The sequence below is a fragment of the Labeo rohita genome, chromosome 10, assembly GCF_022985175.1.
Source record: "Labeo rohita strain BAU-BD-2019 chromosome 10, IGBB_LRoh.1.0, whole genome shotgun sequence".
Classification (NCBI taxonomy): domain Eukaryota; kingdom Metazoa; phylum Chordata; class Actinopteri; order Cypriniformes; family Cyprinidae; genus Labeo; species Labeo rohita.
The window spans coordinates 29641980-29767355 of record NC_066878.1 but is presented as its reverse complement, the minus strand read 5'-3'; the positions used below and the strand labels follow the sequence as shown (position 1 = coordinate 29767355).

Here is a 125376-nt window from a genome sequence, read left to right as displayed (position 1 = left end):
TGAGTTGAAAAGCAGTGTGTTATGTGCCATGTTAGCCCTTTATATACACTACCAGTTAAGTTTAATTTTAAAAGATTTTTTTTGTTTTACAGTCTACTCTGCTCATCAAGCCTACATTTATTTGATCCAAAGTACAGCAAAAACAGTACAATTTTGAAATACTTCTACTATTTAAAATAGCTGTTTTTTATGTGAATATATTTTTAAAAATGTAATTTATTCCTGTGATCAGCTAAATTTTCAGCATCATTACTCCAGTCTTCAGTGTCACATGATCCTTCAGCAATCATTCTAATATGCTATTATATGCTATTATATCTAATATGATATTTTCTGTTCAATAAACATTTTTATTAGCATTATTATCAATATTTAAAACAGCCGAGTTCATTTTTTCAGGATTCTTTGATGAATAGAAAGATTCAAATTATAGAAATTAATATTTTTATTTAGCAAGGATGATTTAAATTGATCAAAGTGATGATAAAAACGTTTATACTGTTACAAAAGATTTCTATTTTTAGATAAATGCTGTTCTTCTGTATTTTCTATTCTTCAAAGAAACCTGAAAAGAAGAATATACTAGGCTGTTTTCAACATAATAATGATAATAATAATAAATGTTTTTTGAGCAGCAAATTAGAATATCAGAATAATTTCTGAAGGATCATGTGACCGGAGTAATGATGCTAAAAATTCAGCTTTGAAATCAAAAGGAATAAATTATTAAATTAATTAAACAGTTATTTTAAATAGTAAAAATATTTCAAAATCTTACTATTTTTACTGTATTTTGGATCAAAAAATGTGAGCAGAAGAGACTTCTTTAAAGAACATTAAACATCTTACTGTCCAAAAACTTTTGGCTGGTAGTGTATATGCCCATGTGGACTGGAATCTAAATCTTACTTTAAGATTTGAGATCAAGCACAAAAGCAACTTGGAAAATGAAATAATGTTTATTAGATTTCATGTACATAATAAATAAAATAACAATGCTTTAAATTGAGTTGAACGCCCCATTTTGTCTCCAGCTACACGCTCCTGCTCAAAACTCAGAAATTTGGTCCAAAACAAGTTTAATCTCTGAGCGATCAACACTTGTTCTTAAGACACAAACTGGTGTGTAGTTTAGATCCACGTAGGGTGGAAGGGATTTGCAGTCCTGGCAGTAGTTCAGCTCCAGCTGTTGCAGTGAATATTTGTTAGATGTTACAACGACAAACACGTACACAAATACAGTAAACAGCTGTCCCCAATAATACAAATGTACAGAAATGACAATAATACTAGCACACTGTACTCATACAGCTACAGTCGGTACATTGTACTGCACTTGAGGATTTGCTGGATTTGTAAGTATAAGAAGTTTGCACTTGTTGTGTATAGTAGCTACTCTATATATCAATACCATACAAAACAAGTTAAAAGAGACAACTTGAAACATGTAGAATACTTCACATGACATCTTTTTTAGTATTTATACACGTCAATGATAAGTTAATGTGTAAGAAAACAAACTGCAATTTGCATATAATCTCATGTACACTAGAGCTCAGTGTCATATCACATGTGATGAATGTGATCAGCTACATATGTAAATTTAAATGCAGAACTGATGGATCATACTGTCAAACATTCCTTATATTATAACACTGCACCATAGAAAAATGTTGAATTTGTGGGAAAAATTACATCTTCTGGATAAAATATGAGCAGTGTTATATTAGGGTGGTTGTTAGGGGCCCTTTACACAGAACGCGTCTTTGCGTCTAAAACGCGAGACGCAGCTTTTTTTGGAATGGTTTAAAACAAAACAAAAAGAAGCGCAGCGCCATGTTGCCATCAAATAAAACAGCTGCCATGCCAACTTGCTACTGTAAACAAAAGCTTACAACACTTGCCCCGCCTCCTGGCTTTTCTGATTGGTCCACTGTTTTGGAACTAACATTGATAAGCGGTGTGTAAAAGATAAAATTCTTTTAACTTTACACAATGTCTCAAAAGCAAGGTGCTTGTGTGCATATGGAATGGCAAACAGTTCAAAAACACATGAATTTTAACGTCAACAAATACGCGTTATGTTATTTACGCACCGCATTAAATACACCGAAACAACACGTATTTAACAAGTGAAAAATGCATATAATACGCATCAAACAGACGCAATCACCAACGTTCATACGCCTAGCCTAGTGTGCGTTTACATAGAAAAACAATGGAAAAGTGTTGGAAATGGAATGGATAATCACGTTTTGTGTGAGCAGCTCCTAGCCGGGCTCAGACTACAGGAGTTTTACTGATTGTGAAATTATGAGTTGCAGCAAAAACAATCTTCGCAGATTTCAGGGTTCGTACAGATACCGTAAAATTAAATTCCAGGACTTTTTAAGCACTACTTTTTTAATTTTCAAGGACTTCAAACAGAGATCACACTTATCGAACAATGCCTTCTCTTTCAAATTCTAAAAAAAACGATAAAAATATACTAATAAAAATGGGAAAAACAAAGTGAAGTATATGCAAAGTATCACTACTAAAGAATTAGAAATTGTACTACACTTTTACTGTAGTAAAACCACTATTAATTTTTGAGATTTGTATTTGTGTATACTTATTTTTTTCTTTGTTTTGTTTTTATAACTGTACTGCCTTAATGGTTTGATGTTTTCTACCGTTTAGGAAAAAAAAGTAAGAAAAAAAGAGTTTTGAAGTCGCTCCCAAACTGAATAAAGATTCGCAAACCATTTCAGTTCAGGACTTGGAGTGTGGATCGCCAAACATTTGATTTGAATTTTTCAATTCGCAAAATGATTCGCAAACCCGTTCTGTTCCAAATCAAATTATTTGGAGTGATACACGCTCCAACATCCAGATCTGAATCAAATGATTCGCGATGCATAATTTAAAGTCCCGATCTAAGTCAATGGATTCACGAGACCACACCGAAGTCCCGATCTAATTCAAATGATTTGCGATGAGCGATCTGACTGAAGCGCTTTGAAACCGTGAATCATTTTGTGATGCAATGGTTTAACTGATTCAGAGTTTCAAAAAGCGCCAAAGTGAATGTGAACGGCTCTTTTAATTTGATCTGGTTTTTGCTAGTGAATCGCTTGAAATGAATGATCGAAGTCACAAGTTTGAATCAATCAGAGCAGTCTGAGCGTAGTTGACTCACTTAATTGATCTGTTCCTGTTTTCACATCTTCAGCCATGTTTAAACACGCCATGTTTAGTACTACTACTGGCTTAGCTTGCTAGTTTTCTGACATTAACTGAAATAAGCGAAAAACAGGTGTTTTTTGAATTGCTTGAATTTTGCGTAAAAAGACATGTGCTTCTTGAAAAAATTAAAACGCTTACTTCATAGATACATTGTCTTTCAATAATTCAAGCACTTTTCAAAAAGTCAAATTCAACTACTTCAAGCACTTTGTACGAACCCTGAAATTTTCTTCTCTCAAATCTTGAACATGTATACACTACATGATTTGAAAATCATGGTGTATCCAAGATATTTTTAAGATTATCATGCCATATGGGAACGCCTCACGCGATGTTTCAGCGATAACGTTTACATATGTTAGCTAACATATTAGCAGCTTTTTACATTCCAACGGTATGTTCAAAATTGAGGGAATTTCAACCCCCAGCACTTCTCTTTGTCCTTACAGTTGTGGTGTGTTTTCAACACATTATACAGTCGTGTTATTGCAAAACTTCCACAAGCAGTTTCCTCCATCTCCACTATCCAACGAACCTGTGCAGCAGCTTGTTTAGCGGTCGCGCATTGGCTAATGTGAAAGTACTGAGGTAATCATAGCCATGATCATCCCAATTTAAAATCCTAAATATCAAACGTTTAATATGATCAGTGCAGCTCCAATTTGTGTGCAAGCAGATTAGGAGTTGCACGATCTGTAAATGCCAGCTTTTCATAGCAAAACCCACCCAATTGCTACTCACATTTAGCCCAATCACGTTTCAGTGGTGAAAATTTTGGTCCCGCTGGTAAAAAAAAATTGCATTCCAGGGGGTAAAATAGACTTATTGGGGTCGCTTCAACCCACAGAAATGAAAAAACAACCCACAGCAACAGTGTTAAAGTAGCCCAGTTCCACAGGAAAACCACAGACTTGGCAACATTGATGACTCATTACCAGATAATCCACGCCGAACATCAGAACCAACCGAGGTCCTTAACAAGATTTTTTTTCACCCATTTCTTTCTCTAAATAGGCCTAAAACTCCTGTAGGATGAGCCCAGACACTGTGCATTATCCTTCATGTTGGTAGCTCAAATGTCACCAAATTTGAATACTTACGTGGTATTTTCACATATTTGCCAGTGGTGCAATGACATCGTTTTTGTCACGCACAACAAAGTGAATTTGCAGTGACCATAAACCTGGCTTGGGCCATTCACACTGAGCTGCTTTGCCTTTTATTTTTCTGCAGTCAAAATGCACTAGACAGACATGTTGGACCAATGCCTTCACTTCTTCGCAGTGTCTTCTAATTATAAAATGTGGCATTATAACTTGTTACGTAAACTTGAACTGTTTTAATTAAATTTACGTTTATAACGCAAAAACGTGTTGTATGTGAATGGCCCCCTTAGGCATTCCTGCTCAGTTTAACAAAAACACGCATCATTCTCTGTGGTGATTAACTCGGAGCAATCTACAGTAACATTTCAGTGGCTAGTTACATGAACAGATGTGAACATTTAACAGTGAATAAGGCATTACGCACATTTCTAGAGGTCCTGATGTAATAAGGCATTTCTACTGACCGCAGAAGGACAGCTGGGATAAACTCACTGTATGTAACAACACTCTGCTCTCATTTGCTGCAATACAAACACATTAGGTCAAGGCCTGGGCCAGATGCTACTACCAGTGGCCTTATGTTGCATTGCGGCTGGCACGCAGGACGCTGTCCAGGCCGCTGAGCTGACGTAGGAAACCGCGGTTCGGCGTCACACCGCGGTGATCTTTCACGGTCTTGATGGCCTCCACTAAAGTCATGTTCTGCCGAATCATGAGGTAGGCCAGAACCAACGTAGCAGATCTGCTCAGCCCGACGGCACAGTGCACAAGAACCGTTCCTACAAAATGAAAGTCACCGTGTCAAAATGTTCATATGAATTATAGAAAATGTCAAGTACAAAGAGTGTCATACCAAATACTATAACACCCAAATACTATCATAACATCACAATTAAAAAAGAATGAAAAAATAGAGGAATTTTTGGACTTCATTCATATACACACTTAGAGCTGAGATCAAAAGTTGACTTATTGTAACAAAATAAGTGGGAATCATGCTAAATGCATGTTATTTTTTATTTAGTACTGACCTGAATAAGATATTTTACATAAAAGACATCATATAGTCCACAAGAGAAAATAATAGTTGGATTGATAAAAATGACCCTCTTCAAAAGTTTACATATGCTTGATTTTCCATACAGTGTTGTTACCTGAATGATCCACAGCTGTTCGTTTTGTTTGTTTGTTTGTTTAGTGATCGTTGTTCATGAGTCCTTGTTTGTCCTGAACATTTAAACTACCTGCTGTTTTTCAGAAAAGAAGGGGGTTCAAAATCCTTTTGAATTTAAAGATGAGGGTAAATTGAACTTATTTTGTCTTCTTGGTAACATGTAAGTATATTTTGTAGCTTCTAAAAGGCAGTACTAAATAAACAATATATGATATTTAAGCAAAATAAGAAAAATGTCCACACCTTCATTCTGTTCAAAAGTTTACACCCCCCGCTCTTAATGCATCATTTTTCATTCTGAAGTGTTTAAACCTTCTGTAATAGTTGCATATGAGTCCCTCAGTTGTTCTCAGCATGAAAAGGTGGATCTCAAAATCATACAGTCATTGGAAAGGGCTCAAATACACAAAAATGCCTGAGACTTGAAGGATTTTTTTGAAGAACAGTGGGCAGTTTAGCTGTTCAGGACAAACTCATGAACGACTATCACTAAACAAAAAAAAAACACAGATGTGGATCATTGAGGTAAGAACAGTATTAAGAATCAAGTGTAATCTTTTGAACAGGGTAATTTTTATAAATTCAACTATTATTTTGTCTTGCGGACTATATGTAAACGTCTTTTATGTGAAATATTTTATTCAGGTCAGTACTACTAAATAAAAAATAACATGCATTTTGTATGATCCCTCTTATTTTGGTAAAATAATTAGCATATTTGCATATTCTGCAGGGTGTATGTAAACTTTTGACCTCAACTGTACATGTAATTTTTTTTTTTTTGTTTAATTAGAATTTCAGAATATAAATACAAGCCACATATAAGCAGACATATTATACATTTATAACACCACAGGAATAATCCATAAAATAAAAATAAAATACAGAATAGAAAAGAAAAAAATAAATACATGTAAATTTTGTGAATAAATGAAGAATTATGTAATCCAGTCTCCCTCCCCTGTCAAAATGGTTAAATATTTGTATACAGTAGTCAACATTTGAAGTGGATCAAAAAAGTTCATCAAAGTTGTCCTAAGACAATAACAGGCATTGTTTTAGCTTTGAAGAAAGGTTTTGATCTACTTCAAATTTGACTACTGTATATATGCATATTTTACACTAAACTTAAAATATATTGTTCCAACAGATGTAATTTCCAACTTGACAAATAAATTCTTTTATATTTCACAATCGTTTTTTAATTTGATTACGTAATTTGCATAGCTTCATGAGATTGTAGTTCTTTCCTTCACTAAAGCCGGTAAATACAACCTTGTACCTTTGTCTTTTGTCCAGTTTTCAAATAATGGTTGGTTTGGTTCATGGCTTATACCACTTTAACACACCCCACAGGGATTTTTTTATAGGAAAAATGAATGAAAAAAATACTACTTTTTAGTATGACTAAGAAACGTCAGGTTGAAAGAAAAAAGGCCCTTACAAACTGACCTCCAGTACTGAGGGCTCTGTGAATGAACTCAGCCGCCGGGTAGAAGTTAACACTCATATCGAAGGAGGGCAGGTCGTGGGCTTCAATGCCATGATATGTGATGTTCATGCCAGCGTAATACTCTGCACCACCTCTCCATTTGCTCTGAGCACAGTTGAGGATGTGTGTGATCCCGAGCTTGACAAGCTCTTTGCGGTTTGAGGCAATTTCTCTGAAAGTTTAGGTAAAAAAAGGTTCGCAAGACATTTTTCAAAGCATTTTATAATTCCTGAAGAGCATGATGTTGCGCTCAACATACTTTATGTGGCCAAAACCACAGATATTCATGGGCTACTCACTGGTCACCTATGTAGAGTCTCGGCCACACTTCATCTGCGTGATTACAGGCGGTTTTCCCAGTGTACAACAGACGTTCAAGTTCAGCAACAGTTAGTACAGGAGAGCCTTTCTCTGAGTCCTTTCTGCTGGGAGATCTGGAATTACTCCGTGACCGGGACAGTCTGGACATGAAAGCCATATGGACTGGCCTTTGGTGGAGCTATAAAATAACACTGAAAATATAAACAAAATATGAGAGTTTTAAATGCTAAAAGTATTTGTAAATACAATTTAACCCTTTAACTGTCACTCCCATTTTTGAACAAAGACATAAAAATGCACTATCCAGACTTACATTTTTATAATTTGTGAATGAAAACATTTTGTAATATGATTTTGATGTATATTTTCCATGGTAATGCAATGTCTGATTTTAAAATGCCTTTGTTACGAATCTGGCCGGTTTTCAAAAAAAATCTTTTAAAAACCTGGGCCAAGTTTAAACCAGTAACCAGGCATCACAGCTGGCAAAGGGGCATTTCTGACTTTGACATGTATATATTGCCATTGCCATATGTAATCAAAATGAAAATTATTATTGCTGGTCTTCAATGATAATGTCAAGTTACTTTAATGTATTTGCACCAAAAAATGATAAGGATTTATGCTGATATCGTCCAAAACCACACTTTGCCAGGGGTGTTTACAAACTTTGGGAGGGCAGTGTTTTTTAAAATGTACTTTATTCCTGTGATCAAATCTGAATTGTCAGCAGAAATTATAGAAACTAATACTTTTATTTAGCAAGGATGCTTTAAATTGATCAAAAGTGATGATTTATAATGTTACAAAAGATTTCTATTTCAGATAAATGCTGTACTTCTGAACTTTATATTCATCAAAGAGACCTGAAAAAATTCTCCTTTTTTTAACATAATTTTATTTTTTTTATATATATATTTTTTTTTTTTGAGCAGCAAATCAGAGTTTTAGAATGATTTTTAAAGGATCATGTGACTGGAGTAATGATGCTAAAAATTCAGCTTTGAAATCACAGGAATAAATTACATCTTAAAATGTATTTAAATAGAAAACAGTTATTTCAAATAGTACAAATATTTTAAAATTGTACTGTTTTTGCTGTAGTTTGGAACAAATAAATCACTGCTTTGGAATTATAAGGTTCTATCTACATTCTGAGCAGTTTTGAGATATTGAGCTTCAAAGTTTTTGTGTTCCATAGACTTCTGGAGATACTTTGTTTTCTAAAAAAAAAGGCCCAATATGTACACAAGAAACATCACATACTGTAAAAGTTATCACAGAATAAGAATATATGAATAACTCCAATAGCTTGGTGAGCAGAAGAGACTTTTTAAAAAAAAAAAAAACATTAAAAATCTTACCGTCCAAAAACTTTTGACTGGTAGTGTACTTCATTCTGAAAAATTGCATATCTCACCTAAACTTTAACTGTTTACTCCTACTTTTCTATGTTTTGTCTGTGTATATGGGACTTCTTGTTTGTTGCCTATTGTCTTGTTTGTAACTTATTGTGTGGTGTCCTTCAGTGTTGAGAAATGCGCCTATAGATAAAATATATTATTATTATTATTATTATTATTATTATTATTACTATTATTAAAAATCAGGTAAATATCATGTATGTTTTTTGAACATCTACTGTCATAACAATGACATGAAATGGCAATTATAACCAGTAGGTGGCGTTAGTGATCCAAACATTGTCTGCAACCTCAGTAACCCAATGCACTAACAAAGTAAATTTCTAGATACAAGTTGTAATTTTGGAAATATACTTCGGATATACTTACCTAGAAAAATTTATATTTTTAAAACCATTTGTTTTCAAGCGTCCGTTTTTGCAGTGATGCCATATTATACTCACAAAGAGTGTTACAATGAAAAGACAGAGTATGCATTATTTTGTAGCCTATCATTTATTTAAAACATCAATATTCAGTAACTCTAAAGCAGTAAACTAATAAGAAGTCAACAAAACAAGTTTACATATTTTGCACTGGTAAGCAAGTTAGTGAAGAAAACGGAAAGAAAAGAAGTAGCCATAAACCCAGGCAACAAACAGTACATTAGCAGCGGTTAAATCTTCGGTTTAAAACCTCTTGCTGCATTCTTGGCAGTGAGTGGTCATAACAGAGTGTGCCCCGCAAATGTATTTGTTACACGCACTGCATGTCACACTGGTTTTTGTGTCCTTCTTTCGGTCACAATCCTGACACCTTTTCCTCTTGCCTGGGGTTACTGGTGAGGGGGTAATGACTTTGACTGGTGTAGAGCTTGCTTGTGCTTTCTTCAGCATATTCTGAGAGGCTGTAGCGCGAGGAATTGTTTCTCTTCTTTGCATGAGAGGAACCACCAGAGCTCTCCCTAGCTCCTCCAGAAAGAGCCTCCTTCTATATTTCCTCCCTTTGTTCCATGAATGATTAATTTCCATCCACAGTACAAATGCATTGTAGGCAGAGACATCCAACATGTTGAAGAAAATCACCATGGGCCAACGTGACGTCTTCCTTTGGCAGGTGTAAGTGGCAACAAGCTGGAAACGAAATGACACACACAGACAAAACAGCTTTAGCTTATCATCTGACAATTCACTTTATATGTATTATTTGGCCTTTGACAAAAACAAATAATGCAAAGTAGCAAAATACCTTGTCAAGGTTGTCAACTCCGCCTTTGGTACGGTTGTAGTCTAGGATTATCTCTGGCTTCTTGTGTTCTTTGTCACTTACTTTGGCATTTCTGTGAAATGTGCTCATCAAAAGCACATTTTTTTTTTTTCTGGGACAGTAGGACACAAGAGCGTGTGTGTCAGTGAAGGCGAACTTGGATGAAAATCGAGGCCTGTCCTTCATTGACAGGAGCGCAGGTGGGAGCTCCGGCTTGTTTGATCTGACTGTTCCGATCATGCACATTTTCCTCCGGAGCAGCTCTTCGCCGAGGGCGTACGAGGTGAAAAAGTTGTCACACGTGACGGTGTGTCCCTCTAGACCGTCCGTCATGTCCAGGACCACTCGCATTCCCTGGTTCTTTTCTGACTTGCCGTCGGCAGCTTTGCCAGTGTAGATCTGCATGTTCCACACGTAGCTCGATCTGGAATCGCATGCTGCCCAGATTTTAATTCCATACTTGCCCGGTTTACTCTGCATGTATTGTTTGAAAGGGCAGCGGCCTCTGAAACGGACCAGGCACTCGTCCACAGTGATGTTCGGGCCTGGATTGTACAAGAGCGGCAGACGTTGGACCCATTTATCCCAGATTTTTCTTACTGGTGCCATCTTGTCTTTTCTCTGTTTGCTACAATCTTTGTCCCTTTTGTAAAAGCTGAAGACCCTTGTCAAACTTATAAATCTTTTCAGTGACATGGTAGCACGAAAAATTGGTCTTCCCGCCTCACCGTGCCATAAGCTACTCACAGCCTCATGGTGGGATCGATACACGCCTGCCAGAAACAACAAACCAAAATAGGCCTGTAGGTCTGTCCAGTCAACATCCTTCCAGGTATCGCGACATACACGTTTGCCCTCGAAATTGGTCATTTTAATGAAAATCTGTTTGATATCATCTGGGAAATACAATTCAAAAGCTGATTTTATGTCTTTAACATTGCTACATGCCAACCTGGTTGGTCCAGGGGTCGTTTTGTAGACACGATGAGCTGGTAATCTCCCTCGTCCCTTCTCAGGATGCGTTGAAGTCCACTGTATATTTCCGTTTCTGGACAGATAAGCAGCCTCTGTGTCAAAAGGGACCTCTGGCTCGTCCTCTAACTCTTCTCCATCAGAAGAGTGGTAGTCTTGGTTGAACTCCACATTGTCCTCTGTTTCAGAAGTTGCATCAGAGAGCTCTTCGTACAGCTCAGCTTCTCCTTCCGGATCCATTTCCTCTTCTATCCATTCAGTACTTGTTGTCGGAAGGGTCACATATGTTTTTTCCTCTGTCCCTCCATCACTTGTCTTTCGTAGATTCAAGTCTCTTTCCTCTTCCATTCCCTCATCACTTGTCATATGTAGGGTTGCATCTCTTTCCTCTTCTATCCCTCCATCACTTGTCGTATTTAGGGTCACGTCTCTTTCCTCTTCCATTCCTCCATTACTTGTCGTGTGTAGGGTTATGTCTCTTTCCTCTTCAATCCTTCCATCACTCATTGTGTCTAGAGTCACATCTCTTTCCTCTTCTGTTCCTCCATCACTTGTCGTATGTAGGGTTGCATTTTTTTCCTCTTCAATCCTTCCATCACTCATTGTATCTAGGGTCAAGTCTCTTTCCTCTTCCATTCCTCCATCAGTTGTCACATTTTGGGTTACGTCTCTGTCCACTTTCATCCCTTCATCATTTGTCAAATATAGGCTTGTGTCTCGTTCCTCTTTCATAACTCCATCACATGTTGTAATTTGTGTCACATCTCTTTCTACTTTTATCCCTCCATTACTCGTCGTGTAAAGAGTTTCCTCTACCATCTCTTCATCACATGTCATATGTAGAGTTACATTTTTTTCCACTTTCATCCCTCCATCACTCGTCGTATGAAGACTCCCGTCTCTTTCCTCTTCCATCACTACATCACTTGTCGTACGTGGGGTCGTGTTGCTTTCATCGCCCCTGAACTCAAACAGCAGAGCCAGGTTCTTCGCAACATTAACCAGTCTCTCCATTGTGCAGCTTCAGAATGAACTGCAAGCAAGGTCCAAGGAAGCCACATTTATAACTTTACAGTAAAACATGTATTTAAAACCACTTTGGGAGGACATTTTGCTGTCTTTACTATGACAATTAAAAGCTCATACATGGGCAAGTTTGTGTGATAGTTAAAGTCATTAGTGCCCTGCCTCATGCAGCTCTAGTATATAAATTAAAGATTAATAGTTGTGGTTCGGTGTGTTTGACTTATGTGGCGCTGTGCAAACTAATGTTGCATGATATACCAGTACTAAAAAGGTATTGCAATACCCTGCTTTTAAAAACAGTACGATTCCGCATTTTACTAGTACCAGCACTTTTAAGAATGCATTTTGATAAGACCCATATTTCCTAAGTAAAATGCTATTTATTTAGGGCCCTATGATTACAGCAAAGCGGAAAACACATACGGAATCCAGTCGTAAAAACTAAATTTACCGTATAACGTGGAATATCACAGAATTTGCCCATTTAAATATGAATCCTGCACGTTCTGACACTGTATGAATGAATAGCGCAGACGTACGGTTTTGTTTACTACACACATACTGAAGTACACTTTATGCTCGCAGTGATTTCTGTAGTGCTGTTAAATGATTAATCGCGATTAATCGCATCCAAAATAAACGTTTTTGTTTACATAATAAATGTGTGTGTACTGTGTATGTTTATTATGTATATATAAATATACCCACATATACAGTATATATTTTAACAATATTTACATGTGTTCAGATGTATATATATTCACATAATTGGCATTATATAGATTTTTTATAAACATAACATATTTTTCTTAAATATGTGTGTGTATTTATATATACATAATAAATATAACAGTACACACACATATATTATGTAAACAAAAAATTTTATATTTTGGATGCGTTTAATCGCGATTAATCATTAAGCAGCCCTAGCCTCTGCCACCTCAAGTACATGAATATATAAATACAATCTCTAGGACCTGCTGTGAGAGTCACTTCATAAACATTTTACCGTTACTTTTTAAAAAAAACACATTGTCATATTGCATACAAACAGAAACGTAAAGGTCTTCACAGCAATCTGTCACAATAAATATTTGGTTTAACTTGACAGAAGTATCACTTAATGTAATGATAGTGCTATTAATACTAATAAAATATTATTAAAACAATATTTAAAGGAGAACTCCACTTCCAGAACTACAATTTACAAATAATTTACTCACCCCCTTGTCATCCAAGATGTTCATGTCTTTCTGTCTTCATTCAGAAATTATGGTTTTTGAGGAAAACATTTCAGGACTTTTCTCCATATAATGGACTTCACTGGTTTTGAACTTCCAAAATGCAGTTTAAATGCAGCGTCAAAAGGCTCTAAATGATCCCAGCCGAGGAAGAAAGGTCTTATCTAGCAAAACAATCTGTCATTTTATTTCGGAAAATAAAAATTTGTGTATTTTTAAGCACAAAAGCTCGTGTAGCACAGGCTCTGGGAAGCGCGGCCACAATGCTACGAATCATGTCTAAGTTCATCGTCTGTGTACTCCGGCTCAAAAAGGTAGAGTATGGCAAAAAAACTCCATCTTATTTTCTCCTACAACTTCAGAATCATCCGACGTCGTTGTACCTTTTTTTTGTAAGCAGCATTTGACTTACTTACACTTCTTTGCACATTCGCTTTGTAAACACTGGGTCTGTAGTTCCGCCTACATTCTGTGTGACCTTTCCACATGATTCAATAGTGCGTAGTGACGTGAACGCGCATCCCAGAACCTGTGCTACACAAGGTTTTGTGCTTAAAAATTATACAAATGACTAGATAAGACCCTTCTTCCTCGGCTGGGATCGTTTAGAGTCTTTTGAAGCCGCATTTAAACTACATTTTGGAAGTTTAAAATTGGGGCACCAATGAAGTCCATTATATGAAGAAAAATCCTGAAATGTTTTCCTCAAAAACCATAATTTCTTAACGACTGAAGACAGAAAGACATGAACATCTTGGATGTAAATTGTTGTTCTGGAAGTGGACTTCTCCTTTAAGGAACATTTACCAAAAAAAATATCTACCAGAATTTATTTACCAGAAAATTGTAAATACACAACACAGTATTTCAGAAAAATAAATAAATACATTCATTTTTGTTAAACTTTTAATCAATTGCTTAGTCAATTAATCTTAGTCAATTAGTCTTTAATCAATTGTTAAATTGTGTAAGTTTGATGATTTTAATTAATACTGATTTTTTTTAATGTAACCATTAAAATGGAGTCTAGAAGATTAAAATGGGAAAAAAATGAATTTGAAAAGAAATACAGATTTCATATTTCAACATGGATTTCATAGGACTTTATTTATTTCATTTTTGTTTATTGTATTTGTCTTTTAGTTTGCCATTTGCATTTATGTTCTTATTATTAATAACCAAGACAAAATAACAAAAAAGCCTATATCATGATATAAATTGTTATTCTGAAATAAAACTACAGTATCATGAAATACGATTTGGCTTTATCCTTTTAGCTGTAGGCTGGGTAGTTGCTCACCATAATCCTGTGTAGTGGCACAGGCATGTGATTTTTATTATTTTATTATATATTATTATATATTTTTTAATAGATAAAATAACTAAAACCTCCATTTGGATCACCTATTATTCAGTTACTTTTCCTGTTGTGTTATGTTTTTGTTGTAGTATCAGGTCAGTAGTAGATTCTAAATACTTTAGTCAGGTATATCAAAGTCAAATTCTGATATCGTGACAACACTAGTGCAGACCGATCGGCATCTCACCCGAAGGAGTGCATACTGGTTAGAATGATCTGTTTTCAACACCTCAAGCAGCAAATCTCATGTGCAGTTCACTACAGAGCCAAATAGGTCAAATGGGTGGAGCTTGACCCAATCCTGCTCCACCTATGTGACCTAATGGGTGGAGCTTGAGCTAGTTATGTTTAGGGATAGGTTTATGGTTAGGGTTAGGGACGTCAAGCTCCACCCATTGGCTGAGCACCTTCTGGCAAATCTTGCTGATCGGTTAAGTTAAACTGCATGTTACTGTCTACATTTACAGTTACATTTTAGCATGCATCAAAAGACATCACTGCAAAAAAAATTGTTTTTTTTTTTTTTTTTTTTTTTTGTACAACATTTAATAAATGCCCTATAAATGCCCTTATTCTCTTTGTTTGTGTTGTGCATTGTGGCTGACTGGTCGATTTTATTTGACAGATTGTTTAAGAATGGCTCTGTGTTGTATTTCACCGGAACGCAAAGACTTTTTCTTTTAAATAACGACAACACTTTGTTCAAATGGCTAAAAGTCGTCTGGCCTTGTATGAAGAAAACATTACCTATAGCTAGAGGAAGTTGTGTCTGCTTACAATGACTGAACAGAATCAGGAGGAGTAAAACAAACAAGATGGCAGCAGCTGGAATGTGAAAAGACCCTTCCAGGCGTGCATGAGATGTTTGCAAATAAGCATATCAGTTGGATTTTCCTTCTGTGTAAAACGATGAAACGCAAAATGACACTTCGAAAAATCGCATAGTAAACAAACGTCTAAATCAGGCTTTGTGGTGCATCTTACCTTTTACACGATGTTGTGTATAGGACACAAATCCTGTATGGAGTCCTTAGGTTTCCTGGTCTTTCCTGGAATTGCAGAAGCTCTCGGTCTGCGAAAGGAACACAGATGCACGTGATTTGCACGCAACACCAGCGCTGCATTCAGACGAAAACATCTATTGTCTATACTGTCTATACTGTCGTCTCGAGTTCAGTGGTACAGACATGTCCGTATTATTGTAATGGATCAGTACAGCAGTCCCCACGTCCCGTTCATGCGCCCTCTGGTGATGCACATGCACACAGTCATGCAGATGTTGCAAACAACGTAATCACATCTGAAGAACATTTTCGATACTCCCAGAATGTTCGATGAGAGTTTGTGAATATTGGATTTCATTACACAAATCTGTAAGCTGAATAAGGGGCAGATGGTACATCTATGCATACACAGATGTATCATTTTTGCTATTTTATAATCGTTTAATTACATAGCAATACCAGCTGCTAATAAAAACAAACATTAATAGTGAAATACTAAACAATAGTAAAATGAAAATATAAAATGTTTTACACTTACACTACAAGTCAAACGTTTTTGAACAGTAATATTTTTAAATGTTTTAAAAGTCTCTTCTGCTCACCAAGCCTGCATTACAACAAAACAGCTTGTATTTTAAAATGTCATTTATTCCTGTGATTTCAAAGCTGAATTTTAGCATCATTACTCCAGTCACATGATTCTTCAGAAATCATTCAAATATTCTGATTTGCTGCTCAAAAAACATATATTAGTATTAGTATTAGTATTATTATCATTATTATTATTAACATTAGAAATGTGTTTATCATCACTTTTGATGTAAAGCATCCTTGCATTATAAAAGTATTAAAAAGAAAAATATATATACTGACTCCAAGCTTGAATGATATCTTTCAGATAAATGCTGATCTTTGGGTATTTCTGTTCTTAAATGGATCCTGAGAAAAAAATGTATCCAACTGTTTAAATATTGATCATCATAATAGAAATAATAATAATAAATGTTTCAGCAAATCAGCATGATCTTTGGGTATTTCTGTTCTTAAATGGATCCTGAAAAAAAAGTATCCAACTGTTTTAAATATTGATCATCATAATATTAATAATAATAGCAAATCAGCATATTAGAATGATTTCTGAAGGATCGTGTGACACTAAAGACTGGAGTAACCATGCTGAAATTCAGCTTTGATCACAGGAATAAATTACATTTTTAAATACATTCAAATAGAAAGCAGCTATTTTAAATAATATTACTGTGTATTACTGCTTTTGCTGTACTTTGGATCAAATAAATGCAGAAGAGACTTCTTTAAAAACATTAAAAATCTTACTGTTCAAAATTACACCATTAGTTTTCATAAAAACATATTTTTACTGCTGTAAAAACACACTTCATTAAGCTGAAAAGTTTGGAAAATTAAATGCATGATTAAATATTTATAACCAGTAGGTGGAGGTAGTGATTCACACATGGTGGTCTCTGATCTCTGGAACCCAAACTTACTTTTTAGACAAACATTATGATTTTAGATATATATTAGATGCACATTTCGAATCACTAATATTTGTCAACATTTTTGTTTTTAAAACCACTTCTTTTGATGTGTTGCTTATTTCAAGCGATGCCACACTGTTTGCACAGTGTTAAAATGGAAAGACGCAGAGTACAAGTTACTTTGTAGCCTCTCGTTTATTTAAAACATCTGACATCAACATACAGTAAGTCTAATGAAGTAAAGTAATAAAAACATCTGGGTAAAAAAAGCAATAAACATGATACATTTTCCAACGGCAAACAAGCTAGTAAAGAGAACAACAAGAGAATAACTACTACTATAAGCCATGACGAAGACTTGTTTAAACCTTCTTGCATGCGTAGCAGTAAGAAGTTATAATAGCATGTGACCTGCAAATGTAAATGTTACACTGACTGCACGTCATACTGGTTTTCGTGCTCTTCTTTGATTCACAGACCTGACACCTTTTCCTCTTGCTGGGGGTTGATACTGGTGAGGAGTTGGTTTTTTTGGCTGGAGAAGAACATGCTCGCGCTTCCATCACCTTATATTTGGAGGCTAGCAGAGCGACAGCTTCAGTTTTTGAACAGCTTGCTTGTGCATGTATCACCATACAGTGAGAGGCTGGTGCGCGGGGAACGTGATGCCGGCTTGTCATGTAGGGAGCCACCAGAGCTTCCCCTAGTGCTTCCAGGAACAGCCTCCTTTTAGTGTTTTTCCCTTTGTTCCACAAAGGATCTATCTCTGTCCACAGTACGAATGCATTGTAGGCAGAGACATCCAACATGTTGAAGAAAATCACCATGGGCCAACGAGCTGTCTTCCTTTGGCAGGTGTAAGTGGCGACAAGCTGGAAGGGAAATGGCAAGCAAAACAATTACATGTATGCATCTGGCAAATGCTTATATCCAAAGTGATTTTGCATTTAATGTATACATTTACATTTACATTTTATCAGTTATTGCTTTTCTTGACAATCAAACCCATGATCTTAGCATTGCTTTAGCACACCGGCTGACAATTGTGGTGCCATTTCTTCTTAAATTTGTAAAGAAACAGAAGTAGCGGCAGATCTTTTCTTAAATATTGTTATGTACATCCAATTGTAATAGATTCTTGATTTTAAAGAAAATCTAAAATTAGCATTTAAAAATCGATATGCAGAAAATGTCAGAAAAAGGATAAATGATTTGATTTATAGTAAAATACCTTGTCAAGGTTGTCAACTCCTCCTTTGGTATGGTTGTAGTCCAGGATTATCTCTGGCTTCTTGTGATCTTTGTCACTTACTTGGTCGTCTCTGTGGAGCGTGCTCATCAAAAGCACGTTTTTATTTTTTCTGGGACAGTAGGACACAAGAGCGTGCGTGTCAGTGAAGGCGAACTTGGATGAAAATCGGAGCCTGTTCTTCATTGACAGGAGTGCAGGTGGGAGCTCCGGCTTGTTTGATCTGACTGTTCCGATCATAGTCATTTTCCTTCGGAGCAGCTCCTCGCCGAGGGCGTACGAGGTGAAAAAATTGTCACACGTGACGGTGTGTCCCTCTAGACCAGCCGTCATGTCCAGGACCACTCGCATTCCCTGGTTCTTTTCTGACTTGCCGTCGGCAGCTTTGCCAGTGTAGATCTGCATGTTCCATGCATAGCTCGATCTGGAATCACATGCTGCCCAGATTTTAATTCCATACTTGCCCGGTTTACTTGGCATGTATTGTTTGAAGGGACATTGTCCTCTAAAACGGACCAGGCACTCATCCACAGTAACGTTTGGGCCTGGATTGTACAAGAGCGGCAGGCGTTCGACCCATTTATCCCAGATGTTCCTTATTGGTGCCAGCTTGTCACTTTTCTTTTGGCCCTGCTCTTCATCTCTTTCATAAAAGCAGAAGACCCTTGACAATTTGCTAAAAGTACCCATTGCCATGGTAGCACGAAAAATTGCCCTCCCCGATACACCGTGCCATAAGCTACTCATAGCCTCATGGTGGGATCGATACACGCCTGCCAGAATCAACAGACCAAAAAATGCCTGCAAGTCCATCCAGTCCAGACGCTTCCAGGCAGCACCAAGCACACGTTTCCCCTCTAAATTGGTCATATTAATCAAAATCTTTTTAATATCATCTGGGAAAAACAATTCAAACGTTGATCTTATGTCTTCCGCATGGGCACATGCCAACCTGGTTGGTCCAGGGGTCATTTTGATGATACGATGAGCTGGCAATCTCCCTCGTCTCTGAGGAGGAGTTATTGAACTCCACAGTATTTTTTTGTTTTTTGACTGATAAGCAGCCTCTGTGTCAGCAGTGATCTCTGGCTCGTCCTCTGACTCTTCTTCATCAGTAGACTGGTAGTCCGGATCGAACTCCAAATTGTCCTCTGTTTCAGAAGCTTCATCAGAGAGCTCTTCCTCCAGCTCAGCGTCTCCTTCCAGACTCCTTTCCTCTTCCATCCACGCATTACTTGTAGTATGTAGGGTCACGTCTCTCTCCTCTTCCATCTCTCCATCACTTGTGGTATGTTGGGTTGCATCTATTTCCTCTTCTATGCCACCATCACGTGTTGTATGTTGGGTTGCATCTATATCCTCTTCCATGCCACCATCACTTGTTGTATGTTGGGTTGCATCTATTTCCTCTTCCATCCCACTATCACTTGTGGTATGTTGGGTTGCATCTATTTCCTCTTCCATCCCACCATCACTTGTTGTATGTTGGGTTCCATCTATTTCATCTTTCATCTCTCCATCACTTGTCTTATGTAGGGTTGTGTCTATTTCGTCTTTTATACCTCCATCAATTGTTGTATGTAGGGTTGCATTTATTTCCTCTTCCATTTCTCCATCACTTGTCTCTCGCAGGGTTGTGTCTCTCTCCTCTTCCGTCCCTTCATCATTTGTCATATATAGAGTCGTGTCTCTTTCCTCTTCCATCCCTCCATCACTTGTCTTATGTAGGGTCACGTCTCTCTCCTCTTCCATCTCTCTATCACTTGTGGTATGTTGGGTTGCATCTATTTCCTCTTCCATGCCACCATCACTTGTTGTATTTTGGGTTGCATCTATTTCCTCTTCCATCCCACCATCACTTGTGGTATGTTGGGTTGCATCTATTTCCTCTTCCATGGCACCATCACTTGTTGTATGTTGGGTTGCATCTATTTCCTCTTCCATCCCACTATCACTTGTGGTATGTTGGGTTGCATCTATTTCCTCTTCCATCCCACCATCACTTGTTGTATGTTGGGTTGCATCTATTTCATCTTTCATCTCTCCATCACTTGTCTTATGTAGGGTTGTGTCTATTTCGTCTTTTATACCTCCATCAATTGTTGTATGTAGGGTTGCATCTATTTCCTCTTCCATTTCTCCATCACTTGTCTTGCGCAGGGTTGTGTCTCTCTCCTCTTCCGTCCCTTCATCACTTGTCATATATAGAGTTGTGTCTCTTTCCTCTTCCATCCCTCCATCACTTGTCTTATGTAGGGTCACATCTCTCTCCTCTTCCATTCCTTCATCACTTGTTGTATGTAGGCTTGTGTCTCTTTCCTCTTCCATCCCTCGATCACTTGTCATATATAGAGTTGTGTCTCTTTCCTCTTCCGTTCCTCCATCACTTGTCTTATATAGTGTCACATCTCTATCCTCTTCCATTCCTTTATCACTTGTTGTATGTAGGCTTGTGTATTGTTCCTCTTCTGCCCCTTCATCACTTGTCTTATGTTGAATTGTGTCTCTTTCATCTTCCATATCTCTATCACTTGTTGTATATAGGGATGCACCTATTTCCTCTTCCATCCCTCCATCACTTGTCTTATGTAGTGCTGTATCTCTTTCCTTTTCCATTCCTTTATCACTTGTTGTATGTAGGCTTGTATCTCCTTCCTCTTCCGTCCCTCCATCACTTGTCTTATGTTGGATTGTGACTCTTTCATCTTCCATCTCTCCATCACTAGTACACAGGGTTGTGTCTCTTTCTTTTTCCATCCCTCCATCACTAGTCGTATGTAGGATTGTGTCTCTTTCGTCTTCCATCCCTGCATCACTAGCACACAGGGCCGTGTCACTTTCCTCTTTTATCCATTCATCCCTTGTCATATGTAGAGTCGCATTTCTTTCCTTTTCTATCCCTCCATCACTTGTTGTATACAGGATTGTGTCTCTTTCATCTTCTGTCCCTCCATCACTAGTACATAGGGTCATGTCTCTTTCCTCTTTCATCCATTCATCCCTTGTCATATGTAGGGTTGCATCTCTTTTCTTTTCCATCCCTTCATCACTTGTTGTATGTAGGGTGGTGTCTCTTTCCTCTTTCATCCATTCATCCCTTGTCATATGTAGGGTCGCGTTTATTTCCTTTTCCATTCCTCCATCTCTTGTTGCATGTAGGTTCATTTCTCTTTCCTCTTTCATCCATTCATCCCTTGTCGTATGTAGGGTCGCATCTCTTTCCCTTTTCATCCCTTCATCACTTGTTGTAGGTAGGGTCGCGTCTCTTTCCTTTTTAATCCTTTCATCACTTGTTGTATGTAGGGTCATGTCTCTTTCCTCTTTCTTCCATTCATCCCTTGTCGTATGTATGGTAGCGTCTATTTTCTTTTCCATTCCTTCATCACTTGTTGTATGTAGGGTCATGTCTCTTTCCTCTTTCATCCATTTATCCCTTGTCATATATAGGGTTGTGTCTCTTTCCTCTTTCATCCATTCATCTCTTGTTGTATGTAGGGTTGTATCTCTTTCCTTTTCCATCCTTCCATCACTTGTTGTATATAGGAGTGTGCCTCTTTCATCTTCCATTCCTCCATCACTTGTTGTATCTAGGGTTGCGTCTATTTCCTTTTCCATCCCTTCATCATTTATTGTATGTAGCTTTGTGTCTATTTCCTTTTCCATCCCTCCATCACTTGTTGTATGTAGGGTTGTGTCTTGTTCATCTTCCATCCCTCCATCACTAGTACAAAGGGTTGTGTCTCTTTCCTCTTTCATCCATTCATCCCTTGTCATATGTAGGGTCATGTCTCTTTCTTTTCCATCCTTCCATTACTTGTTGTATGTAGGGTCGTGTCTCTCTCTTCTTTCATCCATTCAACACTTGTTGTATGTAAGGTTGTATCGCTTTCCTTTTCCATCCCTCCATCACTTTTTGTATATAGGATTGAGTCTTTTTCATCTTCCATTCCTCCATCACTAGTACATTGGGTTGTGTCTCTTTCCTCTTTCATCCCTTCATCACTTGTTGTATGTAGGGTCTTGTCTCTTTCCTCTTTCATCCATTCATCCCTTGTTGTATCTAGGGTTGCGTCTATTTCCTTTTCCATCCCTCCATCACATGTTGTATGTAGGGTTGTGTCTTGTTCATCTTCCATCCCTCCATCACTAGTACAAAGGGTTGTGTCTCTTTTCTCTTTCATCCATTCATCCTTTGTCATATGTAGGGTCACGTCTCTTTTCTTTTCCATCCCTCCATCACTAGTACAAAGCGTTGTGTTTCTTTCCTCTTTCATCCATTTATCCCTTGTCATATGTAGGGTTGTGTCTCTTTCCTCTTTCATCCATTCATTATTTGTCATATGTAGGGTCATGTCTCTTTCCTTTTCCATCCCTCCATCACTTGTTGTATGTAGGGTTGTGTCTTGTTCATCTTCCATCCCTCCATCACTAGTACAAAGGGTTGTGTCTCTTTCCTCTTTCATCCATTCATCCTTTGTCATATGTAGGGTCATGTCTCTTTCCTTTTCCATCCCTCCATCACTTGTTGTATGTAGGGTTGTGTCTTGTTCATCTTCCATCCCTCCATCACTAGTACAAAGGGTCATGTCTCTCTCTTCTTTCATCCATTCATCACTTGTTGTATGTAAGGTTGTATCGCTTTCCTTTTCCATCCCTCCATCACTTTTTGTATATAGGATTGAGTCTTTTTCATCTTCCATCCCTCCATCACTAGTACAAAGGGTTGTGTCTCTTTCCTCTTTCATCCATTCATCCTTTGTCATATGTAGGGTCATGTCTCTTTCCTTTTCCATCCCTCCATCACTTGTTGTATGTAGGGTTGTGTCTTGTTCATCTTCCATCCCTCCATCACTAGTACAAAGGGTTGTGTCTCTTTCCTCTTTCATCCATTTATCCCTTGTCATATATAGGGCCATGTCTCTTTCCTTTTTCATCCATTTATCCCTTGTCATATGTAGGGTCACGTCTCTCTCCTTTTCCATTCCTCCATCACTTGTCGTTTGTAGGGCTGCGTCTCTTTCCTCTTCACTGGACCCATGTAAATGAACCGGGGATTCCACATCACTAAACCGTCTCTTCATTGTGCAGCTACAGAATGAACTGCAAGCAAGGTTCAGGGAAGTCACATTTATAAATATATTTGATACACTTAACAGGGTCAAATGTCCTCTAATATTAATCTAGCAATGTGAACAGGTTTGTGTGATATTACAAAATAATGAAAATAACAGAAGCCTACAAAATGTCCTCATTAAAGTAGTCAGCTTGTTTTTGTTTTTAAATATTGTTTTTGAAATATTTTAAAAGAAGATAAATTCTGTAACGATTAAAAATGTATTCCGAGAGAGAGGGAGGCAGAGAGACAGGCAGATCAAATGACGTCTGTTTAGATTTGAATTTTTGACCGTTGGAGTTTGAACAGTCTTGGCTCATTTAAACGTTCTGTTGTTTCAAATCATCATTTTTTTTCTAGAGTTTAAAGACGTCAGGACTGTTCTAAGCCAATGAGCGATAACCTGTGTCGTCAAGGAGTCCATTACCATCCAGCTTGTTTAGAGCCGCTGGAAAAAAAGCAACTGCGGCTGCCAGGCTCTCGCGAGAGTATTTTGGCACGTATCATTCAGCACGTCATCACCACAGCCCCGCCCCCTAGTGAGACGATCACCTGTGAGCGGTTCTGCTCAGAACCTGCTTATATCAAACGAGCCAATCACACTTCCGTCTCCGTGTTCTGCATTGTGGCTGCTTGTAATTATTTATTTATTAACTGATTTAACTCTTTGTTCTCTGAATCAACTTTGCCATTTGTTGCATGTTGTGCATGTATGTTTTTATTTGTGTTTGCGTCGCTATATGTATTTTATATATAGCTACTCTAATACCATGGAAATAAAGTTAATCTCAATCAGAATATTTGAGTATTGACAAAAATAAGTGTTATAGCGTCATCCATTCATTTGTTTGCCTGTTCTGCATTATGGATGCGCTTCATTTCTATTTTGCTTGTTCTGCATTGTGCATGATTGGTTTATATTATTAGACCAATTGTTTCATAATTGCTCTGTGCTATAGTCTCAGCCATTGTTTTTAATAATGGTCGTTTAAAATTGACCGGAAACACAACAAGCACTTAGACTTGTGTGTTTCAATAACTAGTTTAGAAGTCACCAGGCTTTTTGGAAATGTGTGTGTGTGTGTATATATATTGTATCTGCAGAAGTAGTGTCTGATTATAATGACCGAAAAGCCCGGGGGGATAAAACATAAACAAAATGGCAGTAGCTGGAATGTGTAAAGATCCTTCCACACGTGTATGAGATCTTTGCACATATTAAATTTATTCTTTCTTTATGTGTTTAATACTAATAAAATAATACTATAAAACGCAACCTACTATTTGGGGGGAAAAAACTAAAAACATCTCTGCATTTAAAAAAAAAACATTATTTAATTTAAATCATGCTTCGTGTGCATCTTACCTTATACACGATGTTGTGTATTGGACAAATCTTTTATGGAGTCCTTTGGTTTCCTGGTCTTCCCGTGTACTGCAGAAGCTCTCGGTCTTGGAACACAGATGCGTGTGATTAGCATGCAACACCAGCGCTGCATTCAGACGGAAACATCCATGTGCCGATTACTGCAAAATCTATACTGTCTCCTTGAGTTCAGGTGCAGAAATGACCATATTATGGCACAGATATGACCGTATTTTTGTAATGGATCAGTACAGCAGTCCTCATGTCCTGTGCATGCGCCCTCTGGTGATGCACATGCACACAGTCATGCAGATGTTGCACACAGCGGAATCATATCCAAAGAATATTTGCGAAATTCCCCGGATGTTCGATAAAGGAACTTGTGAATATGTATGCAACAATATTGCAATAACAAACGTTGCAATTAATACTGTCAATTTAATCTCAGTTGGGACATTAAATATTAGATTCCTTTATAAACTGCATAAAGCACAGATGAAACAGCTATGCTTACAATTACTACTTGATAATCCTTTAATTATGCTTGAGGAATGTATCATCAGCATGCAAAAACCACAAGTTGCAGGTTCAGTTGAAGAGCATAAAACTGAGCTAACAGTGAGGCTATATCATCATTAAACCTGTGTGAATGTACCTGGAATTTATTGTCAGACATTTAGTTACTGTCAGAAACGGTTGAAACACATCAGCTAGTAAATTACACTACTGTTCAAAAGTTTTTGAACTCACCAAGCCAGTATTTATGTGATCCAAAAATACAACAAAAGCAGCAATATTGTGAAATATTTTTATTATTTAAAATAACTGCTTTCTATTTTAATATATTTTAAAATGTAATTTATTCCTGTGATCAAAGCTAAATTTTCAGCATCATTACTCCAGTTTTTAATGTCACATGATCCTTCAGAAATCATCCTAATATAGTGATTTGCTGTTCAAGAAACATTTTTGTTGTTGTTATTATTATTATTATTATCAATATTTAAAATGGTTGAGTACATTTTTCAGCATTCTTTCATGAATAGAAATATCCAAATATGCATTTATCTAAAATAAAAATTAATAAAAAAATTAATACTTTATTTTGCTTAAAATTGATCAAATATGATGAGAGACATTCAGATAAAAACATTTTTAATGTTACAAAAAAATTACTATTTCAGATGAATGCTGTTTTCCGAGCTTTATATTTATCAAAGAAACCTGAAAAAAAAATATAATACTATTCAGCTGTTTTCAACATAATAATAATAATAATACTAATAATAAATGATTTCTGATTCTGAAGGATTATGTGACTGGAGTCATGATGCTAAAAATTCAGTTTTGAAATCACAGAAAAAAATCAATTTTAAAATATATTCAAATAGAAATCTATTGTAAATAGTACAAATATTTAAAAATAAACATTTTACAGTTTTTGCTGTACTTTGGATCAAATAAATGCAGGCTAGGTTAGCAAAAGACAGATTTAAAAAAAAAAAAAAACTTTTCTGTTTAAAAACTTTTGACTTTTTACTCAGTGTGCACTCTCTTGTGGTCAGAAAAGTAAAAATGCGACATTTATTCCAGTCTCAACTTTACTTAAAATAAATAAATAAATAAATAAATAAAGAACGCAACAAGGCAAAAAATATTACAAGTTATGATTGTTATTATTATTTTTAAATTTTGATCACTAACCAGATTTGACCACTAGTGGCCGCCACAGCTCACTCTCACCTTCCGGTTACATCCATTCACAATAATTCAATCCAAAGTCATGTCTGTGTTATTTATGAATTGTTTATAAAACTATATTACAGAGTTGAGACTCAAATCTATGCATTTATATCACAGGTCAACTAATAAAGCTTTTCCCTAGCAAAACATTGCATTTGCCTAAAGAACAAGCGTTTCACTATTAAACTTATTCTGCAACAAAAGTCCCTATGCGTTATTTCACAATCCCACTTTTACCACTTTCTTTGATGCCAGCCCGTTTTAATTGTTGTTGAACTTGCTTGTTTTTACATTATTCAGATATGATGTCAAAAGTCACTGTAATTAAAGTGTTTGGGTGCAGCTTTGTGTTGAACTGCCTCACCCATCATCATCATCACTAGTGTGAGATCATCAAGACAAACACGATATCCCTTCATTTCCCTTATCACGGAGGAATGCTACACATTAAAACGGTTCAGGTAAGAGAATATCATAACTTTATTCCCTCTAAAGCTCACGGCATTGAGCTAATTGTGTTGCATTTAGAGGATTTAGCTCCTCTGGCTAATGTCGGCTAGCAGACAGTTTGTTGACGTGAAGTCACAGCCACGTAGAAACACAAATATTCTGAATTATTGACTGAAAACAGACATTCTGATATTTATTTAGAGAAATACAATATGAAGTTGGTGGATAGTTGTGATATTTGTTTTGACAGTTATCGTTTGGCTAGTTATCGTTAGCTCGCTATATAAACAATAACAAAATTAAGTCACGCTAACAGTCCAGTCCAAATTGATTGAAAACGCACAATTACATTAAGTGCTGAAGAATTAATTCTTCTTTTTTTTTAAATATTTAAATCCAAATTTAAGAGGCTAAAGTCCAGATAAGTTTATTTACCGTTTATTAAAATGAAATGAATAACTGTTTATTTATTATTAATGCATAAGTAATAATTATGTTATGATTGGTGTCATAAAAAAGTGCTTTAGTGGTACAACGGTTGTGTCAGATGAAATTACCATGGTACTGCCAAGGTAGTACCATGGTACTTTTTTTGTGAGTTCACTAACCATTAAGTTTTATTGTGTGTCATGCTGTGGATTAGTGTAAGGTGGTGTAACGTTATAAATGATTTTGTACTCAGGATTAACTGTCATTAGCTGACACAAATAGCCATGGTTACCATGGTAACAGCATTTCCCACCAAACTACCATAGTGACGGCAGAATGTAAAACCATTATAATAAATATGTATTTTTCCTTTTAGCAGTCACTAACAAAACATATCATAGTAATGTCATATATGTTGCAAATACTTCTATGACATCAATGGTTTTGCCATGCATAACATGGTAGTCATTCAGTATCATGTTATGTATCAAAGCAATACCAACACACCCACCCCATATTGAGGAGGAAGTAAGCTGTTTCCTGTGAATGCCGGACTTTGGCTTCTTTAGCTGCTATAGGTGAATACCTATATGGGTGAAAAACAGTGCGGTAAACGGTTCAACTATTTGCGCAACACTCCAGTTTGTGGTTACAGCAATGCATTCAAATCATATGATAACTAATACTAGTGTGTGGCAACAAGACTGTTTTGTACAGTTAAAATAACTGAAAGCATCTGACACAGGAAGCTTTGCATACTGAAGTTATAAATTGTAATGGCCCCCATTGTTTTAAAGCGGGCATGAAATAAAAATTACCTATATCTATTTTCTAAATGCATGATATGGATATTATCGGGAACAGCTGATTTGTTCATGTTTCATTTTTACTTTTTTTGACCTTGTCATTTAAAAAAAATAAAATAATTGCTCTCTGATGATGTGCACAACCGGTTAAAAGTTTTTAAATGTTTTTAATGTTTTTTAGCAGTCTCTTCTGCTCAACAAGCCTGCATTTATTTGATGCAAAGTACAGCAAAAACAGTAAAATTCTTAAATATGTTCAATGTTTAAAATAACTTTTTTCTATTTAAATATGTTTTAAAATGTGATTTATTCCTGTGATTTCAAAGATGAATTTTTAGCATCATTACTCCAGGTGCTGCTCAAAAAAACATTTATTATTCTTATTATGTTGATTTAGCTACTTGCCGAGTAGATTTCAGGTTTCTTTGATGGATGGAAAGTTCAGAAGAACAGCATTTATCTGAAATAAAACATTTTTGTAACATTATATGATGATATATGTCTTTATCATCATTTTTGATCAATTTAAACTATCCTTGCTGCATAAGAGTATTAATTTCTATAATTTCTTTCCCCGAAGAAAAAAAAATGACTCCAAGCTTTTGAATGGTATAGTGTATAATGTTACAAAAGCTTTTTATTTCAGATAAATGCTGAAGTTTGGACCTTTCCATTCATCAGATAATCCTGAAAAAGTGTACTCAACTGTTTTAAATATTATTAATAATAATGATAATTAAAAATGTTTCTTTAACAGCAAATATTAGAATGATTTCTGAAGGATCATGTGACACTGAAAACTAGAGTAATGATGCTGAAAATTCAGCTTTGATCACAGGAATAAATTACATTTTAAAATATTCAAATAGAAAACAATTATTTTAAATTGTAAAAATATTTCATAATTGTACTGTTTTTGTTGTACTTTGGATCAAATAAATGCAGGCTTGGTGAGCAGAATTTAAAAAACATTAAAAATATTACTGTTCAAAAATTTTTGACTGGTAGTGTATTGAGAAATCATGTATCATGTCTCAAAATCCAATCAACAACTGATCGATAGAACCAAGACAATCACGCAAATGTACAACTCAATACAGAAAAAATATCTGTTGCTATGTTCATTTCATCATGACTTCACAATTAAGATGGAGACCTTGGGTTTATCGCACAGTAGAACAACTAAACGCAACTAGACTTCTATTTTCTTCTGTTAGGGAGTCTTATCTGGTCCAGGAGGGTTGTCATTTGTTCCAGGCCCTGCAGAAATAGCACATTTGCGTGCATAAAGCAGGGAAAATGAGTACGGGGAAGCCGAGTGGTCTCAAACCACCCACCAAGATTGCTAAACCAGCTACAACGCCAACCAAAACCTCGCCCACCTCAGGTGAGTCACCCATTGGTTACATAAGCAATACACTGATTCAGATCTGACGTGCTTTTGTTTTTGCTGATTGTAGCTGGCGCCAAGGCTGTAACATCTCCAACCTCTAATACGGCCCAAGATGCTGCGTCAGATTTTACTGTCGGCGAACGAGTTTGGGTCAACGGAAATAAACCAGGTTATGTGCAGTTCATCGGAGGAACCCAGTTTGCACCTGGCCAATGGGCGGGAATAGTTCTAGACGAGCCCATCGGGAAGAACGACGGCTCTGTGGCCGGAGTGCGCTACTTCCAGTGCGAGGACTTGCGAGGTATATTTACCCGGCCCTCCAAACTGTCCCGCACTCCCGTGGCAGAGCGTGAGGCCAATGGTACACAGACACCTGCCAACAAGACATCCACCCCCCTGCCAAAGATCCAGTTCCTGTCACTCAAACCCCTAGTGCAACCACCAAGACCTCAACAAACCTAACCAGGGCCACCAGCGAGTCTGCATCCAATCTGTCTGAGACAGATTCGGCCAAGAAGTTGCAGCGGGAACTGAAGTTGGGTGATCGTGTGCTGGTAATACCCATCTTTGCTCTGTCTTCATGCTTAGTAAGCTTCTTGAGGGACGTTTGAGGGAACTTTTTGATTGCATTCCTCAGGTTGGTGGAACCAAGGCAGGCGTTGTGCGCTTTCTGGGTGAAACTGACTTTGCAAAAGGTGATTGGTGTGGCGTAGAGTTGGACGAGCCTCTTGGCAAGAATGATGGGGCAGTGGCTGGTGCAAGGTAAGGCCACGATTTATCAGAGTTAAATAAGATCAACCCATGGAAACAGGATGTTCTGGTTTAAAGGAGAAGTCCACTTCCAAAACAAAGATTCACATATAATGTCATCCAAGATGTTCATGTCTTTCTTTCTTCAGTCATAAAGAAATTTTTGAGGAAAACATTTTAGCATTTTTCTCCATATAATGGACTGATATGGTGCCCTGATTTTGAACTTTCAAAATGCAGTTTGAATGCAGCTTCAAACGATCCCAAATGCGGTTGTAAGCGATCCCAAATGATAAAAGAATGGTTTTATCTAGCGTAACGATCGGTTATTTAAATAAAAATAATACAAGTTCCACCTGGTTCGGTTCTTCTGCAGCAATGTAGGATGATTTTGAAATGAATTTTGAAGTTGAGGGAGAAAAAACGATTGGAGTTTTTTTGACATACCCTAACTCTCTTGAGTCAGAATACACAGAATTAAGGGAGAAGATGAGCATTTGAGATTAAAAAGTATTTAAATGAGGACATTTAACTGAGGACAGCTGACTCATATGCAACTATCACAAAAGGTTCAAACACTCACTGATGCTTCAGAAGGAAAAACAATGCATTAAGAGCCAGGGGTGTAAACTTTTGAACAGAATGAAGGTGTGTACATTTTTCTTAATTTCCCAAAATACCACGGTTTTATCATTTAGTACTGCCTTTCAGAAGCTACAGAAGATACTTACATGTTTCCCAGAAGACAAAATAAGTTACATTTACTCTGATCTTCAAATTCAAAAAGTTTACACCTCCGGCTCCTAATGCATTGTTTTTCCTTCTGAAGCATCAGTGAGTGTTTGAACCTTCTGTGATAGTTGCATATGAGTCCCTCAGTTGTCCTCAGTGTGAAAAGATGAATCTCAAAATCATATAGCCATTGTTGGAAAAGGTTCAAATACACAAAAATGCTAAAAAACCAAAGAATTTGTGAGACCTAAAAGAACAGCGGGCAGTTTAACTGTTCAGGACAAACAAGGGACTCATAAACAACTATTACTAAACAAAAAAACACACAGCTGTGGATCATTCAGGTAACAACACAGTATTAAGAATCGTAGAAGCGTATGTAAACTTAAATTTAAACTATTATTTTCACTTGTGGACTATATGTCAACGTCTTTTATGTGAAATATCGTATTCAGGTCAGTACTAAATAAAAAATAACGTGCATTTTGTATGATCCCTCTCAATTTGGTAAAATAATTAGCATTTTGCAGATTCTGCAAGGTGCATGTAAACTTTTGACCTCAACTGTTTATGTTTCACTCCCATAGGTATTTCCAATGCCTACCAAAGTACGGACTATTCGCTCCTACTCACAAAGTCACCCGCATTGGGTTCCCATCCACCACTCCTGCTAAATCCAAATCCTCCAGACGCAGGTCAACCCTAAAGAACAGCCCCAGCGCGTCCTCCATCAGCTCCCTCAGCTCTGTCACCTCCTCCGTTGGAGGCAAACCTAGCCGAGCAGGCCTGGTACAAGTCCTACATATTTCATTCACATTTAATTTTTTTCTTCGATTAATATTTGAAATAATACCTGTCAATATTCTCTCAGCTCACAGAGACGTCGGCACGGTACGCACGGAAGATCTCCGGCACCACGGCCCTGCAGGAGGCCCTGAAGGAGAAGCAGCAGCACATCGAGCAGCTCCTGGCCGAGCGGGATCTGGAGAGGACGGAAGTGGCACGAGCCACAAGTCATGCCGGAGAGGTGCAGCAAGAGCTGGCACTGCTCAGACAGGGCCAGGAACAGGTCAGTAGCCATTGTATGAAAGTTATAATTTTTGAGGATGATAAATGAGACTGAGATTTAAATGAGCCGCATGTTTTTGAAGTATGCTGTTGAGATGGAAGCCAAGTTGGACCAGTTGCGGAGACTCGTGGAGACTGCAGACAGAGATAAAGTGGAGCTGATGAATCAGCTGGAAGAGGAAAAACGGTAACCCTTATAATTAAAAATGCTTTGTATATTATTTGATTGCGGCAGAGAAACATGCAATATTGTGAACATGTGAAGGAACATGTGAGGGCTTTAAATGTTTATATTGTCCCACAGAAAAGTGGAGGACCTGCAGTTCCGTGTAGAGGAAGCTTGCATTACCAAAGGTGACCTAGAGGTAAAGTGATCCTATCATATAAGTTTACAATTAAAGAAACTGGATATGACTGGACCGGTGCAGTCACCTGTTTTTAACAGACTAGCCTGTGTTAATGCAGAAATTAGTTTAGGAAGACAAATTCACAGGAGATATATGTAAAAATTGTTTTTAAAAAATAGATAGATAGATAGATAGACATAGTTTAATTGATTAATTAATGCACTGATTTAGTGATTCTTTCATATAAAGGTGTTTATAAACTAATGACCATAGTGATAGATAGATAGATAGATAGATAGATGGATGGATGGATAGATGGATAGATAGATAGATGGATGGATGGATGGATGGATAGATGGATAGATGGATAGAAATAATTTATTAATTCATTAATTTTAATTAATTTGATTGCTTCCATTGTCCTTTTTTGTAAGTCGCTTTGGATAAAATCATCTGCTAAATGCTAAATTTGCAAAGTAATGACCACAATTTTAGATAGATAGACAGACTGATGATGACAAATGATTCATTAATTCATTAATTTAGTGACTCATTGATTCAGTGATTCATTCATATAAACATATTTGTAAACTAAGGACCATGGATAGATAGATAGATAGATAGATAGATTAATTGATTCATTAATTCAGTGACTCATTGACTCAGTGATTCACTTTGAAAAAAATATGAAACTTTGAAATAAAGTGTTTGAAAAATAATGACCACAAGTATAGATAGATAGATAGATTAACTGATTCATAATTCATTAGTTCAGTGACTCAGTGATTCATTCATATAAACATATTTGTAAACCAAGAACCACTGATAGATAGATAGATAGATAGACAGACAGACAGACAGAAAAAGATTCATTCATTTAGTGACTCATTGATTCAGTGATTCATTCATATAAAGGTGTTTGAACACTAATGACCACAAAGATAGATAGATAGATAGATAGATAGATAGATTCATTGATTTTTTTTATTCATTAGTTCAGTGGCTCATTGATTCAGTGATTCATTCATATAAGCATATTTGTAAACTAAGGACCATGGATAGATAGATAGATAGATAGACAGACAGATAGATACAAACATTGATTCATTAATTCAGTGACTCGTTGATTCAGTGATTCATTCATATAAAGGTGTTTTAAAAAAATGACCACAACTATAGATAGATTAATTGATTCATTAATTCATTAGTTCAGTAACTCGATGATTCATTGATTCAGTGATTCATTCATATAAACATATTTGTAAACTAAGAACCACTGATAGACAGATAGATAGACAGACAGATAGAAAAGATTGATTGATTCATTCATTTAGTAACCCATTGATTCAGTGATTCATTCATATAAATGACCACAAATATAGACAGATAGATAGATTCATTTATTTTTTTATTCATTAGTTCAGTGACTCATTGATTCAGTGTTTCATTCATATAAACATATTTGTAAACTAAGGACCATTGATAGATAGATAGATAGATAGATAGATTCACTGATTCATTAATTCAGTGACTTATTGATTCAGTGATTCATTCATATAAAAGTGTTTGAAAACTAATGACCACAACTATAGATAAAGAGATTCACTGATTCATTAATTCATTAGTTCAGGGACTCAAGGATTCAGTGACTCATTGATTCATTCATATAAACATATTTGTAAACTAAGGACCATTGATAGATAGATAGACAGATAAATTCAGTAATTCAGTGATTTAGTAATTGAAAGGTATTTGCAAACGAATGGCCACTATAGACTGAATTCTTTCATTCATTCATTTTGTCTTAAGAGCAGATCATGTTATTATATGAGGATCAAGTTCTTCAAAAATCACTTTGGAGAAGATCTGTTAAACATTCTTTCATAAGTAATAAACAGTGCACCACTTTTGTTTGAAGCTCTTGTAGCATTGACTCTTTGATGCTTTTTTCACCTTCTCCCTTCATTTGTTCATTCATTCACTTTTTTTATCCCTGCATTCTTCATTTCTCATCTTTTATCACGTTCACACATTTCATTCCTTCATTCTTTATTAACCCACTTCATCTTTCTTTCATCGGCCTGCTCTTTGAGCTGCATTTGTTTCAAGTCTTTGTGTTCTTGTTTTTTTTTTTTTTTTTTTTTCAATCTCCTGTCTTCCGTCTTCACGCCGCTCCCTGTGTGTGTCACTGCTGTCTTTGTCCTCATTCATAGAAGAGGATGATGTCAAGGTCTGCATGAAGCTCTTCGTACTTGGCTTTTGGCTGGCACGTGACCGCGCCGTTGGTGTTGTCTCTCTCTTTTCCTCTTCTGTCTACTAACAGACGCAGACCAAACTGGAGCATGCCCACATTAAGGAGCTCGAACAGAGTCTTCTCTTTGAAAAGACCAAAGCAGATAAACTCCAGAGGGAGTTAGAGGATACTAGGGTAAATCAGTCTGTCAGATGGGAGGGTGAGAGAGATTTCTCTCGGGGTAGATGTCAGATCCCCGTGCATGGAAGAGATTTTGCTTATTTTGGGAAAGTCATTATTTTTATGTTCCATGATGGATTGAGGTAGGTCTCTTTTTTGGTAAGCAACCCTGGGCGCATATCTGCAAGCCATTTTTCATCCCAAAATCTAGTGAGGAAAATAAGAAATTGCTTTGCATCATAAATATTTTTTAGTTCTTCTTCTTCTTTTTTTTTAATGACATTTAAGCACATTTTCATCACAATTCTCAGTTGCATTATGTAATGTGGGAAAAAATATATCTGATTTAAATCATTTTAAATTTAAAATGCATTTTACAGGTATTTGAGGTTTAAACTGCTGTTCAAAATTTGGGGTCGGAGAAGTTTCTTATGCTCACCAAGGCTGCATTTATTTGAACAGAAATATAGTAAAAACGGTAATATTGTGAAATATTATTATGATTTCTATTTAAATATATTATAAAATTGAATTTATTCTTGTGATGCAAATCTGAAGTTTCAGTCTTCAGTCATATGAGCCTTTAGAAATCATTTTAATATGCTAATTTGCTGCCCAAAAACACATTTCGTATTATAATGAATATGAAAAATTATGAAAGCTTGTTTCCACCATTTACTCAATTTATGCTCAAAATTACCTTTTTTATTTTTTTATGTCTTGGCAGAAATTCTGAGAAAAAGTATCAGAATTCCAAGTTTTACCAAACTTAAAATTCCAGGAAAAAAAATAAAAATGGTGAGATATAAAATCAGAATTTTAAGGGGAAAACTGTAAAAACAACTGAGATTTTTGTGGAAACTATGATGTTTTTTTTGTCCACTTTGATCAATTTTAATGTAGTCTAACTGAATCAAAGTATTCATATCTTTAAAAAAATCCTTTAAATTATAGTATATATTTTGTGCTGATTTTTGTGATTTATTTATTTTTTTTTTTTTTCAGGGCATGATGATTTTTTTTATTAATTTTTTTCCCTCATGACCATAATGTGAATCTGAAATGGCTCTGATTTGTTTAGATAATTAAATGAATGAGAAAATAGATTTTTCTCATGCAGAAAATATCTAGATTTTTTATGTGTTCAGTCATCTGTTTTATGTGTTCAGTCATCTGGTTTGGTCACACTAAGCGGTTACTGAAGTCTTGTGTCCTGCTGTAGGTGGCCACGGTGTCTGAGCGCTCCAGGATCATGGAGCTGGAAAAGGAGGTGTCCGACTTGCATCTCCAGCTGAGAACTCTCCGGGCAGAGACTGCGGGGTCAGCCTCACCTCCATTACAAGACAAAAAGGTCCATTCAGCCCCCCCTCCTCAAGTCTATCTAAACAAGATGCATTATGACATGTGATCATGTCATAATGCAAAAAACATTTGCATCATAAGAATTAATCACTGTTTTCATAGATCAAGGAGCTGAACTTTGAATTGGAGAACAGACAGAAGGAAGTGCTCCTATTCCAGCAGAAACTTGCCTCCTCCGAACAAGAGAAAACATCCATTCAGCAGCAGCTGCAAGATCTGGTACTCGACACTAATACTGCTTATTTACTAACCTGAAAAGCCAGTTTTATACGTAATGATAATGACACTTATTTTTTTAAAGGTTTCAGTTTCTTGTGCTGTACTTTACACCTCCCTCCAGCCCATATGGTGATCTAATAACTGCTTTTTATGTTATTGAATTATTTAGATGGGTCTGGGGATACATATTTTCTCTAGAATTAAGCGTATCATTACAAAATCTTGTCTTTTACGCAAATAAGTCATGGGAGGCCCTACATTACAGTGATGTTACTATGGTTAGGCTTTACGTTTAAAGGCAATAGCAATATGATAAAGACAACAAGAAATTTAATTTAATGAAATTTATTATCAATTATGAAAGAAAACAGTTCTTTATATAAACACATTTTCTATATAAACAGAAGTTTCTATATAAATAAATGGATGTTATATATATATATATATATACACATATATATATATATATATATACACATATATATATATATATATATATATATATATATATATATATATAGCTATGTATTTATTTATTTATTTATATTTTTTATGTATTTATTTATTTATTTACTTTTTTTTTACTTTAATACTTTAATTTATTAACATTATCACAATAAACCGTTCTTTTGCAAAGTCAAGCACATTTATGTAAGATTAAAAAATCAAAGCTATTTATTTTTTTTATTTAGTTTAATACTTAAAATATTTACATTAATTATCATGATAGTTATTTTTCAAAGTAAAGCACATTTGTATAAAATTTATGACTGAAATAGTATTTTCTTGTAAAATATACTCCAATAATCTTTGTTTTAAAACTGTGAAAAATAAGTCTTAGTCCACTAGTATTTTCACCAGCAAAAAATGGTTTTAAATTAGTTATTTCTATCGGTTGCTGTAGTGTATCAGTAGAAAATATCAGTTTACATTTATGAACATCCTTTTGCTATTAGTTGTAATAATCCAGTGAGGTTTTTGTATGCACAAAGAGTATATAAATGATAAGATTGGTCCTTGTCTGCATAATAACAAATGCATATTTTAAAAGTACAAAAGGAATAAAACAAGGTAAACCTTTTTGGCTACAGAAATCATTCTAATGTCCTGATTTGCTGGCCAAAAAGACATTTCTTCTTATCAATGTTAAAAACTATGGAAGCTTGTTTCATTTCACAGTTACATTTATGTGTTTGTTTGTTTGGCAGAAATTATGAGAAAAAGTGTCAGAATTCCGAGATGTAAACTTGAATTCCAAGATATAAAGTCAGAATTTTATTATTTATTTATTTATTTATTTATTTATTTATTTACTGTAACCTTTGTTCAATGTTGTCTAACTGAATAAAAGTATCTTTTTAAAAAATCTTTTATAAATAATATAAGTTTACATTTCTGGACATTCTTTTGTCATTAATTGTAATAATCCAGTTAGATTTTTGTATGCACAAGGAGTATATAAACAGTAAGAATAGTCCTTGTCTGCATAATAATGAATGCATATTTTAAAAATGCAAAAGAAATAAAACAAGGTAAACCTGTTTGGCTAATCTGTTATATTAATTCTATTCTTTGTTTGATTTCAGAAGCAGAAATTTGACACAGCAGCAGAGGACAATAATAAAGCAACACTAGCCGTGCAAGGTAGGCAAAACATAAAAAACATTAAATGCTCAGTAACTACCATTAAGCACCTGAGCCTTTTAATATTTGCATCCCTGGCATGTGAACCTGCGCCAACGTGAACAGCTTTGCAGTGTCATTTTTGCATGCTCATGAGATAAACCAGCCTTTCCCAGCAAAGCCATAATTCACAACAGCACACTTTTACTTGCTCAGTAATCCAATTTCTGTGAAAGTTTGGGGAAAATGATCATATTAGCACAAATTCTCCTGCATGAGTTCCTCTATGGCTATTTCTGTGTGACAGCAGAAATGGAAAAGAACATGAAAATGCAGCAAGAGAAGCTGGATCAGGTGTCCAGGGAGAAGGAGGACCTGCAGAGGGATGTGGCCGTCCAGCAGAAGCAGGAACAGACGAAGGGTGAAGAGAGAGAGCTTCAGATGAAGGAGCTGAAGGAGAAGTTGGGCCAAACAGAAGGAGAGTTGAACAGAATCACAGAGAGGAGTGCTGAGTTGGAACGGCAGGTGGTGGAACTGAAAGCCTACAAAGACCAAACCCAGGTGAGCAAATGACGTTTGTAACACATGTGCCCAGTAGCTCCTGCTGTTTTATACACTACCGTTGTATACACTACTGTTTTATATACTTTGTGCCACAGAAATAAATTACATTTTAGAATATATTCAATTAGAAAACAGTTATTTTAAAGAATTAGTTCACTTCCAGAATGAAAATTTCCAGATAATGTACTCACCCCCATGTCATCCAAGATGTTGATGTCTTTCTTTCTTCAGTTGACCAGAAATTAAAGGAGAAGTCCACTTCCAAAACAAAGATTCACATATAATGTACTCACCCCCTTGTCATCCAAGATGGTCACGTCTTTCTTTCTTCAGTTGTAAAGATATTATGTTTTTTAGGAAAACATTTCAGCATTTTTCCACATATAATGGACTGATATGGTGCCCTGATTTTGAACTTCCAAAAAGCAGTTTAAATGCGGCTTTAAACGATCCCAGATGTGGCTGTAAATGATCACAGCCGAGGAAGAAGGGTCTTATCTAGCGAAACGATCAGTTATTTTCATTAAAAAAATACAATTTAAATACTTTTTAATCTCAAACGTTCATTTTGCCTTTCTCTCCCTCTACTCTGTGTATTCTGACTCAAGACAGTTAGGGTATGTCGAAAAACTTGTATTTTCTCCCTCAACTTCAAAAATGATTTCAAAATCATCCTACATCGCTGCAGAAGTACCGACCCAGTCTTTGCAAAGTGAACATGCAAAGAAAATCAAACACCCTTAACAAAAAAGGTAAAACAGCGATATAGGACGATTTTGAGGGAGGACATGAGATGGGAGTTTTTCGACATACCCTAACTGTCATGAACTGGAACAAAAACAGTCCAGGCAGAGTAAGACAAGACGAGCATTTTGCATTAAAAAGTATATAAATTGTATTATTTTAAAGATAAGACCCTTCTTTCTCAGCTGGGATCGTTTACAGCCGCATTTAGGATCGCTTGAAGCCGCATTTAAACTGCACTTTGGAAGATCAAAATCAGGGCACCAGTCCATTATATGGAGAAAAATGCTAAAATGTTTTCCTCAAAAAACATAATTTCTTTACGACTGAAGAAAGAAAGACATGAGCATCTTGGATGACAAGGGGGTGAGTAAATTATTTGTAAACTGTTTTTCTGGAAGTGGAGTTCACCACGCGTGACCATTCAAACGCGCATTGTGTAGTCACGGACACACGTTGCAAAGCTAGTGCAAAATGACTTTTTGTGGTTAAAAAGTACGAAAATAACTAATTTTTTTTGCTAGATAAGACCCTTATTCCTGCATTGAAACTGCAGTTTGGACCTTCAACCCATTGGTCCTTACTGAAGTCCACTATATGGAGAAAAATTCTGAAATGTCTTTCTTAAAAAACCTTAATTTCTTTTTGACTGAAGAAAGAAAGTCATGAACATGGGGGTAAATTATTAGGAAGTAACTAGGGGAGTGACGAGAGACTTATCAGACGAGACGAGACACGAGACTGGGTTCACGAGAACGAGACGAGACAACATTTTTAAACTTTTCTTAAGAAATTCTCAATGAAACGTGCAGCAAAAACAGATTTGAGGAAGGGATTAAGCCATATTGCTCTTCAGTTTTAGTTTGTTTGACAGATACTGTGTCGAAACATAATGGCCCAAAACACAACTTCAAAGACCTATTATGTTAGAATAAGAATTATAAATGTACTTTACTACACTTTTTGTGTGGAAGACCTGTCATTTTAATATTGTCATGTGGCCACAACAATATCGAGTTTTGCTATCACGATATTGATAATATCGTTACATCCCTAGTAAATTATCAGGAAAGTTTTGTTCTTGTGAACTAATCCTTAAAATAGTAACAGTATTTCAGAATATTACTGTTTTTAAGGTATTTTTAAATGACTTTTTAAATGACATGGCTAACTAGAGGTTTCCTCTCACTCAAACAGAGTTTACAGTCTGATAAAAAGCTGGAGCAGATGACAAAGAGGAATAAGGAGATGCAGGGGGAGGTAAATATGCTTTACCCTTCATATCATAAAGATAAACAGTGACTGTTACTGTGTAACCTGCTTACTGTCAGGTTGTATCTGATGTCTGTAAGGGATTTGGAAAGGGTGTGAACAATTCAGTTATTTGAGTTAGTGCTCTACCAGTTCAAAAGTCACCTCCGTGTTGCTAGGATGTCATGAGTGGTTGCTAGGTTGCTCTGGGTGATTGTTAACTGGATCTACTTCACAGACCACATGATTTGAGGTAGCTATATTCATACGTTGCATTGGTTATGGTGAAGTTTAATACTTAGTGTTAGTACTTTGTTCAAATCACTAACCTTATTTTCCTAGTTTCGATACCAATAACATAAAAATTAAGTCAGACATTTTTATTTTGTATTTTTACAAAGCTTTCTGTTGCAGCTGAATAACATGAGCAAAAATCAGCAGCCTACAGAACACTTAGGCCTAAGAGGAACTTTTGCCTATGGTTTTAACAAAAAATTCACGCATCCCATGAGATGATACGAGACACGAGACTGGGTGCACGACAACGAGACGACATTTTTTAACTTTTCTTGAGAAATTCTCAATAATGAAATATATAGGGAAAATAGTCTTTTATTCAGCTGAAAAAAACAAAATACAAAAAAATGTAGGTGCATTTTGAACTTTATGAAATTAAACTTCCATTTAATGAATTATATCCAGTAATAAACAACATTTAAACAAGAACTTTACGATTCTGGATAAACTGAGAATCCTAGTTGTTTTTAATAAATTGAAGACCATGATTCTCTCACTTTTTTCTGGAGAAAAAAGATTAGAAAACTGAACAAAATAACTTAACTTACTAGTGGTTCTGGCAAACTGTTTATTGGTTAAATCATTTAAAACATAAAATAATAATTTAAAAAAACATTAAATGAAGGAGGAGTCAGTGTCTTACTTCATTAAGACTTGTTTAACATTGAAATCTCCTGAATGAATGATTCAGTGATGGGCAGTTAAATGGGCAGTTGTTGCCACCACCTGGCGGAAGAGGATCAGCGTTACTATACAAACAAGTGTTAAGATACTTTCGTATTGATCGCTACTGTAGACGATAAATGTTTATTCCCAAACTATAAACTTTTATCCCAGTACTTCTATTATTTAAATGTCTGTAACACAGAAATAATGATTATAATGTGGTTGAAAAGACTGTTTGTGTTGCTTTTTCTGTGTTCACATTTACCCCAACCTTCTGATTCACTAACATGGGGAGCGACAAAATGTGCTTCTCACGCCTCACTGACACTCGCGATGTCGAACAGTCCCACTAGATAAATTATTGTCATTCAGGAATAAGATCGCGAGATCTCGTGCCATCTCGATTGATTTTTGTTTTTGGATTAACGTAAATTACAGGCAGCACGTTGATTAGGCTGTTTCTCTTTGAACACTTCGCTGAACACACATGGATCTAAAAATACTGTTACACATGCGTTTTCTTTCTTGTCTGTTTACTTTCACTTTCAACAAAAAAGGGCTGTGTTTATGATGATATACTGACGTATTTTTGTGCATATTGTGCGGTAAATGTCAAATAAGTAATATCCAGCCCGGAACGACCTTTTCTGCAGTGGTAATGCACGGAACAATTTGAGAACGGACACAGGCCGGGACCCGCACCGGGGCCGCTGTTCACACAAGCGGTGCACAACTTCTTTCCCCTCCTGTGCTTAAATCGTTTGATTTTAAACATTAAAATCACATTAAAATGCGAATGCAGGAATCGTTAAGCAGAACCGAAATGCACGTCTTATCGAATACCCAGTTCTTGGAAATTTGGAACCGGTTCTAAAATGGAACCCTAATGGATTCTCTGCAGTGAATGGGTGCTGTCAGAAAGAGAATCCAAACAGATGATAAAAACATCACAATAATCCACAAGTAAACAACACTGCTCCAGTCTATCAGTTAACATCCTGTGAAGTCAAAACCTGCATGTTTATAGGAAACAAATCCATTGTCAGGGGAATTTTTTTCTTGAAACCGTCGCTTGATCTGTTAGATGTGTTAGATGACTTTTTAACTGGAAAAAGCAAATATTAAGAATAGATAACCCATATTTTATCCAGAAGCAGTGGTTTGAAGTTAAAACACCTTGATGATGGATTTGTTTCTCACAAACGCTTTTCGCTTCACAAGATGTTAACTGATGGACTGGAGTGGTGTAGATTACTTGTGGATTATTGCAATGTTTTTATCAGTTGTTTGGACTCTCATTCTGACGGTTCACTGCAGAGGATCCATTGGTGAGCAAGTGATGTAATGTACATTCTTCCAAATCTGTTCTGATGAACAATGAAAGTCATCTACATCTAGAATAGAGCTAAATAAACACATTTACTTAAAAGGCGAGCAGAGATTTTTCATTGTGTAACTGTCCTGTTATTGACATAATTGTTCAGACACACTGTTAATTTCATGCATGAGTCCTCTACATCTGACCGCCTGCAGGCTGCATGTAAAGCATGTTCTGTGCGCTCATACGTGGCCTTACATAATCACCCCGATGGCCTGCACTTATCAGAGGAGACTTGCCTCCGGGGGAGACTTGCCTCCTTTTTACATACGGTGCGCAAAAGAGTAACAGGTTTTCTTATGTCACTGGATCTCAAGTGAAAAGTCTTGCTTGATTTAGCATCTGTATTATAGTGACTGACCTACAGTGGTTGAGATGGTGTTGTTGGTTCAGTCTTTGGTTATATTGGGTGTTTGCATGTGATGAAAATGAGTTTTCAGTTTCAACTATCCAATAAGGAACCTTTTTTTTAAGAGTGTTGTTCTTAAACCCATGTGATTCATGGAGCACAAATTGAGTTTTGGTGAATGCTCAAGCTTCTTTTTGCACTATATTCCAACTCTCTTGGAGCCATACTGTAACTTGGTGTGCTATGGCAGAGGAGATTTACTCTGGGATAGTTCACCCAAAAATGAACACTCAAGTCATCCTAGGTGTTTTTGATTTTCTTCTTTCAGACAGATCGAATCAGAGTTGAATAAAAAATGTCCTGACTCTTCCAAGCTTTATAATAGCAGTGAATGGGTGTTGAGATTTTGAAGTTCAATAAAGTGCATACATCCATCATATAAAGTGTCCCACACGGCTCAAGGGGGTTAATAAAGGCCTCCTAAAGTGAATTGATGCATTTGTGTAAGAAAAATATCCGAAATTAAAACTTTCTAAACCGTAATTTCTAGCATCAGTTCACAAGAGAGTGGTGTTCCAGTGGATGACGTAGGTGTAACATAAGCTCCGGTGAGAATATGCTAGTCTTGCGAGAACCAAGTTTTATTTACAGGAGCAAAGGAAATACCAGTGTCCTCGTGGCATATATCGAAATCCTCTATTTCCCTTTACAAATCCTCATTTTGCACTTCTAATTTGTGACCGGTGTTTTGTTTTGCTCTCTCCTTTGTGCTTCCGCATTCGTCACTTCTCACCGGAGCTTACAGAAGCTAGAGATTGCTGTTTATAAAGTTTTAAATATGGATATTTTTCTTACACAAGCACATTCGCTTCTTTAACCCCCCACAGGCGTGTGGGACACTTTTTGGACTTCTTTTGGATTATTGAAAAATAACACCCATTCATTGCCATTATAAAGCTTGAAGAGCCAGGGCATTTTTTAATATAACTCAGATCGTATTCGTCTGAAAGACAGTCATACACCTAGGATGGCTTGAGGGTGAGAAAATCATGGGGTAATTTTCATTTTTGGGTGAACTATCCCTTTAAATTTTGCTCTATTTCTTACACCAAGATATCAAATTACTTCAGATTTTAGCACACAAGTCATATGGACTACTTATTTGTCACTGTGACCTGATGCAATATGAAAATGAAGAGCGTGAACATTTTTCAAAAGTTCTTCTTTTGTTTTTCATGGAAGAAAAAGATTGTTTGAAATGACGTAAGTGTGAGTAAATTATGACAGAATTAAAATTTTTTGATGCACTGTCTCTTTAAATATATTTTTGGTGTCTGTATTGAAAAAGACAACCTCATTTTGACCTCATTTTGGACTTTTGTCCCCTTAAGGTTTAAAAAAGCGGAGCTAATTTAGGTTAGCCTGAATTTCATTCTTTTTTTGCATGTGTTATTCAAGGACTGAATTGTCTTGCACATCCTGCATGGCAGCTTTTAAAAAAAAATGCACAAATGTGCAGTTTTGAGATCTGTAAGAATTTTTCATGCATATGCTCACAAAGGCTGCGTGTATTTGATGAAAAATACAGTAAAACAGTAGTGATGTGAAATATTATTGCCATTTAAAATGTCTGTTTCGATTTTAATATATTATAAAATGTAATTTATTCTTCTGATGCAAAACTGAATTTTCAGCATCATTATTCCAGTCTTCAGAGTCACATGATCCTTCAGAAATCACTCTAATATGTTTATATATTTATTCATAAAATAAACCGGTGGCTTTGCTCACCCAAGGATTTCCATTTCTCTGATGTCACTGGAGACAAACATGTCTCATCGTGTAGAAACAGCTAATGCAGGATGAATGAGCATCTAAAACGAGAACAGGCGGACGACGGAGAGCAGCAGAAGGAGGGGGCGGGGACAGCAGGGGATGTCGAGAGGGGCGGGGCTTGTCGTCCTTACATAATGAAGCTGCCCTGTGTGATGCTTTTCAGAGCGTGTGTTTGCGCAAACGTGAGCGTGTGCTGGAACGCCAGCGGAGCGAGAGCTCGTGCCTCTCTCTCGCTGCAGGGGGCCATAGGGGGATGTATTATTGATAGGGCACAGTTGTTTGGAAAAACAGGAAAGGCACAGCAGCATGGATGTGACAGCACTCCAACAGAACTACACGGGCAGCGTTTATAGCTCTCTGTGCCAGGTAAAGATCGCTCTTCTGTAGTGCACTTTTGTAGGGATGCATGATACTATCTATCGATGACCATGTTGGTATTCAGGAGTGTTAGCTAGGAATATTTTTCTTTTTTAAATATTGGAATTGAGTTAGGATGATATTGTAACTGGATAATAGGGCTTATTTTTTCCAGTTTAAGTTCATTTTAGTATCTTGCATGTTTTAGTGCCTGGTTGCATTTGAAGCGTGTTTAATTCTAGATTGGAGGTTTAATGTGAGCACTGTTTGTTATTGTTGGTTTTTCCCCCTGATGTATTGATGTAGAATTTCAGCCAGTGTCTTTTTTTTTTTTAAATAATTTTATAATTAGTTTTGTAACCATAAAACACCCTCAGATGTTTGAATTCAGTGAACATTAAAAAAAAATCCACATCTGAATAAGTACAATAATTTATTTATTTTAAGCGTTTTTAACAGTTTATTTATTTATTTATTTATTTTGCATTTTTCGTCTAACATCTATTATTTCAGTTTAATTTCAAGTAACCAAAACACTTTTAATAGTTTTAGATTTGGTTAACAATAGCAACACTACTTTTCCTAAAAAATACTGGATAGTTTATTGATATTTTAGAAAAATACTGTAACAAAGATGTGTAAATAAGCAGTAAATTAAGTACAACAAATACTTCCGTTATGTATAAGTACTGTAAACAATGTTAATATTTATTTTCAAAAATTATGTATATGATTTTATAACCAAAAAACACCCTTAGATACTAATTAAGTAATTAATTTAATTAATTAATTAATTAAATTTAATTCTCCATCTAAATAAGTATAAGTATAATCATTTAATATTTTTTTTTTTTTTTTTTTACATTTTTCATCTAATATTTATTTTATTTTAGGTTTACTTCAGATAACCAAAAGCATTTTTATAATTTTAGTTTTAGATTTGGTTAACAATAACAACACTACTTTTCCCAAAAATTACTGGATAATGTACTGATATTTCAGAAAAACACTGTAACAAAGACGTGTAAAGTAGGTACTACAAATACTTCCATTATGTAGAAGTAATGTAAACAATCTAAATATTTATTTTCAGAAACTATGTGTATGATTTTATTACCAAAAACGCCCTCAGATACTAATTAACTAGTTCATTAAAAAAATAATTAAATTAAATTCTCTATCTAAATAAGTATGATAATTTGATCAATATTTATCTAATATTTATATTTATTTTATTTTAGGTTTATTTCAAGTAACCAAAACATTTTTTATCATTTTAGTTTTAGGTTTGGTTAACAGTAATAACACTACTTTTCCTAAAAATTACTGGATAGTTTACTGATATTTTAGAAAAATACTGTAATAAAGACGTGTAAATGAGCAGTAAAGTAAGTACAAGAAATACTTCCATTATGTAGAAGTACTGTAAACAATCTAAATATTTATTTTTAGAAACCCAGTATGATTTTTGTAACAAAAAAAAAAACAGTCTCAGATACTTTAATTTAATTAATGCATTAAATTAACTTCTCCTTCTGAATAATTACAATAATTTGTTAGGCTTATAAGAAAGTTTGAGAAAAATATGAGATTTTACTAATTGAAAAAAAGAATATACAGGGCATTTTTTTTATTCATAAAAGGAAAGAAAATACTTTGTGTCACTATATCTCTTGCGTGTTATTTCTCTGAGTAATAGAGATGTTAAGCCATGCACACTGAGTTGAAAAATGCTTTCCCGTGTCTCGGTCTGAATGAAAGGGTTGTTTGATGACATTTCATTCTCTGATGACAGTATAATTCCTCCATCATTGATTCTCTCAAGCTTTCTGAATGTAAACACTGAATCACTCAGAGATATCAGCGCAGGCGAATCTCTGTTGATTCATAATAAGACACTGATGTTGGGTTTTGGCATGTAGATAATATTAATTATCGGCTCGGCCAGTTGTGGGCGTTTGCGCTGAAGACTGTAATTAACACTTCGGTCTGATGCAGACCGGTTAGTTACAGTGAACCAGAACCGGTGTGATGGGATTGAATTATGGGTCTCGTGGGAACAGTAATCTGACTTCACCAGATGTGGTGGACTGACGGATGCTTTTGTGTATGCATTATTTCTAAATATGATACTACTTCTCAAGCTCTCATTGATTGTACTTTGCAAAAAACTGGCAGTTTACTTTGTTCGCATGACATGAAGAGTTGTTTGCTAAAGAAAGCATTGCTAATATTAGTACTCATGCTTAGGTTTAGGTATTTGTTCCAACTCTTAGTATTAAACTTTAGCATGTAACTTGCAATTTTTGTACTACAGAAACAATACTTTAATGTGTGTCTAGTTGAGGAGAGGTGTCTGATTTGACAATTTTTTTTTTATTATTTTAAGTTTGAGTCATTTTATGTGGTGTTGTAATTTTTTTGTTTAGCTTTCATTTTTATTCATTTGTTAATTATTTTATAGTTTTTGTCATTTTATTATTTCAACTTAAACATTTTCAGTTAGTAAATTTCTACTTTTTATAAGTTTTTAATATAATATTATTATTTAGTTAGTCAACAGTTACAATGCTGCTTTTTAATAATGATGTTTTTTACACTGTAGTAATTAAAATGAGTTTTTGTCTTTTTGTAGTAATTAGAATTTAAAGTTTAAATTAATTTATTTTTCAAAATAAAAATTAAATATTTATTATAGAGAAAATAAAGTCAGTTTAGGGCCAATAAAATAAAATATTTTGCATAAAGAAACTCTTTAAAATCTCTCATATTTTTAGCAGTATATGTTTTTATGAAAATTTGGCAGAATAATAATAAAATATAAGATAAAAAAGTGTGCTTAATTATCATTAAAATAATTTAAGAATGCCTGTTGAAAATTGATTTATGTAATTAGTTAGTCAACAATAACAGCGCTGCTTTCCCCCAAAAATTCTAATGGATATTTTACTTACTTTTTTTTTTTTAATGCTGTAATGAAGATATTTTTTGTAAATGAGCATAAATATTATTTAATAATATTAATAATACATAATTGCAATAATAAAAATTAGGATTTTTAATGTTCAAATTAATTATTTTTTTCTGAATAAAAATGAAAATTAAACGTTAAGTGTAAAGAAAATAAAGTCTATTTAGGGCCAATAAAATAAAATATTTTACATAAAGAAACCAAAGCCTATTTAAAATATCTATAGCATTATTTTTATGAAAATTTGGCGGAATAGTAATAAAAAATAAAATAAAATAAAAAGTGTGCTTAATTATCAGTAAAATAATTTAAGAACACAAGAAAATATATGTTCCTAAAATATGTGTGATGCAAAAAACATATTCTTGAAAGGTTTCATGACATTGACCGCAATATGTTTTGTCCATAACAGTGTAATGTTTTCCTAAAACTTTCATTGGATTTATTTGTCTTTTATCTCGTCCACCAGCTTGAGGCCCTGAAGCAGCAGAACTCTCAGTATCAGGAGCAACTGAGTTCAGAAACGCAGAACATCCACAGCCTCCGCAAAGAAATGTGAGTTTCTTGCTGACATGCACCTATGTATTTTCTATTCACTGACTGCTTCATTATTTATTTAGGACTGTTTGACACTTTCATTGATAGTGATAGTAGAGAGAAGACTGGAAACAATAGGCTGGAGAGGAAATGACACGATCTTGTCTAGTGCACGTTTGCTGACCACTAAACAACAGCTGCTAAAAAGGAGCAGCATTTAATGTCTTTCAAATGCATCTTATTACTTTAATTGCCTGCTTTGTTGGAGCTATAAAGGATCTTGATCTTAATTAGTCGCTTAAGTATCATGGTGGCGTCACTGTTGTGATTAAATTAGATCTGTGAGTCACAGAATGACATCACAAGTCCACATGGTCACAACAGCTGTGATTTCTGAATAACAACAGGCGTAATGCGCATGTTCTGACATATTGAGCAGTTGTGCTTATGTGGGTGATATGAGTTTGAATCTGGCTCGCAGCATTTCACATTCAGGAGAAGTTTTAAAGTTTTTGAAAAATAAGAGGGTTTGGTGATACCTACTAATAATTAATGATATATATGTATATATGTATATATATATATATATATATATATATATATATATATATATATATATACATATATATATATATACATATATACATATATACATATATATATATATATATATATATATATATATATATATATATATAAAATAAAAAAAAAAAAACAAATAAAAAATAAAAATAATTAAATTGGTATTAATTATTATTAATTAAAAATTAATTTTAAACGTAAGCAGAAACATTAATGCACTTTCTGACACATTGAACAGATGTGCTCACAAGCAATAAGAGTTTTAATCTGGCTTGCAGCATTTCATATATAGGATAATCAATAATAAAAAAATGTAGGGCTGAACCTGATTTTATATGTCAGGAATTGACTGGATGGTGAAAAGTGTCTCTATAAGAAAGTTTTTTGAAAAATAAGAGGGTTTGGGGACACCTGCTGAAAAAATGCTTTAAAAAAATAATACAGAAATTCCAAAAATTGCAATTAAAATATTTCATAATTTTCACTTTTCATATTTATTTAGCGATTTAATTAAACAATTTATTTATTTTTTCTTTGCATAATTAATTTTAAGCATTTAAGCAGAAATATTTAGCTCAAAATATCTGAATAACAACAATGCACATTCTGACACATTAAGCGGTTGTGCTCATGTGCAATAAGAGCTTGAATCTGGTTTGCAGCATTTCATATTTAGGATAATCAATAAGAAAAAATGTAGGGCTCTGATTTTATACACCAGGAATTGACTGGATGGTGAAAAGTGTCTATATGAAAATGTTTGAAAAATAAAAGGGTTTGGTGACACCTGCTGAAAAAAAAAATTGCAATTAAAATATTTTATAATTTTCAGTGTTTATTTACCGATTTTATTTATTTATTTATTTTGTTTTATTTTTTGCAAAATTAATTTTAAGCATTTTAGCAGAAATATTTAGCTCAAAATATATGAATAACAACAATGCACATTCTGACACATTAAGCGGTTGTGCTCATGTGCAATAAGAGTTTTAATCTGGCTTGCAGCATGTCATATTTAGGATAATCAATAAGAAAAAATGTACGGCTGAACCTGATTTTATACGTCAGGAATTGACTGGATGGTGAATGGTGTCTCTATAATAAAGTTTTTTGAACAATAAGAGGGTTTGGTGACACGTGCTAGAAAAAAAATTGCAATTAAAATATTTTATATTTATTTTCCGATTATTTATTTTATTTTATTTTTTATTTATTTTTTTATTTATTTTTTTTTTTATTAATTTTAAGCATTTAAGCAGAAATATTTAGCTCAAAATATCTGAATAACAACAATGCACATTCTGACACATTAAACGGTTGTGCTCATGTACAATAAGAGCTTGAATCTGGCTTGCAGCATTTCATATTCAGGCTAATTAATGAGAAAAAATGTAGGGCTGAATGTGATTTTATACACCAGAAATTGACTGGATGGTGAAAAGTGTCTTTATAAGAATTTTTGTTTTTTAAATAAGAGGGTTTGGTGACACCTGCTGAGAAAATGCTTTAAAAAATAATAAATAAAAAAATAATAAATAAATTCCAAAAATTGCTATTATATTTATTTAGCAATGTAATTTTTTACAACATTTAGCTCAAAATTTCTGAATAACAACAGTGCATGTTCTGACACACTGACTCATAAGCAATAATAGTTTGAATTTAGCTTGCAGCATTTCATATTTAGGATAATCAATAATAAAAATAAAAATAAAAAAATGTTGGGCTGAACCTGATTTTATATGTCAGGAATTGACTTAATGGTGAAAAGTGTCTGTATATGAAAGTTTTTGAAAAACAAATGGTTTGGTGACACCTGCTGAGGAAAGAAAAAGTTAAAAATTGCAATTAACATATTTAATAGCTTTCACTCTTCATATTTATTTAGTGATTTAATTAATTATTTTTGTAATTTTTTTAATTGTTTGCAAAATTAATTTTAAGCAGAAACATTTAGCTCAAAATTTCTGAATAACAACAGTGCATGTTCTGACACACTGAGCATTTTGCTTATGTGCAATAAGAGTTTTAATCTGGCTTGCAACGTTTCACATTCAGGATAATCAATAAGAAAAAAAAAATAGGGCTGAACCTGATTTTATACATCAGGAACTGAAAAGTAAGAGGTTTGGTGACTACCAATTAAAAAATATAGAAATATTTAAAAAAAAAAAGTTAAAAACTCATATTTAATCCGCTTTAACAGTTTATTTTGGAATGCGCTGTTCGCAAACTGAATTTAAGCATTTAAAAAAAAAAAACCTTTTGCTCAAAACTCTTTTACAACTACAGTGAAAATTTCTGGCGATGTAAAAATCTAGTGGGGACCATTCTGAATTCATGCTGACTTTAAAATAAAGCGCCACAAACCGCAGCTCAAAACCTTCATAACTCAAGCTGATCCGACACACTCCTTCAAGCCGCTGTTGATTGGCACGTCCAGCAAGTGACGGCTCCAGTGATGCGAGCCTCTTTTGAACTCTCGCACTCAAGATATTCGTAGCCGAACGTTTCAGAAGTGAGCGTCTCTCCTCCAGGGAGTTTTACGTAACCGCATCTTTCCAACTACAGCTGCTTTTTTCCGGTCGTCTAATGCTCTTGACTCCACGTGAGATCCGGCAGTGAGTTTCTTTCATAACACTCTGTTGATCTTCTGACACTCGTGAATATGTATCATGCTTATCATATTATATCTTTTGGATATTTGTAATGGAAAAAATATGCTATGATTTATTAAACACAACATTTTTAGCCTGTTGTACATTTGTTCCCGCAGTTCAGAGACTTCACCTTGATTTTCTGCTTGAGTTTTGAGCGTGCATGATTTGATTTATTCCTGCATCATAATGCACTCTGGGTAAAAATAGATTGGCTCATTCGCTACACATGAGAAGGATGACGGTGACCTTTCTGAAGTGTTTTTTTTTTTTGGAGCTCATGTTTTTACTACCACTTTTTGTAACCAAACGCTCTTATTTGTCAAGCGCTTGGTTTTTAAAATGTCTTGCATATGATGATAAATTAAATATGATGAATTCCCTTAAGAGGAAATTAGAAGGATAACAGGATTTGATGCTCAAAATTTGTTTTTGACAAAAAATGCAATAATATATAGTGCTTTATAATACTTTTTATGAGCAAATGACTGAATTGTACATAATGAATATTAATGCACTGCACATGATATATACTACATGCTGCAGAATATTTTTTTAATCACATGAATTATATTTATTTTGCATTTATCGTCCAACAAAAAAAACATCTTGTCCAAACTGACATAACGTTAAAAATTAAATATGACACATAAACTGGATACATATTATTATACGTTGCAGTCAAATATTGCATGTAATATCACTTCCAGTTAATTTGTTATAAATTTTAGATTTAATAAGATTTTTTCTGTTTTCAAAAGAAGACTCTTTTAAAGTTCCAAGGCTGTATTTAATTTGATCAGAAATACTGCAAAAACTGTAATAATGTGAAATATTATTATAATTTTAAATAACACTTTTCCGTTTGAATATATTTTAAAATGTAATTTATTTCTTTGATACAAATCTGAATTTTCAGCATCATTACTCCAGTTTTCAGTGTCACATGATCCTTCGGAAATCATTTCTAATATGCCGAATTGCTGCTCAAGAAACTCTAGTCCTACCTGATATGGGCATTAACCAGTATGGGCATTAACTCCCTCTTTATCTCTCCTTGTCTGTGTAGTGAGGAGCTAAAACTGTCAGCCAATCAGAAGTCTCAGAGGCAGGTGTCGCTCCAGGACGACAAAGGGACGTTGGCTCAGGAGTTGGACGTCCACGCGCAGCAGAAGGTGTTTATCTGTCTGCGTCTCTACTTAGACGTTTTCTGTCAGCTCTTCTAAAAAGTGTTGCCCTGTGGCATTCTCCGTCAGTTTGAGGGATTGAGTTATCATGTATCATGTTTTTTTTGGCAGCTTGGCAAGGAAGCTCTAACTAGCCAGCTGGAGATTACAGAGAGGTAAGCACATGTCTTTGACTCAGTATTAAGTTCATTCAATCAATTCAAGACGAAAGTCTTAAAGTGGAAGTGGGTTTAAAAGCAAAAATTTAAAGCTTACTCACCCTCAGGACATTCAAGATGTAGACGAGTTTGTTTCTTCATCAAAACAGATTTGGAGAAATGTAGTATTACATCACGTGCTCAGCAATGGATCCACTGAAGTGAATGGGTGCCGTCAGACTGAGAGTCCAAACAGCTGATAAAAACATCACAATAATCCACAAGTAATCCACACCACTCCAGTCCATCAATTAACATCTTGAGAAGTGAAAAGCAGCGTATTTGTACAAAACAAATCCATCATTAAGATGTTTTTAACCTCAGCTGTTATGAACTGAGTTTATAATCCAAAATAATATTTCTTCAAGTAAAAAAAAAATCTGTCCCCTGTTGTCCTCTCGCATCTAAATCCAGTGCCTGATCTGTGCATATTTCTCTCCTGATTCAGATAAGACAGCTTTGACACTGCAGGAAGCATTATTGTGGACTCCTATTTTAGCCAGATGAAGTTGAAGTTAAAAAAAATGTCTTAACAATGGATTTGTTTCTTACAAACACACAGCTTTTCACTTCAAAACAAGTTAAAGGAGAAGTTCACTTCTAGAACAAAAAATTACAGATAATTTACTCACCCCCTTGTCATCCAATATGTTTGTCTTTCTTCAGTCATAAAGAAATTATGTTTTTTGAGGAAAACATTTTAGGATTTCTCTCCATATAGTGGACTTCACTGGTGCCCTCAAGTTTGAACTTCCAATATGCAAGTTAAATGCAGCTTCAAATGGCTCTAAACAATCCTAGCCGAGGAAGAAGGGTCTTATTTAGCAAAATGATTGGTCATATTCAAAACAAATTGACAATTTATATACTTTTTAACCTCAAATGCTTGTCTCGTCTCTGCGATGCGCATGCGTAGTCTGTGTAATCCAGGTCAATATAGTTAGGGTATGTCGAAAAACTCCCATCTCGTTTTCTTTAACGTCAAAATCATCCTACATCGCTTTTTTACCCTTTTTTTTTTTTTTTTTTTGGAAAGGGCTTTTGATGTTCTTTGCATATTCACTTTGTAAACACTGGGTCGGTACTTCTGGAGCGATGTAGGATGATTTTGAAGTTGGGAAAGAAACTAGATGGGAGTTTTTCAACATACCCTACTGACCGTATTGAACTGGAAAAAACGGTTCACGCAGACTTAGACAAGACAAGTGTTTGAGATTAAAAAGTATATAAAAAAGTATATGAATTTGTTTCAAAAATGACAGATCGTTTTGCTAGATAAGATCCTTCTTCCTTGGCTGGGATCATTTAGAGCCATTTGAAGCTGCATTTAAACTGCATTTTGGAAGTTCAAACTTGGGGGCACCATTGAACTTCACAATATGGAGAGAAATCCTGAAAAATTTTGTTCTGGAGGTGAACTTCTCCTTTAATTGATGGAATGGAGTGGTGTGAAATACTTGTGGATTATTGCAATGTTTTTATCTGCTGTTTGGACTCTCATTCTGACGGCACCCATTCACTGCAGTGGATCAATTGGTGAGCAAATGTTACATTTCTCCAAATCTGGTCCGATGAGCAAACAAACTCATAAACATCTTATATTTTCGAGTATATTTTCAGCAAATGTTCATTTTTGGTTGAACTACTCTACTTTAATTTTCTTCATAAGCTTTTAAAAAACAAATTTATTCTAAACAGCATGTCACAGATGTTTCTAATGGTGCTTAATGGAGCTCTGCCTTAGTAATTGTTCAAATGAGAGCTGGATTTGAGTTCACATACACTCTGGAGGCTTTAAATGTCATTTCATCTCGTGGGAAATGAGGGCTTTCAAAAAAAAGCTTGCCAGTACACGTTCTTTACAAGATCAGTGTTTTATGATACACCAAGATTACCACATCTAGAGAGATGATCTGTTTCCATGACTGCTGTTTAGTCAAACAGCTCAAATAATGGTACTTAGCAAAAGCCTTTGGCTTCAGATCTATTGTTTTCTTCCACCCTAAAAATACTGTGCAGTCCCACTAGATGTCTGTTCTTTTTTTTTTTTTTTTCATGTTTTTCTGTAAGCTTTTAATCTGCAGAGCTCCATTGGGAGATGGTGTTATGCATGTTCTCAGAGTGAATATGGCTTTTGTAACATGACTGTAAATCCTACAATAGGCTGCCTTCAGTTATAGTGAACTCTCATCTGTTCTCACAGGGAAAACTCTAATGCAGTGATGTCTGATAAAGACAAAGAGCTGGAGACCCTACGAAATGAGGTAAGAACTTTGACTATTGGGTTTCATAGGGTTAGCTAAACCTTTGGATCATTCTTTAAAGTATGTTTAATTCACTGTGGATTGTGACTGAATTTGTCTTAGATAAAAAGAATGCTTTTAGTAGATTAGTTTTTATATTAAAACTCTATTGTCTCAAGCAGTCATTGTTGTTTATTTTTTTATATAAAAATTTGTTTAGTTGACACTTAATATTGTCAGGTAATGTGGGAAAAAAATCATTTGTCATTCCAGATTGCAGTGCTTCGTGTGGAAAATGCCATGGCCAAGACGCTCCAGTCGGCTGTGACGTCTCTAGAGAGGGACAAAGCCCAGCTGCAGAGCCGAGTGAACAGCCTGGAGCAAAAGCTGGAGGGCCGGCAGACAGGGAACGGAGAGGAAGTCACTTCAGGTCCGTCAGCGTATTTATATTTGGAACGGAATGACTGCATTCTACATTCTGTGCAATATACTGTACATTGCCAGCTACTTTAATTCACACTCTCATTTAAAAGTTTGGGGTTGGTAAGATTTTGTAATGTTTTGAAAACTCTCTTCTGCTCACCAAGCCTGCCATTATTTGATCAATGGTTTTGCATGTTTAATTCAGGGAATGCCTTCAAGTTAACATCTCAGAATAAATGGTTATTTTGTTTTATTTTTAATCCAATTTTATTTCAAATGCCTTCAGATTTGTTAAAAATTACAGTAGCTTTTGGTTTGAATTTATTTGTTACACTGGAATTGGAAGGTAGTATGAGTAATACATACAGTACTACTGTTTTTATTTCCATTTGCAGTATGAGAAATTAATCTAAAATGAACCAACTTAAAGAATTAGTTCACTTCCAGAATTCCCCCCCATGTCATTCAAGATGTTCATGTCTTTCTTTCTTCAGTAGAAAAGAAATTAAGGTTTTTGAGGAAAATATTCCAAGATTTTTCTCCATATAGTGGATTTCAATGGGGATCAATGGTTGAAGGTCCAAATTGCAGTTTCAATGCAGCTTCAAAGGACTTTACACTCCAATTTGGAACTTTAACCCATTGGCCACCATTGATGTCAACTATATAGAGAAAAATCCTGGTTGTGTTTTTTTTCAAAAACCTTCATTTCTTTTCGACTGAAGAAAGAAAGACATATATCCAAGAATATCTTGGATGCCATGGGGGTGAGAAAATTATAAGGAAATTTTTATTCTGTAAGTGAACTAATCCTATGAATTTTGAACGAATCTTTTTTAACTTATATGCAGTTCCTACATACACATTTTCCACTGTTCTCACTGACCTGAATTACTGTTTCTTGTCTCACATGTAGGTGATGCTGCTATAGACCAACTGAGAGAAGAGAAAGAGTTTGCTGAAGGACAGGTAAAACTCTATATTTCTTAATGGTTTTAAGATATCATATGTGCACATTTCTAAATCCTGCCATTTTCCTGCATGAATCAGATTAACTTCCTGAACTCAGTCATTGTGGACCTCCAGAGGAAGAATGAAGAACTAAAGGTGAAGCTGAAGAAAATGGCATTGACCGAGTTCAACGGAAATGATGAAAATGATGGGTGAGTCCAACTGAGTTTTATATGAAAGCCAGTTTCCGCCACTGAATACAAAATTATTATAAAAAAGGTTATTGCGACTTTTTATCTCACAATTCTGATTTCTTTTCTCAGAATTGTGAAATAAAAACTTGCAATTAGGAGTTAAAAAGTCACATTTTTTTTCTCAGAATTCTGTGATATAAACACACAATTGCGAGTAGTAGTCAGAATTGCGAGGTTTTTTTCTCGCAAATGCGAGCTTGTATCTCGAAATTGACTTTTTTCTCCCAATTCAGATTTTTTTTCTCAGTATTGTGAGATAAACTCGCAATTGCATGTTATAAAGTCATAATTGCGAGATAGAAACTCGCAATTCTGAGAAAAAAAGGCCAGAATTGTCAGTATTTCTCAGTTCTGACAGTTATCAGAATTGTGATTTTATTTCTCAGAATTGCAACTTTGTCTTGGAATTTCAACATTGTCTCACAATTCTGACTTTTTTAACTGGCAATTGTGAGTTTATATCTTGCAGTTCTGAGAAAAAAAGTCAGAATTGTGAGTTTATATCGCAATTATGCCTATTTCTCAGAATTGTGACTCTTAGAATTGCAATTTTTTTTCACAACTGGCAATTGCAACTTTATTTCTCAGAATTGCAAGTTTATTTCTCACAATTATGACTTGCAGTTGTTTATATCAGAATTTGGATAAAAAAAGTCTGAATTGCGAGTATGTGTCACGCAATTCTGAGAAAAAAAAGAATTGTGAGTATATCTCGCAGTTCTGACTATTTCTCAGAATTACGAGTTTATATTTCACAATTCTGACTTTATAACTCACAATTGCAAGTTTATATCTCAGAATTTGGAGAAAAAAAGTCAGAACTGTGAGTTTGTATCACGTAATTCTGAGAAAAAAAAAACAGAATTTTAAGTTTATATCACAATTATGACTATTTCTCAGAATTGTGACTGTTTTAGAATTGCAACTTTGTTTCGCAATTCTAAATTGATTAACTGGCAATTGCGAGTTTATATCATGCAATTATGACTATTTCTCAGAATTGCAAGTTTATATCTCACAATTACTACTTGCAGTTGCGAGTTTATATCAGAATTCTGAGAAAAAAAGTCTGAATTGTGAGTTTGTGTCACGCAATTCTGAGAAAAAAAGAATTGTGAGTTTATATCTCGTAATTCTGACTTTATAACTCGCAATTGCAAGTTTATATCAGAATTCTGAGAAAAAAAGTCAGAATTGCGAGCTTGTATCACGCTATTCTGAGAAAAGTCAGAATTGTGAGTTTATATCACAATTATGACTATTTCTCAGAATTGTGACTTTGTCTTAGAATTGCAACTTTGTTTCACAAATCTAACTTGAATAACTGGCAATTGCAAGTTTATATCAAGCAAATATGACTTTATTTCTCAGAGTTGCAAGTTTATATCTCACAATTATGACTTGCAATTGCGAGTTTATATCAGAATTCAGAGAAAAAAGTCTGAATTGCGAGTTTGTATCATGCAATTCTGAGAAAAAAGAAATGAGTTTATATCTCACAGTTCTGACTTTATTTCTCAGAATTGGGAGTTTATATCTCATAATTCTGACTTTATTAACTTACAGTTGCAAGTTTATATCACGCAGTTCTGAGAAAAAAGTCAGAACTGCCGGATGTAAACTCACGAGACAAGCATTGTGCTACTTGCATCTTCGTTGCATTACTGTTATTCTTCAAAAGGGTTTACGCAGAATACCATTGTCTATCCTCTTTCTCTCAAGTCTTGTTGAGGCAAAAAAGAAGAAGAAAGCCCCACCGCGGGTTTTCTGCGACATCTGCGACTGCTTCGACCTGCATGACACGGAGGACTGTCCCACGCAAACGCAGTCCCCAGACTCGCCTCCGCACACCACGTACCACGGCAGCCGCAGCGGCGAACGGCCGTACTGCGACATCTGCGAGGCGTTCGGTCACTGGACGGACTCTTGCAACGATGACCAAACCTTTTGAACTTTCCCTCAACCCCCTCGGCCTGTGAGCAGGCTATGCACAGATCGCTTTCAACCAGATTATACGATATTTTTGTACACAGCATATATACATTCGAACCTCTTGTACATTCCCAAACAAATCCGCCCAAATGAAGGCTAAGGTATGCTGCATTGATGGAATTTGAATGTTATAAGGCGAGAGATATTTCTATGTGTTATCAATACTGTTTTGTGTGTTTCATAAGATTTTCACTGTCCTGTGTGGGTTGATCTAATGACAAATTACCAGCAAGAAAATTTACGGTTTAGCGATACTTTGAAGTGTATTTAAAGCTGCTGCGTGTAATTTCTAGTAACACAAAATGAAATTGCAAAAATTATGACTTAATAATGACAAACAGGTTTTTCCATTGAGCTCCGTCCCAAACTCACACCATTGGTTGAGTCAGAAGTTGATATTTCAGGCCGCTTAAACAAACAGTGTTTTGAAGGCGCCACAAAGCTGTAGCCTGTGTTCGGATTGGCATACTAGTACACTGCATACTGCACACTATATACTAAATACTGCCCACAATTTTTCTGATAGTATGTGAAACGGTACGTATTATGCAACAATAAAAATTAAGCAAAGATAGTTTTTCCTCACACACAAAATCAACTTAAGTTGAGGTCATTGTATTAAATGGATCTGATTGTATATTGCACATTTTCACCCAGGTATTCTATGCATACAGAAATTACACATACTATGCACAGTATACACACTGTGGTATGGTAGTATGCTATTCCGAACATAGCCACAGTTGTTGCACTTTTCAGTAATTTGCCCTACAAATTGTTTACTTACAGTTGTCTCTGCGTATTAAACCAGGATAGATTTTAATGAAGTTATTTTAATGAAACTAAATTACACACTTCAGCTTAAAGAACTTGTAACAGACTGTTATCACAGACACAAAACAGTACAACCAGTGCACCAAACAAAGCTGAAGCTAACCACTATTAATTTATTGCACTTCTCACTTTAAATGTATACAGCACATGAGTTTAACTGCCATTGATTGGAGCTAAGTTATTCTTTTTACTGTTAAATGTCAGACGTATAGTTATAATATTGTCATATGAATGGCTTTTTATGTGTATTTTGATGGTATGTCCTGTAGATGTCAGGCCTATTCACACTAAGTCCAAATTTTTGGCACAAAATAGAGCATGGATTCAGGATTGATTTATTTAAAATGTCAAACAGTTACTTCAGGTATCCAGACTTTTTTTTTTTTTATAGAATGACGAAATTCTGCAACAAAATACAGTGCAGAATAGTTTTAGTGCGAAAAAAAATGGTTTGCAAACATTTTATAATTCTGTGTATTTTAGTCACCTCAAACTTGGTGTGAACAGACCTTTACTAAAGCACAATTTTTAAGCACAAGATCATATTGTATCGCTCATTATTGATGTAATATTAACAACAAAGTTTATTTAGCAACCTAATAAACTGCAAGTGTTAGAATTTGTAACCCGCAATGAAATGGTGCACAAGTTTATATTAAATATGTGTAATATTCATCATTACTCCCCTTTTGTTTAAGAAAATTTTGCATTAACTGCAAATATATGGTCTGTTTCTACTGAAATATTGTGACAGTCTTTAACTATCGTACTGTTTCATGTACTGTATATTCACTTGAACTCAATACAAACATTGAACAATTTTTTCTTGTGCCATTGTCTGGATTGCGCTTTGTGACTACACATTGATTCACTCTATGATTTTGTTAAAAGCTTTTAATCATTTAATATGACAGTTCTAGCCACAGTTTCTATGTGGTTGCTAAGGCGTTCGCTATGTGGTTATTTGGGTGTTTAGCCTCAAGTCTTAAATTTTGATCATTATTTTGGTCATTACTTTAATGTAAGTGCAGAGGTACGTATAGGTTTGGTGAACACGTTTCATGTCAAATCTGTTACTATATTTTGTATTCAGTCACTTGTGTGATCCATTTCATACAATTATTACATCATAAAACCAGTTTTCCATCCAAATACTACTGAATGATTTTCAGTCTTGATCTTTCATCTAAATTCATATCTTAAGTTATATAACTGCACTTATAGCCAAAGTTTAAAACGCCGCCCTCACAGTCTCTCAATTTCACGCAAGGATGGTCAACAGATCCCATCACAATGTCCTACAGCTCCTAAATAGAACAGAAGGGGCCTGGTCAATAATTCATGTGCTTTAAAAATGTAGCCTGATAAGACAAATCTGAACCCCACATAAAATAATAACAAAATAGCATATTTGATGTGAGTTTGATGCTTTTTGCTTACTGCTAGTTAGTGGTGTCTGCTAAGAGGTGTATGTTTGCGACCAAAATGCAAGTGACACAGAGTTGCCAACTTTTAAGTTCAGTTTGGAGTGAGATTTGTTTTGTTTGTTTTGGAGTGGGGGGTTGGCAATCTTGATTCCGTATCTATTTATATGTATATACTGTACATATAAGGGGATAAAAATGCCCTAGATAAAAAATTTTTTAGCACCATTTTAAACTTGGTTTAAATTCAATATTTGCTTGCATTCATTGTGTGTACTTATACAAGTATCATTAAAAAGGATGTAAGTTATTAACTTTTTAAATTTCACATTTAAAAATATAGTGTTTAATCATTTCTAAATCTTTATTCAAATTAAAAACTTAAAAATAAGTAAGCAGGCATGACCTGCAATATTCTAGCTGTTCTTATCAGCTGTTACTCCAGTCTTAAGTGTCACATGATCCTTCAGAAATCATTCTAATATGCGGATTTATTATTAGAATGATCAGTGTTGGATAATATCAACAGTTGTGCTGCCAAATATTTTTTGGAACCTGTGATTTTTTTTTTTTCAGGATTCTTTCATGAATAACAAGTTTAAAAAGTACAGTGTTTATTCAAAATATAAATATTTTATAACAATGTAAATTATTTATTATTAACTTTTAATAAACTTTTAATTATTAACTTAATACATCCTTGGTGAATAAAAGTATTAATTTCTTAAAAAAAAAAAAAAAACAATAAAAATGTACTGACCCCAAACTTTTGAACGGTAGTGTATGTATATACACTGTGTGCAGAATTATTAGGCATGTTGATATTCTGGTCATATTTTTTTTCCAAACACATTTTACCAATTCCAAACCACATCAGTCTTAGTAACTACTGTTAATTTTGTATTTAATCATTTATATGTGATGTATAATTGTCCGTGAAGGCTGGAAGTGAAAAACTCCTTATATTCAGGTGTGCAGGATTATTAGGCATGTTTTCGTTTACAGCTAAAATGAGCCAAAAAAGAGATTTAACCCAGACTGAAAAGTCCAAATTATTAAATGCCCATGAGAAGAATGCAATACTAATGCATTACAAGAATTTGCAAAGTTAAGGCTTGACCATTGGACAGTGAAATGCTTGTTGAGTCTGCATGGTCAGAAAAAACAGGTGGAGAAGAAGATGCATGTTAACTGCAAAAGAATTAGGAATTAAGGTGAAGAATTAGGTGTGACACCATCAGGAACCGTTTCCAGTTCTCCAGCGCCACCATTTTCCAGAACTGCAACCTACCTGGAGTCTTCAGAAGTGCAATGTGTCAGGTTCTCAGAGACTTTGCTTGGTAAAAAATCCTAAAAAATGCCCCTTACTTAATAAGAATAACAAGCTGACGTCTTGTGAAATTAATTAGTAAGTTTTGGGAGTTCATTTTAGTCCATCTCTGCAAGTCAGACTTTTCAGGATAAGAGACTAAACATGAACTCCCAAAACTTACTGCCAGATTTTGGAAGATAAATTCTTGAATCAGAGGCACAAGAGGATGTGATGCTTGTCCTTCAAGAGTCACTCTCAACTTATCTGTCTCTAAAGCATATAAAAAAACTGTCTTCATGTATTTCACAACACGTCAGCTTGTTATTCTTATTAAGTAAGGGGCATTTTTTAGGATTTTTTACCAAGCAAAGTCTCTGAGAACCTGACACATTGCACTTCTGAAGACTCCAGGTAGGTTGCAGTTCTGGAAAATGGTGGCGCTGGAGAACTGGAAACGGTTCCTGATGGTGTCACACCTAATTCTTCACCTTAATTCCTAATTCTTTTGCAGTTAACATGCATCTTTTCTTCTCCACCTGTTTTTTCTGACCATGCAGACTCAACAAGCATTTCACTGTCCAATGGTCAAGCCTTAACTTTGCAAATTCTTGTAATGCATTAGTATTGCATTCTTCTCATGGGCATTTAATAATTTGGACTTTTCAGTCTGGGTTAAATATCTTTTTTGGCTCATTTTAGCTGTAAACAAAAACATGCCTAATAATCCTGCACACCTGAATATAAGGAGTTTTTCACTTCCAGCCTTCACGGACAATTATACATCACATATAAATGATTAAATACAAAATTAACAGTAGTTACTAAGACTGATGTGGTTTGGAATTGGTAAAATGTGTTTGGAAAAAAAATATGACCAGAATATCAACATGCCTAATAATTCTGCACACAGTGTATATATATATATATATATATATATATATATATATCATTAATGGACCATAATTATTGGACAAATAGTATTTAGTATTAAATGATCTCCTTAAAATATGAAATAAATATTATTGAACTAAAATATAGAACATGTATGGTCACATTATAAGTAAGCAATACCGGAGGGTTAAATACAAGAAAACCATATTAACCCTTACGAAAGTTAACCAGGGTTTTATTATAGTAAAAGTGTAGTAACCATGTTTTTTGGTGCATTGATTACTGGTTGGTTAAATGATGGTTAAACTATGGTTAGTGTAGCAAGACCATGGTTAATTTGTGGTTACCATGGTTTAACTATAGTAACCATGTTTTTTTGGTTTTAACTAGTAATAAAACCATGTTTCATTTTCGTAAGGGTTGCCTCCACTCTCCAGAATAAAATTATACTGTAAATGTCATCGACGTAAAAATCAATCATAATATGCTGTAATGTTTACCAAAATTACTGCAAATACCTGTATAGTGAAGCTGTCGTCTCTGTCCTACTTAAACACATTCAAATGTACTGTCAACGCTGATTTATTTGCAGAGCTCCGTGAATCACGTGACCGCGTGGCGGCGACGCCGACGAGATCGAAGCTTGTCGAATCGCTGTTTTACAATGGCTCTGGCGTTAACAGAAGCGCTACATTTTACGATTTACGCCACATTAAGTGCGCCAAAACGGTATTTATCGTTTGAATTTAGTATTAAAACTTAGAACATTTGAAAGCTGACTTTGTTTAAAATCGCAAGCAGGGTTGCCAATTTGGCATGAGATTTACATGAGCAGGGTGAGAGCGTGACACCGAGCCTGAAAGCTTGTGTCTCACGCCAAATGCGTGAGAGTTGGCAACCCCATATAAAAAGAAAAAATAAAGTTTGTCAAACAAATTAAAATTCTCGAAATTTTATATTGGGAATGGCAAAAAGATCGCGAGACAAATCAAAAACCGCTTAAGTGACTGAAAAGCGCGCGCACAGGAAGTTTGACGGGACGCCATATCTGAGGTAAGATATTTAACGAACAACAAACTCCTAAAAACTTGAAAGTAATGTGTGTAATGAGTAAACGTGAGAGTAATGTTATAACAGTTAGATGTAGGTTAACTGCAGGTGATATTAGGTAACGTTAAGTTGATCAAGAATCATTTATAAAGCCTCAATGTAATTTGAATTCAGAACAACGAACTGGTTGTGGTGAAAAGTCTTATATTTGACCTCCTTCTTTCTTATTCTCATGTTTTTTGTGAACGCTTTAAATCATGTTCGTCAGAGTTCGTGGTGTTTGAAGTACTTGAATTTGACTTCATGAAATTTAAGGCCTGAAAAAACCCTTGAACACAGCAATATTCCTGAAGAAGTACTTTAAGTGTTGAATTATTTAAAGTCAGTGTATCTATAAAACATCTTTTCATACAATTAAAACAACATATATATTTCGCTTATGTCAGAAAACTAGCGAGCTAAGCCAGTAGTAGTACTGACTATGTCTCGTAAACATGGCTGAAGACATGAAAAGAGGAAAAGATGAACTAAATCAGTTGAGTCATTTACGCTGGAACTGCTTGATTGAAACAAACTCGTGACAAATTCAATTGGCAACCTCCCTCTCTCTCTATTGAAACCAACACGGAAGTGACTTAAACTGCAATTCATCGACTGGCCGCTAGAGACTGGCTCCAAAAGGGAGTCAATCCCATAGACTCCCCATGTTAAAATACCCAACTTTATAGCAGGAAAAAAATTTTTACAGCCTGGTACAAAAAGTGGTTTTGGTCTGTATAGCTAATTTTGCCCTTTATGTCAACTGTGTAAATTATATATTAAGCCTTAAAGTTCTGCATAATTTAGGGCATGGCCACTTGAGTGACAGGTTGATTGGCGCTGCTGTCACCACCGTCTCACTAGGCGGGCGTGGTTTCAGCAACCAGCTCCACCCACGTCCCGCCTCTTTGCCCATTTTCGATTATCCGGGAGTGATGTGCAGTTACGCGATTACAAAATGGCGATGGCCGAATCCCGCCCACTAAGAGCTTCAGAAATGCTCTTCAGAAACCTACGGGTGACGTCACGGACACTACGTCCATATTTTTTACAGTCTATGGACAAACTCAATCGTTCATTTCAAGCGATTCAGCCAGATCAAATGAAACGAGCCATTAATTTTCACATTTAGACATCCCTTGTAATAATTTTAAAATAATGGGTGAAATGAAGCTTTTCGAAATTCCGAATCAGTTAAACCATTGCTTCGCAAAATTAAACCAGAGCTCCAGTTGGATCGCAAATCATTTGTTTCAGATCAGAATCATTTGACTGAGATTGGAACTTAGCCTGTCACAAAGCAATTGATTCAGATCAGAACAGGTTCGTAAATCATTAGAATCAAATGATTCACGATAAGCGATTTGAAGTCGCGGTCTAAAGCAAAAGATTTGCGAACCCGCTCCTAAGTTCCGATATGAATAAAATTATTCGCGATTCACGCTCTGAATTCCCGATCTGAATAATGATTCGGCAACCTTCATTTCAGATCACGACTGATTTAGATCGGGACTTCAAATCACGTATTGCGAATCATTTGATTTGAATCATTCAATTCACGGAATCATTGTTACTTCGGGGCACGGATTGCGATTGCGAATCATTTAATTCAGATCAAGACTTAGGTGTGGGCACGCGAATCATTTGATTCAGATCGGGACTTCGGTGTGGGTTTGCAAATCATTTGATCTAGTTCGGGACTCCGGAGCGCGTATTTGATCCAATTCTGAATTTTGCATATTGCGAATCAATTTGATTTAGATCGGGTCTTCAAATCGCATGTTGCAAATCATTTGATTTGAATCATTCAATTTGTGAAATGATCAGAATTTCGGAGCGTGGATTGCGAGTCATTTGATTCAGATCGAGAGTTTGGAGCACATATGGCAAATCATTTGTTTCAAATCAGGATTTCGGAGCAATTTCGCGAATCCTTTTTTATGATTTTTGGTTCTTAAACAGTGGAAAACATGAAACCATTAAGACGGTACTGTTATAAAAACAAAACAAAGAAAAAGGAAGAAAGTATACAGAAATACAAATCCCTTAAGAAAATGAGCCATGGTTTTACTATAGTAGAAGTGTGATAAGTATACTTTGTAATACTTCAGTAGTGATACTTTGCATGTGCTTCACTTTATTTTTTGCCGTTTTTTATTAGTATATTTTTATTTGTCTATTCAGACAGTGTTTGATAAGTGAGATCTCTGACTAAAGTCCTTAAAAAATAAAAAAAATTGTGCTTGAAAAGTTCTTGAAAGTTTTGGAATTTAATTTGACAGTATCTGTACGAACCCTGGTTCGTATCAAAAACATTTCTTGACAAATATGTGACCCTGGACCACAAAACCAGTCTTAAGTCGCTGGGGTATATTTGTAGCAATGGCCAAAAATACATAGTATGGGTCAAAATTATTGATTTTTATTTTATGCCAAAAATCATTAGGAAATTAAGTAAAGATCATGTTCCATGAAAATATTTTGTAAATTTCCTACTGTAAATCTATCAAAACTTTTTGATATTTTTGATTAGTAATATGCATTGTTAAGAACTTCATTTGGACAACTTTAAAGACGATTTTCTCAATATTTAGATTTTTTTGCACCCTCAGATTCCAGATATTCAAATAATTGTATCTCGGCCGAATATTTTCCTATCATAACAAACCATACATCAATGGAAAGCTTATTTATTCAGCTTTCAGATGATGTATTAATCTCAATTTTGAAAAAAACTGACCCTTATGACTGGTTTTGTGGTCCAGGGTCACATATGTAAGAAGGTTGCACGTGGTCATGCAGTAAATCGTCGTTAGGGGGCTTGCTAACGACTTCATAACTTTCTGCAACATCGAATAAATATATGAAAAACTGTTGTATATAAGAAATATTATTCAAACATTTTCTTTAAACAAACGTTTAGTTGTGTAAGCTGGGCCTTGACCGTTTTTTTAAAGCATTAAAATACTTCAAAAAAGGCATGAAGCTAAAAAAAAAAAAGGATAGTCTCAATCAATTTAGTTAACATTTTTTATTAAAACAAATTGAATATGCTAAAATCAAGCACTAATGATGAAATAAATAAAACCATAATTCATCAGCTGTACAAGACAAAATAATTTCAAGAAAACATGGTCCCAATTTATCTAGAGTATTTCATTGCGAGTTCCTTGTACGTTGCTACATCACATTGAAGTCAGAGTGGATTTATTGTTGAAAATGACATCATTTAAAAACTGCCAGATTGTGTTCAGTGAATTGGATTTATTATCCATCAATCAAGAATTAAGTTCCAGCTCAGCTGGTTTGGAAATGAGGTATATATTGAGTCATTTTTGACATGTAACAAAAACGATTTCCTCCCCTTAAAAAGCAGTGATGCTTTAGAAAGCTTAAAAAAACAAAAGTCACAAAAAAATAAAAAATAAAAAGCGCACACATCATGGAGCCAGAAGGCACACAAACCAGTAGAGAATCTATGAACAAACCAAACACCTGCACTAAAACCGAACAACAACCTGCAAAGTAGTTAGAAAAACAACTAGTAGAGTCATTGAATTAAATAATAAAAGACTTAAAACAAAGATGATCACAGCAGCAAATCCATCTTTTATCTTGACAAATCTATGCAGTGCATTCACTCTCAGTACTGTTAAACTAACGCTGTATATCGTGCATGAGTCGGATGGAGCGAGGCTGCAGGTTTCTCACAGGATCAGGTCAGTGTTTGCCGTCGGCCTCGAGCCAACGGCACAGTGGCGTCTGCAAACGTTCGCTCCAGGTGAGAAGATGAAGAACCGGGTGAAGCTGTACTTGAAGATCAGGAATGGTTGGTCGAGTGGGTCGTGTTTCCTCATTGGTTTGTGACAGTGATGTGTTTGAAACAAGTGGGAGCAAACTAGTCAGCTTTAGTTATCTAAGTCCTGAGAAGATGATTCCACTTTACTCTTCTTTGTGGGTGGGGAACCATCTTCACTTTCCTAATAAAAACACAGGATGCAAGACATTTTCTCACCTTCAGGTCATTCCCAGACTTGATTATTTTCTTGTGATTTGAAGGAACATGATGTTTTTACCTGAGTGTTTGTCGAGGTGTCTGACGGGGACTCCTTCTCCCCTGATAACTGAGGATCTTTTTTGCTTGTTGAGGTCTCTGAAAGGGTAGAGTTACAATTCCCTGTAAAAAACAAAAACAAAACACAATTGTGATTCATCACAATTCTTTCATCTGGAAGATCTCGGATGCAATGTTTTGATTAAAAATGTGCTCACCCTCAGGCCATCAAAGATGTAGATGAGTTTGTTCCTTCATCAGAACAGATCTGGAGATATTTAGCATCACTTGCTCACCAATAGATCCTCTGCAGTGAATGGGTGCCGTCAGAATGAGAGTCCAAAGAGCTGATAAAAACATCACAATAATCCACAAGTAATCCACACCACTCCAGTACATCATTTAACATCTTGTGAAGTGAAAAGCTTTCTTTTTTCACTTTTCACTTCAAAAGATGTTAATTGATGGACTGGAGTGGTGTGGATTACTTATGGATTACTGTAATGTTTTGATCAGTTGTTTGGATTCTGACGGCACCCATTCACTGCAGAGGATCAATCAGTGCAAAAAGTGATACAATGCTGAATTTCTCCAAATCTGTTCTGGTGAAGAAACAAACTCATCTACATTTTTCATTTTTTGGGTGATCTATTCATTCCAGATCTTTATTTGTGCAAGCATGAAATTTCTTAATGTGATCAGAGTTGTTTTTCGTACCTTTGTCAGGGGATGGCGTATGTTCTGCCTTGCACTTGTTTCCATCAGCGTGAGCAGCAGCAGTGGCCTCTGGTGTCGGGCTCGTGCTACAGCTGTTCTCCATCTTCACCGGAGACGAATCGGCTATTGAACTCTGATTACTGTTCTCATCTATAAAGGAAACCGCAGCTTGTCATTTAAGAGTCAACATGGTCACATTATGCACAGCCTTAAAATCTTGGCATAGTTAAGAGACTTACCGTGCATGTCCATCATTCCCGGAGAGGAACTGTTCTCTGGAGTCGTCACCTCCGATCCATATTTCTCCTCTCTGCCCTTCTTCTTTTTGTTCTTCTGTTCGGGAGAGAAGTATCAGAATACCAATGAACTACAACTTCATAAAAAGAAAAGAATGCACAGTTGTCGCACACTTTTTCTCAACACTTACATCGTCTGACTTTGGTTCAGTGACTGGAACCCATTTGAAGATGCGCAGTGAAGTGTCTCCAACCGTCACCCATTTTTTCTCCCTGCGAATCGTTAAAACAAAGATCTGTAGCACAAGAAGTACTTAAACGCCTGAATAGCTATTTAGTTAGCATTATCTAATAGCTTATTAGGATTGTTTAAGAGGAACTCACATTTTAATTAAAAAAGCCAAATATTTTCAGTGCAATATTGATGAATTGTGCACAGTAAGTATTAAAAAAGCAATTAGGCCATTATTTATTTTGTGTTTACTTAAAATGAAATGCATTTAATAAACCTGACATTTTTCTGCAATGGCAGTCATTTAAAATAAAATACCATATAATATACACTTTTGAACAGTAAGATTTTTAATGTCTCACGAAGCATGCATTTATTTGATCCAAAACAACAAATCCTGTGATCAAAACTAAATTTTCAACATCACTACTAAGTGTCACATGATCCTTCAAAAAAACATTCTAATATGCTGATTTGCTGTTCAAGAAATATGTTATTATTATCAATATTTAAAACAGTAGAGTGCTTTCTTCAGGATTCTTTGATAAATAGAAAAGAAATGATAGAAATGAATACTTTTATTTAGCAAGGATGCTTTAAATTGATGAAAAGTGATGATTAAGACATTTATAATTTTACAAAAAGATTTCTATTTATAAATGCTGTTCTTTCTACTCATCAAAGAAACCTAAAAAATCTACTCCGCTGTTTTCAACAATAATAACGATAAATGTTTTTGAGCAGCAAATTAGAAGAAGAATGTCTGAAGGATCATGTGACAGGAGTAACGATGCTAAAAATTCAGCTTTGAAATCACAGGAATTCATGATATTTTAAAATATATTCAAATAGAAGACAGATATTTTAAATAGTAAAAATAATATTTTGGATTAAATGCAGGTTTGGTGGGCAGAAGAGACTTCTTTAAAAAACATTAAAAAAAAAAACATACTGTTCTAAAACTTTCGACTGGTAGTGCATAATAGCAAGAGCCATATAAAACACAAGTAATATAATATCTAATAAAATTGAGCATATTAAAAAAAAAAAAGATGCAAGCAAGAAAAGCAAGACAAAATGTTGTGCTTCACAAGATCAAATCCTTGCACTCCAAACAATATTTTTATGCAATGAAAATAAATACCGGCAAAAAATTAGTTCATGTGTAAAATGTCTAAAGATATCATCCTTCCCTAAAAGCCACATCTTTAAAATGTCGCTTTAATGTTGTTAATGAAATATCAGGCATGCAGTCGCTCACTTCCCTGTCCCAGCCCCCACAGCGCTCCATGTGTTCAGCTTTATTTGATGTAAAGAGACTGAGCTGCATTTCAACTCACTGTGTGTGTTACAGCGACTGTGACTCTCTTGCGCACAGGTGAGTTTATCTAGCCTTTCATCCCCCAAAACACAGATGTTACACATCACAGTGCGCCAAACTGCAGCGAGAAATGGCTTCATGTGACTGCAACGAAATGGCTTCTGGGTTCAACCCACTTCATCTCCATCAGAAAGCTTTGAAATCCCTCCAAAACATTCATTTTTTTAGTGTATGGTGTCGGGTGCGCGCACAGCACCTGGCGTGCGCTCGAGTTCACTTGGAAATCGCGCTCAAAAATGACCCTTATAATTTCACTCTCTGTCCTTCTCGTTTGTTCTTTCTCTCTCCTCCCCCACAAGCGCATTTTTTTCTCTCCGGTGGAACAAACACAGGGCTTTTTCCCGCGATCTTACCATTTTCGTACTTTCTCAATAGCGGCCATAACACGTTTGATGTCATCTTTGGCTCTGCTCCGGGTCTCCGCGCGCACTGACCTGCCAGACATTCCCGCCGCTCGATAATATTTTTAAGCTCGCCGGCAGTTCACACACACAATGCGCGCACACACCCGCATACAGTGAACGCTGGGACGGGAGCGCGCCTGCGCCAAATACACAGTGAGCGAACGTGCGAGTCCTCCAAGAGCCGATTCAAACTCTTTTGTTCTTTCGGCGTGTTTTTCACTTCCCGTAATTAGCGTGCAGTAATTAACGAAATCTTGTTAATGTATGGGTTTGTCATTTGGTAGCTACTTTTGTCAATAAGACAGTACGTTTTAATGAACAATGAAAGCGTGATTTTAATTCAGTATTTTATATTAACATGTTGTTATTTCAATATTAAAATCCGTATTAATATTAATAGACATTTTATATACATTTCTTAAAAATCTACTAATTAGCTACTTTTGTCAAATGCGCTTATAAAACATTGAATGAAAGTGTGATTTTAATTCAGTATCTTATATTGACGTTGTGATTTCTATATTAAAATCCATATTAATGTAGATATTTTAAATACTTTTCTATATTTGTCTTTAAAATCTTAATGTGTGCTTTTGTCATTTGGTAGCTACTTTTGTCAATCATACAATACATCTATAAAATAAATAAATATTAATAAATTAATTTAAATAATAAATATTAATATTAGACATTTTATATACATTTTTATATTTGTCTTAAAAACTCATTAAAGTGTGGGTTTGTCATTTGGTAGCTACTTTTGTCAATCAGACAATACATTTATAAAATAAATAAATATTAATAAATTAATTTAATAAAATAATAAATATTAATACTAATAGACATTTTATATACATTTTTATATTTGTCTTAAAAACTCGTTAAAGTGTGGGTTTGTTATTTGGTAGCTACTTTTGTCAATCAGACAATACATTTATAAAATAAATAAATATTAATAAATAAATTAATTAAATTACTTAATAAATAAATATTAATATTAATAGACATTTTATATACATTTTTATATTTGTCTTAAAAACTCGTTAAAGTGTGGGTTTGTCATTTGGTAGCTACTTTTGTCAGTCAGACAATACATTTCTAAAATAAATAAATATTAATAAATAAGTTAATTTAATTAATTAATTAATAAATATACATATACAAATATACAATACATTTATAAAAATTTAATTAATAAATAAATATTAATATTAATAGACATTTTGTATACATTTTTATATTTTTCTTAACTCGTTAAAGTGTGGGTTTGTCATTTGGTAGCTACTTTTGTCAATCAGACAATACATTTATAAAATAAATAAATATTAATAAATAAATTAATTAAATTACTTAATAAATAAATATTAATATCAATAGACATTTTATATACATTTTTATATTTGTCTTAAAAACTCGTTAAAGTGTGGGTTTGTCATTTGGTAGCTACTTTTGTCAGTCAGACAATACATTTCTAAAATAAATAAATATTAATAAATAAGTTAATTTAATTAATTAATTAATAAATATTAATAGACATTTTATATACATTTTTATATTTGTCTTAAAAACTCGTTAAAGTGTGGGTTTGTCATTTGGTAGCTACCTTTGTCAATAAGACAGTACGTTTATAATGAACAATGAAAGCGTGATTTTAATTCAGTGTTTTATATCGACATGTTGTGATTTCTAAATTAAAATCCATATTAATATAGACATTTTATATGCATTTCTATATTTATCTTAAAAGTCTTGTTAAAGTGTGGGTTTGTCATTTGGTGTCTAGTTTTGTCAGTACAACAATACGCTTATAAAACATTGAATAAAAACGTGATTTTAATTAATTATTTTATATCAACATGTTATGATTTCAATATTAAAATCTATATTAATATAATAGAGATTTTATATACATTTCTAGATTTGACTTTAAACAATCAACAATAATTATTAATATCAACAATATCATTTAACAATATTAAATGTAGTTAATATATTATTTTATTTTGTATTATTACTTCTAAAGATAACTAATATTATAATGCAGTATTCTAATAATATAATAAAATAACAATTAGCAAATTCATGATTTAATAAGCACAAATACAAAAGCTGGCCTTAACTACAGGTAAATTGAATATGCTTTAAAAAGTAAAAGCATAGATTTTTTTTTTAAATCTTAATTTACTTAATAAATTATGCAGTTACTATTATATATATGTACAACATCAAGCAGAGAGTGGCTATAGTCACATTTAATAAAACCAACTTTGTCTTTCATATCTAAAACACTGAATATTTGCATACAGTGTTAACTGTACTACAGTTTTACAATTAAAAATTCATTTTTTCAATTAAATAATCAGACATAGCTAGAGGACTGAAGACATTTATTACAGTGTTAGTGAAGTCATCTGTGGAGGTAATTAATTTGTATAAACAGACTAAACTAACACCAATAGCACAGAATATCACCAAATATTATAAATGTGAAGGTCACAAATCGATGCTTACATGAATATACGGTATAAGCTGAGTAAACATTATGAATTCTAAAGTATATGACGACAAAGTGAGTATTAATTTAAGATACATTAGCTGATACTGTGATAGAACTTTGATTGTTCTTTTCATCGTCCTCATCCTCCATTTTCTTTCCTAGAAGTTTCATGTACACCTTCTTGAGGGATCCACTGACTGCGGGGCTGGAGAAATAATAGACGATGGGATTGAGCACGCTGTTGAAGTAGGTAAAGCAGACAGTCGTGTAAAAAGCCACATTTGCATCACGGAAATAATGGCACTCGCTATGCCAGCTCTTCAACACCCAGACGGCGATACGGGAGACGTTGCTCGGGAAGAAACATATAATGAAAACTAAAGCAACTGCTAAAACAAACTGCACAGCTCTTTTGATTTTGCCTTGTGTGTCCACTGTCTTACTTTTCAGCTGCCACGTAATACAAGCCGTGCAATAGATAACAATGCCGGTGGGCACAAAGAACTGGATAACGTAGAATGCATTGTGCCAGTCAGACAATGCATTGCGCCCTAAACATATATTGAAGCTCTCGCACTGTGTGCGGTTGTTTCGGTAGTAGAAATGTTTGTCTGTTAGGAGGTAGACAGTCATGGATATGATGAGACCCCACAAGCCAACAGAAACCCATAGGGCGTAGGTCAGACCCATTCGGTTGATGCGGTTGAGAGGGTGGACGATCTTCAGGTATCGGTCCACGGCAACGGCAGTGAGGAAGAATATACCTGCTGCTCTGTTGGCGGCCAGAAGAAACAGCAAAATACGGCAGAAGGCGTCTCCGTAGACCCAGTCCTTTCCCCTGCGGTAGTAGTCGGCCCTAAAGGGAAGGCAAAAAAGGACCACCGAATCCGCCACAGCCAAATGGGCAAGATAAATAGAATTGGGCTTCCAGGTGTCCCTGTGGAAGAAGAACATGGAGAGGGCGAGGACGTTCCCCATAAGGCCAAAAATGAATTCGACGAATAGTATAGGAGGTAGGACTTCATCCAGGATGGGAGCTTCGAAAGCGCAGCACTTTGAGGAGTTGTCCATGATTCTGATGCAAACAACTTCAGATCTTTATTGTTTCGCCTCAGTACTGAATATGCCAATGATTCCCCCAAGACTTGGTCTTAAGATGTTTGCTCCAGAGGCGTGGCTATGTGTGGGCAAGGGTGGGCACTGCCCACCCAATTGAAAATCAGTCAAATGAAAGTTTTAGCTTAGATTGGCTTTTATATTTCTTTCTAATTTACTATTGGCTATTTAAGTCTTAAACGTAGAAGAGGCGTAGACGGCAACCTCAGGAGTTACCGTTTAACGCTGGCACAGAAGCTTTTCTTTCAGACAGTGCAAATCTGTGCACTTGTTTTAAAAACTACTAATGTTACTTACACTCATATTTTTGTTAGTGATTTTTGTTTTTGTTCTGAATAACTTTAATTGTGTTTATTGTAGTTTTGGCCTTAAGTGTAAGAGACTCATGTAGCTGAATTGTACATTTGCATGAATGTCATTTGCTCATCACTCTCTCTCTGTAGTTTATTTTTATTTTCTTCTATTGAAAACAGGGGAAGAAACCTTGCAGCAGGAATGTTTCATTAATAATTTCTAATGAATATGTTTTATTTTGTTAGGTTATCTGCGCTGGAAGTTATTTCATGTGTTTTTTGAGGTTGTCGTCCGGTTTAGATCCTGACTTGGGTAAGTTACTCAAAAATTCATTACAGATGACAAAATACTTAACTAAAATAGTGATTGGAGTTTTTATTTTTATTTTGGTTTATTTACGTCTTGTCTGTGCATGTATTTTCACTGATGTATGAGTGAAATGAGAGTCTCATGCTCTGTTAAAATGTTGATCTTACAGAGAAGGGATGCTCTGGTTAGCTTTTTTGTAGCCGATAAAAATGACAGATTATGAAACTCAGTTTTTAAACCTTTTATCAGGAGCTCTATCATAACCAGTTATGTTTAAGCTTATGTTCACCATTAACTGAATTAAAGTAATACCAGCTTTTGTTTTTGTTCACAATGATATCCCATATGGAAATTTAATATATTACATATATTGCTCTATATTAAGAGTGATACTGTTATATGTAAGGTGTTAATAATTTTCACATACGTACATTCTTTAAATAGATGAAGATATGAGTAACATACAAAATACCCATAGTAAAATTTGTATATGTACATATTTTAATAATATCTATAGGAAGATTTTTTTTATATGATATTATATGCAGCAGCCAAATGTCAACAAAATGTTATTTATATATATCTAACTTTTATTAAAACTGTAGGTTTATGTATGTTTTTGTAATTTAAAAACAACAAAAAGACATGGTTAAATTTACTTACAATAGCAACAGGTATAGATGAGTTTTACGATAGATTTACATGTAAATGACATGTGACCCTGGAGCAGAAAACCAGTCATAAGGGTCAATTTTTTAATATTTGAGATTTATACATCATCTGAAAGATGAATAAATAAGCTTTCCGTTTATGTATGGTTGTTAGGATAGGACAATATTTGGCCGAGATACAACTATTTAAAAAAATCTGGAATCTGAGGGTGCAAAAAAAAGAAAAAAAAAAAAAAAAACATTGAGAAAATTATCTTTAAAGTTGTCCAAATAAAGTTTTTTGCAATGCATATTACTAATCAAAAATTAGTTTTAATATATTTATGGTAGGAAATTTACAAAATATCTTTATGGAACATGATCTTTACTTAATATCCTAATGATTTTTGGCATAAAAGAAAAATTGATCATTTTGACCCATACAATGTATTGTTGGCTATTGCTACAAATATACCTGTGCTACTTAAGACTGATTTTGTGGTCCACAAAATTTCCTACTGTAAATATATCAAAACTTAATTTTTGATTAGTAATATGCACTGCTAAGAACTTAATTTGGACAAATGTAAAGGCAATTTTCTCAATATTTAGATTTTTTGCACTCTCAGATTCCAGATTTTCAAATAGATGTATCTCGATCAAATGTTGACCTAACAAGCCATACATCAATAAAAAGCTTATTTATTCAGCTTTCAGATGATGTATAAAGCTCAATTTTGAAATATTTGCGTTTATGACTGGTTTTGTGGTCCCGGGTTACATATTACATTTGCGTATGGGATTATAGGTTGATTCTTTAATAATCCAGTAAACAAGCGCAAAAAGTTTTCATCTTAATGAATTATTTAAAAATAAATATTTTATTTTTCATTTATATAAATAAAATACTATTTATTTTAGTTTAATGCTTGTTATAGTCCTGTTTTATTAATGCCTTTATATTCAAGCATTGCATTGCATTTCAGTTTTCATTTTGACAGTAATATTTCGCCTTTATCATTGTGTCTAAACTTGACTGTCCTACAAAAATAAGGGCAAAAACTCCAACAATGAATATACTTTTGTTGCCCATGCCACATATCCAAATGGCCACCCCAGGTGGCATTCTCATAACATCACTGGTTTGCTCACATGCAAAGGGTGTAGCTGTAAAGGTCCACATGGACAACAAACCCAGGTGTGGTTGATAAATGGCCTCAATGGGGATTTGTGCCTCTTATGCATTTAATAATCATATGTGATCTCTTCATGTTTTTGATCCTTTTGTAAGGGGATGGCGTCTGTTCTCTCTTCCATTTGTTTCCAGCAGCAGTGACCTCTGATGTTAGGCTCATGCTACAGCTGTTCTCCATTGAAAATAAAGCTCTGACTACTTTTCTCATGTAAGAAAAAAAAAAAGAAAGAAAATAACGAATCATATTGGAGTAAATACAGACATATTTTCTTTAGACCACATAAAATTAAATCACTAAAGCTCAAATGACATTTAAAAAAAAAAATAGAATATATTTAATAATAAGGACCATATAGAACACAAATAATGTAAATGTATCCACTGAAACAAGTTGAATGTTGTCAGAATAGTTTCAGTATTAAAAATGCATATGCAAAAGCGCTAGCAGAGAAGATGAACAGAAAGATGTATGAAATTAAATGCAGATTTAACAGTCAAAACATAATTGATAATGCCATGATTACCCTGTTGGTCCCACCTGCTCTGATCATTTCAAAGTGCAAAATCTGTCTGTGACACTCCCTCTTCTGGATTTTAGTGGTAAGACACCTATACATTTACATTACAAACTCTTAAAACTTTGTGGATTCATATACTTTAAGAGTGTGTAGGAGGCAGATCCTTCATGTTCTTCATGAGATTAGAAAAGTATGTTAAGTTTTAGCAAAGCCCTGCTTTCAAATTTCAATACTGTACAACATAACCAGTCATTTTAAGCCGGCAAATGTTTATTCATGCAGCTATTACTTGGCATATTTGTTACGTATTTGTCTGAAGAACATGTACAGCAAATTTCATTCAAAGAAGTTGAACAGTTAATAAAAGGAATATTTATTGACAGATTTTTACTAATATATAAAAAAGCAAAAAATGAAACAGAAACATAAATGCAAGCAGCAGAATGCGTGTGAAATTTTAGGTTTGTTGCACAAACCAACCAACAGCATTAAGCTGTTGGCAGTGAATAAATAAATTTAGTTAAACAATAACAGAAAACAAAAAAGGATACATACAGTCCATTGAATAAAATAAGCACGCAGAAAAACCAAGAGGGCGACTGAAGACATTTATTAAATGTTGATTTATTGATTTATTATGTCCATGCAGCAGAAAATGTCTTTATTTAAGGAAGACTCTCAGGAAGAATATATATGTATTTACTGCACTGAAAAGAAAACACAAAATACTAATCAGATTACTAATCACTGAATAACCATTAGCAAATTAGTATTATAAAAAGGCAGCAAAAATGTACAGTTGAGGTCAAAAGTTTACATACACCTTGCAGAATCTGCAAAATGTTAATTATTTTATTAAAATAATTATAAGAGGGATCATACAAAAAGCATGTTATTTTTTATTTGGTACTGACCTGAATAAGATATTTCACATAAAAGATATTTACATATAGTCCACAAGACAAAATAATAGTAAAATTACCCTGTTCAATAGTTTACATATGTTTGATCCCTCTAATTTTGCTAAAATAATTAACATTTTGCAGATTCTGCAAGGTGTATGTAAACCTTTGACCTAAATGTGACTCAGCAGTGGTTTAAATAAAGGCACAGAGAATCACTAAATATATCATGTACACCGTTGTTTGTTAAAGTTACATGAATATATATTAGCAGGCATCATTTACATTTTAGTTAATAAATATATACTTTATAATGTCAAAACCACATAGTGGCTCTGTCCCAAATTACACCTTTTTTGTGATTGCTGTTGTTAAGCCTGTTAAGACTGTAAAGCATCCAATTCAGTCAGTTTAGCAAGCACCTTTGATATTACCACACTATGAACTCTCTGAAGAACTGCAGGGGCTTAGGAGAGGATTTGGGACAGGGCCATTGTCAACCTGAATATTGTCACATAATTACGATTATTCTTCAATTTTCTTTCCTAGAAGTCTCATGTAGATTCTCCTGAAGGATCCACTGAAGGCAGGGCTGGAGAAGTAATAGACGATAGGATTGAGCACGCTGTTGAAGTAGGTAAAGCAGACACTGGTTTTAAACGCATCATTCGCCTCACGGAAATAGTGGCACTCGTTATACCAGAGTTTCAGGACGTACATGGCGATACGCGAGATGTTGCTTGGGAAGAAACATATAATGAAAACCGCAGCCACTGTTAAGATAAACTGCACGGCTCTTTTGATTTTGCCCTGTGTGTCCACTGTCTTACTCTTCAGCTGCCACGTTATGCAGGTTGTGCAATAGATAACAATGGCCGTGGGCACAAAGAACTGCATGACGTAGAATACGTTGTGCCAGTTGAACCGTGAATTATTCCCAAAGCAGATGTTGAAGCTCTCGCACTGCGTGTGGTTGTTTAGATAGTAGAAATGTTCATCTGTTAAGAGGTAGACAGTCATCGATATGATGAGAACCCAAAGGCCAAGAGAGACCCACAGGGCGTAGCGCAGACCCATTCGGTTGATGCGGTTGAGAGGGTGGACGATCTTCAGATATCGGTCCACGGCCACAGCAGTTAGGAAGAATATACCGCCGGCTCTGTTGGCGGCCAAAAGAAACAGCAAAATACGACAGAAGGCGTCTCCGTAGACCCAGTCCTTGCCCCTGCGGTAGTAGTCGGCCCTGAAAGGAAGGCAGAAAAGGACCAATGAGTCCGCCAGAGCTAGATGGGCAAGATAAATAGAATTGGGTTTCCAGGTGTCCCTGTGGCAGAAGAACATGGAGAGGGCGAGAACGTTCCCCATAAGGCCCAATACGAACTCTGTGAACATTACAGGGGGAAGGTATTGGTCCAGCATGGGCGTTTCGTAAGTGCAGCACATTGTGGAGTTGTTCATGATTCACGGTGCTGCTGTGAAACTAGTCAAAAGTCGGAGAACTTAAGATCTTTTCAGTGTTTCGACTCATACGGCTGTGATTCCCATGAGACTTGTTCTTAAGGTGTTTGCTCACATGCAACGCTGTAGCTGTAAGCATGCACATGGACAACAAAAAACCCAGGTGTGATGGGTAAATGGTCTCAGGAGGCATTTGTGCCTCGTGTGAGTTTAATAATCACATCGCTCTGCAACTTGGGACTCTCCAAAAGCGCCATTAAAGTGATTACAGGCAGGATACTTTACACTTGGGTATACGAGCAAACAATGAAAAAGTGAACAATACAATTAACAGAGAACTTTTTGTTTTTGTTGAACATGATTTTGCATGTTTTTTTTCTTGATGTGATTCTCAGAGAGAAATGTTCAGGGTATATTTTAATCCAAAATCATTATATTTTGCTTAAAAAGAAAGTACTTTTATAATTAATAACATTTTTATTATTGGTTTACACAATTGTTCTTTACAAATGTACCTATAACTTTCTCCATGCAAAATATTTGGTTCTTTAGATTTTCTTTGTTTAATTTCTTATAATCATTATATGTATAGCTTTTGAAACATACCCTATATATATTTTTCAGAAAGAAATGATAGAAATGAATACTTTTATTTAGCAAAGATGCTTTAAATTGATCAAAAGTGATGATAAAGACATTTATAATGTTACAAAAGATTTCTATTTCAGATAAATGCTGTTGTTCTAAACTTTCTATTCATCAAAGATACCTGAAAAATTCTTTTTGGCTGTTTTCACCATAATAATAATAATAAAAATATTTTTGAGCAGCAAATCAGAATATTAGAATGGTTTCTGTGTAATGATAGTAACGATGCTAATATTCAGCTTTGAAATCACAGGAATAAATTATATTTTAAAATATATTCAAACAGAAAGCAGTTATGTTAAATAGTACAAATATTTCACAATTTTACTGTTTTTGCTGTACTTTGGATCAAATAAATGCAGGCTTGGTGAGCAGAACCGACTTCTTTAAAAAAAAACAAGAAAAATCTTACTGTTCAAAAAAATTAATAGTGTATGTGCTACTGAAATTTGTCATGCAAATGTCAGTGCAAATACAAATAATTTTTATTCCTTCAAAATATATATTTTGTCCTTTTGAATTTGCTTTTTTAAATGAGCAAACGCAGCATAAATCAGTGGACAGAATCGTTGCTATACAACAACAACTAATTATTTAATAATAATAATGAACATGTAATGCCTTTCACAAACCAAAGTAAGCTTTACACATCTTGAACCGAAAGTAAATGACAGATATTATTGATCCAAGAAAATAGGCCAAAGAAACAAGTACAACAAAATTAGGCAAAAATTTAATTAGAATATTTCACTATCACTTAGTAAACAACTGCTTTCTGTTAACTTGTAAAGGTGGGAAGGCAGATAATTTTATGGAGTTGCAAGGGGGAGAGAGATCCAGCATCTTTGCGGTGAAGGACCTGCTCCCCATGGAGGACATAGTGAATAAATTGAATAAATTGGCACCAGAGGACTTGAGAGTCCGTCAGACCGAGCAGGAGTGTAGGGATGAATCAAATCAGCAGGGGTCTTTGAACGGCTGCTGTACACAACCTTGAGCTACTGGCATTGGAGAAGTAAAGCAGTTATATGTTCTGATTCTGTGAGTGTTTGAACTTTGGTTCAGTAATGTTTGATAAAAAAAATTTTCGTAGAAATACATTTGTTAAAATAATTTTTCTTCTGGCATTTTAATGGCAGGTGTCGAACATAAAAGATGCATTTCCACCACCTACCGGACTGGAGTGAGGACTGAAGCACGTTGTATGGTGTAAATATTAGGTTGATTTTCACCAAAACTGATTGGAGCACTTGGAAAATGATCAGCGAGCCACCTGGATATTTCTTCTGACTTTTTTGGGTGCTTAGTGAAATTTTGAAGTAAGTAAAAATTGCACTGACATTATATTGAATTCACCCAACTGGATATTCATCAAAGTCTTTCTTTTTGTGTTTTGCAGAAGAAATTAATACATGTGAGTTTGGAACAATATGAGGGTTAGTAAATGATTCTCTTTTTTTGATATTTCCCTTTCAAAATGCACTTGTAAATCATTAAAGGAGAAGTCCACTTCCAGAACAACAATTTACAGATAATGTACTCACCCCCTTGTCATCCAAGATGTTCATGTCTTTTTCTCTTCAGTCGTAAAGAAATTGTTTTATTTTAAGGAAAACATTTCAGGATCTCCATATAATGGTTTGCTATGGTGCCCCGAGTTTGAACTTCCAAAATGCAGTTTAAATGCAGCTTTAAACAATACCAGCCAAGGAAGAAGGGTCTTATCTAGCAAAATGATCGGTTATTTTCATTTTAAAAAATACAATTTAGATACTTTTTAATCTCAAACATTCATCTGGTCTTGCTCTCCCTGAACTCTGTGCATTCTGTCTCAAGACAGTTTAGGGTATGTTGAAAAACTTGATCGTATTTACTCCCTAAACTACAAAAATCATTTCAAAATCATCCTACATCACTGCAGAAGTTCAGAAGTTCCAGTCTTTGCAAAGTGAACATGCAAAGAAGATCAAACACCCTTAACAAAAAAGGTAAAACAGCGATGTAGGGCGATTTTGAAGTTGAGGGGAGAACATGAGATGGGAGTTTTTTTGACATACCCTAACTGTCATGAACCGGAAAAAAAACAAAGACCCTTCTTCCTCGGCTGGGATCGTTTACAACTGCATTTGGGATTGTTTGAAGCCGCATTTAAACTGCATTTTGGAAATTCAAACTCGGGGCACCATAGAAGTCTACTATACGGAGAAAAATCCTGAAATGTTGTCCTCAAAAAACACAATTTCTTTACGACTGAAGAAAGAAAGACATTAACATCATGGATGACAAGTAAATTATCTGTAAATTGTTGTTCTGGAAGTGGAGTTCACCTTTAATCTAAAGGCCACGGTGTTGCAGTGGAGGCAGTGAAAAAAGAAACAATACACAATAGAAGTGTGTCGAATGAGACCGAAATTTATTAGTCTACTGTTTGCGTGTGAGAAATGCTTTAAGTCACATCATTCCAGACCTTTGGCAACCAAGAGACAAAGCAGCTATCAAGAACTGAAAAACCCCAAGGATGAAGCCAAGTCCACGGAAATTCTATACAGTAAATAAAATAGATATAAAAGGGCTTTTATGTCAATGTGTACATTTGGCCAGGTTTTCTGTGTCACGTCGCATCCGTTTCAGTAAAAGTGCATATCGGGCTTCACTTTTTGACCTCTCCGAGATCGTCGATGCTGTCGTCATCCACCTGCGGATATAGAGAACAGGTCAAAAACGGGTTCGAGAAAGATTCATCCGGTCGGGATCTGGGATGTTCGCTTACCTCAGGCCACTTTTCCTGGATGACGTCGATGATGTCATCTGTAAAGTCTCCCTGAATGATGATTTCGTCTTCTGCCGTCACTGAGGCACCGCAGGAGAATTTCTGAGCAAAGAACCTCTGAGCCTCTTTAAGATCGATGTCTGATGTGGACCACAAAACGACGACAAAGTTACAACAAGGTGAAAATACAGATGGTGAACATGAGGACAATCTTGTAACTACAATCACAGCCTTACCAAAAGTGGCCAGGCCACACACCCTTGTGACGTATTTCTTTTTAGCCCGTGGGATTTTTGCTATTGTGACTTTTTGCGGGACGGTCTTCTTTTTCTGTTTGATTTGACCTCTTCCACCTGCAAAAAAGGAGGGAAAATTACATCATAATTCCATAGCCAGACAAACTCAAATATGTGACCCTGAACCACAAAACCAGTTTTAAGTAGCAATAGCAAAAAAAATACATGATCAATTTTTCTTTTATGCCAAAAATCATTAGGATATTATGTAAAGATCATGTTCCATGAAGATATATTGTAAATTTCTTACCGTAAATATAACAAAATGTAATTTTTGATTAGTAAGATGCATTGCTATAACTTAAATTTGAACAAATTTAAAGGCAGTTTTCTCAATTGATTTTTTTTTTATTTTAAATCAGATTCCAGATTTTCAAATAGTTGTATCTCGGCCAAATATTGTCCTATCCTAACAAACAATACATCAATTGATTTGATTATTTATTCAGCTTTCAGATGTTTCAAATTTTAAAAAATTGTCCCTTATGACTAGTTTTGTTGTCCAGGGTCACATATTACTAAAAACTAAAACTACTAAAAACTAATGAAAATGTAAAGGGTTGCCTTGGCAATTAATTTAAATAAATTTAAGCTGAAGCATTAAATTGCTAAAAATGAAATTAAAACATGTAATTAGATACATTTATTTATTTATATTTAGATTTAAAAAAAAAAAAAAAACTAAAAATATGACAAGGCACAAACTTACTAAAATTAAATCTGAAAATCTAAAACAAAGGCTAATTGAAAATATGAATAAATACAATATTAATCTATAAATAACACCAAAATAAAATTAATCTTGACATAAAAAAATGAAAGAAATTAAAGCCAGTAAATCAAGCTCATATTAATAACCAAGGACATAAAAAACAAAACACACTTCTGTTTAGCTTTAATTTATTTTAACACATGTTAAAATGGTAATTTAATGCTTGCAAGATGGGGTTTTAATAAAAGTTAGCTGTCTATGCAGTACATGTTTTTTTTTTTTTTTCCCCATGAATTGGGGCACGACTAGAAAAAAGGGTGGGGGTGAAAAAAGATGGGGAAAAAAAACAACAACAACAACTTAACACCCATAATGCACTGGGCTCAATCAGACCATCTGCGAGTGGAGATTAAAAAGGAGCAAGTACTAGCTGTAGTTTTCAAAAAAAAAAAAAAATAAAAAAAAAAATAAACCCTGGTCCTGTCAAAAGTTTGCTGGATGATGGGTTTCATGTTGAGCTTTTGCTGATGGATAAACAAAAATTGTGTGTTTATATTACCAACACTGTAACAATACAAAGCTGGTTGAAAATCTGTGAACTTGCCTTTTAAGACACTAAAGAGAAAAAGTTTTGGATGTGGTGTGGAATGCACAACATGCACTACCACTGCACCCGCAGCACTCCAAAATATTTATGTTTATAGATGTCTAAATATAAAAGAAAAATTGAACCTCTCTTCTGTTTCTTCTTCTCCTCTTCCTCTCCTGCAGGGGGCGCCTCTCCTCCACCACCACCACCACCACCACCTCCTCCTGTAGTCTCCTGCTTGGGTCCTGTACTTACACAACAGCAGTGACATCAGTGAGAAAACTACTGACAAACTCACACAGCCATACATGTCATAATGTTGCTGACCAAATATTCTGAGACACAGAGATCAAACAATCCTGCAAGAGTCAAAACTATGGAGGCACAAATAAAATGGTAAGCAAGCTAAAATGCTAAGAAAAAGCATTTTTCGTGACTTCATACATGATACTGACATCTTCAGAGTTGCTGTGAAAGAAAATGTACTTACCAAGGGTCAGTTTAGCAAACACATCAGGAAAATTCTTCTCAAGCCACTGTTTGCATTTGGCCGGCTCAGGCATGTACTCACAGTACTAGCAGAGCAAAGCACAAGCATTTTATTAATTCACTTTCTACCAACAGAATAACTTAAGGAATAGTTCATCCTCAGGCCATCCAAGATGTAGAAGTATGTTTTTTCATCAAAACATATTTGCTCACCAATGGATCCTTTGCAGTGAATGGGTGCCGTTAGAATGAGAGTCCAAACAGCTGATAAAAACATCACTTCTGGCCAAAATAAGAGTACATAATCTATAATAATGCTTCCTCCAGTGAAAAAGTCCATCCACTGCACTCTCGTATCAAAATTCACTGACAAATAGTATGCTGAGAACAGTTTTCTCTTGTAAATGGCGCTTGATCTGTGCATATTTCTCTCTTGATTCAGAATAGATGACTTTTTCACTGGAGAATGCAATAATGATGACTTGTGTATTTATATTTTAGCAGTGGCGTAATGATCGGTTTCATTATTACAAACACGCAGCTTTTTGCTTGATGTTTTTATCAGCTGTTTGGACTCTCATTATGACGGCACCCATTCACTGCAGAGGATCCGTTGGTGAGCAAGTGATGCAATGATAAATTTGGATAAAGAAACAAACTCATCGACATCTTGCATGGCCTGAGGATGAGCACACACAAATTAAATTTTTGGGTGAATTGTTCCTTTAACATTTGATGTACTCACCTCTACTGGCAGAGAACACACTGTAAGTAAAAGAAGACAGATATGTTAGTCTCACAAGACTGCTAAACAAAAAACATTTTTAATTAATGCATTTGCAGTACATTAATGGCATTTTTTTGTATTTTCTCACCTCCACAGTAGAGAACTTTCAGTGGGTATTTTGCATCCGAAACAGCCCGATCCACTTTATTTTCTGGTGAACCCGACTCTGCATTCTCAGTAGTAGCCATATTACATGAATCTACACAAATCATACAAATGGGTTACTTTAGACAGCATAACACATCCAGATGATCCACAGAAACCGATCTATCCATCTAATTATAAAAGGCCCATCTGACAGACACCTTCCACATGTCACTTCTGCACTATCAACACTGAGGAATTTTTAATAATCGTTTTAAATTAATCAGACTCTCAAAATGCTATTTAGGCTTCTAAAATGATAAAAGATGCATTTACGTACATGTAAACACATAAATTGTCAACTGCCAGCAACACCCTAGTGGTGTTTAGAGATACTAACCACCACACTAACATTAGATGCGACAGGTCTGACCAAAGGTTCTTATAAATACACTAATAAATGCATTCAAATATATTTTAAAATCGTTTAGAGTCACTGACAGTGAGTTGAATCTATGAACCTCCGCACAATGATCATGCATCCACACCATTGAGCACCCATTCATTAGCCAGCACTGCTAATCACAGTTCTCCTACAGCAGCAACGCGCTCAATCTCATACATACCCCGTCGAAATAATCTCAGTACAGCTTGCTTTTGAATAACACCTTGATCATTATTACATTAACTCGCGCGGATGTTCCTTAAAGGGTGAAAGAGTTTCACTGTTGCTCAGCACACCTTCTGTCTGATTTGGCTTTGGGTCCTGACAACGCCTCTCTGAGGCAGAGCAACAACGGTGTTCGCGCGGTTGCCGTATTACGTACGTACGTCGTTATGAAATATTTTTGTGTAATACTAATTTAATAATTGTAAAATATATAATTAGACTTTTAAATAAGAAATTTGATGTCATGTAATGAAAGAAATATGCATGAAGTGATTTTTGAGCGAATCTTTTAAACCAGGCATTGTGTTGGACAGCCGCGCTAAGCGCGGATCACAACATGCCGTTTGAGAATTCCGCAAATAATCACCCGCTTCTTGTCACATACATTTCACAGTGATTCTGAATTTAGCTTTTAATTGCACATTTTTTTTAGTTAGAAGTGAGTAGGATTCGGATAATTTATATTGCATGTATTGTTGTTGTTTTTAATCCCGAGTGTCTTGTTTACACTTAAATAGTGCATCTTTAAAAACAAACTAAACTGTGTCATAACCAGGTATCGATAACAAGATATTGATATTTTGCATCGCTATGATGTTGACGCTGCTGTTTTGTTCATTTAAAGTGAAGTTAGATGTAATGTTAAGTACTGTCTGTTAGTTCAGACATTTGTCAGTGTTTGTTCAATGTGAGATGTGATGGAGGAGTTCAGTGAAAGAAGAAACTCTAAAACTCCTGGAAGTTTTTCGATATCCAAAGGTGATAAACATGCAAGCATGAAAGAATATTAGAAACCCTTTAAATTTAAAACTTCATTGATGATTCGTTGCATTAAATCATTGATTTACAGGATCTCCAGTGGAGCCCTGGCACAGTACCCCTGTTAAAAAGGTTGGTTGGTTGATTTTTTTTAAATTGTTTTATGTACAATATCAGTCATTAATGGGTGAGTTTAGTGGACAGTGAAGGCACACCAACAGTCTAGCATATATTTATAGGAACTCATTCAGTACTGCTTCAAAAGAGAGACTGAGCTGGAATAAAGACGATTGTGTTATTTCATACTTGAGATGAATTTATGATAAAGAGATACTTTTATTACAAATCTTGCAAATAGAATACTAATTATACTTTGAATGTATATTGTTTTGTTTTTCAGTTTGCATTGTTTACATTGCACATTGTATCTGTACTGCAATGTGTTCATGTTCATTTGTATTTAACGTAACCTTGATTTTATGTTGAGCAGTTATTTCAAATTCAGCTTTACACGTATTGGTGAATAAAAAAGATTTGATTCTGATCCTTCAGCATCTTTTTGCTGCTAATGAGACCCCAGATGTTTCTTCCACCAAGCTCAGAGATGAAAACAGAACAAGACCTGCAGCGCTGAGTCTGCATGACCTTACAAAACCAACGTCCTCTTTCTCATTAACACAGGATTTCCAGGTAACACATGTTTGAAAAGGCTTGAACTGTGCCTTTTGCTTTATAATTGATAGTTATTTTAAAGGAATAGTTCACCCAAAAATACAAATTTGCTGAAATTTTGCTGAATTTTACTCTCAGGCCATTCAAAATGTGAGTGAGTTTCTGCTTCATGGGAACAGATTTAGAGAAATTTAACATTGCATCACTTTTTCACCAGTGGATCCTCTGCAGTGAATGGGTACCGCCAAACAGCTGATAAAAACATCACAATAATCCTCAACCACTCCATTCCATTAATTAACGTCTTGTAAAGCAGAAAGCTGCATGTTTGTAATCCATTTTCAGCAAATTAAATTTTTGCTTTACTATTCCTGTAAAACTGTGACTGCTATGGAAACTCATGGATAAGTTTGTGTTTTCTTAACTATGTATTGGCCGTTTTTATGTTACTAGACTCCAGTTAATGGATTGGAGGTCTCCACTATCCAGAGGCAGAGGCTTGAGCTGCAACTTCTCATAGCAGAACTGAAGGACCGTGACCAGGAGCTCAACTCTATGGCAGCAGCCCATCACAAGCAGCTGCTGTCCTGGGAGCAGGACCGTCAGAGAGTGCTGATCCTGGAACAGAGATGTGCCCGACTGGAGGGTAATAGTGACTCCAGAGCAGGGTTACTTAAAATGAGACTAAAACTATTAAAATAATTTTTTTATTGAAGTAAAACATGAAAAAAAAAACACTGAAATAAGCTGAAGCACTAAAATTACTAAATAAACTAGAAATAAATAAAAACCAAACTGAAATAAAATTAAACCTAAATAGTAACTGTTAATAAATAAATAAAAATGTCAAAAACACATTACAAAATTACTAAAAGTTAAACTTAATTTTCTTAACTAAAATAAAAACTGAAAATGTAAAAATAAAAGCTAATTAAATAGCATAGTAATGGAGATGAAGTCTGAAGTTTATTTACTTTTCTGCTTAGCAATACTAAGATTTAATTACAGCAGAAAGTCCATTGAAAGATAAAATTGCATGAAAAAAACATTAAATACAAAAATACCCCAAAAAATATAAAAACATTTCCGGAACATTCCGTAATAATATTTAAAAAAAAAAAAAAAAATACTAAAAGATATACATTTGCACATATATACATTTACGTCTGTCAATACATAAACAAAATATACATCCATTCACACACGCACATAAAAAGAAAAGTTTTAAAACATACAAGTGTAACTGCAAAAAGACCCCAAGCATCCACATTACATGCATTGAACAGTACCATACCATACCATATGAACCAATACCATAAGGAATGGCTGAACTAGCATAACTTTTTGTCCTTGCTTTAAATATTGTCAAAATTACTTATTATATTAATAATATTACTACATAATAGTATAATTAATACTAAACTAGCACTTATTTAGACTGAAGCTCACTTATAATCCTGCACCAAAACAGTATAATTTAGTTTTAAATGATCATTTCCACATTTTTGTCCAATACAATTAGGTTATTTTTGCTGTACTTTCAAAACATTGCTCTACTTTTGCAAATTAGTTTCAGTAATAAATGTTTAAAGAAGTGAAATGGATCATTTTGAGCTGTGAACTCTTCTGATTCAAAGATGCAGGAAATTTAGTTTTTCCTGAATCAAAAAGTAATTAAATGTACAGTCTCTTCTGCTCACCAAGGCTGCATTTATTTGATCAAAAATACAGTAAAAACAGTAAAATTTTGGAATAATACTGTGATTTCAAGTAACTGTTTTCTATTTGAATATATCAAAAAATGAAATTTATTTCTGTGATGCAAAGCTGAATTCCAGCATCATTACTGCAGTCTTAAGTGTCACGTGATCCTTCAGAAATCATTCTAATATGCGGATTTGCTGTCGAAGAAACATTTCTTAATTTATTATCAATACTGAAAACAGTTGTGCTGCTTAATATTTTTCTATAAGTTACAGTTATTTTTATGCATCCTTGCTGATTAAAAGTATTACTTTATTAAACTTTAGAACACTAATGTGTTTGACTGCTGATGTTTCCTTAGATGAGCTGGAGAAGCGTAATGAGGTGATCAGAACTCTCAGTAAGCGGACAAAGGTGGCAGAATCGAGAGAAAAAGACGTGTACAGAGAACTCAACAGCACCCAACAGCAGCTACACGAGCTGAGCTGCAGACAGATGAACACCACCAGACATGAGCAGGACTTAGAGGTGAAGTCATATCTGTTTTTAGGTCTGAACTTTTGGCCCATATCCTGTTCCCATTCCTCCATCTTCTCACATCTTTTCTTGTCCACTCTCTTTCTTATGATTAAAATACTCCATATCGTGTTATTGTAATTTATAATACTTTGTTTATTCATAGGAGAGGAACCAGAGTCTGAATTCCACGGTCTTGATGCTGTCATCACAGGTGGGGCAGCTGCAGGTTCGTGAGGAGGAGCTCAGCTCCATGCTTAAACTGAAGGTAACAGAGACTTAACGGAGAACTCCACTTCCAGAACAACAATTCACAAATAATTTACTCAACCCTTGTCATCCGAGATGTTCATTTTTTTTCCTGTCTTCAGTCGTGAAGAAATTATGTTTTTTTAGGAAAACCTTTTTAGAATTTTTCTTCATATAATGGACTTCATTGGTGCCCCGATTTTGAACTTCAAAAATAAATGTCGTTTAAATGCAGCTTCAAAGGGCTCTAAACGATCCCAGCTGAGGAAGAAGTGTCTAGTAAAACGATCTGTCTTTTTTGGAAAATAAAAATTTGTATACTTTAAGCACAAAAGCTCGTGTAGCACAGCCCCTGGGATGTGCGTCCATGACGCTTCGCACTATTGAATCACGTTAAAAAGGTCACGCGGAACGTAGGCGGAACTACAGACCCAGTGTTTACAAAGCAAATGCACAAAGACTAAGAAAGTGCAAGTAAGTCAAATGCTGTTTACAAACTAAAAGGTACAACGATGTTGGATGATTCTGAAGTTGCAGGAGAAAATAAGATGGAGTTTTTCGACATACTCTACCTTTTGGAGCCGAAGTGAGCAAACGATGAACTTAGACGTGATTCGTAGTAGTGATGGGAAGTTCGGATCATTTTACCGACTCAGACCTTTGAGTCTCGTTCAGCAAAATGAACAAATCTTTTTTTGCGTCATTTTGTTCATTTTAGCAAAATCAGCATCATGTGACAGCCCCATAAGATGAACGAACGACTCGAAAAACCCGAAGACTCGAAACAGGTGAACTAATTCCAGTACAGAACCTAATAGGATGTTGCGTATGCGCGACTGAACAAATCACTCCCCGAGATGACTCGTTCTTCCCGAGTCACATTAAAAATTCATTCAAAATGAACGAATTGGTAAAGAACGACCCATCACTAATTCGTAGCATCGTGGACGCACATCCCAGAGCCTGTGCTACACAAGCTTTTGTGCTTAAAAAGTATACAAATTTTTATTTTTCGAAAAAAATGACAGATTGTTTAACTAGATGAGACCTTTCTTTCTCGGCTGGGATCATTTAGAGCCCTTTGAAGCTGCATTTAAACTGCATTTTGGGTTCAAAATTGGGGCACCAATGAAGTCCATTATATAGAGAAAAATCCTGAAATGCTTTTCTCAAAAAACATAATTTCTTTACGACATCTTGGATGACAAGGGGGTGATTCTGTTTATTCAGACACATTAATGTAAATACATGTTTTTTTCATCAGGATAAAGATGTGATTGAGGCCACCAATCACATTTTAGAGCTGTCTGGTCGTCTTTGCGAACTAGAGAAATCGATCGAAGAGCTGCGAACACGTGAGAGCAAGACACTGCGAGAAATGGAGGAGCACAAACACCGTTTCAGAGAAAGCAGACACGAAAACGCACAACTGAAAGGTAAACAGTGTAATTTCACAATCTATTTGCTGTGTCCGAAATTGAATAATGTAAAGTAGGTACTTTACTTGGTTTGAAACGTTTTTTGCAATTGTTAAAAAAAAGTGTTGTAAATAGTATTAATGTGTGCAGTATGAATGAATTCGTGCTGGATTCATCTGGATGTTGTCGGTACGTTTAATTTTTTTTGCAGCTGAGCTTCAGGAGAAAACCATTGAGAACAACAGTCAGAGAGAAGAACTCATCCGCTTAAAACAGGAAAACCAGCTGTTGAAGAAAGACATCACTGCTTTTGAACTTCACATGATGAGTATGCCACTACTGCATGATTCATAGTGTAATATGTGGACCCTGCACCACAAAACCAGTCATAAGTAGCACAGGTATATTTGTAGCAATTGCCAACAATTAGGGATGTGACGAGATCTCGTGGCACGAGATCCGATGTGTCTCGTGAGATCTCGTGCCGATATCCTGCAAATTTTGCATTTTCCATTTTGCAGTGTTTACTTTAGAGCTGCACGATTGATCCTTAAAATATCCAGATCTCGATCCAAACACCAACACGATCTTATTTCTGAATGACAACGATTTAGTTATGTCTATTAGGACTGTTTCACGTTGCGAGTCACGTCAGTGGAGTGTAAGAAACATGTTTTGTCGCTCCCCATATTAGTTAATCAGAGGGTCGGAGTAAATATGAACGCAGAGAGAGCAACACCAACAGTCTTTTCAACTACATTATAATCATTATTTCTGTGTTACAGAGATTTAAATAATAGAAGTACTGGGATAAAAGTTTATAGTTTGGGTATAAACACTTATTGTCTACAGTAGCGATCAAAACGAAAGTATCTTAACACTTGTATGTATTGTAAAGCTTGTCCTCTTCCGCTAGCAGGTGGCAACAACTGCCCGTTTAAAAAAGTATGTCATTGAATCATTCATTCAGAAGATTTCCATAGTCAAACAAGTCTTAATGAAATAACTGACTCCTTCACTGAATGTTTTTTTTTTTGTTTTGTTTAAATGAATATATGTTTTTAAAAGACCTAAGCAATGAACAGTTTGTCAGAACCACTAGTAAATCACATTTTTTTGTTTCGTTTTCTAACTTTTTTTCTCCAGAATCGTGAGAGAATTGTGATCTCCAATTTATTAAAAACAACTGGGATTCTCAATTTATCCAGAATTGTGAAGCTCTTGTTTTAATGTTCTTTATTACAGCATGTAATTCATTAAAATGGAAGTTTAATTTCATAAAGTTCAAAATGCAACCACATTTTTTTGCATTTTGCCTTTTTCAGCTGAATAAAAGACTATTTTCCCTATATATTTCATCATTGAGGATTTCTTAAGAAAAGTTTAAAAATCTCATCTCGTCTCATCTTGTGGGATAAGTGTCTCGTCACACCCCTACCAACAATACATTGTATGGGTCAAAATGATCAATTTTTCTTTTATGCCAAAAATCATTAGGATATTAAGATCATGTTCCATGAAGCTATTTAGTAAATTTCCTACGATAAATATATCAAAACTTAATTTTTGATTAGTAATATGCATTGCTAACAACTTCATTTGGACAACTTTAAGGCGATTTTCTCCTATCCTAACAAACCATACATCAATGGACAGCTTTTTTATTCAGCTGATATTTGAGATGATGACTGGTTTTGTGGTCTATGGTCACATATAGGCTCATCATAAGCATGCTTCCGACACAAACATCTAAACATTGCAGATATCCATCACTGATTATGCAGTTTGCAGTTTGATGCAACTAAAAATATGCATTTTTGTTCAGCACCGAAAGTGATTTAATTAAATACACATGCACACAGACATGTGTCTGTTTTTATAAGACTATTTGGTTTCTAGAAAAATGTTAACATCTGGTTCTGTTGGACTCCTAAATTTTTTTTGCCAGCTGTTTTGAGTAGTTGAGTACCTAAAATATTTACTTAAGTGCTCTTTTAAATTTCAGTAATTTAAGAGCAAATTTGCATGTTTACTGTTTTTTTTTTTTTAACGTTGTTTATTAGTCACATGACGTGCAGATGAACAATTACATTATTTCATCTTTTTTAATATATTTAAATATATTTGTAACTTTAAAAATTTAGTTAAGTTCTATTCTAAGATATTTTGGTTTTAAAAATATTTATTTTAATTTTACATTTTTATGATTTAATTAGCTTTTCATCAGGCCTGCAGTATTGGGAAACCGTCTTTTTGCTTATGTATGTCGACAGCAAGGCGCCTCTATTATTTTTAAGAAACTGCAGAAATAAAAATCTGAAAATGTATTGTCTGTGAGATTATTAAAAATGTGTTTTGGAAAATATTTTCAAAAAGGTTTTAAATTGTCAGTAAATATTTTTAAAATAATGGGTTTTTTTTATTTATTTGTTGATGCAGGTCATTTTTAAAAAAAGTAATGTTTGAGATCTTTGAAAGGGTTCAGAAGAGAGCCGTAGACTGCATCTGTTTAAAAACTGATCATTAACAGCCGTGATGCCTAAACAATGATTGGTGCAGAAACATACTTTATAGTCTTTGCATGAGTGTTTAGGCGTACTGTTTTAAATGAATGGAGTTGTTGTGTCTGTTTCCCAGATGAAGAGAAGAGCTGGAGGGATGAATTACTTGAACTTTCCCGATCAAAACAAGCTCGAGCCGAATCTGAACTGCTCTGTCTGCGACAGGTACTGTCTTTTAAAACTCCCTCTCTTTACATCATCCAGTGCCAGCCAGCGTTCATTTTTAGAAATCTGTCTCCTTCCCATTTGTTCTTCCAGAGCAGTTTTTCCGGTATTTCGGCATGCTTGTAAGACTTCCTGCATTCCTTTTCCATGACTTAGTGATTTTAACATGGTTGTGGTCTCTTCTAAAATGAACCCAGTGTTGTTACTGAGATACTATTAAAGTTTTTATTAATATTTAGAATTAGTTTTTATTTTCTTGATGTGGATGTGGATTTTCATATTTAATTTTTTTTACTTTTAGTAATTTTGTTGTGTATGTTTGTCTTATTTATTTATTTTTATTTATTTATTTATTTATTTTTTCTGTTTTAGTTTTTTTTAATATTTCAAGTTAAACTTAAAGAAAATGAGAATGAGTGCCTTGGCAATAAGATTAAATAAAATTAAGGTTTAAGGTTTTATTTTTATATTTTTTGATTTCAGTCAACATTTATTTTATTTCAAGTAACAATCTGTTTTTTTTAGCGGAGATTACCCTGCTTTAACCTTTTCGCCAATGTTAAATAAGAATTATTTTTCTACTTTAAGTATTTATGACAGGTCGTTTCATACTCCTGACAAGTAAATAATGCTGATGTGATGTAGTCAAAGATGTGTGTCCACTCTGAAAGCAAATTCTTCTTTAAGCAATCAAAGTATTTAATATTTAGCATATAGTCGTATCCTAACCAGTACTTAAAGCATCAGATGTGTTCTGATTGGTTAGGATTTGCTTCAGCATATAATAAATGATTAATATGGTTATGATTATTGCATGTGTTTATGACAGGTGTGTGAAAACCAACAGAATGACCTCCAGCTGCTAAAATTGAACTTGGAGAGCGCCAGAGAGGCACTCCGACATCAAGAGGGTCAAAGGTCACGGGAGAGGTGGGCATCTCCAATGTGCTCTGTTTTTTAAAATTAAATTGCTTATTTCAGCCACTGTCCAGACCAGTGTTATTATTTATTTTTAATTTAATTTAATTTATTATTAATATTTTTTTTTATTTTTATATATTTTATTATTTTTTAATATATAGGTTGTTTGCACATGACGTCATTGCTGTGGCGCGAAATGCAGCTGGAGGGCAGGAAGTGATATTTCTCCATAGGAATTCACTAGCAGAAACTCAAAAATGCCTATGTTTTGTGTTGTTTATGGATGCTCAAATCGGTCAAACCGAGAAACCACAAAATATATTTTATCATGTATGAACATTTTCTGTTCATAAGGGCGGAAAGGCAAGAAATTGACTGAAAAGCGCAGGAAAAAGTGGCTTGTAAACCTGCGTCTGTGGTCAGGAGTAGAGTCGGATAATGCTCGTGTGTGCAAATGGTTAAGAAAAGATATAATAATATGTTAAGATATTAATAAAGAAATATATAAATATATACAGGGTGAGACAGTGAGAATTCACCTAATGCTAAACGCCACACGTAGACACAATGTAAGATATTATATTTGTAGTTCCGAGAGCGTCATTGATTATAACGGAACATTGTGACATTGCAATACATTGAAGTGAGTGACAGCTTTTTAGTGACTATGGAAGCGCTATTTGCTCGCTTTCTATGATCAGTTCGGGAATTTGAATAAAAGTTTCGCTTTATATGCTGCTAACAGGACCAAATGCCAAAAGTTATTACTGTACAAGAGAAACATATAGAGAAACGAATGTCTGTACTGTACAAGAGTGTCTGTACTGTATAAACAGAAAATCACAACATATGTTGGATGTGATCCTTATGTTATGAAGAGGAGTGATTTTTCAACTAAATGGAAATAACTGCCTCAGTTGCCTGTGTCATCGAGGCGGTGGAAATAAGCTACGCAACTAAGCCTGATAGCAACCAAAAACTCTTTCGAAAGTGATTCCCACATTTATATGAAGGATGCAGGATATATTTTTTTTTCAAATTCTGAATTGATTATAGCCTAGAAAGCGAGCAAACAGCGCTTTCATATAGTCACTAAAAAGCTGTGACTAACTTCAATTTATCGCAATCTCACAAGGTTCAGTTGTAATCAACTGCAAATATAATATCTTATTTGCATTGTATGTACGTGTGGCCTTTATCATTGCGTGAATTCTCACTGTCTCACCCTGTATCTATTTATGTATTTCTTTATATCTTAATATTATTAATCTTTTATTAACCATTCGCACACACAAGCATTATCTGACTCTCCTCCTGACCGCAGACGCAGGTTTACAAGCCACTTTTCCCAATTTTTTTCAGTCAATTTCTTGCCTTTTCCACCTTATGCAACAGCAGATGTTCATACACGATATGAAATAAAACTTCTCGATTTGACCGATTTCCATAAACAACTGAAAACACAGTCATTTTGAGATTCTGCTATTGATTCCTATAGAGAAAAATCACTTTCTGCCCTCCAGCTGCATTTCGCGCGTCCTCGGAATCACGTGATTGCAAACAACCTATTGAATTTTCTCTTATTTTTATATTTTATGTTTTTATTTTAATTTTAGTTTAATTTTTAGTAATATTGTTATATATAGAAATTTTGTTACAATACTTCTGTTGTTACTATGTTTTTTTTAATTATTACTAATAAAGTTTAATATATTTTTAAGTTAGTAATTGTATTTTTAAATTAGTTTTTATTTTTAGATTTTATGTACTTAGTTTTTATTTAATTTATTTTTTAGAAATGTTAGTGTTTTTAGTAACATTGTAAAAAAATTGTTTTAGTAGTTAGTAGTAGTTTATTTAGCTTTTATTGATTTCCAGTTAGAATTTTTATTTTGAAAAAAATTTTATTTTTTAATATTTTCTATCATTTTAATTTGTTTTCAATATTACTATATAGGTTTCATTTATTTTATTTAGGTTTATTCAGGTTTTATTTCATTTGTTTATTTCAGTTTTTAGTTTGTATTAATTTCCAGTTAGTAATTTTTACGTTTTATTTCAGCTTTAGTTGATAATAATAACTCTGGTCTAGACGTCTTGAGTTATGAGTGTTATTGTGTTTGTAGGGCTGATTCTGGTTTAGGAGACAGTCATGTGCTAAAATACAGTGATCATCAGGAAGGGACAGAGCTAGAAACAGGGCTAATGTCCACCCTGTGCCACAGCACGAGCGAAAATGCCCCACCGGTTTTAATGCAGCATCCTTGCGTTGAAATGGAAACGCAGACTGACTTTGAACATGATGTTGGTGCAGCTTTGAGAGCCATAGAGGAAAGTTGCTCAGGCGCCAACATCACTCCCGTTAAGAACAGCTGTGCAACTAGCCAGTGTGACATCACTGAACACGAATCACCCAAGAAGGAATTGAAGAAAAGAGCGAACAACTGTGCTGAGTTGTCATCCCAGTCTCTCTGCTGTGATAACACTGACAGCCCATCAGAAGATCCACAGAGTCAGGCAGTGTGTTCTGACACTAGAGCTGACGTGGATTTAATGGCTGTCATTGACTATGATTCAGAGACAGGAACTCCTGTCTGTGTTGTCGATGTGGATATCAGTCCAAGAATCTCTTGGTAGGCTTCTCTAGTGTTATTAAAACATCTTGCGAGTTAGGTTGTAGTCATAGGTTTGTACAAAAACCCCAGTGAATCTGAAACCAAAGTTGCTTGTTTTTTGCCCCATATTTGGATAAAAGCATTTACATGTATGCATGTGGCAAATGCTTTTCCAATTGCAGATTTTATGTAGGTATATTTTAGGATTGAGCATGCAAAAAAAAAAAACAATGCTAAGTTTGCTGGACTGATGTTAACCGTGGCTTTCTCTTTGTTAACTAGCACGGCAGATCTGAGCCTTCTTCATCTGGATTGCCCCTCCCCCTCTCACAGAAGTAGACGGAGCTCCGTCTGTTTACCCGATTCTACGCTAAGCATTGAACTCTGTGCCAATGATGTAACTCGCCACGGCAATGAGGTACCTCAACAAACACTTTACATATATATATTTTTTATCAGGAATGTGATTTTTCTGTATTTATACAGAAAAAGATGTGGATTTTCATATTTTCCTACCCGAAAAGTTTAATTTAATTTTTATAATTTAAATAACAATAAATTAAAAATTTATATCCTATTAATATCATTATTAAATACTCAATTTTCTATAGTACAATAGAATTGTTGCAGTAGTAATATATTTATATTATTTTTTTCATTTAATTTTTAAAATTTAAATAATTAATATTATTATTATTATTATTAAATACAAATTTTGTACAGTACATTAGTGTAATTCCAATAACAATACATTTCTTTATTTAATTTTTACAACTTAAATAATAAATTAAAATACTATTTTAAATAATATTATTGTTTTATGTTTATTTTGTGCAGCGTTATTGGAATAGTTTTTTAATTATGTAATGTTTATAATTTAAATTACAAAAAATTAAAATGAGTATTTTGATTAATAATAATATTAATAATGTTTCCAATTAACAATGCACATTTTTACAGTACAGTGACAGTGCAGTAGTTAAATATTTCATTATTAAATACTCATTTTGCACAGTACAGTGGTATCATTGCAATAGCAATAAATGTCTATTTTTTTTTACAATTTAAATGAATTAAAATAGTATTTTAATAATATGATTGTTTCATTTTTTTTTTCAGTGTTGTTGCAATAGTAAAATATTTCTTTAATGATTTAATTTATATAATTTTAATAACAATAAATTAAAAATATTATTTTAATTAATAATATTAATAACGTTTTTCAATTAAAAATACAAATTTTTAACAGTACATTAGGATTATCGCAAAAGTAAAATATTTCATTATTAATTACTCATTTTGTATAGTACATTATAATTGTTGCAGTAGTAAAATATTTCTTAATTGATTTAATTTTATTTGATTTAAATAATACATAAACAAATAATATCAATAATGTTTCCACTTAATAAATACATATTTTTACTGTACAGTAATATTATTGCAATAGTATTATATTTAATTTCCACAATTTAGGTAATAATAACATTATTATTATTATTATTATTATTAGTATTATTATTAGTCATATTGAATGTAATGAAAAACATTATTTCTCTTCGTCCAGATGCCTGTTTAATGTGTGTTTGAATGAAGGATTCAGCGTTATCAACCTCTAGCTTTATTGTATGTATGTTTGCATCTCGCACAGGAAGGCTACAGCTCGTCCACAACACGGTTACAACGTCTGCTGGCTGAGTCTCAGGAAATGGTGGCAAGTTTGGAAAACTCTACTAAGAAATCTGTCAGCCCAAAAAAACCTCAAAGCCCAACGAACTGTGACGCCGCTCGTCACCTCCAAAGAAACCATGGCAATGGCAGCCACTCCCAAACCTTCACCCATAGCCAAGAGGGCAGCCAAACACGTGGGGTACCCATTACATCACAAAACTCATTTACATAACAGTTTGAAGCATAGATGAAACTGCAACTAAACGGTATTGTCTCCATATTGTCCTAAAGGAAACTGACTCCCAGAGTGAAAGCAGCCCACGTCTGCAACAAGGAAGCAAGTAATGTGGTCCATAAAGCCACGAGAAGCAACAGATTTCAGTTTACTACCATCTCCTCTCAATGCTTCGGAAAATAAATCAGTTTTTGGCAACCAAAGAGGAATTTTGTGGAGCTAACAAGCAGATGCAATTATCAAAATTTTTATCAAAATATATTTTTATGATGTGTGCACTGACATAAGCATTAATGATTACTCCTAGCACTACCTCTGAGCAATGTAAAGACTGTTGTTATTTATAAACTTCTTTCTTCAAGTGTTAAACCTGTCCTACAAGATGACACAATGGTGTTGGTTGTTTTTTGTCATTCCAGTTTCACTGTCATCGAACCTGTTTGCTTACAAAGATAATGAACTGTGATGTGGCTCTTGTGTAGATCATTGTTTTTTAACACCTGAAATGCAGTCTTGCTCTCACAGTAAGGACAAGAAGCCATCAGCCCTTTCAAAAGCCACTGAAAGGCAGTTTATTCTCATCTCAGGACATTTAAAAGAATAAAGGTCTTTACATGCAGTCATTAACTTTTTCTTTTAAAGTGTTATTTTGTGTGATGTACTTATTTTAGTCTTTCTTTGTATTTTTTCTATTTATAAAAATAAGTATTTTATGTATTAGTTAGAATATATATATTTTTTTATTTTAACTGAAATGCAATTTCAGGTTGAGTGAAGGCTGTTTATAGAGCGTGTGAGGAAACTCACCTGTGTGACTCGTTGACGTGACAGGTAGATCTCAGGTGTGTGTGTCGCGACTCAGTCGATCATTTTTACATCTGGCTTCGTCTGAGGAAGGAGTTAAACATGGCCTCAAAGAAAACCGAATCGAAGAAAAACGAGAAAACGGATAAATCTGAAAAGGCTTTAGCTGCGGAAAAGGAGCAATTCGTCAAACTTCAGGTGAGATTTACTGCATTCAATGAGTATTGGATATTTAGTGGTCGCGTTTTTATTTATTTATTTATTGGGGTGTTTTCCTTTTTGTTTCAACAATACATTAAAGCAATATGACAGAAAACACCTGAGAAATTGTTTTCAACTTTTAAATTCTCAACTTAGATCGCTTCGAATTCCCGCCGAGATTGTATGTCATGTGTCGTCTAAAAATAAGTACCATTATGTTGTAATACATAGTTTTGATTTACATTTCTTGTTTATATATATATATATATATATATATATGTGTGTGTGTGTATTATAATGCCATGTAGCACGGTAAAAATGTTTCTGGGTACAGTAATAATTGCTATAGTAATTGTTTTTAGGTCTAATATAACAGTATTTCCATCATCTTTTTTTTTGGACATGTGCCACAGTACAAGTCCAAATGTTTTGTATGGAAGTGTAACATTGTAATCTAGAATTAGTTTGGAATTGTACCATGGTAATGTCTTTTACCATAGTAATATATGGGCCATTCTACAGAGTTGGAAACATCTTGAAAAAAATGTCTTTGTCTTTTTCCACAAATTTTGCGTGTATGCATATTGTTTAATATCCAAGGTACACATTTAATGTGCAGTTAATTGTCATATTTTATTTTCGGCAATTTTTGGAATATGTTTCCTCTCCCTAAATGTGTCACTACCGAAACACAGGAATAATAATTTAATAAGAAGGGTTATACTGACTCATTAAGATTTTGCGAACACCTTGCTATTTTATTTAAAAAATGTAAGAGTTAAATCAATAACAGTTACATTTTTAACAATACTTCAAGTGTAATTTATGAGATTTGTTGTATTTCCCTGGTGAAAAAACCAGCATATGCTGGTTAGGTATGTTTTGGTGCTGTTTAAGCTGGTCCTTAGCTGGTTTGTGCTGGTCTTTGACCAGGAACATGACCAGCATAAACCAGCTAAGGACCATCTTAAACCAGCATCAAAACATACCTACCAGCATAAGCTGTTTTTTTCACCAGGGTTTGAATCCATTTTTTTCTTTGCAAAATGCAAAAAGTTGATCGTACTGATTTCAAAGTTAAGATTTCATTAGTGTGAATATACATTGAACCAAAAACTATCAGGGACCATTTCATGGAATAACACCCCAAAAAACAATGATGTTGCTACCAAAACGCCACCAAATGTTTCGGTAGTGACAATTTTAGATACTTTTGAACCTAGCTCAAGATGCTAATCAGCACATGGTTAGCTAGCACAGTTCTGAACAGGGTACACTTATAAAAACTAAATGTTAAGGAATAACTCCCAAAAAAGTGTGTAATTATAGAAAAAGGTGTTCGGTTCCTTAATGTTACACACAGATTTTTCAGACTTTTGAACACATTTACCTCAAAATGACAGGGCCTATCTACTTACATCTTGTACAAAATGAAAAAGACAAATAAAAAAAAACTACGGATTAAAATGCAAAAATGATTTAAATATCATTTTCAAGTTGAAAAAGTTGAAAAGTTTAGGGTTCGAGACAGCCACCTCCCAATTAAAGTACACTACCCACTAAGTGATAATTTTATATATATTAAGCTTACTGATGTTTTAAATATTATTGTGTGTCTTAGTAAACATCTAAGATTTGAATACTTAAATGCTTTTTAAATGTGTGTTTTTGGTTGTGGGACAGCAGTTTGCACCAATTCTGTAGAATGGCCCATATATATTTTTGGATATGCATCGTTTGGATATGCATCATTTGGTATTATTTCTTTTAGGGTACCATATAAATACATGGTATGAATATGGTATTGTATTATATTACCAATAACTGATATTATACCTAAACTGCTATTTGCAATGTTAAACACATGTAAGAACAGACTCAGATCATCGTCCTGGCTAGTTATTAATTTGTGCTTCTCTTCATTGAGATGTGTATTATTTCATGTTTTGAACAGTCATATTCATTTACATTAAATTGTGCATTGCTTATTGTGTTAATTAATGATGTTATATCTCCTTTACAGCTTCAAAGCATCACCAAATCCATCACCAATGTGGAGGCCCCTATCAAAGAGAAATATGGACGCAGTATCCTTTAGTATTGGTTTAATACAACATTTCTTTAATTTAGATCACAAGTTTGTGTTTGTTAACATTGATTAATGCACTGTGAGCTAACAATGAACAACTGTATTTTTATTAATTAACATTAACAAAGATGAATCAATAGTGTATATATTTCCAACTTCATATAAAGAGCTGGAAGAAAAAATGCTGGCATTTAATTGCAAATAGCCAAATGCTATGAATCATCTTTTCTATATATCATCTGGACCAGTACATTGTCCTTAACTTTGGCACAGATATCATTTTAGGCACACATAAGGAAGGCGGTGCCGTCACATTCTGGTCTCATGCCGTGAGTCTGCCGCTGTCCAGTAACGCCATCCTCAGCTGGAAGTTCTGCCACGTGGTGCACAAACTGCTACGAGATGGCCATCCTAACGTCAGTCCCGTCTAGCACAATATCATCAGATGAAAATGACTTTCATTTGATTTTGTTTGTCTAAAATGCACCCACATATATAATTTTTTGTCTTTGTTGTAGACTTTACGAGACAGCAGAGGTCACACCGCAAGCATTAGACAGATGGGAACATTATGGGTGCGTGTCAAAATGATCTTGATGTTTTTTTGTTGAGCAAGTCATGTGCATCATCACATTAATCTTTCATGGGAATCTTTCAACTTAAATTTTGTACGTGTTTGCTGTGTTTTAGGGGAATCTGCATGATAGATATGGACATATTGTTGCACTGTATGCCAAGCTGCTGTGTATTAAAATCGATTTCCATTTAAAGGTAAGTTTAATGTTTCAGTCATTAACATTTGAGTTAAAAAAAATATATATATATATATATATATAGACACACACACACATACATAAAAATATAAAATGTATTTATCATGTTTCCACCATAGCATCTGGAAATCCCACCAAACCTTGAGGCTCCTGAGCAAGTTCTTGATAAAGTCATCGCCATTGATATCAACAAAGTGTAAGTACATTAACAGGGATTTTAGTGGGCTTGAATAATCTGTTAAGTAAAATACTCATGATTATTATTTATACAGGTTTGACATGACAGGTGAGGTTCTGGAGTACATGGAAGCAGCTCTAAAGCTGCAAGAAACAGGTAAGCATAATGTTTTTTGTTTCTAATCTAACCCGAATAAATGCTTTTAATGGTTTAATTTATCAATTACACATTAAATTGATCAAAAGTGACAGTACAGACATTTATAATCTTACAGAAGATTTCAAATTCTGTTTTTCTTTTAACTTTCTACACATCAAAGAATCCTGGAAAAAAAAAGTAACATAAATTGTACAAAATATTAACAAAAAATAAGTATCATGTAACACTGAAGACTGGAGTAATGATGCTGAAAATTCAGCATAATAATAATATTTCACAATATTTCTGTTTTTACTGTATTTTTGATCAAATAAATGCAGGCTAGGTGAGCATAAGAGATGATAGTGTGTGTATAATAAATATTTTTTACGTTTAAATGCAGTTTTCCGGCAAATGGAGTCCAACTCCACCAGCTCTAACACCCCAGTGGGTCAGTGCCGTCTGGCACCGCTGGTTCTCGTCATCTTGGACTGCGGTCTCCTCTACCATTTCCTGGTTAAGCTCTTGTTTAAGCTACACAGCCGTGAGTCTTGTTGTTTACATGCTGCTCTCTTTATCTATATGCATCATTTTCATTGAGCTCAACAGCGCTGTGTATCTGTGTCACAGGAATACCAGTGGATGCTCTGTTAGGACACAGGGAACGATTCCGTGAGCAGTTCAACAGGTAACAGTGGTCTGCAGTGTTGTGTAAGAATGCACCAAAATAGAAATTTTGTCCAATAGCCAAAGCTGACAATTGTTTTTGTTATTGCCACTGACCAATGCATATACAGTCATGGCCAAAAATATCGGCATCCTTGCAATTCTGTCAGAAAATGCAACCCTTCTCTCAGAAAATTGTTGCAGTTGCAAATGTTTTGGTACTCACATGTTTATTTTTTTGGTTTGCATTGGAACAACAAAAAAAAAAACAGAAGAAAAGTAAAATCTGATACAATTCCGCACCGACCCCAAAGAATGCACTGGACAAAATTACTGGCACCCTTAACTTAATATTTGGCCATTTCAGAACTCTCCAGCGCTTTGTTTGTGATCATTTCTGAGTACTTTTTGAAGTGTGTTTCGGGTCATTGTTCTGCTAAAAGACCCATGACCTCTGGTGGAGACGCAGCTTTCTGACACTGGCCGCTATGTTGCACCCCAAAATTCATTGGTAATCATCAGATTTCATGATACCGTTCGCACAGTCAAGGCATCTAGTGCCAGAAGCAGCAAAGCAACCCCAAAACATCTTTGAACCTCCACCATGTTTGACTGTAGGCACTGTGTTCTTTTCTTTGAAGGCCTCATTTGTTTTTTTCTGTAAACAGTGCTATGATGTCCTTTACCAAAAAGCTCTAGTTTAGTTACAAATTGTAATGCAGAAAGGATTATGTTGAAGGAGAAGTCCACTTCCAGAACAAAGATTTATAGATAATGTACTCACCCTCTTATCATCTAAGATGTTCATGTCTTTCTTCCGTCATTAAGAAATTATGTTTTTTGAGGAAAACATTTCTGCATTTTTCTCCATGTAATGGACTGCTATGGTGCCCCGAGTTTGAACTTCCAAAATGCAGTTTAAATGCGGCTTCAAACGATTCCAGATGCAGTTCTAACTGATCCCAGCTGAGGAAGAAGGGTCTTATCTAGCGAAACGATCGGTTGTTTTCATAAAAATAATACAATTTATATACTTTCTTTTTTTCTTTTTTTTTTTTACAAATTTATACAAATTTTTGTTCTGGAAGTGGACTTCTCCTTTAATGAAACATGTAAGTGTCTGAAATTAGATTTCAGTTTTAAATGTGCCTGTGTCTAATTACAGATACATGGGGTTTGTATTTTAGAGAACAGGTTGTAAGGAACATAAATTTGCTTTTTGGGTTAAAAGAACAATATCTTTATAGAAATTCTAATTGCATGAAAATTAGAGATTAGACTGTACAGAAATTTAAATCTACATATAATGCTAATACACACTATATACGTGCAGTCATGCAATGCTGATGTTGTTAACATTAACAATTTGAGAACAAAGTAAAAATTTGCACGGTTTGATGTGATATGAGCCAAGCGAATCACCACTGGTAGCGCAATTTATTGTAAAGTTTTTTTTCCTCAGTTGGTCAGAACAAAAGTGGCAGACATGTTACAGACATGACAATATGTGGTGAAAATTCTTATTTGAGTCATACTTCCAAGACGTATAATCTGTAATTTTGATGTACAGAGAATATCCACATCGGCATTGGTGCAGTGACTGACAGCTCACACATTCACCTCAAAACATTAGATTAATTCGTGCTGAGGAGCCATGGCGAAGCACAACCCACGTACAGATGATAATTCCATAAATAACTGGTTTCAAACAGAGATGGCAACAAAGAGGCACTTACGGACTGCAGCTCTAAATAAACATTGTTCATGCCAAAACTCCAATCTAGAAATTTACAGGATCATTTTTTTTATTTGTCTATTATGCATCGTTGCTGCATTTATTTAATTAAAAAATATAGTGCAATATCATTACTGTTGTCTATTTGAATGCACTTAATTGTAATTGTGATGCAAAGCTGAATTTTCAGCATCATTACTCCAGTTTTCAGTGTCACATGTTCCTTCAGAAATCATTCTAATATGCTGATTTGCTGCTCAAGAAACATAACTGATTATTATCAATGTTGAAAACAGTTGTCTTGCTTCATATTTTCATGGAAACCGTGATACATTTATTTTAGGATTCCTTGATAAATAAGAGGTTAAAATAAGCAGCATTTATTAACAGTGCGTTTACATTTATTAATTTGGCAGATGCTTTTATTCATTTAAGTTAGCAAAACATAAAAATGGAGTTCATGAAATTACTGCTGCAATGAGTTTTTGGTCTGTCTTGGTCCTCCACAGTTTGACCCAGTTTTTTGAGAGAGCAAGAGGGATGGAGTTTTTCAAATCTATCATTCAGATCCCTGATCTTCCCGATGTAAGATCTTCACATCCATATACCATTGAATTTCAAATTGTGCTTACTAAAAACTTTTTTGTGCAAAATGCTATGGAGTAAAATGTTGAACAGATGAATATATGCTTACAAATGTTATAGGAGCCTCCAAATTTTCTGCGTGCGGCTTCATTTGCTGATCACGTGAAGCCTGTGGTCGTTCAGAATGAGAGATTCCCTGACTATGAAGAAACGGACACGCAGCTGGATTTTGGTGAAGGAAACTATCAGATGGTAAAAACAACCTGGAATGGTCAAACTTTGTAGACTGGTTTAGAGAAAGTCTTACTAAGTGCTTTTCCACATTTGTGACAGTTTTAACATTTGATTATTTTCATCAACAGTATTACGGATACAACCAGTTTGAACCTCCAAGTGACATACCAGAGCAAAGGTAACACACCACGTTTAACGTTTTATTTTTTTCCAAAATCCGTTTTTTCTGTTTAATTTTTCTGGATTCCGTTTTTTCCTCCTTACAGCTCCTTTTTAATGGTTAAATTAAATTTTATAAATCAAAGAGCATGACTAATGAATTAAAATCATGAAACCTATACAATTTCACATCAATTTAATAAAGTGACATGTTTAGGGTCCTGTGAAATGTTTTATTTGTTCTCACCATGTTCTTTGTTATCAATTTCTGTGTTTTAGTCTAATTATTTGAATGCATACTTAATTTATTCAAATGTATTCTTCAAATAGTCTTATGAAAGCTTTTACCCTCAGAAATTCTGTGTTGTGTATTTAAAATGTTCTGGTTATCAAATGAAGGCATAAAACATTAATTTCATTTATCTTTTAATTATTGAAAATTAAGCAAAGGGGAAAAATCAAACAAAGGGGAATTTACTGTTAAAATTAAAACATGTTGTGTGATTATGCCCTAAGAAATAATGTTTGTTTCATTTTAGTAGTACACTGTAAAAAACAATTTGTTGAGTCAACTTAAAATAATTTGTTACCCGGCTGCCTTAAAATTTTATGTTCAGTCACCTCAAAAAAGTATATTCAACTTGAAATGTTAAGTTATACTAAGTGACAACTTAGATGTTTGAGTTGAGTCAACTTAAAATTTTAAGGCAACTGGGTTACTTACCCATTTGTTAAGTTTAACAAGCACAAATATCTAAGTTGTTACTTAGTACAACTTAACATTTCAAGTTGGCTGAACTTATTGGAGTTGACTGAACTTAAAATTTTAAGGCAGCAGGGTAACAAATTATTTTAAGCTGACTCAACAAATTGTGTTTTTTTTTTTTTTTTTTTTTACAGTGTAGTAGTAATAGTAGTAATATATATCTGGCTCAATCAAGTTAAACCAGACTTTTATTTTGACGGGTTGCCTGTCTACCTTTACATTTCTGTGTGTGTATGACATAACGCTAGTTTTCCTAAAATGGACCGGCAAATTTCTTATGAAGTGACTCTCAGCAGATATTGTTCATGTATTTATGTCCTCGTTTAGTGAGACGACAGACGCTGAAATCACTGCGTCACGTGCGCTTCAGTGTGTGTAGTAAATAAAACTGCTCGTCTGCTCCATTTATTAAAACAGAGACACACAGAACATGAAGGATTCACATTTAAATGGCATTTTTGCGGCGTAATATTTACAGATACTAGTCCATATGCAGTTTGATTTAAGTGTAATGACCTACTTTTGATTAATTCATTCAAACTTTGACAAATTCCGTGACATTCTGCGTTATTCAGTAAATTCCGGAGTCCACGTTTTCCGCATCACGGAAATCATAGGGCCCTATTAAATGCTTTCTTCTCAGATGTTTCTCCTGAAAAAAAGACTCTAGTATCTCACTTATGTCTGTATAAGTTTTACTTGATGCACTTGACTGAATTTATGTTTGTTATGATCATTAAAACCTTTTAATCTGATGCTTACATTAATTATTAATCTTAAATGACATTTGTGGATAATAGTTACATAATAAAAGAACAATTTGGTGTCCAAATGTTTGATATTTCATTTTAACTACTATAATAACTCTCACACAGAGAAACTGAGGCTGATACTCTGAGGAAGGAACTTGAGGTGGTGAAACCAGAGCTGGAGCTCATAAAAGTGGAGGTTAGACATTTGTCTCTATTCACATCTGTTTTGAAGAAGTGTTTCCTTCTCCTGTGATTGATTCCCATCATCTGTGTGTCTGCAGGCCCAGCGTGCCGTGGTCCAGCTCAAAAGTCAGGTCAACAAACTGGAATCTGAGCTTGAGGACCAGCGGACACACAAGCAGATGGCGCTGGTGGAAAACGAACGTCTGCGCATGGAGGTGGAGAACCTGAGAACACAGACTGCAGTCGCTGCCAGCATGCAGGCCACGGTTGAGGATGCGGGCAGTGAGTGACCTCTGACCCCAGACACACAGAAATTAATATTGTATTCAGCAAGGATGCATGAAGTTGATCAAAAGTGAAAACAAAAACAATAATGTCATAAAAGATTTCTATTTTATGTAAATTCTATGCTTTTGAACTTTCATCAAAGAATCCTGAACAAAAATGTGTCATGGTTTCCACAAATATATTAAGCAACGCAACTGTTTTCAGTATTGATAGTCATAAGAAATCTTTCTTGAGCAGCAAATCAGCATATTAGAATGATTTGTGAAGGATCATGTGACACTGAAGACTGGAATAATGATGCTGAAAATTCAGCACTACCATCACAGAAATAAATTATATTTTAAAATATATTTAAAGAGAAATTTTGAATCGAAATAATATTTCATAATATTGCTGTTTTTACTGCATCTTTGATCAAATAAATGCAGCCTTGGTGAGCAGAAGAGACTTCTTTCAAAACCATAATTTTAATCTTTTTAACTTTTAAACAGTAGTGTAAATCTCTTGTTCTCATGTTTTCTAGGCAGAGCTCAAACTGCTCAGATACATTTCACTCGACTCAAAGAGAAACACGCCGAGCTGGTCAGCAGACATGCTGATCTCATGCGGAAGGTAAAGACAATTTTGTGTCGTTTCCCTCACATATTATTGACAAACAGTGCCAGTAATCACTGGCAGCATCAATTATGCGATATGTGATCTTCCAGTAAAATTATACTTTGACACATTGTGATTTTCTTCCTCATATTTCTGTTATGGCCTAATGTGAGAAATATTCCACAAATATGTTGCTACTAGGAGTTCTGGAGAAAAAGTGTCTTCATTTGTTCTAGATAAACTTAAGATGGTGTCTTTGCCATATGTTTATTGTCTTTGTTAATGGTCATGATTTTCTGTCAGAATGCAGAGATGGTGAAACAGGTCAGCAGCACTCAGCAGGCACAGGAGGAGCTGGTTGCATACAAACAGCAGATGGCGGTAGAGATGGAGCGACTGAAACAGGACAACAATTCCACGGTCATACTACACACTTTTATGTTTATGATTCCAGCAGTTCTTAAGATTTAGAATCTCACAGTTGCCCACAGTTGAACCACTATGCTACATTCGCCATGTTTCCATCCAAAGTTCCGAATTAAACTTATGCACAGAGTTGGAATATTGCATAACTTCAGTTGAAGAGAACAAAATCATCACTTCCTGATTAATCTGTGCTAAATATCACAAAGAAAAAACTAATTTGCTGCAGTAGGAGAACGCACTGTATATAATAATTTTTTATACAATAAATTACGAGCTTCAAAGCGCGCAGACAAAACTCAGTCATGTTATCTTATTTTTAGAGCCTGCTGTTTGAGAACACAGTTCTGAGAGTTAATTATAACGAAGCAGTTTTACGAGACTTTGCTCAAGCATTTTAAAATGACAAAACTAGCATTTCAGATGCTGTGCAATGAGATCGGCAAAGTCACATGTCTTTTTTTGATGTGCATTAAGGAATGTATTCTGTAAACGTTTTTCCGTTTAGGAATTTATGCACATCTTGACATTTCCATCTAACGTTTTTATGTGTGATATCCCAAAAAGCGTATTAAAATAGGTTGATGGAAACATTTGGTTGAATTATTGGTTGAACATTAGGAGATTTTAATGGCTGATAATACTGTAGTATTATTAATAGTTAGACTACAGTTACAGTTACAATAGTTACTTAAACTCACCAAGGATGCATTTATTTGCTGAAAAATACAGTAATATTGTGAAATATCATATAATTTACAAGATGATTTAAAGCTGAATTTTCAGCATCATTACTCTAGTCTTTAGTGTCACATGATCCTTCAGAAATCATTCTAACATGCTGATTTGCTGCTTAAGATATATTTCTGATTATTCTCAGTGCTGAAAACAGTTTTGAGCCTTTGTATTATTTGCAAACTGTGATACATTTTTTCTGGGTTCTTTGATGAACAGAAAGTTCTGTAGAACCGTATTTATTTGAAATCAAATCTTTTATAACAAAAATGTCTCTACTGTTACATTTGATTAGTTTAATTAGTCCTTTCTAAACAAAAGTTTTTTTTTTTGTTTTTTTTTTGTTTTTTTTTGTTTTTAATTTTACACTGACACATGGTTGGAAGATTTAATTGTGTCTAATGCACATAATCTCAAAATATCTGATGATTTATTGGCCTGAAACATCCGCCTTTCATTAACTTGAACTGAACTGTAATTTTCAGATGGAAGCACAGAGAGCAGAAATTGAACGTTTGAAGCAAGAGCTAGCGACCGAGAGGGCTGAGATATCCCAAGTCCATAATGCTTTGCAGAGCAAGGAGAAGGTAAGATCTCTATCCATGTGCATCAATGATTCCAGATTTCTTGATTAGCAACTGAATGCATTAAAACACTCTAGCATGTACTGTAAAGCGTCTCTGATCTTTGTGTGTGTTTAGGCTGGAGACCAGTTGAGCAGTGTGTTGATCGGTCTTCAGGCAGAGAAAGAGATGCTACTTCGTAGAGTGAAAGATCAGGAAGCTGAGATCGCTAGTCTGCGCCAGGCCGCCCAACTCCACCAGACCACCCTACAGCAGGAGAGAGACCGACACCAGAGAGAGATGACGGCACTGCAGAACCAGCTGCAGGAAAAAGTCAGTCCAACTTAACTTACATGCATTTTTTTGCTATTGTGATTTTAAACACGGGGCAGCCGTGGCCTAATGGTTAGGGAGTCGAGTCCCAGGTCCGGCAGGGATTGAAGGTGGTGGGAGTGAATTACCAGCGCTCTCTCCACCCTCAATACCTCGACTGAGGTGAGGTGAGCAAGGCACCGATCCCCCAACTGCTCGCCGGGCACCGCAGCGATAGCAATATGGCTGCCCACTGTTCCGGGTGTGTGTTCACGGTGTGTGTGTGCGTTTGATCACTTCTCACTACTGTGTGTGTGCACTTGGATGGGTTAAATGCAGAGCACAAATTCCAAGTATGGGTCACCATACTTGGCCACACGTCACGTCCTGTCCTTTCCTTTCCTTTCCTTTCCTTTCCTTTCCTTTCCTTTTTAAACAAAACAGCATAAGGTCTAAATGAGAGTGTTCACTGTGTGTTGTGTGTCAGCTGTGTCGTGAACAGGAGCTGCAGCTGGAGATGGACAAACTAAGACGTGAGCTGGAGGAGAAGCGAGTGGAGCTGCTGCGTGCTCAAAGCACTCTGAACAGTAAAGAAACCGTGAGTATTTCCACCTCAGTAGACCTTTCTGTTACACACATATGTAAACTGCTTACATTTATGCAGTTGATGCATAATGTGACTTTATTTTCTTCTGCTCACCAAGGCTGCATTTATTTGATCAGAAATACAATAAAATCTGTAAAATTGTGAAATATTATTACAATTTAAAATAACTGTTTTCTTTTGTAATATATTGTAAAATGTAATTTATTCCTGTAATCAAAGCTGCATTTTCAGCATCATTACTCCAGGCTTCAGTGTCACATGATCCTTCAGAAATCATTCTGTTCTGTTATCTTCAAAACTATACATTATTTGTGTTTGTATGTGTTTTAGACAGGAGACCAGCTGAGCAGTGTGTTAGTGGGTCTGCAGGCGGAGAAGGAGGTTCTTCTACGTTCAGTGAAGGAACAGGAGGCTGAGATCACTAACCTGCGTCAGGCCGCCCAACTTCACCAGGCCACGCTGCTGCAGGAGAGAGACAGGAGTCAGAGAGAGATGGCAACGCTGCAGAGTCAAATGCAGGCCAAGGTCAGAAAAACTAGGGATTTTGGGCAGGACGTAAATTTAAAAACCAAATAAAAAGAGCCATTCATTTTGGAATTTCGACATCGCTTGTAATGGTTTTAAAAAGCAAGTAGTGAAACAGTGAAACAGAGCTTTTCGAAACCCAGTTAAACTATTGTGTTGCAAAATGATTCACTGTTTCGAAGCCCCCCTAATCGGATCGCATATAGCAAATCATTTGATTCAGATTGTGACTTCAAATTGCATATCATGAATCATTTTATTTAGGTTGTGACTTCAAACCGTGTATAACGAATCATTTGATTCAGATCGGGACTTCGGAGCAGGTCGTGAATTATTTGATTTAGATTGTAACTTCGCATATCGCAAATCATTTGATTCAAATCGAGACTTTGGAGAGTGTATTGCAAATCATTTGATTTAGATATTAACTTCGGAGTGAATCTTTTGATTCAGATCGAAACTTCTGAGCGGATTCGTGAATCATTTTGGGAATTTAACGATTCACGATCCGATCTGAAATTATGGTTCACAAATCTTTTGATTCAGATCTTAACTTCAAAGCCCAGATTATTTGATTCCGATTGGGAATCAAATTCGGTGCGGGTTCGTGAATCATTTATTCAAAACGAATTTCGGCGCACATTGATTTAGATCAGGACTTCTAAACGCAATATTTTTTGTAGCTCAGTTATACAACAAATACCATGGTTAAACTATGGTTTTCACTGTTTTAGGATTACCAGAACTTTGGATAGTTTCCATATACAGCTTTGAGTAAAGAAAAGAGATTTTTATAGACAGAAACAGAAAGAAAATTCACTTGAAAAGATTGGATGAACACTAAAAAAATCCAACCAAAATGTCTCTCTGTGGGTACATTGTCAAAACAAGTAAATGTCATCTTCCGAAAGAGTGGCAAACATTATATATATATAAAATATATATATTCTAATTATGTTTATAAGCTTTTTGTGAAATTTGGATGAACTCATTAATCTGTTGCTTGTCCTGTTGCTTGCCCTCTTTCATAATTAAGGAGAGAACTATAGTTTACATAGTCGGACACTGCTTGTTGTGATTTTCAAGGGCATAGAATTTAGTAGGGATGCTATGACATGTCCCTACCAATATCCACTGACTACTAAATTGTCCCTAGCAATAATTTTGATTAAACAATTAAATGTCAGTTGTCTCCACTAATGCCAAAATCAAACCTATGCTCTTGATCTACCTCAGTAGTATTGAGGGTCTTAAATGTTGTGTTTGTTGTGTTTTTTTCTGTACAGTTAAGTCAGGACTCAGGCATGTTGCAGCAAAAGCTGCAGGACGAGCAGTTTAGTCTGTTGCAGTGCGCTGTGGTGGAGGCCGAAGGCATCGTGCTGGATGCCGTGGCCAAAGTTGACGATCCGCTACATGTGCGCTGTATCAGCACGCCAGGTCTGCCCTTCCTCACCCTCCTCCTCCTCATAACTCTGAATATCCTCATCACTTCTTTTAGATGACATCTCTAATTTCTGCTTGCAGATTATTTGATCAACCGGGCTGAGCTGACGTTGGCATCCATTGATAAAATGCAGCAGAGTCATGCGACCTATCTAAGGAATATGGATGGTAAGGTGTCAGTCGTTCTCATTAGCAAGCTACAGGTTCAGGTGTTTGCGTGATGTAATCTCTTCCTCCTCCTCCTCCTCTAGATGCCAGTGGTCTGTTGAGGTCGGTGACACAGTTCTCCCATCTCATCGCTGACACTATTGTTAACGGAGCAGGAGCTGCACACTCGGCACCTACGGACCAAGCAGACCGTGAGAGATATTCTTTATTATTAAAAACAGCACACATGCACTTTTCTTATGCATATAGTGCTACATTAATAATCAAACTTTCTGTAGTATTACAAAACATCATACACACAAAGTTGCATTAGCACAGTCTTTGAAGTGATTCAAGGTTTTGTATTACAAAACAAAATGATTTGCTTCAGAAAATCCAGTTAATACAAATCAGTTTTGCATGGTTTTTAGCTGGTCCAAAGACTTATTTTTGGCCTTTAGATGGTCCAAGGTGGTTTAGCTGCTGGTCTTCATGTAATTTATAATTTCTTAAAAATAAGTTGCATTACCACAGTCTATAAAGTGATTCAGAGTTTTGTATTACAACATCTGTATTCATAATTTGCGTTAGAAAATCCAGCTAATACCAGTTTTGCATGTTTTTTAGATGGTCCAAACTGCTTATTTTTGGCCCTTAAATGGTCCAGGCTGGTTTAGCTGCTGGTCTAGATATCATTTATAATTTCTTGAAAATAAGTTTCATTACCACCATTTTTAAAGTGATTCAGGGTTTTGTATTACACAATCTGTTCTGATAAATTGCATTAGAAAATCCAGCTAATACCAGTTTTAAATGGTTTTTAGCTGGTCCAAGCTGCTTATTTCTGACCTTTAGATGGTCCAAGCTGGTTAGCTGCTGGTCTAGATATAATTTCCTTTTTTTTTTTTTTTTTTTAAATAAGTTGCATGACCAGTCTTTAAAGTGATTCAGAATTTTGTATTACAACATCTGTATTCATGATTTACATTAGAAAATATCAATTTTGCATGGCTTTTAGATGGTCTAGACTGCTTATTTTTGGCCATTAGATGGTCCAAGCTGGTTTAGCTGTTGGTCTAGATAAAATTTATAATTTCTTAAAAATAAGTTGCATTACCACAGTCTTAAAAGTGATTCGTGATTTTCTATTACAAAGTCTGTACTCATGATTTGCATTAGAAAGTCCAGCTAATACCAGATGGTTTTGCATGGTTTTTAGATGGTCCAGGATGCTTATTTTTGACCATTAGATGGTCCAAGCTGGTTTAGCTGCTGGTCTGGATATCATTTATAAATTCTTGAAAATAAATTTCATTACCACTGTCTTTAAAGCGATTTAAGGTTTTGTATTACAAAATCTGTACTCATGATTTGCATTAGAAAATCCAGCTAATGCCAGATGGTTTTGCATGGTTTTTAGATGGTCCAGAATGCTTATTTTTGACCTCTAGATGGTCCAAGCTGGTCTAGATGCTGGTCTTAGACAAGTATAATTTCTAATTTATTGAACACAGTATTCAGTGTTACTGTGGCACAAAATTAACACAGTCTTGAAAGTTATTCAAATTGTGTACTTTGTACTGATGATTTGCATTAGAAAATCCAGCTAATACCAGTTTTGCTTGGTTTTAGCAGGTCCAAACTTTTCATCTGTAGTCCTTGGATAGTTAATCAACTAGACCTGTAGAAACTGTAACTAGCCAACTAGAAATTGTAGACCTGGTTTTATCTTGGTAGAGCACTTTGATCAAGCTAGTTAAAGCTGGTTTACCACCTCAAACCAGCAGCAAATCATCTACCATGCTCCTAAAACCATCTTGACCAGCTTAAACTGGTACAAGCTGTTTTTTTTCCAGCAGTCTGATGATTTTTGATTCATTTCTCCATAGGTTTGACAGATAACTGCCGGGATTGTGCCACTCATTGTCTCCAGTATCTCAAAGAGCTGAAACTGAAGGCCACGCTCCCTAGAGCTGACCCTACTGCTGTCCGCTATGTGGTCCAGCGAATCCTCAACCAAGGACAGGTGCGGCGGACCAGAGATGGCATCTTCAAACTTGATCTGTGTTTGTGTGACGTTATAAGTGACCTCTGTCCCGGTCTCTTGCAGGACCTGCGGCCCAGGGGAGCAGACGTGCGGAAGGAAGAGCTGGCAGATATGGTGGATAAGGAAATGGCTGCGACTTCCACTGCCATTGAAGATGCTGTGCTGAGAATGGATGTAAGTTAGAAGTTTGTTAATGATTCTGGATTGAACTCAGGACTCATTTGCTATGACTTCATGGGTTTTTCTTATATAATACAGGAAATATTGAGCCAGGCAAGAAGAGATACATCTGGAGTGAAGCTGGAAGTTAACCAAAGGTTAGTTTGGGATATAGTTTTATCAAAAACACTACTAGTCACAAGTTTTTGAACAGTAAGATTTTTAATGTTTTTTAAAAAAGTATTTTCTGCTCACCAAGCCTGCATTTATTTAATCTAAAGTACAGCAAAAATAGTACAATTTTGAAATATTTCTACTATTTAAAATAACTGTTTTCTATTTGAATGTATTTTCAAATGTAATTTATTCCTGTGATTTGAAAGCTGAATTTTAGCATCATTACTATGATTACTCAAAAAACATTCTAATATTCTGATTTGCTGCTCAAAAACATTTATTATTATTATGTTAAAAACAGCTGAGTAGAATTTTTCAGGATTCTTTGACAAATAGAAAGTTCAGAAGAACAGCATTTATCTGAAATTGAAATATTCTGTAACATTATAAATGTATTTATGATCACTTTTGATCAATTTAAAGCATCCTTGCTACATAAAAGTATTAATTTCTATCATTTCTGTCCCAAAGAAATAAAAAAATTTTACTGACTCCTATCTTACAAGATCTTTAATTTCAGATAAATGCTGATCTTTGGATCTTTCTATTCATCAAAGAAATTTACTTTTTTAAATATTTCAATATACTTTATTAAATATAGCAAATCAGCATATTAGAATGATTTCTGAAGGATCATGTGACACTGAAGACTGGAGTAATGATGCTGAAAATTCAGATTTGATCACAGGAATAAATTACTGTTTAAAATATATTCAAATAGAAAGGAGTTATTTTAAATAGTAAAAATATTTCACAATATTATTGCTTTTGCTGTATTTTGGATCAAATAAATCCAGGCTTCATGAGCAGAAGAGATTAATTTTTAAACATTAAAAATCCTACTGTTCAAAAACTTTTGACTGGTAGTGTGTGTAATTTAGGTGTTCTGTATTTACATTTTTTTTTTTGTTCTATTACAGCATCATTGGCTCATGTTCGGATCTAATGAAGGTACGTTTAGATTTACAGAGATGAATTTATTGTTAAATACACCATTTAAAATGCGTAAAATTGATTAAAAGTGACAGTAAAGACATTTATAATGTTACAAACTTTCTATAGCATATTAGAATGATTTCTGAAGTATCATGTGACGCTGAAGACTGGAATAATGATGCTGAAATTTCAACTTTGTGTCACAGAAATAAATTACATTTTCAAATATATTACAATAGAAAACAGTTATTTAAAATTGTAATAAAATGTTACAATATTACTGTTTCTACTGCATTTCTGATCAAATAATTGCAGACTTTGTTCACATACATGAAAAATGTCATTTTTCATCACTTTTGTAATCTTGTCCATAGGCTATACACATGCTGGTGACGGCTGCTACTGATCTGCAGAGAGACATTGTGGAAAGTGGCCGGGTATGATTTGGTTATAGTGGCAATTATAGGTTATTTTTCATAAATCATATTTTCACAGACTCAAACGCAGGGTTTCTGTTTTAGGGTGCCGGTTCTGTCAAAGACTTCTATGCTAAAAATTCACGCTGGACGGAGGGTCTCATCTCCGCGTCAAAGGCTGTTGGATGGGGTGCAACGCAGATGCTGTGAGTGTGAAAATATTTAAAGCTTCAACCTGGATTTTTTAGTGTCAATCCTTGTAACTATGATTTATTATTTTACGAAGTGAATCGGCTGATAAAGTCGTGACTGACAAAGGCAAGTATGAAGAACTGATCGTCTGCTCTCATGAGATCGCCGCCAGTACGGCACAGCTTGTCGCTGCTTCAAAGGTAAAATCTATGAGACCAATATAAATGTGCGTTTACTGTAATTGAATCAAATCAGTTGATTCTGACACATCAATCCTTCATTTACCAGGTAAAGGCAGATCGAGGCAACAAGAAGCTCCAAACTTTACAGCAAGCATCCCGACACGTGAATGACATGGCCGCCGTTGTGGTGTCGTCTACTAAATCAGGACAAATGCAGATTGAGAACAAGAGTATGTGTCATGGACACAAATACAAAAAGCATGAAACATACTCTGAAAATGTACTCACCTTCAGTACATTTAAGATGTAGATCATTTTGTTTCTTCATCAGATTTGGAGACATTTTGCATTACGTCACTTGCTCACCGATTGATCCTTTGCAGTGAATGGGTGCCGTCAGAATGAGAGTCCAAACAACTGATAGAAACATCACAATAATCCACAAGTAATCCACACCACTCTAGTCCTTCAGTTTTGTAAAGTGAAAAGCTGTTGTTTGTAAAAACAAATACATAATTAAGGCATTTTAACATTAAACCACTGCCTACAATAGGAGTCCTCTATCCATAAAATACCTTTCTCCAGTGAAAACTCGTCTTGTCTGAATCAGGAGAGAAATATGCACAGATCAAGCTCCGTTTACAAACCAGAAGAGTTCTAAATAAAATATGTTGGTGGATACTGATGTTAGAGGACAATAGGAGATGGACCTTTTCATTGGAGGGAGCGTTATTATGGTTTATAGTTAAAATATCTTGATAATGGATTTGTTTCTTACAAACACATAGTCTTTCGCTTCACAAGACTTTTAAATAATGGACTGGAGTGGTGTGCATTACTTGTGGATTCTTCTGAAATTTTTATAAGCTGTTTGGTCTCTAATTCTGACGGCACCCATTCACTGCAGAGGATCCACTGGTGAGTAATGTGATGCTAAATTCCTAAGTTTGTCCTGTTGTTTTTTTCCATAGATACCATGGACTTTTCTGGCTTGTCTCTTATAAAACTCAAAACAGAAGAAATGGATTCTCAGGTAAGTTTGCTAAAATGAAAAATACTACAGTTTTAGGTATGAAAACACCATTTTACACCACCCAATCAAATCCCAAAGAATTAAATTACAAAGTACAATATTCACACTGAATATATTTTTTGAAACACACCACATGATTTGCAATTTGCATGCTTGAAATCGACCAGAAATGTAAAAATATAAACCTTGCTTGGTTGTAGGTGAAAGTGTTAGAGTTGGAGAACCAGCTGGCGAATGAGCGTATACGATTGGGAGAACTCAGGAAAAAGCACTACGAGATGGAAGGGATCCCGATGGACTCGCCTCCAGAGAACTCAGTCAATAGTTTTGACAGTTCACTGCCTACTGTTTTTCCTGACCCGCCCACAATGGAACTGCCTAGTCTGGATGCGTTCCCACTGGACCCGCCCAGATTTGAACCACTTCGACTGGACCCGCCCAGACTGGAGCCCCCTGCACCTGCACCCGCACCCGAACCCGCCAAACCTAGCTCTAAACGAACCTCAATCTTTCAGAAATCAGGCAGCCGCCTCAAGAATGCAGTAAGTATACACTGTTCACTTTGGACCAGGTTTACCTGTATTTTCAGTGACAATATTGCCTTTATAATGAAATTTAGATGTTAACTTGTTTTATCTCTCATAGTTTAGGTGAAAGGAGTCTGAGCCCTTATTGTAAAAAGAAGAAATCATCACAAAATAATGTACATTACTCCGAAGCACAGCGTTTACAGTACAGTGGTGTGAATTAAATATCTGAAATTATGCCTTTTAATTTATATTATCAGTTAGTGAACTGCTACGCTGAAATAGTTTATCTTGCAATATTTTTTTTTATTATTATTATTATTTTTTAAATAAGAACCAGGCTGAGGACTTTGCCTTTTTTTGTTAATTAGCACCATAAATTGATGGCTGGTAGATTATTTGGGATCTTGTCACACCTTTTACCATCTAAAAGTAAATGTACTTGAAGTTGTAAATGCACACTGAAGTAAATAAAAATTATTACTGATGTTGTGGAAGTCATGCATGTGTTTGTTGTTTTAAACAACTGTATTTACAGATGCAACAACAAATTAAAAACATGTTAGAAATCCATTCACAGCATGCTTAAAATACTTGAATTTGACTTTTTGAAATTCAAGGCCTTGAAAACCCTTGAAAATAGCAATATTCCTGAAGAGTTATTTAAAAAGTGCTTGAATTATTTAAACGCAATGTATTGTATGAGTGTTTAATTTTTTTAATGAGTACATACGCAAAATTCACGGAAATCAAAAAAAACATGCTTGTTTCTCTCATTTCAGTTATTGTCATAAAACTAGCCAACTACGCTAGTAGTAATACTGACGATGCTGTGCAAACATGGCTAAGAAAAGAGGAACAGATGAACCTAATCAACTGAGTCATTTACGATGGAACTGCTCTGATTGATTCAAACTCGTGACTTCCATCATTCGTTTCAAGCAGTTTACTAGCAAAAGCCAGATCAAATTTAAAAAGCCATTCATTTTAGAATTTCGATTCGAATTTTGTAATGATTTCAAAAAGCACGTAGTGATTGGTGAAACAAAGCTTTTCGAAGTTTCGAATAATTTAAACCATTAAGTCGGAAAGTGATTCGCTGTTTCGAAGCGCTCCGACCGGATCGTGTATCGCGAATCATTTGCTTCAGATCGGGACTTTAAATCGCGTATCGCGAATTACTTAATTTAGATTGGGACTTCAGATCGCGAATCATTTGATTTAGATCGGAACTTTAAATCGCGTATCGCGAATCATTATTTAGATCGGGATTTAAGAGCGTGGATTCCGAATCATTTGATATAGATCGGAACTTTGGAGCAGATTCGCGAATTATTTCGTTGACTTTGGTGCGGAACGGGTCCGTTTAGCGAACTGAATGATTCAAATCAAATGATTCACGATACGCGATTTGAAGTCCCGATCTAAATCAGAAGATTCACAATCCGCGCTCCGATTCCAAATTTGAAATGATGATTCGCGAATCATTATTCAGTTCGGGACTTAGGGGCGTGGATCGCGAATCAATTGACTTAGATAAACTCCATTTGATTTATATCCGAATTTTCACGTATCGAGAATCATTTGATTTGGATCGTAACGGGTCCGTATAATTTCGCGAATTGAATGATTCAAATCAAATGATTCGCGATACGCGATTTGAAGTCCCGATCTAAATCAAAAGATTCGCGATTCGCGAAGTAATAATTCAAATAATCAAATAATTCGTGATCCGGGGTCCGACTCCTGATCTGAAATGATGGAGCAGGTTCGCAAATCATTTGATTCAGACTTCGCGTATGGCGAATCATTTCAGATTTCGGCGGTTTTGCAATTTTTTTTTTTCAATTTTTAAACTGTAGAAAACATCAAACAATTAAGGAAGTACAAAATATAAAAACAAAACAAGAAAAAAGAAGTACACACAAATACAAATCCCTTAAGAACACTGATCGTGGTTTTACTATAGTAAAAGTGTATCAGAATCAGATCTGAATCAGAATTACAGTCATGTGAAAAAGTTCGGACACCCTATTAAATTTCATGGTTTTCTGTATCAGAACATAATAAAAAATTATCTGGTCCTTGGCAGGTCTTAAAATTTGGAAAATAAATCCTCAGATAAACATCATCACATGACATATCACACAGTGTCATTATTTATTTAAGAAAAATACAGCTAAGAGGGAAAGGCCATGTGTGACAAAGCTATGAGTCAACTGCCTGTAGCAGCAATAACTTGAAGCATTCATTTTCTGTGTGACTTTATCAGTCTCTCACATCGTTCTGGAGGAATTTGGATCACTCTTCATTTCAACATTGCTCCAGTTTATTGAGATTTGTGGCCATTTGCGTATCCACAGCTCTCACCACAGCATTTGAGTCAGGATGAGCTCTGGACTTGGACTGGGCTATTGCAACACCTTGATTCTTTTCTTTTCAGCCATTCTGATGTAGATTTTCCGGTGTGCTTGGGATCATTGTCCTGTTGCAAGACCCAATTTTGGCCCAACATTAGATGTCGGATGCCCTCGCATTTGACACTAGAATACTTTGATATACAGAGGAGTTAATGGCCAACTCAATGACTGTGAGGTGCCCAGGTCATGTGACTACAAAAAAAGCCCAAAATGATCAGCCCTCCTCCAGCATGTTTGTCTTTTGGTATGAGGTGTTTGTGCTGATATGCTCTTTAGGTTTTCACCAAACTTGGTGCTGTGCATTATAGCCAAACATCTCCACTTCGGTCTCGTCTATTCAAAGGACATTATTTTAGTAGACTTGTGTTTTGTTCAGATGCAACTTTGCAGATCTAAACTGTGCTGCAATGTTTTTTTTTAGATAGAAGACGCTTTCTTCTGCCAAGCCTTCCAAACATGCCATTTTTGTCCCATATTTTTCTAATGATATTGTTATGAACTTTATCATTTAACATGTTAACTGAGGCCTGTAGAGTCTGAGGTGTAGTTCTTGGGTTGTCTGCCATTTCTCTGAGCTTTACACGGTCTGATCTTGGGGTGAATTTTCTGGGACGTCCACTCCTGGAAGGAGAGGTGTCTGTTTTAAATGTCTTCCACTTGTGAATAACCTTCAAATAGTTTGGAAATGGCTCTTCTCAGATTGATAGCAGCAACAATTACTTCTCTAAGATGATTGCTGATGTCTT

General features: G+C 34.9%; 9 protein-coding genes across 12 annotated transcripts; 3 read left to right on the top strand and 6 right to left on the bottom strand.

Annotated features, from left to right (window-relative positions):
* Positions 1–4113: 4113 nt before the first annotated feature.
* LOC127172235 (dual specificity protein phosphatase 26-like) lies at positions 4114–15841 on the bottom strand. Of its 2 annotated transcripts, XM_051121462.1 has the most exons (4): positions 15577–15841; positions 7300–7512; positions 6961–7172; positions 4114–5113 (listed from the first exon to the last, which is right to left on the bottom strand). In XM_051121462.1, exons 2-4 carry the CDS (start codon positions 7476–7478, stop codon positions 4911–4913), a joined length of 594 nt encoding a protein of 197 aa, XP_050977419.1. In that variant the 5' UTR covers positions 7479–7512; positions 15577–15841; the 3' UTR covers positions 4114–4910. The 2 variants fall into 2 exon arrangements, with proteins under 2 accessions (XP_050977419.1, XP_050977418.1); XM_051121461.1 differs by lacking the exons at positions 4114–5113; positions 6961–7172; positions 7300–7512 and adding exons at positions 9161–9857; positions 9973–11995.
* A 1417-nt stretch (positions 15842–17258) lies between these two features.
* On the bottom strand, positions 17259–22133 carry LOC127172226 (titin homolog). The gene is made up of 2 exons (XM_051121443.1): positions 18327–22133; positions 17259–17967 (listed from the first exon to the last, which is right to left on the bottom strand). Exons 1-2 carry the CDS (start codon positions 22128–22130, stop codon positions 17458–17460), a joined length of 4314 nt encoding a protein of 1437 aa, XP_050977400.1. The 5' UTR covers positions 22131–22133; the 3' UTR covers positions 17259–17457.
* A 4733-nt stretch (positions 22134–26866) lies between these two features.
* Positions 26867–61249, top strand: clip1b (CAP-GLY domain containing linker protein 1b). The gene is given in 23 exon segments (XM_051121456.1): positions 26867–27027; positions 29469–29638; positions 29712–30041; positions 30044–30198; positions 30282–30406; positions 31714–31915; positions 31998–32195; positions 32278–32381; positions 32499–32559; positions 34865–34969; positions 36177–36305; positions 36419–36535; positions 38122–38179; positions 38469–38719; positions 40664–40726; positions 49041–49126; positions 53417–53522; positions 53646–53689; positions 55935–55995; positions 56248–56404; positions 57314–57366; positions 57448–57560; positions 59325–61249. Coding segments are annotated over 22 exon segments (2835 nt in total). The 5' UTR covers positions 26867–27027; positions 29469–29550; the 3' UTR covers positions 59554–61249.
* Positions 61250–68160: 6911 nt separating this feature from the next.
* Positions 68161–72362, bottom strand: LOC127172243 (B-cell CLL/lymphoma 7 protein family member A). The gene is made up of 6 exons (XM_051121475.1): positions 72118–72362; positions 70343–70424; positions 70155–70248; positions 69916–70065; positions 69221–69321; positions 68161–69124 (listed from the first exon to the last, which is right to left on the bottom strand). Exons 1-6 carry the CDS (start codon positions 72207–72209, stop codon positions 69053–69055), a joined length of 591 nt encoding a protein of 196 aa, XP_050977432.1. The 5' UTR covers positions 72210–72362; the 3' UTR covers positions 68161–69052.
* Positions 72363–74749: 2387 nt separating this feature from the next.
* LOC127172237 (hydroxycarboxylic acid receptor 2) lies at positions 74750–75736 on the bottom strand. The gene has a single exon (XM_051121467.1). The coding sequence runs from the start codon at positions 75734–75736 to the stop codon at positions 74750–74752; it is 987 nt and encodes a 328-aa protein (XP_050977424.1).
* Positions 75737–80174: 4438 nt separating this feature from the next.
* On the bottom strand, positions 80175–81107 carry hcar1-2 (hydroxycarboxylic acid receptor 1-2). Its single transcript, XM_051121468.1, has one exon. It carries the CDS (start codon positions 81105–81107, stop codon positions 80175–80177), a length of 933 nt encoding a protein of 310 aa, XP_050977425.1.
* Positions 81108–84147: 3040 nt separating this feature from the next.
* On the bottom strand, positions 84148–88280 carry denr (density-regulated protein). 2 transcript variants are annotated; one of them, XM_051121472.1, is made up of 8 exons: positions 88109–88280; positions 87487–87597; positions 87357–87376; positions 86613–86697; positions 86266–86367; positions 84762–84878; positions 84526–84665; positions 84148–84450 (listed from the first exon to the last, which is right to left on the bottom strand). In XM_051121472.1, exons 2-8 carry the CDS (start codon positions 87584–87586, stop codon positions 84406–84408), a joined length of 609 nt encoding a protein of 202 aa, XP_050977429.1. In that variant the 5' UTR covers positions 87587–87597; positions 88109–88280; the 3' UTR covers positions 84148–84405. The 2 variants fall into 2 exon arrangements, with proteins under 2 accessions (XP_050977429.1, XP_050977431.1); XM_051121474.1 differs by having other exon boundaries at positions 88224–88266.
* A 207-nt stretch (positions 88281–88487) lies between these two features.
* ccdc62 (coiled-coil domain containing 62) lies at positions 88488–101748 on the top strand. Its single transcript, XM_051120652.1, has 14 exons — positions 88488–88911; positions 89003–89043; positions 89464–89601; positions 90037–90229; positions 91649–91815; positions 91970–92071; positions 93317–93488; positions 93682–93798; positions 96108–96196; positions 97026–97126; positions 99244–99750; positions 100015–100150; positions 101384–101602; positions 101695–101748. The coding sequence occupies exons 1-14, from the start codon at positions 88851–88853 to the stop codon at positions 101746–101748; spliced, it is 2097 nt and encodes a 698-aa protein (XP_050976609.1). The 5' UTR covers positions 88488–88850.
* Positions 101749–101767: 19 nt separating this feature from the next.
* On the top strand, positions 101768–122662 carry LOC127172229 (huntingtin-interacting protein 1-related protein). 2 transcript variants are annotated; one of them, XM_051121446.1, is made up of 35 exons: positions 101768–102244; positions 102470–102640; positions 104667–104730; positions 105006–105148; positions 105251–105307; positions 105423–105503; positions 105625–105701; positions 105778–105839; positions 106225–106365; positions 106452–106509; positions 108732–108807; positions 108928–109059; positions 109170–109219; positions 110842–110914; positions 111000–111183; positions 111713–111801; positions 112090–112206; positions 113430–113531; positions 113646–113840; positions 114307–114417; positions 114757–114951; positions 116238–116388; positions 116476–116562; positions 116646–116753; positions 118431–118567; positions 118652–118762; positions 118847–118905; positions 119845–119875; positions 120235–120297; positions 120382–120482; positions 120563–120668; positions 120757–120880; positions 121622–121683; positions 121884–122225; positions 122329–122662. In XM_051121446.1, the coding sequence occupies exons 2-35, from the start codon at positions 102545–102547 to the stop codon at positions 122335–122337; spliced, it is 3594 nt and encodes a 1197-aa protein (XP_050977403.1). In that variant the 5' UTR covers positions 101768–102244; positions 102470–102544; the 3' UTR covers positions 122338–122662. The 2 variants fall into 2 exon arrangements, with proteins under 2 accessions (XP_050977403.1, XP_050977405.1); XM_051121448.1 differs by having other exon boundaries at positions 102405–102640.
* The last annotated feature ends 2714 nt before the right edge of the window (positions 122663–125376 follow it).

Coding starts and splice junctions, on each gene's coding strand:
- LOC127172235 (XM_051121461.1), bottom strand. CDS start 11,976: ATGGAGAGACTGGTTAATGTTGCGAAGAACCTGGCTCTGCTGTTTGAG. Junction 9,858..9,972: donor GAGTTGACAACCTTGACAAG/GTATTTTGCTAC, acceptor TTTCGTTTCCAG/CTTGTTGCCACTTACACCTG.
- hcar1-2 (XM_051121468.1), bottom strand. CDS start 81,107: ATGAACAACTCCACAATGTGCTGCACTTACGAAACGCCCATGCTGGAC.
- LOC127172243 (XM_051121475.1), bottom strand. CDS start 72,209: ATGTCTGGCAGGTCAGTGCGCGCGGAGACCCGGAGCAGAGCCAAAGAT. Junction 70,425..72,117: donor ATTGAGAAAGTACGAAAATG/GTAAGATCGCGG, acceptor AACGATTCGCAG/GGAGAAAAAATGGGTGACGG. Junction 69,322..69,915: donor TACGCCATCCCCTGACAAAG/GTACGAAAAACA, acceptor TGTTTTTTACAG/GGAATTGTAACTCTACCCTT.
- LOC127172237 (XM_051121467.1), bottom strand. CDS start 75,736: ATGGACAACTCCTCAAAGTGCTGCGCTTTCGAAGCTCCCATCCTGGAT.
- ccdc62 (XM_051120652.1), top strand. CDS start 88,851: ATGGAGGAGTTCAGTGAAAGAAGAAACTCTAAAACTCCTGGAAGTTTT. Junction 91,816..91,969: donor GACATGAGCAGGACTTAGAG/GTGAAGTCATAT, acceptor GTTTATTCATAG/GAGAGGAACCAGAGTCTGAA. Junction 99,751..100,014: donor ATCAGTCCAAGAATCTCTTG/GTAGGCTTCTCT, acceptor TTTGTTAACTAG/CACGGCAGATCTGAGCCTTC.
- LOC127172226 (XM_051121443.1), bottom strand. CDS start 22,130: ATGACCCTACATATGACAAGGGATGAATGGATGAAAGAGGAAAGAGAC. Junction 17,968..18,326: donor GAGTTGACAACCTTGACAAG/GTATTTTACTAT, acceptor TTTCCCTTCCAG/CTTGTCGCCACTTACACCTG.
- LOC127172229 (XM_051121446.1), top strand. CDS start 102,545: ATGGCCTCAAAGAAAACCGAATCGAAGAAAAACGAGAAAACGGATAAA. Junction 105,702..105,777: donor GCCATTGATATCAACAAAGT/GTAAGTACATTA, acceptor TTATTTATACAG/GTTTGACATGACAGGTGAGG. Junction 109,220..110,841: donor AGTGACATACCAGAGCAAAG/GTAACACACCAC, acceptor ACTCTCACACAG/AGAAACTGAGGCTGATACTC.
- denr (XM_051121472.1), bottom strand. CDS start 87,586: ATGGCTACTACTGAGAATGCAGAGTCGGGTTCACCAGAAAATAAAGTG. Junction 84,879..86,265: donor GAAGAAGAAACAGAAGAGAG/GTTCAATTTTTC, acceptor CCTTTTTTGCAG/GTGGAAGAGGTCAAATCAAA. Junction 84,666..84,761: donor GTGTGGCCTGGCCACTTTTG/GTAAGGCTGTGA, acceptor GGTCCACATCAG/ACATCGATCTTAAAGAGGCT.